The sequence below is a fragment of the Opisthocomus hoazin genome, chromosome Z (genome assembly GCF_030867145.1).
Source record: "Opisthocomus hoazin isolate bOpiHoa1 chromosome Z, bOpiHoa1.hap1, whole genome shotgun sequence".
Taxonomy (NCBI): Eukaryota; Metazoa; Chordata; class Aves; order Opisthocomiformes; family Opisthocomidae; genus Opisthocomus; species Opisthocomus hoazin.
The window spans coordinates 18,661,927-18,794,780 of record NC_134454.1 but is presented as its reverse complement, the minus strand read 5'-3'; the positions used below and the strand labels follow the sequence as shown (position 1 = coordinate 18,794,780).

The following is a 132,854-nucleotide window of genomic DNA, read 5'->3' as shown; positions in this document are numbered from 1 at the left end:
TGGGGAGAATGGCCAGCTTCTGTCTCCATGCCAGAGTCTCCTCTAGGGAGATGACATTTTTCTTACTCACCAGGTGTCCAAAGAACTAATACCCTCCTCGATCTGCTGCGTCAACCTTGCCCTGATGCTGAAGCCAGTAAGTCAGTTTCAGCTGGGTTTTTCTCTCACCACGTACATCAGCCAGGCTTTGTCTCCAGCAGTCAGATGCTCTCCATGTGCTGTTGTGATGACCCAGTACTGCAGTCGACCTTCAGGTCAGGTTTTTAATTTGGAAATGAAATAAAGGGCTATAAGATTTGAAAGTGATTACAAACAATAAGTAATAAGTATTTTAAAATAAAATGTGTTCTCTTTCTCCACAAGAAGGTTGACTATACATGACCTAACCAGTAAAAAATACATTTGAGAGCAACACCTATCCTCTACGGTAAAGATGAATACATCTAACTCCGTCATAAGAGTTCCTGAAGAAAGGATATGTACAGTCATGTAATGGGCAATGTCAGGGTTTTAGAAGAGATATCACTTAAATATTTCACAAAAAATCAACTGAGAAGGACAGCAGAAATTAAGAATACTGTCAGTTAGCTTTTGCCAAACACTTGCCTTTTATCTTTGTCCATATCACAAGCTCTCAATTCCAATCTCTCTATCTGTGAAATGTTCTAGGAATGATAATACTTAACAAAGGGCAGGTACTATGCAGTTACTAATGTATTTAATATCTGCAGGGTATGCAGAAAATTCTACATGGAATACTCCAATAAATATCTAAAAAGAAAATCACTCAGCTACCAGATTTAATAGATACATCCCTGTAAACAAGCTAATCCACAACAGTATTGTGCCCCTGAGTGTTTGTGTAGGTGTGTCTATTAAGCAAAGGGGAGGAACCAAAGATGACCTCAGAAACAAACTAAGGAGACAAAATACGTATAGCAGGCTTTTGTTTCAGCAACTCCAAAGTTGTTTACTGTATAGCTAACTTACTACATTTTCACAAGGTATGAAATGTGCTCACAATTATGGGCGCAACACAAATGTGTCATTCTTTAGAAGCTGATATATAGTACCAGGAAACTCCACAAGAACGGATTTTATCAAAAACAAGGACTGGGCGAACCTGGCAAGTTACAAGGTATCAGTAGCCAAAAGATTATCATTCCCTAGTGGATTAATTTTTACAATACCAGCTCCATTTTATGTTGGCTCTGTTGCAACATGAGCTATACGCCGTTGCTGGGAAGCGATACTGTAGTTTGAAAACAAGGACAGAAGTTCCACGGCAAGCAAAAGACTGCTTGCTGAGACAGAGTTTTGGTTGTTTGGAGCACTCCAGGAGGGTCTGATCTCTGCTCCGTCACTAGTGTGCCATGTAACTTTACAGAAATGTAGTGCTTCAGTTTCCAAGTGAGATGCTGCCACTTAGCCTTCCCAGTGATTTTATTTCACTGTCTCAGGCTTGTACGTTAATGAGGGTATTGCTGAAGTTCAGTTTACAGTGCTGCTGTTGTTAGTCACGAAGCATAACAAACTAAAGTTCAGCTGCGTTCTAGTGCCACTGAAATGTCCTTTTCCATTCTTTAGGGCCTTGAATTTTGTCTTTGTATCTGTTGTGCCTTTGTGTAAATCAGTCTTTGCAGCAAAAAACCCTAAAGCTAAAAACCTGACCCTAGAAGCCACTTAAAAAATTGCCATTGATTTTATTGGAGCCAAAATATTCTGGAGCATCCTGATACATCCTGATATAGTTCTTTAATTGAGTTGTAGTGTATTAGTTGATTGTTCTGTGAACATGAAAATAATATTCTGTGTTTCTAGCAGGGAAGTAGCTGTCATTGTTTTCTGTGGCATGGAGTTGCAAAACAGTCTTGGCTCATTACAGAAAAAAATTGTGATGTGTTAGCAATAAATGCTGAAGTGAAGCAACTCTTAAGATCTGCAAAACAATACCCATAATCTCAAATTCTCCTTCTTCCTGTAGATCCGGATTTCTTGCCATATAATTTCAACCAGTCTTTTCAAAATTGCTGTCATTATCTTACCTCTAAAAGACAATTTATTTAGCTTGATGGATGACTTGATGTAAAAATTTTCACCTAAGTGAATGTCATTCCTTTAAACCACAAATTCAAATCCTAGCAGTGTCAATTCACCTCTTCTTTCCAAATCAAATCAGAATTTCATGCCCTTTTCTTTGTTAGAAGAGGACGAGTTATATTAATTATTCTCTGGCATATTATGCAACAGATTTTTCATTACCTTTGATGAATCTTCCTTTCTTCTGTTTATTGCCTAACGTATTTCTTGTGTGTTTGTTTTCTCTCCTTCATGACAGAGGAATGAAACAACTGGTGATGCTGAACACCTATAATTCCTAAAGTGCTTTGTAATAAAACACAAACAAAAGAGTCACTGCTATGTGAAATAAATGTAAAATACTGGTCTATATTGAAATGGTTTTGTGGCACAACAAGAAGCTTCAAAAAAAGGTATTTCTAAGAGGCAAAATAAGAAAAAGGGAGGTGAAAGATTATATCAGCATTCTCCCAATGCACCAGTGCCTTGTCTAACTCGCGTCAGTCTGTAAAATAGAGTTCAGATTTGATCCGTTTTATCAGGCTTTTTTATATTGTTTATTTGCCAGTGTGTATAGGAATTGTATTCATTAAAGGCCTGGAAAAGGATTAAACTTGTTTTCCTTTTCTGCTTATACATTGTTTATGCTGTCTTAGAATGTTTATCCAAAGCATACTTGTTTCCAAAGCATAATGGCACTTGGTCCTTCCTTCATCCTTACGATGACATGACTGGCTGGGTAGACGAAGGGAGAGCCGTGGATGTTGTCTACCTGGACTTCAGCAAGCCTTTCGACACAGTCTCCCATGATATCCTCCTAGGGAAGCTCAGGAAGTGTGGGCTGGATGAGTGGTCGGTGAAGTGGATAGAGAACTGGCTGAATGGCAGAACTCAGAGGGTTGTCATCAGCGGCGCTGAGTCTAGTTGGAGGCTGGTAACAAGTGGTGTCCCTCAGGGGTCAGTACTGGGCCCAGTCTTGTTTAACTTCTTCATCAACGATCTGGATGAAGAGTTAGAATGTACCCTCAGCAAGTTTGCTGATGACACCAAACTGGGAGGTGTGGTAGACACACCGGAAGGCTGTGCTGCCATTCAGCGTGACCTAGATAGGCTGGAAAGCTGGGCAGAGAGGAACCTGATGAGGTTCAACAAGGGCAAGTGCAGGGTCCTGCACCTGGGGAGGAACAACCTCATGCACCAGTACAGGCTTGGGGTGGACCTGCTGGAGAGCAGCTCTGTGGAGAGGGACCTGGGTGTCCTGGTGGATGACAGGTTAACCATGAGCCAGCAGTGTGCCCTGGCTGCCAAGAAAGCCAATGGAATCCTGGGGTGCATCAAGAAGAGTGTGGCCAGCAGGACGAGGGAGTTTCTCCTTCCCCTCTACACTTCCCTGGTGAGGCCCCATCTGGAGTACTGTGTCCAGTTCTGGGCTCCCCAGTTCAAGAAAGATGAAGAGCTACTGGAGAGAGTCCAGCGGAGGGCTACGAGGATGATGAGGGGACTGGAACATCTCCCCTATGAGGAGAGGCTGAGGGATCTGGGCTTGTTCAGCCTGAAGAAGAGAAGGGTGCGAGGGGACCTAATAAATGCTTATAAATATGTTTTGGTTTCGGCTGCCGCCGGCAACAAAAGCGCCACGCGGCCGCCCCTCGCCCCGCCGGCGTGCGGAGGAGAAATGGAAAGAAAGAGGCAGAAACTGGTGGGTCGGGATAAGGGCAGTTTAACAGAACAGCAAACAGAGGGAAAACAGGAACAAGAACGATACAAATAAGGAGAAAACACAACCACGAACCGTACAACAGCCGCTCTCCCGAAACCGGACCGGCGCTGCGCCCGCCCAAGCCGCGAGTGCCTTCCCGCCGCACCGCCCCCCCCACCGGAACCCAGCGTGACGTCACATGGTATGGAATACCGGGCTCTGTTTGGCCAGGTGGGGTCAGCCCCCACCCCCCGGCTGTGCCCCTTCCTGGAGTCCGGTGAAAATTAACCCTATTCTGGCCAAACCCAGGACATTATCCACCCCTTATTCCATACCATCTACGTCATGCCCAGGTCCCCCACTGTCCAGTTGATCACCACCACTTCTCCTGTCTCCAGATATCATTCCTTTAGTCTATGGATCATCACTCTAAAGTGTCCGTTGAGTTCATTTAATCCATGACTTCAGGCTCCATCTGTCGTTATGGTCTTCCGTGGCAGGGGAGGTGATGTGTGGTGATGGGCGGTCACTTGCTGCATCCGGAGCTCACGGCTGATGTATCTGGTGCAGCCCGTGCCCACAGTCTGCAGGAGATGTTGATCTTGATGAAGTTGCTGGATGCCAGTTGTTGAAAACCAGGTCCAGTTCCATCATCGCTGTGCTCTGCTAGGTTTTCATCGAAAAAGTCCATCCTTCTTTAATCTGGACGATTCTTACTATGCTACTACTGGTACAAAATATAACAATTATAACAGTGATAACAGACAGTGACAGGGTTATTTAACAACTAACTTTATACAATTTATTTATGGACTATTCTCGCCCAAAATTAAATCCCCATGAGGTACACATCGGACTTCCCCATCCTTCCGCATTACCCACCAGGTACACCCAGGTCCTTGAGCAAAGGCAATCCCGCGGACGGGCTTGCCTTTGCCCGAGGCAGGACTAACCCAAACCGTCTTCCCTAACATGTTCCGCATGTGCACTACAGGGACTTTATCCCCTTCTACTGGGCGCTGAGGTTTTGACTGGGCAGGACCAGCCCGGTTGGTGGACCCTCTGGTGTTAACCAACCAGGTGGCCTTTGCTAAATGGGTATCCCAATTTTTGAAAGTCCCACCCCCCATTGCCCTCAAAGTGGTTTTTAGCAGCCCATTGTAACGTTCAATCTTAACAGAGGCTGGTGCATGGTAGGGGATGTGATACACCCACTCAATACCGTGTTCTTTGGCCCAGGTGTCTATGAGGCTGTTGCGAAAGTGAGTCCCGTTGTCTGACTCGATTCTTTCGGGAGTGCCGTGTCGCCACAGGACTTGTTTTTCCAGGCCCAGGATGGTATTCCGGGCGGTGGCATGGGGCACAGGGTAGGTTTCCAGCCATCCGGTGGTGGCCTCCACCATTGTGAGCACATAGCGCTTGCCTTGGCGGGTTTGTGGCAGTGTGATGTAGTCAATCTGCCAAGCCTCCCCATATTTATATTTTAGCCATCGTCCTCCATACCACTGAGGCTTTACCCGCTTGGCTTGCTTGATTGCAGCGCATGTCTCACATTCATGGATAACCTGTGCAATAGTGTCCATGGTCAAGTCCACCCCTCGGTCACGAGCCCATCTGTATGTCGCGTCTCTTCCTTGGTGGCCCGAGGTGTCATGGGCCCACCGAGCTATAAAGAGTTCACCCTTATGTTGCCAGTCCAGATCCACCTGAGCCACTTCAATCTTAGCAGCCTGATCCACCTGGTGGTTGTTTTGATGTTCTTCAGTGGCCCGACTCTTAGGGACGTGGGCGTCCACGTGACGGACTTTTACAGCCAACTGCTCTAGCCGGGCAGCAATATCTTGCCACAATGGGGCAGCCCAGATAGGTTTGCCTCTGCGCTGCCAGCTGTTCTTCTTCCATTGCTGCAGCCACCCCCACAAGTCATTTGCCACCATCCAAGAGTCAGTGTAAAGATAGAGCACTGGCCACTTCTCTCGACTGGCAATGTCTAAAGCCAGCTGGATGGCTTTCACCTCTGCAAACTGGCTGGACTCACCTTCTCCCCCGGCAGTTTCCGCGACTTGTCGTGTAGGGCTCCATACAGCAGCCTTCCACCTCTGCTGCTTCCCCACAATGCGACAGGATCCATCCGTGAACAGGGCATACTGTTTCTTATCTTCTGGCAGCTGGTTATACAGTGGGGCCTCTTCAGCACGTGTCACCTCCTCCTCTGGTGATGCTCCGAAATCTTTGCCTTCTGGCCAGTCCATGATTACCTCCAGAATTCCTGGGCGACTGGGGTTTCCCATTCGGGCACGCTGGGTGATCAGAGCGACCCACTTACTCCACGTAGCATCGGTGGCATGGTGCGTAGAGGGGACCCTCTCTTTGAACATCCAGCCCAGGACCGGCAATCGTGGAGCCAGGAGAAGCTGTGCTTCAGTGCCGACCACTTCTGAAGCAGCTCGAACGCCTTCATATGCTGCCAGAATCTCTTTTTCAGTGGCAGTATAGCGGGCCTCGGATCCTTTGTATCCCCGGCTCCAGAACCCCAGGGGTCGACCTCGAGTCTCCCCTGGTGCTTTCTGCCAGAGACTCCAGGTTGGGCCATTCTCCCCGGCTGCGGTGTAGAGCACGTTTTTAACATCTTGCCCTGACCGGACTGGACCAAGGGCTACGGCATGAACTATCTCCCGTTTAATCTGTTCAAATGCCTGTCACTGCTCAGGGCCCCATTCAAAATCATTCTTCTTCCGGGTCACGTGGTACAGAGGACTCACAATTTGGCTGTAATTTGGGATGTGCATCCTCCAAAAACCCACAACACCCAGGAAGGCCTGTGCTTCCTTTTTGCTGGTTGGTGGAGACATAGCTGCTATTTTGTTGATGACATCCATTGGGATTTGACGGCGCCCATCCTGCCATTTTATTCCCAAAAACTGGATCTCTTGAGCAGGTCCCTTGACTTTACTTCGCTTAATGGCGAAACCGGCTTTCAGAAGGATCTGAACTATTTTCTCCCCTTTCTCAAAAACTTCCTCCACTGTGTCGCCCCATATAATGATGTCATCGATGTACTGCAGATGTTCTGGGGCTTCACCCTTTTCCAGTGCAGTCTGGATTAGTCCATGGCAAATGGTGGGACTGTGTTTCCACCCCTGGGGCAGTCGGTTCCAGGTGTACTGGATGCCCCTCCAGGTGAAAGCAAACTGTGGCCTGCACTCTGCTGCCAAAGGGATGGAGAAGAATGCATTAGCGATGTCAATTGTAGCATACCACTTGGCTGCCTTTGACTCCAGCTGATATTGAAGTTCTAGCATGTCTGGCACGGCAGCACTCAGCGGTGGTGTGACTTCATTCAGGCCACGGTAGTCTATTGTCAGTCTCCACTCTCCAGTAGATTTTCTCACTGGCCATATGGGACTATTAAAGGGTGAGAGAGTTTTGCTGATCACTCCTTGACTCTCCAGCTGGCGGATCAGCTGATGAATGGGGAGAAGGGAGTCTCGGTTGGTACGATACTGTCGCCGGTGCACCGTTGTGGTCACAATTGGCACCTGTTGTTCTTCAACCCTCAGCAACCCCACAACGGAAGGATCCTCCGAGAGACCAGGCAAAATGCACAGCTGTTTAATTTCTTCCGTCTCCACAGCAGCTATGCCAAAAGCCCACCGATACCCCTTTGGGTCCTTGAAATAGCCTCTCCTAAGATAGTCTATCCCAAGGATGCACGGAGCCTCGGGGCCTGTTACAATGGGGTGCTTCTGCCAGTCCTGCCCAGTGAGGCTCACTTCAGCCTCCAATACACTCAGCTCTTGGGACCCCCCTGTCACTCCCGAAATGCAAATGGGCTCTGACCCTTTGAACTCTGATGGCATTAAAGTACACTGTGCACCAGTGTCCCCTAGAGCTTTATACTCTTGTGGATCTGACGTGCCAGGCCACCGAATCCACACCGTCCAATAGACACGGTTGTCCCTTTCCTCCACCTGGCTGGAGGCAGGGCCCCTCTAATCCTCGTCAGAGAAATTGCTGCTCACCTGCTGTAAAAATGACTTGGAGGTCCCCTCCAGAGGATCGGAATCAAGGTCAAACTGTCTACCTGGTCTGGAGAGCTGGCTTTTGGAAACTGGAGCGGCATTTTTCCTAACAGAGTCCCCTTTTGTGATTGTTTTACCTCGCAACTCACGTACTCGGGCCTCTAGACTTGAGGTGGGTTTTCCATCCCACTTCCTCATGTCCTCTCCGTGGTCACGCAGGTAAAACCACAGGGTGCCTCGGGGTGTATAGCCTCTGTATTCCCTCTCCTGAGCAGAGAAACGCTTGCCCCTAATAGCTGAGACACTGGCCCGTACAGGTGGGGAGTAGGACATACTCTGTTCGAGTCGCTGGACCTTCTGGGACAATTTATTTACAGCTGAGACAAGGGAGGAAGAGAGACTTTCCTCATATTGGCGGAGTCTGACAGCCACCTCGTCCACTGTTGGTGCGTCTTTACCTTTCCAGTTTACAACTGCCAGTGAGTTGGCATGCGAGGAGGGTGCACTCCGCACAAACTTCCTCCACATGGATTGTGAGCACTGGAGTTCATCTGGGTCTGTGGGTACCTGCTCATCGTCTGTGTCACAGTAAACCAGCTCCCGCACAGCTAATTCCCTCAAGTACTGAATACCCCTTTCCATATTGGTCCACTTGCCAGGATAGCATACAAAATCGTCACTGAAGGGGTACCTCTCCCTCACGCCTGACAGAAGTCTCCTCCACAGGCTGAGGACTTGTTCCTTCTTCCCAATGGCCTTGTCAATGCCCCCATCCCTGGCCAGGGATCCCAGCTGCTTGGCTTCCTTGCCCTCTAATTCCAAGCTGCTGGCCCCATTATCCCAGCACCGCAGCAGCCAGGTGGCAATGTGCTCGCCAGGGTGGCGGCTGAAATCTTTCCGCATGTCTCTCAGCTCGCCCAGGGACAGGGACCGGGTGATGATCTCTGTCTCTATCTCCCGCGATGACCCTGGCTCATCGTCATCCCTCCCGGAGCGATCTGCTCTCTTTGCATCTTTCTTTAGTTTTACGGGGGCGACTGCTACCGGCACAGGTTGGTCATTGGGCTCAGCTGCGATGCCTGCAGCTGGAGCTGGGGCTGGAGCAGCTGCTGTGTCCACCGGGGAAACCGAGGCAGACCCTGCAGCTGTGGCAGCAGCAGTGCCAGTCTGGGGGGCTGTGACTGCCTGCTGGGCTGGAGGGGCTGCAGGGCCGGCTGGGGGGGCAGCGCCAGTTGCAGCGCCTGCCGCTTCGCTTCCCCCCCTTCCCCTTTAAGGCACTGAACAGTGTTGAACAGGGCTCGGTAGGCGTGGGCCAGACCCCAGCACATTGTGGTGATCTGTGTCTCTCTGGAGTTCCCAGGGTGGCAGCACACTTTTTTCAGATATTTTACCAGATTGTCCGGATTCTGTATTTGTTCAGGGGTGAGTTTAAAACACACCGCAGGTGCCCACTGCTCTAGACATCTGCCCATGCTGTCCCACACACCCAGCCACTCACAGCTATCCAGCCCCGGGGCAGGTCTCTGCAGGATGTTCTTAACGACTTGCTTAACCCTAAACAAAACCTGCAACCCATTCAGGAGGCATAACAAAAGGAGAGTGCTGCCCTGAGCATCCCAGGGGTACTCGAAATTCTCAAAAGCAGTTAGGACCAGCCTGAGGGAGAGGGGGGGGGGCGAAAGAGTGGGGGAAGGTATCCCCTTCGGCTTTCCCCACAGACTGGGTTTGATTATTAACAAATTCTAAGACATAGGATCCGAGGTACGGAAATGACCGCAGTGCCGCATGCAAATACAAGACTAATTTCATGCACAGTGATGTTATCATATCATAAGTCGATATCGTACAGTACAGCAAAATCATCATCTTAATCCTTTTTCCAGTGATGATGAACAGCATGGCAATGAACACATAGTGCAAGTACGGATTTACATAGCAGAGCCACTTGATCAAAGTCAGAAACATTTTTTTTTTTCCTTTTTTACCGGCGACTACTTAACACAGAAAAATGCGTATAACTAAATTTAAGCAAATCTAAGAAAACAGTTTTAACACCCGCTGCTCAGCCCTGCCGTTATCCCTGCTCCACGTCTGGGCGCCAATTTAATGTTTTGGTTTCGGCTGCCGCCGGCAACAAAAGCGCCACGCGGCCGCCCCTCCCCCCGCCGGCGTGCGGAGGAGAAACGGAAAGAAAGAGGCAGAAACTGGTGGGTCGGGATAAGGGCAGTTTAACAGAACAGCAAACAGAGGGAAAACAGGAACAAGAACGATACAAATAAGGAGAAAACACAACCACGAACCGTACAACAGCCGCTCTCCCAAAACCGGACCGGCGCTGCGCCCGCCCAAGCCGCGAGTGCCTTCCCGCCGCACCGCCCCCCCCACCGGAACCCAGGGTGACGTCACATGGTATGGAATACCGGGCTCTGTTTGGCCAGGTGGGGTCAGCCCCCACCCCCCGTCTGTGCCCCTTCCTGGAGTCCGGTGAAAATTAACCCTGTTCTGGCCAAACCCAGGACAAAATATCTGAAGGGTGGGTGTCAGGAGGATGGGGCCAGACTCTTTTCATTGGTGCCCAGTGACAGGACAAGAGGCAGTGGGCACAAACTGAAGCATAGGAAGTTCTGTCTGAACATGAGGAAGAACTTCTTCCCTCTGAGGGTGACGGAGCACTGGAACAGGCTGCCCAGGGAGGTTGTGGAGTCTCCTTCTCTGGAGATATTCAAGACCCGCCTGGACAAGGTCCTGTGCAGCCTGCTGTAGGTGACCCTGCTTCGGCAGGAGGGTTGGACTAGATGACCCACAGAGGTCCCTTCCAACCCCTACTATTCTGTGATTCTGTGATTCAGTGAAGTAGGCAAACTGAAGAGCATCATTTTGCAAGAAAGCAGCATCAACAAAAATGAAAATATAAACATTCTGTGGAAAGTACCTGATTTCACTGTTCAGTCATCCTGACTAAACGTTCCTGTCTTCCAATTTAAATTTGTGCCCACTAAGACCTGAGCTCTGCAGTGCTCTGTCCGTGTTCAGACACCAATCCACAAGCAAATGCTAGCACAGTAGAAGCCATAGCATTCTTTTTCTATATATGCAGGATTGTGCACACCTACATTAGTCTGTCATTTACACACTCCATTTACAGTATATGAACAAAAAGCTTTGTAAATGTGACTAATGTCTGCATTTTGCAAATTTTCAATAATAATTATATGGAAAATAATTCACAAAAAGATTTTTTTTCTGTATTTGGAAAACATTTCGAAGATTACTAGATGAGAATTTATACTATTGCCATGACCCTCATTTAAGCTACAAGACATATACAGTTATCTTTACTCCAGCTAGTGTCTTCTACTTGAGTGGCAATGGCATTTTGTGTGAGAGAATCAGACTTACTATATAAGACAGCAAGATGGGACAGTAAACCCTGTCCTGCAGCTCCTTTGTGTCAAACTACTGATACAAAACAGCTCTGAAGCTTCTGTAGCTTATGACAGAAACCCAGCCTCTAGTAGTTTGGAATGATAATTAAGACTTGATATCACCATAGCCTGAAAGAACCTAAAATAGACGAACCACAAAAAGATAAATATATTTTGAGTTTTCTTGCAAAAAAACCCCTTCATGCTTGTTGTTTAATATTTCAGGGTGTGTTTTGTGGTTAAAAAAACCAAAATAAACCAAAAGCCACACGTGTCAGAAACAATAGATTTCCATTTTGGAACACTTTTAAAAAATAGTAAAACAGGAAAAGATATGACAGGCTGGGCTGGCTGGCAACACCCTATTTTCATGGCAGCTCAATTATCAGAAAAACCACCAGGACGTGGCAGCTCCAGATTCAGTCACATTGTCTGCTTGTGGTGACCGAAATGAACAGTACCCTTTGGGGTATCCCAGCCACCACACAATACAAGATCTGGGAAGGCTGGAAAAGTGTTTGCGAACTGTCTGATATTAAAGCCTTCCTCTTCATATAAAGCATGAAACAGTTGTTGGAAGAGAAAAGTTCTCCCCCCCAAAAGACTGTCAAAGGCATTCATCAATGCAAACAGGATCTGCGTCCTCCTTTGTGAAGGAAGTATTTCATGCAACATGAATGGTGTCTCTTCAGGAGGAGATGAACTTTCCTATTTGGCTAATCCTTTCTAAGCTGGACCCAGGTTCAAATCTATTTGCTGCCTGGATAGTGTCAAGCTGAACTTGTCAATAATTTCAGGATGAGCTATATGTTATTTGAGGGAAAAAGATGGTACCACTCACTTTAGTGCCACACAGTTGAAATTGTGACACTGCAAGCACTGGCCAAATCTCCAGTATTTGGCCTACTAGTAAGTAACATCCAAAGGCAGGCTGCCTGTATTTACAGGATGCTGGAAACGCACAATGAAACTTGGAAATGGAGAGCAAACAAAGAACAGAAAAGTGCTTTGCTTTTTGTTTTTCCATCTGTTTTTGCATGACCTCGAACTTAGTTGAAAACCTATTATCCTCCTTTATTATTATTATATTCTTACTTATGCACTGCATAGATAAAGCACGTGTTTAAAACATCAGGGTCCATCTTTTCCTTTGTTTCCTGTATTCAGGGCTTCAGTAAGTCTCTAACGTCAGAGCCAGAACATCAATTTAGTGCTTCTTTCTCTCCATATGAAGGAATCACAGAATCACAGAATCACAGAATGTTCGGGGTTGGAAGGGACCTCTGTGGGTCATCTAGTCCAACCCTCCTGCCGAAGCAGGGTCACCTACAGCAGGCTGCACAGGACCTTGTCCAGGTGGGTCTTGAATATCTCCAGAGAAGGAGACTCCACAACCCCCCTGGGCAGCCTGTTCCAGTGCTCCGTCACTCTCAGAGTGAAGAAGTTCTTCCTCATGTTCAGACAGAACTTCCTATGCTTCAGTTTGTGCCCGTTGCCCCTTGTCCTGTCACTGGGCACCAATGAAAAGAGTCTGGCCCCATCCTCTTGACACCCACCCTTCAGATACTTCTAGGCATTTTTAAGGTCCCCTCGCAGCCTTCTCTTCTTCAGGCTAAACAAGCCCAACTCCCTCAGCCTTTCCTCACAGGAGACATGCTCCAGTCGCCTCACCATCCTCGTAGTCCTCCGCTGGACTCTCTCCAGTAGCTCTTCATCTTTCTTGAACTGGGGAGCCCAGAACTGGATGCAGTACTCCCGATGGGTCTTCACTAGGGCAAAGTAGAGGGGAAGGAGAACCTCCCTCGACCTGCTGGCCATGCTCCTCTTAATGCATCCCAGGATGCCATTAGCCTTCTTGGCAGCCAGGGCACACTGCTGGCTCATGGTCAACCTGTCGTCCACCAGGACACCCAGGTCCCTCTCCACAGAGCCACTCTCCAGCAGGTCCGCCCCAAGCCTGTACTGGTGCATGAGGTTGTTCCTCCCCAGGTGCAGGACTTTGCACTTGCCCTTGTTGAACCTCACCAGGTTCCTCTCTGCCCAAATTTCCAGCATGTCCACGTCACACTGAATGGCAACACAGCCTTCCGGTGTGTCTACCACACCTCCCAGTTTGGTGTCATCAGCAAACTTGCTGAGGGTACCCTCTATTTCTTCACCCAGGTCACTGATGAAGAAGTTAAACAAGACTGGGCCCAGTGCTGACCCCTGGGGGACATCACTAGTTACCAGCCTCCAACTAGACTCAGCACGGCTGATGATAACCCTCTGAGCTCTGCCATTCAGCCAGTTTTCAATCCACCCTACTGACCACTCATCCAGCCCACACTTCCTGAGCTTCCCTAGGGGGACGTTATGGGAGACAGTGTCAAAAGCCTTGGTGAAGTCAAGGTAGACAACATCCATGGCTCTCCCCTCATCTACCCAGCCGGTCATGCCATTGTAGAAAGCTATCAGATTGGTCAAGCATGATTTCCCCTTGGTGAATCCATGCTGACTACTCCTGATAACCTTCTTTTCCTCCACTTGCTTGATGATGACCTCCAGGATGAGCTGCTCCATCATCTTTCCCGGGATGGAGGTGAGGCTGACAGGCGTGTAGTTCCCTGGGTCCTCCTTCTTGGCCTTTTTGAAGATTGGAGTGACACTGGCCTTTCTCCAGTCCTCGGGCACCTCTCCTGTCCTCCAGAACCTTTCAAAGATGATGGAGAGTGGCTCACCAATGACATCCGCCAGCTCCCTCAGCACTCGTGGTTGCATTCCATCGGGGCCCATGGATTTGTGGGCATCCAGATTGCTTAAGCGATCCCTCACACAGTCCTCCTCGACCAAGGGAAAGTCATCCTCTCTGTAGGCTTCATCTCTTGCGTCCAGGGCCTGTGATTCCTGAGGGCCTGCCTTGGCACTGAAGACTGAAGAAAAGAAGGCATTCAGTAGATCTGCCTTCTCTGCATCCTCCGTCACCAGGACACCCACCTCATTCAGCAGCAGCCCCACATTGTCCCTAGTCTTCCATTTGCTGCTGATGTAGTTGAAGAAGCCCTTCTTGTTGTTTCTGGCATCCCTTGCCAGCTTCAATTCCAGGTGGGCCTTAGCCTTCCTCGTGGCATCTCTGCATGCTCTGACCACATTCCTGTACTCTTCCCAAGTGGCCTGTCCCTCTTTCCACATTCCATTCCACCTGATCTCCACTAGAAGCTCCTTGTTCAACCATGCATGTCTCCTGCCTCCGTTGCTAGATTTCTTTCTCAGGGGGATGTACCGCTCCTGAGCATGGAGGAAGTGATGTTTAAAGAGCGACCAGCACTCTTGGACCCCCCTGCCTTCGAGAGTCCTGGCCCACGGGATTCCTACCAGTAGCTCCTTGAAGAGGGCAATGTCAGCCCTCCTGAGGTCCAAGGTTTTGATCATACTTAACGCTGTGCTTCCTCCACGCAGGATCCTGAACTCGACCATTTCATGGTCACTGCAACCGAGTCTACCTCCAACCTTCACATCTTCAACCAGCCCCTCCTTGTTTGTTAGTACAAGGTCCAGCAGAGTGCCTTTCCTTGTTGGTTCCTCCACCACTTGCATCAGAAAGTTATAATCGATGCTCTGCAGGAACCTCTTGGATTGCATCTGCCTAGCTGTGTGGTCTTCCCAGCTGATGTCAGGGTGGTTGAAGTCCCCCATAAGAACCAAGTCCTGTGATTGTGAGGCTACTTGCAGCTGCTTGTAGAAGGCCTCATCAACTTCCTCCTCCTGGTCAGGTGGCCTGTAGTACACACCCACAATAACATCACCCATATGAGCCTGTCCCTTAATTCTAAACCATAAGCTCTCAACTCCTTCTTCATCTGCCCCCAGGTAAAGCTCAATGCATTCCAGTTGCTCCCTCACATATAGAGCAACTCCACCTCCTCTCCTTGTTGGCCTGTCTTTCCTAAAGAGTCTGTAGCCGTTCATGACAGCATGCCAGTCATGTGAGTTGTCCCACCACGCTTCTGTGATGGCGACCAAGTCGTAGCCGTCCTGCTGTATAATGGCTTCCAGCTCCTCCTGTTTATTGCCTATGCTACGTGCGTTGGTATAGACACATTTGAGCTGGGCTGTAAATCTCACCCCTGGCCCTGGCACGCCAAGCCTGGGCTCATCCCTAGTGAGCTGGGCTATGACCCCTTCCCCCTTCGAACCTAGTTTAAAGCCCTCTCAATGAACCCCGCCAGCTCGTGGCCAAGAATCCTTTTTCCCCTTTGAGATAGCTGCACTCCGCCTGTCGCCAGCAGGCCCGGTGCTGTGTACACCTCCCCGTGATCAAAGAATCCAAAATTTGACTGATGGCACCAGTCCCTGAGCCACCTGTTAACCAGGTGAGTTTTCCTGCCCCTTTCAGTGCTGTTCCCTGCTACTGGTGGGATGGAGGAGAACTCCACCTGTGCCCCTGATCCCTCAACCAGTCTCCCCAGTGCCCTGAAGTCCCTTTTGATGGCCTTGGGACTTCTCTCTGCTATCTCATCCCCACCAACCTGCATTACCAAGAGGGGGTAGTAATCAGAAGGCCGCACCACACCAGGGAGTTTCTTCGCAACATCCCTAACCCGGGCCCCAGGGAGGCAGCAGACTTCCCTGTGGGATGGGTCCGGTCGGCAGATCGGGCCCTCTGTTCACCTCAGAAGGGAATCACCTATGACAATGACCCTCCTTTTTTTCTTAGTTGAGGCAGTTGTAATACGTGGGGCTGTCTGACTCGTTCTAGGCAACCCCCTGGATGGAGCCTCACCTTCACCCACATCCTCTGTGGCCGGTCCCTCATATTCCAGAGCCCCATATCTGTTGCTTAAGGGCAACTGGGCAGGTGAGGGAGGCCGGGGGGAAATTCGCTTGCCACGCCGAGCAGGGACCCGTTTCCATTCCCCCCCATCTCTTAGGTCCCCTCTTTCTGCTCGGTGGCAAGAGGGTAGAGGTTTCTCTGCTTTTCATGGAGCTGCCTCCTGCTGCCTCTGCCTCAGGGAGGGCAGGGTGCTGCTCCACCAGTCGATCTCTCTCACACTCCCGGATGCTCCTCAGCCTCTCCACTTCCTCCTTCAGCTCTGCCATCAGGCTGAGCAGATCATTCACCTGCTCGCACCGAACACAGCCGTTCCGTTGTCTCTGCTGTCCGTGGGACGAGCGCCAGGCTCAGGCACTCCCTGCAGCCAGAGACCTGGACACCTGTGTTCTTGCGCAGGGCCTCCTTCTAGCAAGAGCTTTCCCTCGGGTGGTAACCATAGTTAGAATGTCTCCTGGATGGGCGATGCCCACTACTTGAGTAGCCAGGAGGGGGGACTGCACCCTGCCTGCTCGCCTTCCCTGCTCACCCTGCCTGTGCGAACTGCCGCGCCGCTCCCTGGCTGCTATGCCGGCTCTGTTTCCTCTAGGAAACTAATGAGGGTCTCGATTAAGCCCTGCCTGCCAGTCAGCGGAACCCATGCCTATGCCCACGGTCAGGAGCGAGCCCAGCTGAGAGGCTGCCTCGCACCAGACATAGCGGGCAGCCACAGACCTGTGCAACAGACACAGAGCCCTGACCCTGCGCAAGGAAGCAGTCAGGGTGGCAGGCAGACATAGGCTGAGGGTCCTGAGACCTTATCAAGCTGGTAAGCATAATGAGCGCCTTCCACTGTTCCCTCCCCACCAGTGACAGCAGCATCTGACAGAGCCAGAGAAGCCCAGAACAAGTCCTCCTTGTGGCCTCCCACCCCTGGTTTTAGGAGGTGAGTTCAGGGCAAAGGAAATTTTCCATGTACCAGCAGGAAGTTGTTGGTGTTGCTGCACACTTCCCACACCATCCATCTCCTCTTCTCCTGCTCTCATCCTTTCCACCTTGATCTATGGATTTGTCCTTGTGCTGGCTGCGCAGTGGATTATCTGGTCTGTGCTGGCTCAGAAGCACTAAAACCTGGCAAATAATAAAAATACTAGAAGGTCATGAGTAACACAAAAAGGAAGTAGAAGCTGCTTTAACTGGCTCTGATATAAACAGACACTGTAGATATTCCACATGCAAGTACCATAATGACTGGTATTAAAAATATCCCAGTAAGGGTGTAATTTTACGTAGTGCGTGTACTGAAATACCCAGCCAGACCAGGGTGAATTAAAGGTATGATTTTGCCTTTTTAGGTTTGAAAGAGACAATTAACTTTAATTGATATAGTTTTTCCTTATTTTTGGACATAGCATGTACAGTAAAACAGAAACAACTCTTATTGTCCTTGTACAACTCCCAAAATTCAAAAGGAAGAGTTACATCCATAGGAAGCAAAGCCCCTTCTATCAACACTGTATCCTGCCTGCAGCTTCTTTGGGTCTGATACATCTGTGGAGCCATTATTAGTGAGTGCCTTTTATGAGACATTGCCTCTGACATTATTATCAGACTCTCCAGACATGGTATCATGAGAGTGCTGTCAGTGTGGTGCTGTGATACAGTATGTCACTGAATTTTTCCATAATGTAACTGAAACTGTCACAAGAAAGAGCTTAGTATGGGTGGTATGTGAGTGCACACAGCTTGTGTGCTGGGGGAGTTGTTTAAAGTAGCAGAAAACATCACTTCGTAGTAAGAACTAAGTGACTTAGTCTGCATTTCTTTTATTGTTGCCAATGGCAGCTTGTTTTATCCGAAGAGATTAAAATACTCTTTTAAGTGCTTGCAAAGCCCTGGAATGTGTGGTTTACAACAGTGTTAAGAACTGACCTATAATTACAAATAGCCGTGGCACTAGTAATTTATTTGGTGAACTTCTGAAATGCTGACTGTTTCATTCCTTTGTATAGATTGAATTTAGATTGTACAAAAGCAGGCAAAGCAGTTCAGTTTCCCCTGCTTCCCCTTCCCCTGGGAATTCAAAGAAAGTGTGTTATTTCTGGACACAGTCTGCATCTGAATGTTTCCTTTCCTTCAGAATCCACCGTACCAAAGCATCCCTGGCTCTGTCTAACCCAAGACGATGCTGGTCAGTTGTTTCTTATAAGTTACTCTCACTGGCAGGGATCGTCCACTTTATAACACTGGTGTCTGTGGAAAAAGCAAGAGGTCAACAAGATAACTTTAAAAAGATTGGGAATAGCTTACACTCATCACCTTGCTATACACATCTTCTCTTAGTAGAAAGCCTTGCCACCTTTGCAAACATTAAAAAAGTCCAGACACTGATTCCTTTCCCTGTGACATGTGAAGACTTTAGCAGAGACTAGCCAGCAGAGAATGGAGGCCTTTGTCTTTGCAGTTCATATGATGTACTTGTTCATCCACCCATGTGAGACTGAAATGTACCCATCACCTATGACCAGAGGGCTACTCCTCAAAACAGGTCTTAAAGAATAAAACTGGGATTTCTGCCCTATATAAATAAACTGGTGACTGATTTTGTTGTTACAAGATTTACAAGTCAGCTCAAGTCAGTTTTTTTAAAGTAATCAGATTTTCAGTAGTGTATCGAACATTAAGAAGTGAAATCCACTTGGGCCTCTTTTCAATCAAGGCTCATGCAAAACCCATGAAAATTTGTTGCAACAAAAGCAACCTGCAATTTTTCATCAGACTGTTGTTGTACAAATGGCATTGATTGTTATATTTAATCAAGCTGTGTAAAGAAAAGGAGCAAGAGGAGCTGGCCAACTATGCTTTCTTAAAATAATTTAGAAAATGTTCTTTTCATTGCATGTGTTGACCCACTTCAGCTATGACATATTCAGAACTGGAATCCCTGATATTAAGTATTATAGCAATGGCAGAAAATTAAGTTGACAACACAACCCTGTGTCAAGACAGACTAATATGAGAATTTCAGGTTCAAGGGTTACATCAGAATTCTTAATGTCAGTCTTAAATGATGAAATAGAAGATTTCAGGATTTGCATTTTGGAAAGAGGTAGGTATTAGATGGATCAGTCGCTATTATGCTTTTTCACCACTTTCTTCATCATGGTCCTCAAAATTAATGAAATTACATTAGTTGAAACTTTGACTCCTTCAAAATTTTTTTATTTAAGCATGGGAATTTGTCTTTACCAAATATTGTGACCAAAAAAATGGTAATAAAATTACATGATCTATTTTAATTATTGTTTACTACAAGGTTAAAGTGTCATGATGCAATATGCTAACAGTAGCAGCTGGAAATGGAAGATGCTCATAACGCTTATTAGCAATGAAGCTGGAGGTCTGCCATCTTATGCATGTGCAAACCGCACCGCCTGTGTCCCAAGCTAGATGGTGATGGGTCTGTTCCAATCTGGAAGTGAGTTTAGTAGTGGTAGTCAAGTGCTGTAGCTAATTCAGTAGGGCCTGCTGAGAGTTCTGCTGAAAGGCAAACATATTACCTCAGGCCCACTGCCATGCTAAAGCACAATATAGCTTTAGCTATCCAGAGCAACCAGATCCAGTATTGGTCTCCTTGTAGCCTCTCATACAGGCATGGTCTAAGGGTCAAACTCAGAAATTCAGTCCTAATTTTGCCATTCGTTTGGTATTTTTATCTTTAAGAAATTGCAACCATTCATCACAGATTTTCCTAGGAGGAAGAAAGGACAGAAGACATTTGAATATTGGAAAGTGTTTACAGAGAATAACTGAGGTTGCAATTGAGTTCTGGAGGTGGACATTGTGAGCTTTTTAGGCTTGCCAACTCTTAAGAAAACACTGCTTAAGTAATTTGGACATAGAGACAGATAGAGATATATCTACTTTAAGGAGAAGAAGCAATGGAAGGAGAGGAAAGCTTCAGTGAAGCAACTATGTGCTAACCTGCATAGGAATAGGAAGACAGATTACCCCAGCCTCTGGCCAGAGGCACAGTAGTGAAAAGGTGAATCAAGAGACACATATATTAGTGAGTACATGACTCAAAAATGACCAAACACATTTGGAAAAGGGTACCCATAAACTTACTTTACATTTTTTCTCTCTGTTTTTTTTTTTTTTATTTTTTTTTATTTTTTGGTCTTGTTTTCAGTGATTCTTGGCTTTCTGTCTCTCTCATCTGAGAGGCAGAAAGGTGCTTTTGGTTCTGGCAACCATATTATCAGACAGCATACAGTACACTTGCAGAAAAGGCAAAGGAAAAGTATGTTGTATTCTTTCTGGTACTTCCATACCTCTGCTTTAAATGCTCTAGCTCTCTGTAGATACAAAAGAATGGAGTGATCACACAATTCGAAACGCCAGACAGTGACTGTCAAATGCTTACAGCAGTCTTTACAGAGGACAATTCACAGGTAAGCTGTTGGCTGTAGTATCTTCTTACAAATCATTTTATGTTAGTTACTGCCTGAACAATGGGCATATTCACATAGGGTTTTTAAAGGGAAATTCACACAAACAAAAAAGAGCTGACTTTCATAGTTATCAGCTGTAAAAAAAGAATAGATTTTTTCCAGCAGCAGCAGAGGAAGGACAAACTGCATCATCTTTCTTCATGGACATCAAGGAAGTAGCATGACAATCTTTACAAGAAAAAAATAATAGATCACATAAAATTTGCAGTTGTGACTGAAGAGATTTAAGTTACAAAGAAAACATGTTGTCAAAGACTTCTAGAAGCAAAGAGCTTCAGGTTCTGAAATATAGAATAGGCTTACTCATTCCAGTCACAGGCATGAGGAAAAGCTGAGTGACAGGAACAGAGAACAAACCTCCATGCCTCAGTTTAGACTTATTCCACATGTCAAAGGGTAGTACATAGACAGCAAGGTGGGTATTTTTATTTCTATACTGTCCAACCTTGGTCTGAGTTCTTTTGTAACGCATCTCTTATTTGGCATCTTTTCCTTCATTTTACTGCCCATTTTGCCTGTGGCCTGCTTGCTTTGAGTGGTTATCTCTTCAGTCTTCTCTGCTGTCCTATGAACAGAGACTCCTTCTTCTCTAGCCTGTAATAACTTAGTTGTGACTGTGTACTTCACGGATCTCACTTTGAATCAAATTTCATGGAGAGCGTAGTGAAAGATACAACGAGTGACTTTTTGGATAATGTTACTGGATATTTCGTACTTTTAGAAAAGGTGATCACAAAGGACAGGTGATCTTTGCATCATTGTATTTTCGTTTTCCAAAGGCATACTAGTTTACTGTGGTTGTTACAGTTGACCAGAAAGTGTGTAAATTCTGCTGTGTTTAATACACTCGGGCGTATTGATGTCTCAGAAAGGGAGCCAGGGGAGGAGGCCGTCATGTTCCTTTTGCCGTTTCTCGTCATCCCCAATAAAAAAATGTGCAATGCACCCAACCATTAGGGTCTTCACATATTTCAGCTTATCACAGAGTACAACTACTTGAGTTTGCTCTTCTCATTTGCAAGTAAAATTTATTGCAGCAAAAGAAAAGATTGGTCTGATGGTCTGTTCTTTATTTACCACAAAATTTTCCTTTTAAAACAAATGAATTTACTTGCATGCTCAAGTATGAGCTGATAGATCTAGCTCCTGCCCTACTTTTCAGACTGTGCTACTCTTGAGTGAAAATCTTACATGATAAACTTTTCGTGAATTGGACTTCCAGGATTATAACTGAGAAAAACACAGACTTATAAAGGTGTTCTTTCATGCGTAAGGAGAAAGGTTTATCCAGCTTGATCCTATTATAGACTCTGTTAGCACAGCTTGTACTATTACTATGGCAGTGCTCCCTAATACTTCTGTAGCTAAAAATCTGTCAGCATTTCTCCAGCACTCATCTCTCTGAACAATACCAACCTATTCTTATATCTCTCTTAAACTTCATAAAGGTATGTGTTTTAAACTGTTTGCTTTGGCTAAACAAGGCATATAGGCATTTGTAACTGTAGTTGTATGAGATTGTAGGCTGCATTATGTACATTGAAAATGTGCAAAACATCATAAGCATGTGAACAAAAAAATATAGTGGTGATGAACTTATTCCTTGGTTTTAAGAATGACAGTTTAGTGGAATAAGTAAGTGTCTATTTCCATCAACTATCTGCATTTTTGTCTTACCACATAATGTCCTCCTTAAATCTCAAAAAAGAAATGAGAGCCTAAGCTTATTCCACCCTGAAATACAGCATTGCTTTTAAAACTGTTTGTCTAGCAGAACTGAAGGATCTGATACTTCAGGACTAATTTGCAATCTAACCCCATTCCTACAAACCGGAACGTATCTTGTTATTTTAAACAGCAACAACAGTTTAATTTCATAAGTATAGAATTACATACAATAAAAGATTTCCTATTTTAGCAGTGGTTGCACTCTCTGAATTCTTCAAAAAGATCTGAACTTCATGGGTCTGCCTCACAGGATGTGCAAAAAGCAAACACAGGTTAAGTGTCAGACTAGTTGACTTTTGCAACATGGAAACATGGCATCTTTCAAGCAAAGTCCTGATCCCAGTGAAGCCAGTGGAAATTTTGGCTTTCTCTTTTCAGTAGATCCAGAAATGTGCTCTGAATGGGAGCTTGCAACACTCTGACAACCCAGTTTGAACCCTGTATGTCTTTAAAAAAAAAAAAGAAGCAGCACACTAAAAAGGATTGTTTTAACTAAGTTGAACTACTTCTCTTCACCATGAATTTAGTGAGGGTGTGCAGTTTACTCTTACACAGCTCTGTCAAAACAACAAAGCAAACAACAATACGCAACATAAAATTAAAAGTAGGTAGTCCTTGAGAGGCTGAATTAGTCCACACATTATTGAAGATGAAGCTGTGTTACTATATGTTTCATGCACAGAAAGAAAAAAAAAAGAAAGAAATCTTCCATTACCCTGAAGTACAAAAATGTTCAGAAATGACCTAAATTCACCGACTGCAAATGAACTCAAAGAAACTTTTTATTACTTTTGTGTACATACATTTTCCTTGAAATCTTAAAAATAGTGAGTTTTCTGTAGCCAAGAATAACTGACCATAAACCTCCATCCACCTACCTAATGGGATAGTTTTTCGGTGTATCGTGATGTTCACAATATATGTAATGCTTTCTGCATTCCTGACTACTTGTGTTGGACATCTAGTCTGGCTCTAACTCAGAGAGAAATGGTGATCATGCACAGTGCTTTCAAATGGACATAAGTGTCTTAAAAACAACAGATTTGCCTTGTCTGTTGTTGATGAGATAGTTGATGGAATAGTTGAAGCAGGTTAGAAATTAAATTAATTTCACTGCAGCATGTTCACCAAACACTTTATGCGTCCCTAGCACATTTAGCTTAAGCTACTCTGCAATCAGAATGAAGTCAAGATGCAGGTCTAAGTGACACGCATACTTTGCTGTTACTTGCCACAGTGTCATGATGCTGACCATGAGGGAAAATGCAGTATAGATATGGAGTGAAGGTATGGAAATACAGGTTTCCAGAACTGATACATTAAATTCAAGGAGCTAAAGTAGAAGGAGAGAGAAGATGAGTGACAAATAGATCATGTCCACCCCAAGGAAATTAGATGTGGCAGATAAATTTTCATTTCATTTGTACAACAGTTACCTCTGTGGTTGTATACTGGATTTTGGATCAGATAAGACTATTTTGTTTTGCTTGCTTTTTCCTGACAACACTCTTGTTGAGTTCTTTTCTTGTTGTTTATCCCTGGTTAGTGTTACATGTGGAAGAACAACACAAACTGAAATAAAGAAGGGATACATCAAGTCAAGAATATTAAATCTAAAATAGCAACTGGCTGAGAGAATGTTTGGCAAGGGGAAGAACAATGCCAAAGATATGCATTTTGATGCTGGGTCAGGATTACTTCATATTTGACCGCATAAAGTGTTTTACTATTTCCTTTAAGTCATTAAGGCATTGAAATGCAATCCAGCAGTCCAGGGACATGTACTGTTTCTATGCAATGTCAGAACAGATGGTTAAGAATGAGCTGATACTGGCCACAACCCTGGATTTTCATGTAAAAAGACAAACAAAAAAGAATACATGGAAGAATTCCTCTGCCTTACTACAGTCAGTTGGGCACCTACGTGGGCACTACCCTCTGTTCTTGCCAACAAAAGAACAATACATTTTATAATTGCTTGAAATGGTGTAAAATTCCTTGAAGGCATTTCTCTTGTAAGTACTTTGACCTGTTTTCTCTCTGGAGCTACTGACTGTACTCCCAGCCTTCTCACACGTCACAATCAAGTTCTCATCCACTCACACTAGACCCAGTACAATCTCCCACCTGAATGTTTCCTATTTTCCTCTATTGTTTGTTTCTTACTTTTCTGCTTTCAGGATTCTCTCCACTTTCATGTTCTAATCTACATTTGTAAAAGTTTTGTGAAGTCAGAGTGCTCTGTCTTGACAGGTGCTGAGACTGCAAATTCCCCTGCTTTCCTTAAATGGGGTGGCTTCAAAGGGACATGCGGGGTTCTGGCACCTATCAATGTCAGCTCACAATTACTCTTGTTTTGTCTATTTTATCCTTAAATTTCAACAAATCCTTCTCAGCTAATTGACAGTTACCACCATGATCTCCAATGCTTGAACTTTCACTTGTGTTTTACACCTGCTGATATTATCCTTAAGCGAAAGAGTTGACATCAGAGTCTTAGGTCTGGTTCTAAGCTTCTTGGCCTTTTCATGCTTCACTGTTACTAGATGCCCAAAAAGCTGGAAAAAGTACCTTCTTTTTTGTGGTTGGCCAGGAGACAGCCTGTTTTGGCAGACGGAGATTTGGCTAGGATGACCAATGAGCTTGTAAGCCTTCAGGCTTCATTATTGCAGTATACCTTATCTAACCCACAATAGTTTCCCACAGGGTGAAGGATGTGACAACCTATCACTGTACAAATTCTGATAGTACAGATACAGCATCTGATCCAGTAGTTGGGTTAAACTCCAAATTATTGATGCATATTCTTTGAGGCATTCAATCTGGAGTTGGCAGTCACATAAAGGGGTTTGGGGGAGAAGGGCTGAATAGCTTGATCCTCGTGTTGGTCCAATGCCAACTCCCAAACTGTTTAAAGTGACCAAAAGGCATTTCTAAACTAGACCAGCTGCTAGCCGCTCCAGAGGAACCATCTGCCAGGTTAGCACATCCCAGTGCAGTCATGCCTTGATTATGCAGCTTCCAGTTCTTCCACCGCAAGGAGAGAGTATATATAAGAAGCCAGCCAGATGTTAACATAAGGCTTCCTTGGAAATATAGGAAATTCTGTTCTGGCAGCTGACAAATTTCAAGCCCCTTTGTAATCCTCTCATATGGCAAAGAGACTAGAAGGAGACAAGGTATAATTTCACATCTTCATTTTCCAAGCTCTCAACAGGCTAAGTATTTTGGAGCTGTCTTCGTTATGCAGACACACCACAATAACAACAAATGTCTACAACAATGGAGCTGTCACTAAGCACAGAGGTTGGCATTTCCATGGCGGCCCATGGGTGGGGAACAAGCTGCCAAGAGAGATTCAAATAAATCTGCTTTCTTCTGGAAAAAAAAAAAAATGGAACCTGCTTCTTTTCCAGTTCAAATAAGAATAACACGTCAAGGGAAACAACACAAAGGAAAGAAGAGGAGAAAAGGAAATGCCTGGAGAAAAGAGAAAAATAACTCCAGTGTAGTGCACAATACTAAGAGGACATACACAAAGAAAATACGAATACTACGTAAGATGTGTTATCATTGGCTACTATTATGATACTTATTGACATATTGGAAGCAAGAACAGCTGTTATTTGGCCCATAATGCTTTTTTTTTTTTTTTTTCTGGGTTTATTTTTGTAAATCACAGTGATGATCACGGGACAGAGGATGGATTGGCAATATGAGCTGTGAATCTCATGGGACATGTCTGCTGTTTTGAGTTTTCAAAGTCTTCTGAATTATTAATGCAATGCTATTCAAATAACTAACAAAGTTTTCTTTGGCAGAAACCCTATTTGGTATCAGAACAACTAAATGATGACTTCAAATGATAATTACCAAACTGTGTTATTTCTGGTTCATAATTGCATGTTTGTGTGTTGGAAGAGGGCGAAATTAAATTTCGTATCGTTCACCATGTCAGGAGATTGGTACTCTGAGTTTACAGGGAGTTAGTTTAGACTTCAGTTCAGCTTTTGCTTTGAAAATATGCTGTCTTCCTTACAGAGAACAACATGGTTTTTTTATTAATTAAGTTTTGGTCTATTTTGCTCATGGTCCTTATCTGCTTGTCAAAGACATTTACAAAGAGTACCACAATCCAATGCACCTTTATAATTGTGATTCTTTTACCAGTGATTTATTGCAGACAAATTGGAGTACCATGGCAGAGTGGCAGAAAAAAGAACATAAAATGTTTCTTCTTTAGTTCACAGTACTTTAAACTGCTATGTGCTGGACTTCAGAGATGACAAACAGATAAATTATTACAAAAGTGAAAGAAAACAACAGTGAAATGCAATATAGCATAGCCAAAGGAAAATGCTGTCTGAAATAAGCTTGTTTGTAACTGCCTCTGACCAGGGTAAGAAAAACAGGCTTTCCCTACACAGTCGTCAAGCAGTCAGATTAAGCTAGTTTGAAGATTCTCCCCTAGGAATGTATTACCCCACATAAAAATCTTTAATTTGAAATGGACCGTGGTCATGTGCTTTTCTTTGTTCACAATACTATTTCAGATCCTATACACAGAAGTTCAGGAAGGGAGGCGATTTTAGTAATCTCTGGTGAGCACAGGTTTGCTAAGTAAGAAGTCAGAGGAATGGGAATTTTTTTTCTCAATGTGAACTCTAATGTTCAGCAGCACCTTGTCAGACACTGAGGAGTTGAAAACCCTTAACATCTGATCACGAAAATGAGACCCCCTTTTCTCTGATGCTACAGGTGAACTGGCTGTTTTCCAGGACAAAGCAGCAACTTTAGTGAATGTGGCCGCAGCCTCCTGTCGACACTCACCCACAAAATGCCCGTACTCAACTTCTCTGCAACTGCCACGTTCATTTGCTATCATCTCTCTCAATGTATTGAAACTCTGTTATTATTTTCACCCAAAGCAGTGCCTTTGACTTGAGTATTTTGAGAGGTTATTTAAGAAGGCACCACAAGAGTGGTCTGTAACTGTGTAGTGTGGTCATTGTTAGCACCCTTACTTCTATAAGTAGCAAAGCAGACCACTGTATACACTCCTTTGTTGAGCTAACCCGACAGATTGATCCTTGAAGAGGGATAAAGAACTAGTGTTTACTTCCAAGCACTTATTTTCAGGCCTAGTTTTAGCTACCACTGTGACAAGTTCCTTTCATGTAGATAAGTGTGTTTGCGTGCATCCGTGTGTCTCCATGTATTGTCTGAGATGCAATGGACCAAGAAAACAGAAAACAGCCACCTCTCTAACTGCTTAGAAACTCCTTGTCTTGTCTCTGTAGCTCCCAAGTTGCCCTCACTGAGAATTATTGCAGAACTCTTCATTTCATCAGCGAAGTACCAGGCGTTTGGTCAACTCCCAAAGTTGAAGCTTTTCAGCCCTGACTTTTTAATGACAAATAGTCCTCTTTTTTCATGTAGAGATTTATTATGAAGTAGTCTAAAAGTCTTACTTTGCCTTCCTTTTAGGCCTTTATTACACAGTCAGCCGGTTTCCAGAGACTTCTCCAGACTGTTTTTTTCATAACATTATTTTAGCAATTACTTAAAGATTGTTTGAAATGTCTTGCTTTGACCTAATTCAGGAGATGGAGCCTTTTGCCAAGAAATTGAGCATAAGCACGGATTTAAAACTTCTCAGAATAATGTTGTTAATACGGGCATCTTCAAAACAGTTGAATTCGTAGTGGTATATCAGTTGTAGCTGTAAAGTCCTTCATTAATTCATAGAGTTGCTGTGATTAGAATTCACTTCTAACTCTTACAGAATGGTGGTACAGATTTTGCTTAAGGCTCAAGTGAAACAGAACATTTGATCTTTATCCAATTTAACGTGTTCCCCAGTCAGGATTTCCTCTAATGACTCATTCATACCCCTACTGAATTGAAAAGGATATGTGTAAATCAACGTTGAACTTAAACTCCAAAACTTTGACTTTTGACTCTAAACTGGCACCATGCACCATCTTTATATTCTAATCATATAAAAAAACAACTCTTCCTTTTTTCTTTGTTTTTCTTGTCTAATGAGGTCACATCAAAGAATGTAGGTTACACATACAGGACGGGAAAAAAACGGAATGTAATTCTGGACAGCCAACTACACGTCAATTCCCAGTATAAAACAGTAGCCAAGTAATCCCACAAGCAAGCTATAATGTGATAAACTAACACAGGGACTGGTGGGGTTCAGCTGCTTTGTGGGATCGGCTTCTGTGCACACTCTTGCCTTGTGACAAGTGCAAGCTCATTTGCCCCTTAACAAACGCACATTCCCTTAGCAGGTGATCCAACTGCAGAACAGGAGGGAGAATGAGCTACACCAGTGCAGCTATGGAGCAGAGAGTGTAATCCACGACTTCAAAGTCCATCTTGCCTCGTGGCAACTTGTTTCTGTGTCCATATGCAAAAGTGGCCTTTGTACATATAGCAGAGGAATAACAAATAGAAAAAAGAAGATGCATTACCATCCATAATTTGTTTTGAGGAGCACACTTAAATGTCTTCCAATTTGCCAACTTTAATTTTCAGAATGAAAATCCATGACGTCAAATATTCACGAATTCAAAGTGGTGGGCTTGTACTATTATAAAGTTCTCAGGGAATTCAAATAAATCCTTTATAATCTATCAAAAAATCTTTTGAAAGGATTCCTGAATATACACTGGAAATACACGGATGGTAAGAAAATCTATGAAGATGGAGAGCTTTTTATTTGCAGTGGGCAAAGGCAAAACTAAAGCCAGTGTCAGAATTTCAAAACTCAGATAATTGAATGAGAAGCTGGACCAAGGCATACATAATTTAACATTGATACTAATTATCTGTTATGACAATGTTGTCAGGAGTGTAGTGATGAGGACTAGATCACTTTCTGAAAAACATTTTCTAGTTCAGCACGGAATTATCACAGAATCACAGAATAGTAGGGGTTGGAAGGGACCTCTGTGGGTCATCTAGTCCAACCCCCCTGCCGAAGCAGGGTCACCTACAGTAGGCTGCACAGGACCTTGTCCAGGCGCGCCTTGAATATCTCCAGAGAAGGAGACTCCACAACCTCCCTGGGCAGCCTGTTCCAGTGCTCCATCACCCTCAGAGGGAAGAAATTCTTCCTCGTGTTCTGATGGAACTTCCTGTGCTTCAGTTTGTGCCCATTGCCCCTTGTCCTGTCACTGGGCACCACTGAAAAGAGCTTGGCCCCATCCTCCTGACACCCACCCTTGAGATATTTGTAAGCATTTATAAGGTCCCCTCGCAGCCTTCTCTTCTTCAGGCTGAACAAGCCCAGTTCCCTCAACCTCTCCTCGTAGGGGAGATGTTCCAGTCCCCTCACCATCCTTGTAGCCCTCCGCTGGACTCTCTCCAGTAGCTCTTCATCTTTCTTGAAGTCGGGAGCCCAGAACTGGACACAGTACTCCAGATGGGGCCTCACTAGGGCAGTGTAGAGGGGAAGGAGAACCTCCGTCGTCCTGCTGGCCACACTCTTCTTGATGCACCCCAGGATCCCATTGGCTTTCTTGGCAGCCAGGGCACACTGCTGGCTCATGGTTAGTTAACCTGTCGTCCACCAGGACGCCCAGGTCCCTCTCCGCAGAGCTGCTCTCCAGCAGGTCCACCCCAAGCCTGTACTGGTGCATGAGGTTGTTCCTCCCCAGGTGCAGGACCCTGCATTTGCCTTTGTTGAACCTCATCAGGTTCCTCTCTGCCCAACTTTCCAGCCTATCCAGGTCATGCTGAATGGCAGCACAGCCTTCTGGTGTATCCACCACTCCTCCCAGTTTGGTGTCGTCAGCAAACTTGCTGAGGGTACATTCTAACTCTTCATCCAGATCGTTGATGAAGAAGTTAAACAAGACTGGGCCCAGTACTGACCCCTGGGGGACACCACTTGTTACCAGCCTCCAACTAGGCTCAGAGCCGCTGACGACAACCCTCTGAGTTCTGCCATTCAGCCAGTTCTCAATACACTTCACCGACCACTCATCCAGCCCACACTTCCTCAACTTCCCTAGGAGGATATCATGGGAGACTGTGTCGAAAGCCTTGGTGAAGTCAAGGTAGACAACATCCACGGCTCTCCCTTCGTCTACCCAGCCAGTCATGTCGTTGTAGAAAGCTATCAGATTGGTCAGGCATGATTTCCCCTTGGTGAATCCATGCTGACTACTCCTGATAACCTTCTTTTCTTCCACTTGCTTCATGATGGCCTCCAGGATAAGCTGCTCCATCACCTTTCCCGGGATGGAGGTGAGGCTGACCGGCCTGTAGTTCCCTGGGTCCTCCTTCTTGCCCTTTTTGAAGATTGGAGTGACATTGGGCTTGGCCTTTATCCAGTCCTCGGGCACCTGTCCTGTCCTCCAGAACCTCTCAAAGATGATGGAGAGTGGCTCAGCAATGACATCCGCCAGCTCCCTCAGCATATGGCTTTATGCATGAAGCTAGAGTAGCTGATTATGGTAATTGCCCCTGACCGTTTGATCCAGTAATGCCATGTACTAGGTTTGCAGCCATACATACTACATTCAGTTCTTCTGCACAGTTGTGCTGAATGTGTGAGCAGGGCCTTGGATGCCACATTGTGAAACTCTCTGTGTGATCCTCCCAACAGAGCAGGTCAAATCAACAAGCATTTTGCAAAGCCCAGGCTTGAGACTCCTCTCCCCTCATGCTACTTGCCAAGTAAATGGCCTCTTAAGACTGCAGAAAATACCTTCCTGCACAATCCCAGAAACAAAGCTGTATGCACTGAAGGATGTTTTTGAATTAGTTATTCAAGTTTTTGTAATCCCGTCTCTTCTTACGGATGAGGATCCGGTCTGCGTTCTTTCCAAGGAAACCTCTTGCTTTCCAAGATTTGTTGACAGCAGATTGCCCCATCCGGGGCATACGGATTGGGTTCAGACGTTATAAACACTGAAAACAGTGCAAAGACACACCAGAAAAAACAATTCATTTTTATTGCAGTCCCAGGTACTCAGTCTCGTGGTTCCTTCAGATGTAGCAATTCCACGAATCTAAAATGGTAGACTTATTTGTCAGCACGTGTGGTACTGTTTGTCATAATCAAAGCAAAACAGCAAGTCAGTACTTCTAACAGCCGATGCAATGCTGTCATCATCCTCTCAGTCTAACAGAATTATGGCTATACCTATATTTACTATATTTTTATGTGCTTTTCAGAATGAAAATGTTTTTCCAAATTGAGTAAAATATTTGATATGTTGTAGGGCAAACTGAAGGTGGGAAAAACTAAGAATGGTGTTTTTTGAAAATCAGGTGCAAGGTTGACTTGAACTGTGTCACGTTTATCTCAAGTCACAGTCTGAAGGTGAAGACAGGAACAGTGCATCTGGTTTGGGCTCACTCTTTCGAAATGAGTATGTAAATTCTGTCATGCACGAAAAACGGTAGTTGTTCTTGCTGGTCCTCAAAGCTGAATGGGATTTTATTTTTTTTTTTAAGAGAACATCTAAGTGCCCCGAAGACTGCTTTAAATTGCGGTGAGTCATCATGGACCGTCAGACGACCATGTTGAATCCTGCTGTTTGTTATTTCAGGAGACACACTTACTCTGTAATTTCTAGGGTTTGCTTAATGCGACACTGTTGGTGATGTTCTTTGGTGGAGATATCACATGTCAGCAGTCTCAGATCACCATCTAGAAGTCCACGGGTGTCTTTGTATACAAAGCACTTCCAAAACCCCACAGAATTACCGACTGCTTAAGTTATCTGTACAGCAGAGCACTGACTCCCAGCGTTGCTGCTCTGAAAAAAATGTCAACATACTGTATATTACTGGACTCATCTCTTCCAGGCTCCTGCTGCCTCCTTTCTGTTCCTGCCCACCTCTGCCATCGCAGGACTGCTGCGCATTGCCGGGAACGAGTATAAAGGCACCAGAGTTGGTCCTGCACAGGAATCGAAAATCTCCTGCAGGACGTATCTCCAGGGGCTTCGTGCCTTAACTAAAATGTGGTCATGTCTTCATGAGCAGTATTATCAAGCACCACACTTCTAAATCTGTCCCAAGATCATCTTTTAGTGGAGTTTCAAAAGTAATGGAGGGTTTTGTCTCATATTCCTTAATATTGGTGGACGCAGTTACTGATGGATGCTGCAGATGCTGCTGACTGCCATGGGCCCTTGGTGGGGGCCACAGAGTTCAGTTTTGCAAGCGCTGCTAGCCCACAGAAGATGTGTCTTTTCCCGTGTGTGCCCAACCATACGTCATGCAGTTCTGATGCAAATACCAGCCTCGGCTTCATCAAGTCGGAATACTGAGGTTCAACAAACCTTTGAATGATCCTGGAGAAACGTATTAGAAAAACAACACGCAACACGATTTCTAACCACTTTATTCCATTCGGAACAAGTTTAGCAACAAGAAGTTGTTGCTATTTCAGCAAAATTTTGTATCTGAGCACACAGTAAGCAGTGAGTTAGCATTCTGCGATTTTATTTTAGACAAAAAATAGTGATGGTGTCCTGTAATTGGCAGTAAAAATTCATCCTGAAATTCTTACAGGAACTGAAGTCGTATATCATGATTTCATTTTTCTACAGCCATAAAGCCTAATCAGCACTCCTTATTCAAACACTATTTCCAGCCATGAGTTCAGAAGTCGACCTATCAACAGGGTTATCGCCTCTAAGTGAGATGCTATCATATACAACACGTACAGAGACACTTGGCAAAAGCTGTATTTGCATATGAATGGTATTTATAGCCTGTAAATTACAGTAAGGTTTTTTTGGTTTTGGTCTTTCATCAACGCTGTTTGTCAAGCAGGCCGTACTCCTCTGTGACACTGTGTTCTGGAGCTGACCTGCATTCCTTTCAAACCATTTAATCACACACAGCTGACCAGCATTCCTGTATAAAACCACCTAATCAAACGCATTGCAAATACCCCAAACGGCTACTTTATCTCCATATATGCACAAGTGTGAAATGCGCGGTGTCCAGATACGCCCTTTGGTAAAAGCGAACGACATCAAAGCAAAAGAGGTTTCCAAAGCAAACCTTCCCCATCCCCCACGCCGCTCAGCACAGACGTTTTTAAGGTGGTGGAGATGGCTTTACTCCACGCGCCCGGCCTTGCACACGAAGGTTAGGATTCACTGTCGCTCGCACTCAAGCTTGTTTTCCACACATCTCAAAATTGCAATTTGAGAAGAAAAGACATGTAACAGCTCCCCACTTCAGGGCAAGCTCCCCAGACGACCTGCAGAACGCCGGGAAACGCATGGCACTGCAGAGCCTGGGTGGGCCGGGGAGCGCACCGCGGCGGACCGCACTTCCTTGCACCTCCGAGCCTCCGGCTTCGGGCAAAAACCTTCCCGAGGCTGCTACCGCCCGACGGCTGCGTCTCGGGACGAAGCCGTAGGAGCTGCCTTCCTTCCGTCCCGCAGCCGGGCTCCGCGCAGCGCTTCGGCTCGGCAGCCCCCGGGGCGGACGGGGACCCGCCGGGCTGGGGCCGCGTTCCCCTCCTCCGGAGGAGCCAGCCCGGAGCAGCGCGGCGCGGTGCGGCGGTTTCCCGCAATCCCGAGCTACCGCGAATTCCGTTAATTCCCTGAGCGCGTTTCGGGGGCTTTTTGCACCGGAGAAAGCGAAATCCAAGGAGTTCGGTGTCTGCGACGCGAAGCAGACAAAAGCCCGGGGCGCTCGGGGCGCCACCGGCCGCGGGGCGGCACCGGGGGTCCCGGCGGGGCTGGGCTCCCTCGGCGGGGGGGCCTCTCCCCCCGCCCCGCTACCGCCCGCCCCACGCCGCCGGTCACGTGGCGGCGCCCCCCGCGCCCGCGGAGTGCGGCGGCATTGTGACGCAGCAGGCCACGGCGGCGGGAGGAGGCGCGGGAGCGGCGCGGCGGGTGAGCGAGCGCGCGGTCGGTCGGAGTGCCGCCCCCGGGGGGCCGGGAGTGCGGCGGGGGCCGGGGCAGGGGCGGAGGGCGGGGCGGCGGGAGCCGGGCCGCTGCCGGAGCGCTGCCTGCACCGGCGGGGAGTGGCGGGGGGCGGCAGCCGAGAGGCGGCACCTGGGTCCTTTCCCCCCCTCCCGTCTCCATCACCCCGCGGCTGCCGTGAAGCGGCCGCGGCCGAGCGGAGCGGAGGGGTGAGGTGAGGCGAGGGGAGCGAGGCGGGCGGGGGGCTTTGTTGCCGCCGACAACGCTGCTCGCCGGGGCGGCGGGAGGGGAGCGCGGAGCCGGGCCCAGGGTCCCCCGCAAGGGGTGCGGGCAACGTTGAGGCGGCGTGGGGAGGGGGTGGCTGCGGGTCCCTCGTCCCCGGGGCTGCCGGAGCGGGGCGGGGGGGAGCCCTGTCCCCCGGGAGCCCGCCACGGGGACGCGCTTTCCGCATGAAATCAGGGCTGAACGCGGGGGGTTTCGCCGGGGCTGAGCGCGCAGGCGATGCCAGCTCTGCAAAACCCCGGCCGGCGCCGTGAAACCCGCCGGGGGGGGCCGGGGACTGCGGGGAATCACGGAATCACAGAAATCCAGGGCCAGCTGCGGGCTTGCAGCCGAGGGGAGGCAAACGCGAAGTTTTCTGGCGGAAGGACTGCGCCTTGGCTGGTGCCTGGGTTCGTCCGAGCTGCAGGGACCCAGCCTTTTCCATACCCGTGTCGGCGCGCGGTTTTGTGCGAGCAAAGGCAGTTTGTATGGAGAACAGCTCGAGGGTCGGGTCCTGATGGTGCTGGATACGAACCAGCTTCGAAATAGCCTCAGTCTTCGTTGTCAGCGTTAGCACCTCATGGCGCTTTCAGTGGCTGGCTTAAAGCCCCGGCCCTTGGAGAGATCTTAATCTGTCACGACTGCTTCTCAAACCCGCCCCCCCCCCCCCCCCCCCCCCCCCAACCCACCAGAAAACTGCTAGTGCCTGTGGTTCTGTAGAAAATCTTCAAAGCGTGGCTGCATTGTACTTCCCAGCGATCCAACCACAAGAGGTAACTAAAAAGTTTAAAAAAAATTATTCAGAAGCGAATCACTTGATTGTTGGACCTTTTCGTGGCTGACGAAAGGCATACAATCATAGCGTAGGAAAATCAAAATTACTTTGTGTCTTGTGCAAACAGCTCTGATCCTGGAGCCAGGAATTACGTTGAATGATGTGCACGTCTTTAAGCCTTGTGCAGCATGCTGTCACAGACTTTCACAGTGTCCTGCCCTTACTGAACGGAGTAGGTATATGTAACGCACGTACTCCCAACGAGCCGTAAATAACGTGACCCGTTGCCTTGCTACCACCCAGATAAACAAGCTTCTTCACCCTAAAATCCTCTGCAGCTGGCTCACGGGCTGCCCAGCCAACATGATCAGCCACTGCTCTCTTCATACTGCTGAGCCTGTGGGTATGCCTGGTACCATGAAACACTGGGGCCGTGTTTTGAAGGTCTTGCACCTAAGCTGGAAACCTTGTCTTGGGAGCAGGCTTGAGGGGTCTTTCAAGAGGGAGTTCAAACACAGTGAAAAGGAGTTTTCATGTGAATAAAACAATTTGAATTTGACCTGTCCAGTTGTGAAAAGGAATCTTGTGTCACCACTGTAGTTACAGTTCCAAAATCCCATGGTAACTTTTCCCTTAGCTATTCCTTCAGTTAACACAGAGGCATAGTGCCTGTGCCTGGTGTGAAAAGGCTCCCTCTGTAAGGTGTGGTATGTTTCATTTCTGCATGTTTTTGTGTGTCAGAGAATGACTGGTGCAAGCTGACTGTTCCACTTCACCCAGTCACTAACGGTATCTTAAACCAGCAGTCCAGTCATTTTTCAGATCTTTGTGATTTCTGGTCTGTGTCATTGACTCAATGGACTGCAGAAAGCAAATAAGGCTTGTTGCTTGTTGAAAAAATAGGTAAAATAGAGTTACGTCGGAGAAAGGGACCAGTGAAGTGGTGTCTCCAAATCCAAGGAGCCTGTAAGAGACCAACCTGTTAAAAAAACTCCTAGTTTGAGTGACTAGTCCAGTGTGGGCTACTGAAATGCTTAAAGTGGCATTCTGGCATAAGCAGATGGGCAGTCTTTCAGGTAAGGAAGTCCTATAGAAGATTAGAAATTATAGTAGGTGGAAACTGCTCCTCTTCTTAATGTTTTTTTTCGCTAATGACAGCAACGTGGGAACTATGTGATTTCTCTGGGGCCCGCTTTTAAAAGAGCTGCATGTGAAAGGCAGACTGCTTGGACAAGGTACCTTTAGATATGCAGTCCCTCCCCAGAGTCCTGTGAATAAGTGGTAGGTCACTTTGGATTTGTGTTTTTCATTACTGGCAAATCATAATCGCAAGTATCTACCTATTTTGTAGCCAGTTTTTGACAAGGCATCAGCAGAGCTTCAAGAAACGAGGAAGTGCATCTTACTGCCCCTCTGCTTCCCAATTGTTCACTTTTGCTGGGAGCCAAAACCTGTCCCCATGTGAAGTCCATAGGTGCAAGAACGCTTCTTCCCCCATGTAGCTGAGGTGGGATACCACCTGCCCTGGTACAGCTCTCCTTGTCGCACATCTCTCTTCCAGGAGTCTTCACGTGTTGTCTCTACAGCCGTAACAGCCCTTGCCTGATTAGAACCAGGAATGGGAAAGCGTGACAGCTCTGCTGTGGCCACCCTAGCTTCTGTCCTCTGAAATGGAGACATGTGGGTAGTGCTGCCTCCACACGCTGATGAGGTGCCGACAAGAAAGGGGAGCACACAGCTAGAGGCAGCCTGATGCAGGGGGAATTCGACTGCCATGGGCAGCAGCACAAAAGTCACGTTGGCAATAGTGCCAGGGATATCGGTACTCGTGGTTGTGGCGTCGGTTGCTGTCGTGTGTGCGTGGAGTGGTGATGCTGCACCTCACAAGCACAAAGACCAGTAGTTTCAGCAGCCTTTGTGGGATGCAGCAACGTTATCAACCGTCACCTGTTTTTTAAACATTTCAGCTGACCAGATGGGATGTGCAGCAGGGTTTTATTTCCACCCCTGTCTGTCTGTTATTACCTACATGAAGCTCCAGAAGCAGCCCATGAATCACAAACATGGTTAGAGGAGCAAGAAGGGAAAGAGAAGGGAGCAATTACCATTTTTATTTCGGTTTCATTAGCATAAACCTATATCTATTTCAGTTTACAGTTGAAGGTAAAATGCCAGAAGAAGAATATTCTCATCCTTCCTTATGCAACCATGCTAATTAAAGCTAAGTAAAATAAAGAAAAGTTCATATTTTTCAGGCAAAAGTCTTTGTGAGGAACTGTTTGCCAATGCTTTACTGTATATTGCTTGGAAAATACAGTGATTTTGTACAGTTGAAATGTATACGTTCATTGACAAGATGAAAAATATGTTAAAAACAGTTGAGAAGTAGTGGATTTTGGAAGGGCAAGTAGCTGTTCTTTTCAACTGTTGTTAGAATAGGACCATAACCCAACTAAAGGAAATAATGCTTAGGTAATTGGCAAGAGGAGTTGGAGGACCCTTGTGTCTGTGCTCTCTCTTTTTCTGGCAGATCTGTTTCTCAAAGGCGGCAGAGAAGATAGGCTTACATGGAGCAGGTGCATCTTAAGCACAAGGGAATTTATCCTTAAATGCAACTGTGGTTATATGATAGATTTATATGCACAGTGGAACCACTGGAAACAAGAAAATACAACATATGCATCAGATACGTTATTGATTTGAAGTCCCAATGGAGTTTTTAACTGAAGAGGAAAAAGTAATTCATTCTTGTGGTAGAAATGTCTGTCACCTGCTGCTTACCTGTCTAAGGTGGAACTGTAATTTCATCTTCTAAGATAAAGCTCCAGGTGATTCAGAGGTCTGAAGAGCTTAGAGGTATCAAAGAGAAGTACAATTCAGCTGTCATAGCTTGGCAGTTGGGGCAGTCCTTCATTAGGTATACTTGCTTGTATATTAGGGAGCATTTACAAAAGCTTGTTTTGAATATGAATGTAGTTGATTTGCACTTTATTAAGATTTATTGAGTAATGCTTGAAAATGTATTTTTCTGGTTAAAACGTAGCATTAGGTCTGTAAGGTTTGCTGGAAGCATTTCCTTTTCAGGTCTGTTTCCTCCTCGATTCTTGTTTGCAGCCAAACTGCTGGCATTATTTTTCTTTGTTTATACCAGAGAAAAAGGCATTGTTTCACTTATCTTTTAAACTCAACACAGTGTATTACGTGGCCTCTCCTTGTGTATAAATCCTCCCCTTCTCTCCCCATCTTTTTTATTGTTACTGTATCAATCTGGAACTTACTATTAAAAATTAAATTCTAATCAGGAACTTAACACTTCCCCTCAACCTCCCTGTTCTAGCAAACATGTTTACATCTGTGAGTAAAAATCAGGCTGTGCTGCATAGCTTTCTCACATGTGCATGACAGGGGTATGCACATGATGATGATTTGAAGCTATACTGCTCTGCTGGTTATTCATCCATGTAGTTCTTTTGCAGGATCCTGCTACACTGACTGGCATTTTTCTTCAGAAATAGCAAATGGCTTTAACTGTCCAGACTAGCAACATGTAGCTGCTGGCATGTTTATACGTGCATGTACATGTCTCGTGTTCTCTTTTACTAAAATACAGCTGTAAATATTCTACCTTTTGTGTGGTACGCTGTCAGTTCCAGTTGAGTCATGGTAATAAATTTATGAAGAACCCAAGAATTGCTTTTGAATTGGCTCAGGATTTTAAATATTGAAGTAGTCAGCATGGTGAGAGATTTATCTGAATATTTGTAAATGCTGTGTCCAAGATGTTTTTAAAAACAAAAAAAACCAAACAAAATAAAGCAAAATAAAACCAGGAAATACAGTTCACACAGAAGCAGAAGAGTGTTAGCAAGGTAAATAAGCTGCATGTCGCATTCCCTGACTCACACTTCTCTTGTGCTCAGTCTAAGTATACTCATTTCTCCTCTTCTGCATTCAGAGAGTCATAAGGTATGTGTCCTAATTATGTTAAATACTGGGGTATTATCGTTTTGCAAACTCGTAAGTTGAGCACTGGGTAAAGCACAATATTTCTGCTTGTTGCTAGGTCATGGGTAAAAACTTGAGTTACAGAATAGAATCGCCAGGAAATTGAGTTATACTTACATCATTAATTATTTGCTTTTCATTAAGCTAAACCAGATTTTAAATTAGAAGTAAAGGAATTTATGGTGGCTAAGTGTAAGCAACTTTGAATAAATACTGTAATCTTGAACTCCGACAATGCTTTTCACTTCATATCTGCAGAATTGCTGTTACTGAGGCTCTGGGCAACCTGACCCAGTGGTAGATGTCCCTGCTCATTGCAGGAGGGTTGGACTAGATGGTCTTGAAAGATCCCTTCCAACCCAAGGTGTTCTGTGATTATATGAGATGGTTCTACTTGGGCCCCTTGACTGACATTGTTTATGTTTAAATTAATGGGCATGCTTATGTTGGACATGAGTGGAGCAAGGTGGGGTGCCCATGGAACAAGCAACAGCTTAGCAAAAGGAGGATTCAGCTTTTCATTGTCGCTTTGAATATGATACATTCTGCGACATCTTGATGCGATACTTTCTTAAAGCAATTTGATAGCGTAATTCTCAGAGGCTGAGTTTGTATTCTTCTACATATTCATCTTTGTACTAGCTGTTTTTTGTATGGCAATTTTAGTTTTCCATTGGAAAAGGAGAATGACCTTTTAAAGTCTAATTATGATACCATTAGTTGCTATTATGATTGAAAAGGCCACGTCTTGGAAAAAATGCTGTCAAAGGAATTAGTCACAAGTTAAAAGAGAACCAAATTTGTGATATACTGTTACAGAGCACATGGTACAGTTCCAAAACTTAGTGGCTGGAAGCTTTGTGTTTAATTCAGTGTGTTCCTGTTAATGTTTCTTTGTGTTAGTGTACCATGTTGTATCTTTGATAATGATACTGCTTTCGGTGATAAGTTGACACTGAATTCTAGATTCAGGAACGCTCTGTTTACAAATATCTCCGTACAACATTTCTTGGATCAGAGTTTTGGGAGCACCAATATCTGAGAGATTAATGCAAAATCATTACTTATTGCTCAGCATTATGAATCTGCTTCTGGTATATATGACACAAATTGCTGCAGTTAGCTGCCTGGTAGTGCTTTCAAAAGCATTGATAATGTCAGTGTAATGGGTAGGTTTTTCACACCATACTTGGCAACCTTAGCTGTTGTTCTCTAAGACTGAACATAGAGCAGTTCAACTCACCCACCTCCTTTCAGTTGTTCTTGAGGGTCTTAGATAAAGCATATTAGCAAACAGCATAATGGAAAATGTATTTCTGCTCCTCACTGTGATGCTCGCTACGTGGAGGAGTTAACCATTGCCCCTCTGCACTTCCTAGTAAAGCACTTCACGAATCAAATCTGAAATGGGATGGCTGGAACAGCACTGCCTGGTGAGTGGAGGTTTAGCTGTGATGGAGTGCTGAGATGCCCAGGTCCAGACAGCTAAGCGGAGCATGACTGTGCACACGCACAGTGTTTCCACAGGGAGACAGGCAGCACCACGGGATTTTTATCACTACACACAGAACTTTCTATATTTCACTAGCTTGCTTCTTCCTGTGGTAAATTAGCCTGTATGTAATTGCTGTGGCTGTGATCCTATTCCTACCAGAACTTTAATTGTCTGAGTCGACATTAGTTTGTGTGTCTTTATACGCTCCTCCTAAGGCAGCTAAGTGTGCTGAAGAACTTCATTCCTTCTTAACTTGTCTTCTGGTTGTGATTTAGCGAAATGCACACAAAAGCTCCCTGGACTGAATCATTCATTATGCAGTCAGTTTAAGAACGTGTAATTCCCTTGGTCACTTGCTGGACAAATGGTAGTAAGCCATCCTTGAGAGAACGCAGCGCCTGTAGTAGCTTTTAGTTTGTAGCTAGTAGATGATGTGGTGTTGCAGCTGTACAGCAAACTACCATTTGAGGGGAGGAGGTCCTGAATTTGAAGGACTTTATCAGCTCCTGTGTTTCTGTATCACAATAAGTTCTGCCCCTGGTAGCAGCAGTAGTGGATGATGGAAGTTGGTATCTTGATGTTCTTCTGAAATAACAAGCCTTGGAACAGTAGATAACTAATGTGCCTGCTTAGGTTAGAGCTTCTGCGTCCAGCGTTAGGACTTTATGACGAGGAATGAGTGCCATTTATGCATAACACAGTTGCCTTCAGCTGCCTGTAGAGTGTAACAGTGTCTCTTCATTAGACAGTAAAGCTGGGTGAGTCGCTCTACCTGAAGGATCGGGTTAATGTGGCCTAACTATGTGAATCCCCACAGGAAAGGCCAACCAGCATGTGTTATGGTGTCCTTCAGGAGTACAAGGGAAGAAGGTTGTGTAGGGGGAAGAATTAGCCCAGCTAACACAGTTTAGCGAAATGGACATTCTCTCCAGCATGTGTTCCTCATCAGCTCCCATATGCTTTATGGTATGTTCCCAGGCTTTGCTTTTTGCACGTGCAGTTTTTAGATGAACATATCTACAGTAGCACTATTTCTGGATGTGTCTACACTGCAATCAAGTAGTGTGACTCCAGGACATGCAGACAGATCCATACTACCTTTAATCTATATGTGATGTGAAGACATGCCAGCCTAGACTTAAGAAAGGGCTGTCCAAGCCTTCTGGACAGATTGTTAAGCCATGCTGAAGTTTGCTTTCATCTGTCTTCACTGCTATTTTTAACTGTGCTATCTAGATTAGCACTACTGTGAATACTCCTACACATGCTGACATAAATTCACGACTGCAAGCGAACTGCTTCCCTACAACATTGTCAGTGGATGCTCTGCATCTGGGTGTGCATCCGTTTTTCTTTGTACTGAAACAGTCTAGTTTTCCACTGAGTTTAGTTGTTTATTTCACAGTTTAATTCCCCTCTGTAAGGAATTATAGAAAGGGCAACGGAGTGTAGGAGAGACTTCTGGCAATTTTCCACTCCAAAAATTCGTTTTATAGTCTCTATTCCAAGTTTGCTTGTTAAGCTCAGCCTTAAAGAACCTCCAGATCCAGGCCACACATTTTTGCAAGTGTTAACATCTAGATGAGAGACCAGGCCGATGGAGCAATGTTAGAAAGTTAGCGTTTTAAAATGCTACCTTTATGAAAGCGTTGAATCTGGAGCACAAGCATGTGAAAATAAATAGTGAAATTATATGAAATTATATCAGCAAGGACAGTAAGGTGGTTATCATACGTAAAACACAGTCCAACTTTATTAGAAGGATTTGAATGAATTTTTAAGTAAGGTAATGTGTATGGTTTTCAGACATTTCAAGGAAGAGCCCTGTACTGTGAAGAGTTCCTTGTTGTTTTGGTTTGAGTTTTGTTAGGTTTTTTTTTTTTTATGAATGTAACAAATGTTGTTTTTGCTTTGTCAATCAGATTAATTGTTAAGTTACTACACAGTCTTTTCAATGAAGTGTGCTTCTAATTAAGGTACCATGTTGTAAAAGTTTGACAAGAACAACTGTACTTGCACCTCAGATTTTAGTATTTTATATTCAGAAATAGATTTTCCCTTTCTCATTAAAAACCAACCAACCAACCAAAACTGCAGAAAACAAAACTGATCTGTATCTAAGGATATAGTCTGAAAAGATCTATTGAGTATCCAGTTCTTTTACTGTGCAATTTTTATGCTATTTAACAATGACAAGGGAGAAAATATGGCTTGAAAATCGAAGTTAGGACATAAAGAGATGATTTAATGCAAATTTTTTACATCCCACAGAAATATTTCACATGAAAGTGAGTACTGTCAAACAAAGAGGAATACAAAATAGACTCTAACAAGGCTTGTGTTTCTGTGACATGAGACAAGCTGTAGAGGAGTAAGATGAAGCTGAGCCTTTCAGCCTGGTGGAATGTTGGAGCTCACTTATCTGCCAAGAAAATATTTTGTTTCTAGATAAGTGGTTGAACTGAAATAAATAAAATATTACCTCATCTTTCCTTAAACAGTTCTTTTTAAAAAAGTGTTTCTTATGACTGTCCTTGACACCTTCCTGAGGAAAAAGAACAGCCTTGGTTCACCAAATGGAGCACAAGAATGCACGTACCAGCTAAGCCTGGTTCTAGCACCACATGGTCTTGAATAAATCATCTAACTTTTTTCACTTATCCACCTATAAAATCAGAAGAAAATGTATTAGGGAACTGCAACAGCAGAATTGTCAATCGCAACATCTTTTTGTAATAGGGAGATCTAACAGTGCCTAGTATTTTTTATTATGAAAAAGATTCATTCTTTTCCTGAACAGCTCCAGCACCTTCGTAGTTTGAAGGTGCTAGAGGCGGAGTGTGTCTCCCGTGGTCTACTTAGTCTTCCTCGGTCCCCTCAGTGGTCCTGCATAATGCTAGGGGATCCCTCCCACACTACTCTGCTCTACACAGATAGCTCATCGTGTGCTGTAAGTGGAGAATTTGGTGTCTTCTTTTGGTTGAAGCTCCTTGAAAAAAAAAAAAAGCCATAATTGGAAATTACATTCGTAGTTAAAAGATTTGTGATGGTTACAAAGTCAGGTACTTTTAAATTAGGAAAAGGGAAAGCCACTTCATGCTGTCCTCATTTTTCTCCTTTTTGGCAGGTTGCATGGTAGTCAGGGATGTTTAACAAATATCCTTGGCTCATTTGCTGATGGAGCTGGAAGGCACATAGATAACGGAGTAAAGAAATTATACGGGAGACCTGGTTACACAGGGCATGGAAAAGGTGGAAGTACTGAATGCCTTCTTTGCCTCAGTCTTTACTAGCAAGACCGGCCTTTGGGGTGCGGGGGGAAGGTTGGAGCAAGGAAGATGTACCCTTGGTGGAAGAGGATTAGGACAGGGAATACTTCAGCAAACTGGACATGCATAAATCATGGGCCTGATGGGATGCACCCACGAGTGCTGAAGGAGCTGACAGACGTCGTTGTGAGGCCACTCTCAATAGTCTTTGATCAATCATGGTGACTAGGAGAAGTGCCTGAAGACTGGAGATAAGCAAATGTCACCCCTGTCTTCAAGAAGTGCAGGAAGGAAGACTCATGGAACCACAGACTGGTCAGCCTCTCTTCAGTCCCTGGGAAGACGCTGGAGCAGCTGATCCTGGAAGCCATTTCTAGATACATGATGGGCAATAATATCAGCAGCAGTAGACAGCATGGGGTAGGTGGTCATGCTTGACCGACTAAATAAGGTTGTATGATTAAATGTCTAGTCTTGTAGATGAGGAAAGAGCAGTGGATGGGGTCTACTTCGCCTTCAGTGAGGCTGTTGAAACTGTCTCACATAAGATCTTCACAGAGAAGCTGTTTATGTGTGGGCTGAATAAGCGTGCAGTGAGATGGATTGAAAACTGGCTGTATGGTCAGGTCCAGAGGGTCATGACCAGTGGAACGAAGTCTAGTTGGAGACCAGTGACTAGCAGTGTACCCCAGGGGTCAAATCTGGGTCCAGTCCTGTTTAACATCATTTAACGCCGTAACATGGTGGCGCAGAGTGCACCCTCAGGAAGTCTGCAGGTGACACAAAGCAGGGAGGACTGGCTGATATGCCAGACAGTTGTGCTGCCACCCAGAGGGACCTCAATAGGCTGAAGAAGTGGGCTGTCAGAAACCTCAATTTACTGTACTGCGAAGTCCCAGACCTAGTGAGGAACAACTCCAAGCACCAATATATGCTGGGGGCCACCCAGCTGGAAAGCAGCTTGGCAAGAAGGGACCTGGAGGTCCTGGTGGATACCATGTTGAACATGAACCAGGAGTGTGCCCTTTTGGCAAAGGCAGTGAATGATATCCTGGGCTGCACTGGACAGAGTATGTCCAGCAGGCCAAGGGAGGTCATCTTTTCTCTCTACTGAACACTGGAGAGGCCATGTCTGGAGTACTCCATCCAGTGCTGGGCGTCCCAGTAAAGGACAGTTTTGGACAGGCTGGAAAGAGTTCAACAAAGGGCCACAAAAATGAGTAAGAGATTGGAGCATTTCACATGAGAAAAGGCTGAGAGATCTGAGGGACTGTTCAGACTAGAGAAGGAAGGCTCAGGGGGAGATTTCATCAATATACATGCATACCTGCAGGGAAGGTGCAAGGAGGATGGAGCCAGGCTCTTTCTAGTGGTGGCCAGGGACAGGAAAAGGGGCAACAAGCGCAAACTAAAACACAGGAAGTTCCTCCTGAACACAGGGAAACACTTTGTTGCTGTGAGGGTGACCAAGCACTGGCACAGATTGCCCAGAGAGGTGGTGGAGTCTCCATCCTTGGAGATATTCAAAAGCCGCTTGGCCACGGTCCTGGGCAACTGGCTCTAGCTGATGCTGCATGAGCATCGAGATAGGACCAGATGACCTCCAGAGCTCTTTTCCAGCCTCAGCTGTTCTGTGATTCTGTGAAACACTGTGAAGAGACGTTGTTATGATTAATACAGACAACACTGACTAGCCTGTGTCTCTGCCTCTGTTGATGGTGGCCTTGTATGGTGCTAAGCATGGAACCCAAATCATTATATAGCAGATAGCCATGAAAGTTGTATGCATTCACGTTTAGGGTGTCTACATTGAGCCTTTTGGCATCTGATATGTAGAAAAAGTGAACTGCAGTGAGAGCTATCTCCCACTTCTGGCAGCAACCAATACAGTCTGAAGATATGGACAGATATGCAGGTACTCCCATGTGCTGTGTCTGATCCTGGCCCTTCTGCTGTGTTATTCTGTGTCTTCCCATAAGTCCATTTGTCTCTGTTTCCAGTTTATGGATGGGGATAATAATGCTTTCTCGTCTTGCAATGGAGATTGTGAATGAATTAATGAATGTTTATGAAACACTTGGGCAATACTGATAAGCATCCTTGAAAAAGCAGTAAAAATATAAATGATATTCCATTCACTATAGGGCTTAGACAGACTAAAATAAAGAAGATTTAGACTAGGTGAATGCTGGATGAGGGCAAATAAGAAATTGAAATAGCCTCCTGATATTTCTGAGTAGTTTTGGTTGTGCCCTGCGTGAGGTAGATATCCTTTTGTAAAACATTAAAGTGTGATCCTTCAATTAGACTATGTGTCAAAATCAGTACAAGAAAATGAATGTGTCGTGTCCCCCCCCCCCCCCCCCCCCCCCCCCCCGCATAAATTCTGTAACATTGTAGTTTTTGAAGTAGTGAGGCTTTTTTCTTTAACATAGTTTCAAAAATGTGATTCAATTTTTGTAAAGGGTTTTAGGAATCTCCGAAAGAAGACTTGAAAATTACAGCTTCAAATAATATTACTACTTTTATAGTTGTCATTTCTGACATTATCTCATCCCACACTTTTGTTAGAGCTCTAATACCCATCCAACTGAGTGCTAATACTGGGTCTTATCTGCGGCCCGTATTATTTAACACAAAAAGTAGTGGACAGCAGTACTCTACGTAGGATGGCATTGTATAGCTGCAGAAGTGCAGTTGCAGTCTATTTCTGATTCTCAATGAAACAATAGTGACAGTTTCAGAGGACTACATTCTGATCTCAGGAGCATAGGTGTCTCTCAAGAATAATTCAGCTGTTCCTCACTGTTTTTTCCAGTTTCCACCAAACTTTAGCTGAAATAAAAAGTTCTTGTTTAATTCCTAAGATTTTTTCTGAACAGCAGTCATAGGCTATGTCTAGGGAATAAGGTATGAAAATCTGTCAAGTTTTTGTCCTTCATTTTATTTTTATCAAAATAAAGATATTTGCATAGATGTTATTGGTCAGCTGCCACTGATAATTAAGAGAAAAGTATTTGCAGTAAAATTGTTAAATATTTTGTAACAGTCTTTTGTTCGCTTTAAAAGTAAATACCTGTAATACATGTATAGAGTCAAATTTGTGTGATTCATCAAATTGTCTCAAATGAAAGTGGCTGGTCTGAGGGACAAGGAGAGTGAGTTCAAGTGAGTGAGTTTTTGATTTTAGGGTCTGTTTTTTTGGCCTGTGGCCACAATATGCACAGATATATGCTCTGTGTGATGTGCCCTGCTTGACTTACGTGCCAAATGAAAGCATAGTGCTGGCTACCCACTGGGGCCCCAGATCCTGACTGTTTGTAAAACCCACTTTGCATCAGTGGGAAGCTTCAGTCTGAAATTTGGAGTATTACAGTTTGTTAGAGTGTAGCCATTGAATGTCTTAGTGAATATCAGTGTGCAAAGAATGGGACAGTGGAGATGATCATCGAAAAGTTAAAAAAGACTAAGAAAAGGATGCAGGTGGAGGACAGAATAGGAAAGTGGTTTGGCCCTTGTTGTGGAAGCAACAAGCCTTCCACATGTGAACGGGGCTGTGCATAGACTTCACGCAAATGGTGGATGCACTTGACATGTTGTGACCCTTGCAGGGAATGTTACTTACATAGGAGGTTTCCCTTGAATATATAATTAAAGGTCACATGAAGCAGAAAATCATCATGGGACTAAATGCAGGATATGTATTTTGGCAGGCAAAAGTAAATGAGGCAAGTTCTAAATTTCTAACTTCAAATACAGCATTTGAATGTTACAAACTTAAGAGAGTACAGTTTGGCATTAGTTCTTTCCCAGGATATTTCTAAAAGTAATTGAGCAGACCACTGTGGGACTACAAGGTGTTGAAATCCTAACGGATGATTATTGAATTTGGGTTTAGGCAATTCAATGAGAAAATGAAAGATGCAGGGAAGTGTTTGAAAAATGCCTTTCTCTCATCCTAAAAAACAAATTAAAAAAACCCCATACCCCAACATGACTTAACAGATGCTTTCAGGATTTTAAATGTATTGAACAAAGATATCTCAAATTACTTGGTTTATGGAAACAACAGTTATGAATGAAATGTGTTCTTCAATGAGAAAAGCAGCTTAGAAGGATTCATGGAATGGTATACTGATTAAATTAATTCCACATCTTTTCTATGATCCAGTGCCGCTGCGAAAGATAACGTGAATAAGGGTGCTGCATGACATTAAGGAGACAAAACCAAAGCCAGGATTTGAGCATTGTGTCACAAAACTGTGGTGCCAGATACTATGATTTTATTGAACTCGGTGTACTGAGGGTATGGCGGATTGCTGCCCCAGTGCTACTGCCCCCAGTGCTGCTGCCGTTGATTCAGTGGAAAAAGGAGAGACCTCAGTTTCTGATTTTAAATGAGAATGCAGTGAGTCACATCTGCTTTACTAAAGACATTGACACAGAATTCCCCACCTCCTCCCAAACCAACGCGTGGTTTGGAAAGGCTGAGCTCTGCTATGCTTGATTTCATCTGAGCAGAAGTGCTGGAGCCTACATTAGCAGTGGTAGTTGCCATAAGCTCTTTGCTGGTCTGTCTTACTTCAGGGCCAAGTATCTGGTTCCTTGTGGATGCTGTTACTAGGGTGTATTATTTTTGGACTTTTACACGAGAACTAGGCTACCAAAAGAAGGCATCTTTTTTATTTCTGTAGTTCATGAACTTGCAACAGCCATGCAGATGTTGAATGTTCGTTACCTTTGCCAAAAGACTTTAGAAGTTGTGAACACTTTTATGGCACAGTACTTTTCAAATTGTACCTGGAGTAAACTGTTGTTAAAGCGAAATATCATGCATATTTGTATGTATCACTTTCTTCTCACATGGATTACGAATCATATGTAACCATTAATTTCCTGAATGTTATGTTTAATTCTCCTAAAAATGCACATCTCTGACGTCTTGCTCAAGTAAGTACAAGGACTGTGGTGTACATTCGCACACACTTTCTCACACGGTGTTTCCTTAGTTTGGTAGAGCTTTATGTTACTGTGGAGTGGTTTTCGGCAACTCATTGGTTATACACTTTCAACCACTGTTTGGGATATTATGGTTGAATTTTCATTTTTCTGTGTATTTTCTATACAGAACAAGTCATGGTGGTTGTCTTGACTAATGCCTCATGGTATGTTACAGGGCTTGATGGGGAACGTGGAAATGCAAAGCAAGACATTGTTAATGTTTGAATGGCTAATTCCTTCTTATTTGACGATGTTACTGAATAGCTGCACAAGACTTGGATCTTTCTTTGCTTACATTAGCAGTGTGCTGATTGTGTCAAATAATTTAGGAGTCCTGTCAGCCAATCTCTCAATTGTCATTTAGTAATTGTCCTGTGAATTAAAGAAAAGGAATAAGCACTGGCTTTAATGTGGAGTGCACTGCAATTCAGTCGCTAGTATTCTTTGAAATAATGAATTGAACTGCAAATAATCTTGACATGAAATAGCACAGCATTTTATGTCTCTCTTTCAGTGTTCCAAGCAACCATGACTTGATCCATATAAGTCTTTGGTTCAGTCTCAAATCTAAGTTTAATGGAGGATTTACAGAAATGTTGAACAGCACTAGTACTTATACATGATTGATGCAGTGTTCTATATATATTTTACAGTTCTGCATTATAAATTATTTGGTGTTTCAGTATTAAAAACAGATGACAACCTATAGCTTTAGTGTTATGTATGCAGGAAAGATGGTTATACACTCATATGTACTCTCTGTATTTGTGATTGTTGAATCTTTATACTATATTAAAATGTATTCTTCGTTTCTGCCAACAATCATGAGTCAGTGTAAAACAATGGGCGCAATCATTTGAAAAATGTGCATTCACAATTTGCTTGTATTCGTCTCAAAGTTCAGACTGCAGATGTGTAACCATTCATTTTACTGTTCTCAGTGATGCGTGTAAGCCTCCTGAGGATTCACCTTTATGAACTTCCTGCCTTGCCATTGGTATTTAAAGTAGAACAGATAGATAACATGAAATAAAATTTATTTCTGCAATAGAACTTACTGATATAAGAGGTGGTTATATTAAAAAAAAGCCAACACTTAAACTGATTTTGTTAGTTCAGCTGCCGTATTTTCACTTGTAAAGTCATAAATTCAATTTGCAGTGGGCTTTTCCTAGTAGTTGCAAATATTCTGTGTGTGTTTTCTCCAAGGAGTCACACTTCAGAGTAGAAGCAGCTCTTTTTTCCGTAGATTTTGCAGGAAGTAGAGAAAAAAGATGAGTATCTTTTAAGCTTACTTTGTTCAGCAAGCTTTTCTGATCAGATTTCATATTTCTAAAATGACTGAAGAACAGAATGGTTAATTCCTGATGTTTCTACTCAATCATAATTTTCCATGGAAAGTTGTGTCACACACAATCTCCTGATCTCTATGTGAATGTGTTATTTTAACCTGGGTTTGGTGTTAGCATTAAATTACTGATACTCAAAACAAACGTGTTTGAAGAACTTCTTCGGATAGCTCTGCTTAAGGAAATATTTTTAAAGCACAGAGGAGGTATAATGAACTAGTTACTATCTGCACAATTTAAACTTGAGCCTTTGTACATTCAGTGCTCCAACATATATCAATGGCAAATCTCCTACTGTTGTGCATGTTCTGTTTTATTACTGATTGTAATCTTTTTCTTCCTTTGGTTCCATTGTTTTTGTTTTGTTGTAATTCATTCATTGATATTATAACCTTTATGTTTTTTCACCATTTCAGTAAGCAAAGGACAAATCCCTTTCATAGACCTGCTTAACAGAGCTGCTTTTGACATATTGCTGAGGTCTTGGAATTTCAGATGCTTTTATTATGTGGATAATGCACTGTGATTAATCAGATTCGATCTCATTAGAACCTCCGTAGGAAAATATTGCAGTATCAATCCATTGCTGTAATTTTGGCTCTTGAAAGAGTTTGGAATCCAAATTAAGAAAAGCACTTTTCTCTCCTTTTTTTAATTTTAAAAACATGTGAAGACTGATTGCTGTGATGACAGAGAAAGTGAAAAAGATGATTTAACTACATATATAGTATAATATAATGTTCCTTAAGTGTATTTTAGATCTCCAACTGCAATGTGAAAAATGCGAGTTTCACCAGGACCAACAGACACAGAAGTTCTTTTCCCGTAAATGGAGTGGTTTAAACCAAACAGGATGCTTGAAAAATTACAGCACTTACAAAATCTTTTAAAAATATTTACGGATTAAAATTTTTCTAGACATGGACTTCCAGGGTGGCAACACAATGAATAATTTGAGGGAAATTGCTTTCATAAAAGTAGAAAATGACAAAATCACTGATTTTGTCTTTACATCACCATACATTTGCAGAATGAAGTCATTCTCTTTCTTGCTGTGAGAATTAGATTTAACATATGTTAAGAAATAGATAGTAATCAGTTTTTTGCATCTCTCATCCTGTGGAGTACTGTAAGGTGCGCTCTCCTGGCTGAGAGAGGTGGCAATTTGGAGCCAACACAGCTCACGCCAGAACTGTTACATCATTCATTAGTGAAAGCGGGAGGATCGTCACACAAGGAGGTTTGTTGTTTAACAAACAAGGAGGGACTGGTGGAGGACGTGAAGGTTGGAGGTAGACTCGGCTGCAGTGACCATGAAATGGTCGAGTTCAGGATCCTGCGTGGAGGAAGCAGGGCGATAAGCAGGATCAAAACCCTGGACCTCAGGAGGGCTGACTTTGCCCTCTTCAAGGAGCTACTGGGAGGAATCCCGTGGGCCAGGGCTCTCGAAGGCAGGGGGGTCCATGAGTGCTGGTCGCTTTTTAAACAACACTTCTTCCATGCACAGGAGCAATGCATCCCCCTGAGAAAGAAATTTAGCAAAGGAGGCAGGAGACATGCATGGTTAAACAAGGAGCTTCTAGCGGAGATCAGGCAGAAGAGAAGGGTGCATGGAATGTGGAAAGAGGGACAGGCCACTTGGGAAGAGTACAGAGACGTAGTGAGAGCATGCAGGGATGCGACGAGGAAGGCCAAGGCTCACCTGGAATTGAAGCTGGCAAGGGATGTCAAAAACAACAAGAAGGGCTTCTTCAACTACATCAGCAGCAAAAGGAAGGCTACGGACAACGTGGGGCCGCTGCTGAATGAGGCGGGTGTCCTGGTGACGGAGGATGCGGAGAAGGCAGAGCTAATGAATGCCTTCTTTGCTTCAGTCTTCAGTGCTAAGACTGGCCCTCAGGAATCCCAGGCCCCGGAGGTAAGAGAAGAAGCCTACAAAGAGGACGACTTTCCCTTGGTCGAGGAGGACTGTGTGAGGGATCGCTTAAGTGATCTGGACACCCACAAATCCATGGGCCCCGATGGAATGCACCCACAAGTGCTGAGGGAGCTGGCGGATGTCATTGCTGAGCCACTCTCCATCATCTTTGAGAGGTCCTGGAGGACAGGAGAGGTGCCCGAGGACTGGAGAAAGGCCAGTGTCACTCCAATCTTCAAAAAGGCCAAGAAGGAGGACCCAGGGAACTACAGGCCGGTCAGCCTCACCTCCATCCCGGGTAAAGTGATGGAGCAGCTCATCCTGGAGGCCATCATGAAGCAAGTGGAAGAAAAGAAGGTTATCAGGAGTAGTCAGCATGGATTCACCAAGGGGAAATCATGCCTGACCAATCTGATAGCTTTCTACGATGACATGACTGGCTGGGTAGACGAAGGGAGAGCCGTGGATGTTATCTACCTTGACTTCAGCAAGGCTTTCGACACAGTCTCCCATGATATCCTCCTAGGGAAGCTGAGGAAGTGTGGGCTGGATGAGTGGTCAGTGAAGTGGATAGACAACTGGCTGAATGGCAGAACTCAGAGGGTTTTCATGAACGGCGCTGAGTCTAGTTGGAGGCTGGTAACAAGTGGTGTCCCTCAGGGGTCAGTACTGGGCCCAGTCTTGTTTAACTTCTTCATCAACGACCTGGATGAAGAGTTAGAATGTACCCTCAGCAAGTTTGCTGACGACACCAAACTGGGAGGTGTGGTAGATACACCAGAAGGCTGTGCTGCCATTCAGTGTGACCTGGATAGGCTGGAAAGCTGGGCAGAGTGGAACCTGATGAGGTTCAACAAGGGCAAGTGCAGGGTCCTGCACCTGGGGAGGAACAACCTCATGCACCAGTACAGGCTTGGGGTGGACCTGCTGGAGAGCAGCTCTGCGGAGAGGGACCTGGGTGTCCTGGTGGACGACAGGTTGACCATGAGCCAGCAGTGTGCCCTGGCTGCAAAGAAAGCCAATGGGATCCTGGGGTGCATCAAGAAGAGTGTGGCCAGCAGGACAAGGGAGGTTCTCCTTCCCCTCTACACTGCCCTGGTGAGGCCTCATCTGGAGTACTGTGTCCAGTTCTGGGCTCCCCAGTTCAAGAAAGATGAAGAGCTACTGGAGAGAGTCCAGCGGAGGGCTACAAGGATGGTGAGGGGACTGGAGCATCTCCCTGACGAGGAGAGGTTGAGGGAACTGGGCTTGTTCAGCCTGAAGAAGAGAAGGCTGCGAGGGGACCTTATAAATGCCTACAAATATGTGAAGGGTGGGTGTCAGGAGGATGGGGCCAAGCTCTATTCAGTAGTGCCCAGCGACAGGACAAGGGGCAATGGGCACAAACTGAGGCACAGGAAGTTCCGTCTGAACATGAGGAAGAACTTCTTCCCTCTGAGGGTGACGGAGCACTGGAACAGGCTGCCCAGGGAGGTTGTGGAGTCTCCTTCTCTGGCGATATTCAAGACCCGCCTGGACAAGATCCTGTGCAGCCTGCTGTAGGTGACCCTGCTTCGGCAGGGGGGTTGGACTAGAAGACCCACAGAGGTCATTTCCAACCCCTACTATTCTGTGATTCTGTGATTCTGTCAGTGCTTGCTCTTTCCTAGACTCAAAGGGAGCTTTTCAGATTTCTGACCTGGAAAGTGCACATATGTTACAGCTTGTGGGGGCTAAAGTACCTTCCCCTGAGTTCAGTTTTGGAGACTTGACTGATTTGGCAGCTACAGTTTTCAGGCGGGTAGGTGAATCTCAGTTGCGTTAGCAGCAAATCCTGTCTGGTAAATCTGAATTTTAGGTTAAGTAGTATGTTAGACAGAGCATGATACTCTGTAGAATTTCTTGTTATGTGCACTCTTGGTTTCCATATATACACAAGTACACAACAATATATGTTTGCTGTCTTAGTGAGACTGCCATATGATTCTGAAAGCTCTTACTTAAATCTGCTTTCCTTAGCATGGAAATAACTGCTTAAAAGGTCCTGCTGGGTTTTTGGAGAATTCGTACAAGCCTTAACTAACTTGCAGGCAAATGGAAAGTTGAGTCATCTTGCAGGGAAGAATGTGACTGTGTAAATGTTTTGGTCTTTGAATCTATGGGTTAGAGGAGACATTATTGTCTTTACCACTCAAAGTTCTACAGATAAACCTAATCTCTTGTCAAAACTCTCCCATAAGCTGCTTGGTATTTTCTCTCTGTGACTCTCCAGCACTTCTTATGGCTCTGCATGCATTTCTGCAAATCCACAAAGAACGGTACTGCTACAAAACTCAGTTGCTCATCTGCACTTGTGACTGTGTTGGATCTTTGAGTGCCAAACTGGGTGAAATTCTGCATGAAAGGTCGGAACTTTGAGAACATGGCTATGAGGGTTGGAGACTGTCAGATCCAGCATTTCAGGCAGATTCAGAATTCACTTGCCCCTGTTATTCTGCATTCTCTAAACACAATATTGATTTAAGGCAGTAAAGTTGCAAAATTTATAGGTTTGAATAACTGGCTGTTCATCACAGTATCTGTACTGTAGTTCACATAAGGTTTTACTACGATATTGCAACTGTTCACAAAAAAGAACTGATCGTTTGTATGGGATACTCATACTTTACGTGAGCCTGAATGACCAGTTCACAGAGGACTGACAGCTGCAGACAGTGCACTCTTTTCTTTTCTCAGTCAGAGTTCTTCTGGAATTACAAGACATCATCTCTCATCTCCTAAGAGCATTCATGAGAGTTACAACTGACTTCTGAGCAGCAAGAGTATACTTTGTGGAAGATAGATTTGCTAGATAACAAGCAACCTAAGATCGTATTCGTCAGTAGCAGCTAAGTACTGAACTAACATTGCGATCCAGAGTTTCTTTTCAGACTATACAGCTATGATAAAGATCAGTGAATCATCTGTATAATTGAAACACCATATGAACATCCTGGACCCCATAAGGTTCCCAACTTTGACAGTATTCCACAATGCAGATTCTGGGACTGGCAATGCTTTCTTCTGTGTAGTAGGATATATGAACCAGGAAATCCATGTTCCTCCCTGCTCACCAGATGTAATGTCCCTTTACCTTGCAACAAATGAATGGAAAAGATTTGAGCTGATTTAAAAGGAATAATCTCTTAAACAGTTGCAACTACCGCTGATTTGTTCTGAACAATATTAAAGAAGTCTTCTCTTCCTGGAATTGGGACAGATCCTACCTGTGGAGTGTTGCTTGTTTCAGTGTATCTGTATGTGGGGAAAAGAAGCAGTAAAAGAAATATTCCTTTGTTGAAAAAAATGGAAGAACAGTCTTACAACACTGCCTAGTCAACTGCACTTATTCCCAGTAAAGTGACTACACTTGTACCTTGGTCACATGCCAAGACTGATGATGTGCTTTATAGATGCAGAAAATTATGTTAATAAAACTACAAATTATAATGCTACTATCCACAAGCACAAGCTTTCCTATGACTATATTGTTTACTTAAAAACTAAACATTATAACATTGATGCTAAATTACTTGTGCAGATTTTAAACCAAATCTAGCCAATCAGTCTTTCTGCTTACTTGTCAGTTGTGGATAACTAAATATTTGCTTGTGAAATTAAGCTGCTGTCTGCCAAATGTTTTCAGGTTTTCTTTTCCTCAGTAAATAGATATATTCCCAGTTTCTAATTTTATTCTTTTGCAGTCTCCTAAAACTAGGAGTAGAAACATTGGTTTTTATAATTTTTAGTGAAAAAACAGAGATTGTGGTATTTGGCCGTACATTCTTTCAGTAATCTCTGTCAACAGATTGTACTAAATGTAACAGCTGTTCCTGGTGGGCCCAATAGTCATTACTAGAGAAGAGTTCAAGAGTGCAGTACGGGCTATCTCAGTGGAGGTGGAGGAGTTGGTGGGACTGGAAATGAAGATGACAGCTCAATGGTGAGAGCTGAGTCCTTCTCTTTGTGTGATAAGCAGTTCAGGCATACAGTTTCTGTATCTTAAGTTGCAGTCTTTTTCAGAGGTCATCCTAAGTGATATGGTTGCATAATTTCACCTCTGAAGGCTAGCAGCTAGGAATCGGAGTTGGATATCAGTTAATAGTTACCAGAGATCAGAACCATCTGTTTTTGGCATGCTTTCTTGTCGCCTTGAACAGAAGTGTGGTTGGTGTGGAGCAAAAATGAAGCTATCGCCGAGTAAAAAATTTAGTTACAAATCAGTCAGTATGTAAGTGTATCTGTTATCCCATTCTGGTTTATCACCAGGCCCTATCTGTTATCTGTAGCTGTTAAACTTCCTAGTTCTCACTTTCTAGATCGCTATACGATTTGATAGCTTTATGAATGACTTCTTGTTCAGTGAACTTTGAGTATGTAAAAAACATGTTTTTAATGGTTTTGATAGGCTTATACTTGGTAGTATTTTTGTTTATCCATTACCTTTGAAACTTTGAGGTAATTTCCCCGATTTTTAATTCATTTGAGGCTAATTTTAGACATTCAACTTCTTCATATGCTTGAACAAGAGGCACTAGACTGTTTCTCTCAGCTGCAGACATTTCCTGTTATCCAGCTCTGATTTTTCCTACTGTTGTCACCCATGTCCATGTATTCTGGTGTTTTTCCAGACAGCAAGGCTGCTTTTTGGCTCCTTCATTTACTTTCCATGTGTCCTTAATTAACAGTGACACCCACAGAAGTAGCTAGAGTCCTTTAGGCAGAGCACTTAAAATCTTGGGCTTGAAGAGAATCACACGTAATGGAGCAGGGGAGTCTGAATAGTTGTCTCGACAGTAGAGTCCTGGATGGAAAGTAGCAGAAGTGCAAATGAAAAGTTTTTCTGTTTGTTTTAGTAATGTATAGGGTTGAGTCAAACCCAAGAGATAGATTTAAACTTTAGTGGTAGGACATCTGTGGTCTGGTTTCCAACTGTAGTAGCAAGTCGCTGTGGCCAACTGACATCCAAAAAGTTAAAAATACTATTGCAATATTTTTGCATGTGGTGAAGAAAAGCACACTGGTTTAAAAATTAATCTTACCATCTGGGATACTTCAACATGGAGGGCATTGGTTATAAATTTCTGTATGTTCATTAAGGAACTGATTTTTTCTTTCTCTCTCCTGCATTTTCTGCAGCTATTTCCACTAATACAGGGTAAATGAGAGTAAAACACTGGTAAATCAGCATGAAGGAGTTCTACATCCACTTTTTACAAGTGTGGTAAATTACTGGGCAGAAGCACACCCACTCCCTTTCATTATCTGTGCTATCTTTTAAACACATAATTTAGACTTGCACAGATCATAAAGGCCAGTATTGCTCCAGTGAGTAGAAGACAATGAGGCGTGCCTGTTCGTCTGTCTGGTAAACAATTCTGGAAAGAGCAGCGTTTGAGAGAGGAGATGATGCATGCTTTCAGAGACAACATACACAGTAGTCCTAGCAGAGTTCTGACTGCTACTGGTTCTGGTTTTGGTAAAAATAGATAATTACAGTAGGTGATGCTGGATCACCAAGCTCTTCAGGAAGACTTAATTGCTAGGTGTCTGTTTTGGAATATGAAAGAACTACATTTAGAATAAAAAGTTCAAGATATTTCTTGAATTTTCCTCTGGTTGCATTCAGAGTGTTTCCACGTCTAGTGTGATCTTGTTTTCTTTAACTGAATTTAACTTGTTTGATGCAAGAGGATTAAAACTCAGAAAAGTAGTGGTGAATAAAAAATAGCTGAGGAAATAATACTGTCCATTTTAGATTGTAAAGAATGATCTGTATTTTTCAAGAGATGGAAGTTTTTTAAAATTTTCATCAAAGTTAGTGTTCCCCAGCCAGAAATTAGTGACTTTTATGTGTCCTTAATGGCTTACAGATATTTAGCTGAATGACAATTAGTAAGGGAGCTGTGTTGTTCTGTTTGTGTTCTTTTTGACATACTGGTCAATAGTAATAAAAAAACTGCTAGATCAATTTCAATACCTCTTAGCAACTACATAAAAAATAACAACTGTATTGATTTCTCTGATAATTGTCCTGGAAGAATGGTAGGAGCTTAATGGTATGAATGTAATGAAATGCATTTATCAATAGACTATGTGTTGGATATACTGCATTAGAAGCCTACAGGAAGATGCTGTTGGTGGGGGGTCTAGATGTAAACTTTCATGGCCTCTTCCACAGACTGATGAAAGTGCAGAAATCATGAAAATAGGAGAGAAAACAAATACTGCACAATACCTGTAGCAAAAGACAGGCATTTGAAAGGAAATGCAAAAGTAATGTCCTTTTCATTAATCTAGCAAGTTCCTTAAAAGGATATGAAACATAGTCTGTCGTACATGTGTTCTAGATTTTATAGAAGAGACTTGGTGAGAAATATTTTCAGAGCCTGCTGGGATGTAGTCAGGATTATGGCAATTTCCCATAAGAACATATGTTTACCAGCTCCAGCTTCCTTTTGAAACACTGTAAAGAATTGCTTTCATGAATAGTTTTTTTTATTTTCTATTTGAACAGGCAGAACAAACAGGATATCTTGGTCATAATGAGCAGCATAATGAAATGATAAGTACATCCTAATCACAGCTTGTTTATATCATGATTATGCAAACAATTATTTTGATGGGTATTTCTGTTTTTACACACCCTAAAAAATCCTTAATCAGTGTTGTGTCTTATTTTGTTCCTGTCTCTGTTAAATACTTCAATATATGAGAAAGACACTGGAATCAAAAAGCTTTGAAACCATGCCAACCTGTAAAAATGTATATAAAATGCAAAATTAGTCTTCATCTCTGCCTTGGGTTTAGTTCTCAATGCTGGGTATCCTACATTACTAGTATTATGATATCCAGCATCTGAAATGTAAACTTCAGTTTATTTAGTTTCACAAAAATTTATAAGTTAGCAAAATAATAGAAAATAAATGCTTACAGAAAGAAGTAATTGTTAACACAACAGCCAGCAATACTAGTCCATACATGTCTTCAGAGATCTACTTAGAAGAATCCCATGGGTTACAGCACTGGAAAGAAGAGAGTCCTGAAAGCACCTGTTGATGTACAGTAATCACCTCCAAGCTCAAGATAAGTCCATCCCAACAAGCAGGAAATTAAGCAAAGGTGGCAGGAGTCGGTCCTGATTGGTATGTGGATGAGCCAGGAGCTCCTGACTGAACTCAGGCATGATATGTACAAGAGGTGGAAACAGGGGCAGGTGACCCAGGAGCAGTGTAGAGTTATTGTTTGATCTTGCATGGATGGGGTTAGGAAAGCCAAGGCTGACCTGGAGTTGAATCTGGCAAAGGACATGAAGGGTAACAGGAAAGGCTTGTACAAGTACATAAACAGCAAAAGGAAGACTAGGGAAAACATGAACCTGCAGCTGAATGGGACAGGGGAACTGGTGACAAAGGGCAGACAAAAGGCCAAGGTACTCAATGTCTTGTGCCAGTCTTTGCTGGTATGACAGGCTGCAGGAGTCCTAGGCACCTGAGTTCAGAGGGTAGGTCTGGAGCAAGGAAGGAGGAGGAGGAGAAGGTGAAGGACAAGGTTAGGAAACAAACTGGACACACGTAAGTCCATGGGGCATGACAAACTTCACCAGTCAGTGCTGAGTGAGATGGCTGATGCCATTGTGTGACACTCTCGGTTGTCTTGGAAAGGTTATGATGAGTGAAGACTGGAGGAGACCAAATGTCAGTCCTGTGTTCAAGAAGGGCAAGAAGTAAAACCTGGGGAAAAACACACGGATCAGCCTCACCTCAATCTCCAGTAAGGTGATGGAGGAGAGTCTTCCTGCAAAGCACTTCCAAACAGATGAAGTGCAAGGATGTAACTGAAAGTAGTCAGCACTGATTTACAAAGGGGAAATAATGCATAACCAATCTGACAACTTTCTACAACTAGGTCACTACCTTGGTGGATGGCAGGAGAGCACTGGATGTTAATTACTAAGAGTTTTGACCCTGTCTCCCATAACATCCTTATGGACAAGCTGACAAAGGCTGTGTGAAATAAGTGGACAGGGAGATGGATTCAAAACTATCTGCGTGGCTGGGCCCAGAGGGTTGTGATCAGCAACACAAAGTCTAGCTGGTACTAAATCACTAGTGGTCTACCCCAGCTGTCAGTAGTGGTGCCAGTACTGCTTAAAATTTTCCTATTAGCAGTTAAACAGACCTGGACAGTGAGACAGAGTACAGTCTCATTAAGTCTGCAGAGGATACGAAATTTGGAGGAGTTGAGCTGCTGTTCAGAGCTCTGAGACCTGAACAGGCTGACGAATTGTGCAGAGAAGAATCGCATGAAGTTCAACAAAGGGAAACGCGAAGTCCTGCATCTGGGGAGGAATAACGCCACACAGGAGTACATGCTGAAAGCCAACCGGCTGGAAGTGAACTCTGCAGAGAAGGACCTGGGAGTTCTTCTGGACACCAAGAGCCTATGTGGCAAACCATGATCCAGAAATATGCCCCTGTGGCAAAGGCAGTCAACAGCCTTCTGTGCTGCTTTAGGAAGAGTGTTGCCAGCAAGTCAAGAGAGATGATCCTTCCTATCTATTCAGCCCTATTGAGGCCACATCTGGAGTACTGAGTCCATTTCTGGGCTCCCCAGTACAAGACAGAGATGGACTTACTGGAGGAAGACCAGTGCAGAGATACAAAGGTGACAGGACCTTCTTTCATATGAATAGAGTATAAAAGAGCTGGGACTGTTAAGCCTGGAGAGGAAAAGGTTCAGGAGAATCTTAGCCATGTGTATAAATACCTGATGGGATAGAATGAAGAAGAAGGAGAGAGGCTCTTCTCCATGGTTCCCACTGGTGGGACAAGAGGCAAGGGGCACAGAGTGAAACTCACGAAATTCTAGCTGAATACAGAAAAACACTTTTTATCTGTGATGCTGGTCAAACACTGGTATGGGTTCCCCAGAGATGTTGTGGAGTCTCCATCCTTGGAGATACTCAAAATCCGACTAGACACAGCCCTGGGCTTAACCTGCCCTAGCTGACCCTGTGTGAGCAGAGGGGTTGGACTACATGTTCTCAGGTGGACCCTTCCGGAGTAACACATTTTGTACTTCAACCTCAACAACTCTGCTATTTTGGGGGATAATGTTGATCTACGTATGAGTTATATCTGAGGATATATAAGGCTGTTAAAAATGTCTTTGCTCATTTTTTCACTTTTTTCTTTGAGAAAATTGATTTTCCTTTGAGAAAATGAATTTTCCTTTTTCTGAAAAGTGAGGAAAATATTTTTTAATTTCAGTCTTTGCTGTTAAAATTTCTGCTTGTAAGTGCACTGTGTGCCTCAAGCATCCATTTTTTTGAAACCATTGGAACACTTCATATAAGATAATTGAGTATGTTTCCTGGGGAAGATGCTGATCTTGTTTGTGAGTAAATAAAAACTGGCTCATTCAGACCTGAGTGGTAAGAACATCAGTCTTTAAGTAGCTTGCTTTTTCATGTAACTATTTCATATACCTCTAGATGACTGTTTCTTAGATTTACAAGTAGATAATTTTAAATGGACTTCAGTATCTCTCCTGTAACAGAGATTTGAGAACTATTACTCTCTACATTAAGCGGAAACACTTTGTCAATTTAGAGTCATGCTGTCACAGAATGTTTAGTGGGGAGGCTGAAGAAAGTCGTTCTGAGAATGAGCCGGAACTGAAGATACCATAAGGTTAAGTATGAATTCGTAGAAGAGTTTAAAGAAAGAAGCAGAAGCTCGTTACCATTTAAAGACCCTTTTTAAACAAGCGAAGGGAGCAGCCCTCAGGGAGCAGCCGTCATGCCCAAATAGGGTCAGCGGCTGGCAGGAAGCAGTACTGCACAGCTTAGGTAAGTGGGATGAAAGTAGCAGTGGAAATAAGTTGAACTACAAGATACTTTCCACACTTGACTAATTTAATGCCCTTTAATAAAAAATGGCTGAGAAGAATGAACAGTGCATTGTTTCATTTTATCTTCCCTCACAGGTAAAATCTGTCATTGAAAATTACTAAATAAGGAATGACCTTGTAGAAAGTAATGGTTAGTTACTTTGTGGTCCCTGTCTGCGAGAAGTATAACAAGATGTCACAGTGGAGAGGGAAGGATGCTTCTGCAGTGCACTCAGGCAGTAGAATCTGTACCTCTGTGCGAGGTACCTCAGTTAAAGCACTGCTTTTCTTACTAGCAGAAGTTGGCAAGCGGGAGCCAGACCAGGTTCCACTTCTAATGCAGGTGTTAGAAGTTGGAGTAAATCCCACCACCTGCTTTTCTTACAGCTTGGCTGCAGCTTGCATGCAAGGCAGCAACTGTATGTTCCACTCCAAAAGTGCACAGAGCATCTGGTACTGCTGCTGTTGTGATCTGGCCTCTGTTGTCACTGGATTACTACGAACAGTGGCATTATAGAGAGACGTTATGGTAATGGAACAGCATGTATTCCTGCTATGTGTTCTAGAAAGGTATCTGTCCAGTCTTTCCCTCCGTTTATACGTATGTATGTATGTATGTATCTCATTTACAGAGGGGAGTGTTTGATCTGGTTTTGATCTGCAGGTCAGTAAGTCTTAAAGCCTATAGAAAGAGTTAGCTGATGTGAAGTAACCAAAGCAGTTGCCATATGAGCTAGAGTACAATAAAGTAAGCATATTAATATTGCATGGCTGTAGGGTATTTCATAATAAGACTTAATAACTTAATAACCTTGTAGTAGTTCAAAGGGAACAAAACCATAAATTTATCAAATATGGCCAATGAAATATGTCTTTTTCAACAGATCATTTGACCTCTTGTTTGTTTTGATCCTATCATTAAAGTTAAGCAGACGGTGCATTAGCTTTTGTACCATGCTTGAGTCACGCATGCTGTTTCAGTTTTAAAGTAACAGCTATTAATTTCCAACTCCAAAGGTTTTTCCTTCACGGCTAATTGCAACAAACAAACTTATTTTTCTAGGCCTCATTCCAGAATGCTCAAGTGCATATATTCTGGCTGAATGTTTGGAGTCCAGTTTTCTTTATGCTTGAGTCTTGCAGGAAATACAAAAGCGTGGGGTGGAAAGGATGGTTTTATTATGAGAAATCTGAGGTGGTTTGCAGTAAGCAGATGACTTTCAAGTTGTTTTACAGTAAAAACAACTCTTCAGTTAGTCAGATCACTCAGTAGCCTGAGTATTCATTTCTTTTTGTTAGGTTGCTGTTTGCTTTTAGGAATAAAGAAGTAGAATGACTCTCTTTTAATATTAAATGTAATGGTTATTCATGAGAGCAATAAATGGAGTAGTATTTAGAAAAGCAAGTACTTTTTAGAAAATGGAAGTACTTCCTAACAGCCAAGTAGACACTCCTTGCCTTGAGGTGGGAGACATTTTAGTCACACAGGCAAAGGTTTTATGTACTTCAGTGCAGCTCAGTTCTTGTCCTTCAAGTAGCGCTTTGCTTTTGCAGTAGGTTATATGTAGTACTATTCAGTGTACTCATTCATTCTACAGGAGGAAATGTGTCTTAATAAGCATACTTTATCTTCACTCTGTGCATTCTGACATATGTATTACTTAGACTACATAGTGTCAGTCATTGCAGTGGTTAAAACTACTTGACGTTAAAATGCCTCAAGTTGTTATGACTTTTCCATGCAATTCATTGGGGTGGAAGATAGAGTAGGTGAACCATACCTCCACATGACTTCTTCAAAATCATCTCCCTTAGGATTCCATAGGATCGCTTTATATCCAAGCAATATGGAGGAGTATGTGACCTTGAGATCTAGGTAGTTGACTAGAAGTTAGATTATGTTTGGCCGGAAAGAAATACATTTGTCCTTATCTAAAACCAGGGCTAAATGTACATTGGCTTGATTAGGAACAGAAATGGGCTCAGTATTTGTGCCCCTTCAGGGTTGTGGGTGTATTGTTTCTGCACAACTGGAATGCAGAGTTTTTCTGAAGTTAAATTTTAAAAATAGCGTATTTTGGTCTTGGAAAATTGTACTTTGCTGCATTCTTTCTTCCTGTCGTATCAGTGTAGTTTGTGTACTGGTTGTGCTTCTGTGGTGATTAAAAGCAGTGCTTTTATTTTGACTTGCTGTAGAAGTATCATACTGTTATGAATTTCTGCTGTGAACTTTTAAACTCGGGAAAACTTCTGAATAAATGTGATAAGGGATAAGGTAATCCTGGTCTCAGAATTCGTTCCTTCACTGAAATAAATCACATCATTTTTCAGCCTCATGGTTAACTTCTTTTTTTTTTTTTTAATAATAAATTGTTATTTAAAATTCATGTGTAATCTTCAAAATCTCCCACTGCTCCTATTGATCCTTCCCTTTATATTTTTGTATTTTAAATTTGACTGGACAGATAATTTCCTTTGCGTGATGTATTTTTTGTGGCTTACATAGAATGAAGAAAAGTAAATACAACAAGCTAGTACAAGAGAGTTGCTCAGTCAGTAAGAGACAATCCAGACACAGAGCATGACAAGTAATAAAAGAAGTGTTATTTCAGGTAATAAGAAAAAACACTTCGGGAGCCTTAGAAGGTAGCAAAAATCAGTTGCACAATGCACTTCAGACTGCATTACAATATCACAAACCCTTGTATGACTTAAAAGTGTCATCATAGTCTAGCCATATGTCAGGCTGTCATTTTATTTGAATGCATGAAGCTAAAGTGGTATGCTTGAAAAGCAAATGAACCTCCATTTGAGCTGCAGTGTTGCTTGTTACATTGTCAAAATCATGTGCTTGAATATTTATTGATTGTATCCAAGTAATTTCCCCCTTAGAGATAATGAACAGAATGTGAATATGAATCAGAAGCTGGGGTCTTATAAGAATGCATATATAGTATTAAATCTAAAGTATTGCTCACAACTAGATGATCATTGTAGGTGAAATATTCTATTCTAAAAAGATGAAACTGCAATCTTTCTTTTCATATGTCTTCTATGCTTTCTGCTTCTGTTCTGCATCTGTCACGTGTGGAGGCACCTTCTGTATTTGGTGAATAAAGATTTTCAGTTGTCCTGGAGATCTCCTACAAAGCTTCAAATATAACCTCTTCCAGAGTCCATTGCAGTGTATTCATATCATATTTGTTATTTAGTTGGATTACTCTTGTACCACAGAGTTCTGTTAATAGACAAGGACGCAGGCTATGCAAAAAGCCAGACAAATGTAGAGTGACTACACAATACCTGTCTCAAAGAACATACAGTCCTTAATACGAGACAACACATGACTAGGCACCAGGGAGCATAAGAAACAGTAAGAGGTGTGATAGCTGGAGAGGCGGTAGCATTAGCCCAGACTAGCTTAGCTAGGACCCAGTGTCCAAGCTTTCGTGCTTTCATTCAGTGGTGCAGTTTCCACGTCCCCTAATTATGGCAACGCTCCTGAACATGCTATAGTGCTTTCCTTATACAGTGTAGTAAATAGGATCACAAGGCCAAATTTGTTTTTCATAGAACTTCACTGTTGCAGTGAAATAGGAGGATGGAGGAACTGAATTCAAAGTTCTCGGTATTTCCTACTGCTGACAGATGATGTGCCTTCCTTAACTGCAGGTTTTAATTGGGTGCTGGGCTTCTCACTGCATGCTAAATAGATTTAACATAATGTAACATTGCACTATTCTGTTTGTTTGAAAGTGAAGAAACTTGGTTTTATGCTCTTGATATTTTGTAATATTAGGGAATAAAATTCAGATACTTAAGAGATTTCAAGCATTACTTGAAACACATCCTGTGTGCTAAAATTAAAGATGTAAAGTCTTTCCTTTCTGCCCATGAATCTTTTTCATCTTGAGCTACTATAGCCTCTGATGCTTAGGAAAGGGAAGTATGTTTATTTTGTTATCTCAGACCTATAATTGTAAAACGTAACCTTATCCCCCTAATTAAAAAGCAGCCGTCATGGCATCCTGGCATTTAAAGCCTAAATCTTTAATATTAACTGTGCTTAAGGAAGCAGCCTTTTACCAACCACTATAGAAGTATTTACATCTGATTTGCTTTATATTTGATTGAAAGTTTAAGTAAATCCCCAAATATTTTGGTATAGTAGTTCTGAGATGTGGAAAATAAAATCTCATGTGGCATCTAGCAGGATTTCTTAGAGTTACAACTGAAGTAGACATTTAATTGACAGCAGATCTTTTTATTGTTATTTGTTCTTGTTATTTCTGTATCCACAAATAATTAAAATGGTGCATTCTCAATTAGTTGTTTTGTTTTGGTTCACATTTCCCATGTGCTTCCACTTGGATTTAGTCTGTCACAGGCAGCACTAAGACTATTTTGGTTGAAGTACTGGGTCGGATTCCTTTCCGAAGCTACTGAATTTACTACAACCTTGTTCCAAAGGGGTTGCTACAAGTCAGTTATGCTTTTTTTACTCCACAGTTTTGCACTGAGCAAACAGAACAAGAAACTGAACCTGATGCTTGCTTACTTTGCTGTAGCACTCAGTTAATTGACAGACAGCAAATGCTCACCTGTATGGTCTTGTTCTTGCCTGATGTGCGTTAGTGTGGATAAGGCAATGGCCATTGGCTTCACAGTACGAAATCAGTGGCAGGACTGGCTTTTAAAGCATTCCTGCCATTCTCCAATTGAGTCTTCTTCATCCTCAAAAGGCACACCAGCCTCTAGGGACTGTTGTTGGTGTGACTGGTTTTTGAGGCTATGTGGTGAAAATAATCAAAGGCTTGATCTATCTGAATAAAATAAATCTGTGAACAATGTAAGCATTCCACCTGTAGGTAATACATGCCATCAGTCTAGAGTGGAGTTTTAGTGTTTGCAGAAATTGATGGATTTGTTCACAATATCTAATACTTAATTGCTTTTTTATTATTATTATTTTGCTAGGAACTGCTTTCTTTACCCCTTTTTTCTCTCATTTACCTAATTGTATTGAATGTTTGTCAGTAACAAGATTTGAGTTCAGATAAGTAGTTTTAGCTGAGAAGGAGAACAGTGGAGAGAATTTATGTTTCAGAAAAACAATAAGGATTGTTGCTGCTGTTTGAAAAGGAGAAGGATGGTTTGGAGCTTTTTTCTGCTTTATTTTACAACCCAGTCACTGTTTAGTATCTGTTGCAATGCAATATATGCAATACGTTGTTATCCTACTATAGCCGTGTTTCTGTGTGGTAATGTTTAGCTGCATGATTTCTCCTTGTGGAACTGTTTCATGAAACTATAAAAAATACTTTTTCTTGACTGCACATCAGTGACGTTTATGCGTTTTTCTGCTCTTAGCTGTGAATTCTGAGAGCAGACAGGATATATTTCACCTATATAAAACTTATATGTGTGTATATGTTCTCCCATAACATCCTCCTAGGGAAGCTCAGGAAGTATGGGCTAGAGGAGTGGTCAGTGATTGAGAACTGAATGGCAGAACTCAGAGGGTTGTCATCAGCGGGGCTGAGTCTAGTTGGAGGCCTGTAGCTGGTGGTGTCGCTTAGGGGTCAGTACTTGGCTCAGTCTTATTCAACTTCATCAATGACCGGGATGAAGAGTTAGAGGGTACCCTCGGCAAGTTTGCTGATGACACAAAACTGGGAGGAGTGGTGGATACACCAGCAGGCTGTGCTGCCATTCAGCAAGACCTGGAGAGGCTGGAGAGTTGGGCAGAGAGGAACCTGATGAAATTCAACAAGGGCAAGTGCAGGGTTGTGCACCTGGGGAGGAACAACCCCATGCATCAGTACATACTTGGGGTGGAGCTGCTGGAGAGCAGCTCTGTGGAGAGGGACCTGGGTGTCCTGGTGGACGACAGGTTGACCATGAGCCAGCAGTGTGCCCTGGCTGCCAAGAAAGCCAATGGAATCCTGGGATGCATTAAGAAGAGTGTGGCCAGCAGGTCAAGGGAGGTTCTCCTCCCCCTCTACTCTGCCCTAGTGAGGCCCCATCTGGACTACTGCATCCGGTTCTGGGCTCCCCAGTTCAAGAAGGATGAGGAGCTACTGGAGAGAATCCAGCGGAGGACTACGAGGATGATGAGGGGACTGGAGCATATCTTCTACAAGGAAAGGCTGAGGGAGCTGGGTGTGTTCAGCCTGAAGAAGAGAAGGCTGAGAGGGGACCTTAAAAATGCCTAGAAGTATCTGAAGGGTAGGTGTCAAGAGGATGGGGCCAAGCTCTTTTCAGTGGTGCCCAGTGACAGGACAAGGGGCAACGGGCACGAAGTGAAGCATAGGAAGTTCTGTCTGAAGATGAGGAAGAACTTCTTCACTGTGAGAGTGACGGAGTCCTGGAACAGGCTGCCCAGGGATATTGTGGAGTCTCCTTCTCTGGCGATATTCAAGACCCGCCTGGACAAGGTCCTGTTCAACCTGTTCTAGGTGGCTCTGCTTTGGCAAGGGAGTTGGACTAGATAACCTACAGAGGTCCCTTTCAACCGCTACCATTCTGTGATTCTGTGATATTTGTGTCTCTGCAAGCCAAATGGCCAGACAAGAAATGCCCTTTTTTGGGTTAAATTTTGTGGAATATTTAATGACTAACTTCCAAAATACAGTTATGAAAATTGATCGGTTAAATGCCAGACATTTCTGCTGGCAGGCTAGAGACAGTCATCTGTATTGCTTTGGTGTTGATGCTGGAAGTACATTATTCATCTCATGTAATCCATTGCTGGCAGTTATGATTTTGGTTGCAATTATTTTTACCTTGAATTTGACCAGTTGTGCTTGTGATCTGCTTGTGAATGCTATTCAGATTGTTTATATTTCTGGTAATAGGCTGGATTCAGCCATTGCAAAGGTCTAAAAATAGCTACAACTCTTGAGTATTATCCTTACCATATGGTTTGTATTATACATGGTGTAATTCTACTATGTTAAATTGTATCAGAAAAATGCACCTCTTGAGTAAGACTCGAAGTATAGTCAGGGGAAATCTTATTTGGTCTTAGTATTTGCCTGAGTCACTGTTCAGTTTTACCTCATCAACAAATAAAAAAATCTTATAGCAAACAGACTGCTGGAGTCTCGTGCCCCTTCTTTATGTATAACTGAACGCTATAGTCAGGAATAGAAGTTTTCCATGGTGAAAATGTGTTTGTTTTGATTACCAACTTTCTGTTCAGCCTTTGTGTGCTTCATAGTCTTTATATTTTGAGAAAAGAGAACATAGCATTTTGGAGAAACGATGTTGCAAGGCTGTGGACTGGCAGGATGAGTTTTGTACATCTCTAGGTGAAATGCAGTCTTTTTGTCAGCTGTGGGTGGATGCAGATTTCTTTTGCCTCAATGGCTTCTTGAAGTTTAGAACTAAAAATTAAGTTTGAAAGGTTGAGATCTTTTTGTTCTAAAATCTTGAGATAAGTGGTAACCAGGAATAGTACTACTTTCATTAAAGCTATGGAGGTTTTTTACCTGAATAAATCAGTTTTAATAGCAAAATAAAATCTTTAGGTCACTTCTTGATTCTGGCTAATTATGTGGCATGTTTAGGGTAGCGTTGTTTATCTCTTCCATTGATTTTTTTTAACATACTGGATGGGGGTTTTTTAATCCACTTAATTCCAGTGAAAAACTGAATCTCGGTGAAGTTCTGATTTGGTTTTAGGCTATTTCTATGTGATATCGTCCATATATGTCTTTAACCTTTAAATTTTTATATTTTGATTCTCATTCTTGTCACCTTATGGAATGATACTAGGTAGATTCTACAATACTGTAATTTGTGTAGGACAGTACATATTCAGTTGGCATTTATGTTGCTTCTAAAACTGACTTAATAATTTGGTTTGAGATGGTATCAGTAGTCACAGTGATAAATTGACAGCTAGCCTTTACCTCTGTGGAGGAGCACTGTGATGGGTTCACTTTGGCTAGCTGTCAGAAGTCCACCCAGCCACTCTCTTATTCCCCTTCCTGAACAGGACAAGAGGAGAAAAGAATATAAAAAAGTTCATGGGGTGAGATCAAGACAGGGAGGACAGTGCTCACCAATTACCATCTCAGGCAAAACAGACTCAACTTGGGAAATTTTAACTTAATTTTTTGCCAATTAAAAATAAAGTAGGATACCGAGAAATAAACACAAAACCTTGAACACCTTTCCCCCACCCCACCCTTTCCAGGTTCAACTTCACTCTTTTGTTCCTGACTCGTCTACATCCTCCCCTCGATCGGCAGGGGGGAACAGGGAATGGGGCTTGCCATCAGTTCATCACACGTTGTCTCTGCCGCTCCTTCCTTCTCACGTTCTTGCACTGCTCTAGCGTGGGGTCCCTCCCACGGGAGACAGTCCTTCATTAACTTCTCCAGTGTGGCTCCTTCCCATGGGCTGCAGTTCTTCCCAAACTGCTCCATCGTGGGCACAGTCCTTCAGGAACAGGGTGCTCCAGCATGGGTCCCTCACGGGGTCACAAGCCCTGCCAGCAAACCTGCTCCAGCGTGGGCTCCTTTCTCCATGGGGCCACAGGTCCTGCCAGGAGCCTGCTCCAGCACAGGCCCTCCAAGGGGTCACAGCTTCCTTCAGGCATCCACCTGCTCTGATGTGGGTTCCTCCCTGGGCTGCAACTGGATATCTGCTCCACTGTGGATCTCCATGGGCTGCAGGGGCACAGCCTGCCTCACCGTGGTCTTCTCCACAGGCTCCTGGGGAATCTCTGATCCGGCACCTGGAGCACCTCCTCTCCCTCCTTCTTCCCTGACCTTGGTGTCTGCAGAGTTGTTGCTTTCACATATCCTCTCTCCCAGCTGCTGTTGCATAGAAGTTTTTTGCCCTTCTTAACTATGTTATCCCAGAGGCACTACCACCGTCACTGATGGGCTCAGCTTTGGCCAAGGCCAGGTCCATCTTGGAGATGGCTGGCATTGGCTCTATCACAGCTTTTGACATCTTCTCACAGAAGCCACCCCCTGTAACATCCCTGATACCGAAACATTGCCACACAAACTCAGTACAGTGATAGTACACTTTGCCACAACTAAGCTGTAGTGTCACCCAAATGCAACATGCTCAAGCATAAACCTTAAAATAAGATACTGAATTTCTATGTTTGTGTTAAGAAAGCAAAATCTCTAATGTGGAAAGAATCTGTAGATCTGAATGTGTCACACCTTTTCACAACAGCTAATTCCTTTCATTGCAAAGATTTTGTCTGATTTTAGTGGTTTGCTCTAAGAATAGTCTTAGCGTTTGGGAATTGTGCAAAATGAAAAGCTTCTGATTAGTTTCATATTATAGCCACTTCTGTTTCCTCATGGCAAGCTGATCTGAAGGCTTCATAGTGGTTTTATGTTTTTGTAGCCATCTCCTTTCCCACTGCTTCACTGAAGTCTAACAGCCACAGTGAAAGCCAATACTAGGTAACTGAGGTTATGTTTACATCCTGCCTTCCACTGCAATTACACTTTCACAGGAGTTTCTTCCTTCTCATATTGCAAGGAGTAGAATTATCCTAGTACCTTAAAGAAAACCCATGCTTTTTATTTTTTCTGTTTAAAAAGAAAATGATGCTGAATAGTCCTCTACCTTCAGTAACTTCGTGAGAAATAAAAATTTGCTTTTCCAGCTCTTTTAGCTTAAAACTGCGCATTTGCCTCTTGGTTCTTCTTCTAATAACTTTTCAAGAACAAGTATCTTAAGATCAGCTTTGTGCTTGGGTGGGGTGTAATGAAGGAGATTAATGACTGAGGTTGTGTTTGCCAAGGAGTAGAACACCTGCAGAAATGCATTTTCTTCAAACCCCCTATCCTAGGACATTCTTAGTGGCATATGAATGTTTCACACAGTGATTTTATTTAGAACGACACAGCTGACTTCATTACTCATAAACCTGTTTCTTGGCAGTTGTCATATGAATAAACTGGGCTTGTATTATTTTTTTCCTTCAGGCATTTCCTTTTGTTATGTACAAGTACTAGAAGGATTTAATTTGCTTCTGTAATAATACTTAACACTTACGTAGTGCCTCACATTGTTTAAAAATGCGTTATCACTTCTTCAGCTTCCTCTAAAGTAGCTTCCTTTTTCACTTTTAATTCTGTTGTACTTGTCTGTAGTGACAATGCACACCTTCATTCTAGCGAAGATTAAGAAAGTAATGAGGGTTTTATTGTATTTGATCTGATTTTTTAAACTCCAGTTTATTCAGGATTACATATTGGATTTTCTAGCCAAATTTCTTGCTTTACCAGAGTGTTTTCTCTTCTTTTTCCCTTGCTGCAAGGAAATGGTTAAGGCCCCTAATAATCAGTGCACATTGGTGTAGTTCTGGTTTACCTTGTTCTGGGGGCGGTATACTCGCAGGCTGAGGAGAGATAAATCATCCATCTGTAAAGCACTGACTGCAATGTGTGTTAGTCTGCTTTTGTGAAGCCATGGAGATAAGTGTGATAGGATTCTGTTTTCTATGCACAGCATGATTTTCAGTTCTTTTCTGCCTCTTTGAGCAGAGGAAAATAGTAGTGACAGAATTTGCTGTATTCAGCAGGCCAGTAAAGTAATAACATCCTTAAGATAAGATACGTTATTAGTGCAGCTGTGGTTGCAGGGTCATGAGTGTACTCAACAGCTTGGGTCTTTACACCTGTATTGAACTTCTGGAAGGACCAAGTGATGCTGAATCAAGTATTTTTGACTTCCAGTTCAAGTACCACTTAGCTGTTCTCCCTAAAAATTGAAACGGCTTCTTCATGATACGCAGAGTAAAAGACGGCAAATCTTATTTAGCTTTTAGGGTGAAGTTATGAAAGACTTTACTATACAAGTTAAATGTTTTTTGCAATCTAACAACTGTATTAAACCGTTTCTGTGTGGTTTTGACTCTTCGGTAGACAATTGATTTCTCTTTTATTAATTAGGTCTTTACTGCTGTGCTGGCTCACCCAAAATGTCCATAGAAGAATAATGGAAGCCCCTGAATACCTTGATTTGGATGAAATAGATTTTAGTGATGATATATCGGTAAGTACAAGTCTTATTTTATTTGTTCAAGTGGAGACAATCCTAGATACCTCATTCCTGATGTAAGGTTGAATCTGGAATAAAATAAGGTGTTTTGTAAGGGAAATCTGTGATAAGCTCTGAAAGAAAATTTGATTCCTCTCCTTCAGGTAGTAAAAATAACTTGCAAATCAAATTAATATATTACTTTTATTTCTGGTTTACTTATCTACTCTATTATCTTGAATGAGTTATATGATTTCTAATGTTAGTCAGAGACACCAAAAATGAGAATTTTAACTTTTTTTTAATTGACCTTATTTCTGTTGTTAAAGACGTCCTTCCTGTCTCACCTCTGAGTTGCTCCTTGTTTATTTGATTTGTTACTCTGCCCTTTCCACAAGTAACCTTCTCCAAATACAGCAAAACTTTATCAATAGCTGTCATATAGCTAGCTACCTGTGACATGGTGGGGTATGGAAAGAGGCAGAAAGCCTTCTCCAGGATTCATAGACAGCACTGATTCTTGGGCGTCACAACTAAAACAACTGCAGCTATAATTGCAAGCAAAAATGCTGTTTACCCACATTGTTAGTTGTTCATATAGGATGCACTGATACAGTATATTCTATTACTCATTATAATACTCCTTCTGCTGGAGCTTCTGCTTTCTGTGTAACAGAGTTGCTAATATGTTGAATGTCTGATTAACAATGGACTCGAATGCATAAATTAAGTCCACTATAAGAAAATTGTTAGTTCAATTTTCAGATCACGGAAAGTGGACGACCATCTTGTTCCACTTTTTAAATAATTTTATAGTATTATTTCATTTTTTTTACAAAGGACCTGATGTTCCCTTTAGCATTTGTGACTGTTGATTCATTTTAAAACATTCCAGATGCTTTATTTGCAGACAGATTCCATTTGGAGAGGATTTTATTTTTACCTAATGTAGCATTGAACTTTTATGAAAGGGGAATATGACAAATGCCCAAAATATTAGAAGACAATGAGCCAATCTTAAGCGAATACCCAATTCTGGGCAACTTTCTTTTTATTACTGTTATATGCTAGATCATGTCCTAGTATCTGTTTCTATACTCAGTTTTGTAAAACTTTAAAACGTAATAGATGTAACCTCTCCATGTCTCTCCCATTGTGGCTGTTGCTGCATACTGGTGGGTTAGGTTACTTTTCCGCTGAACAATTCAGGCTGCCTGTTTTAATAGGCTGTTCTTTCATTGGATGCTGAACCTTGAATAAGAAAACCAGCACAAATTATAGAGGTAGCAGTTTTACTCCCGTTTTTTAGGAGGTAAGAGAACAAAGGATTTATTGCCAGAATCTCGATTAACAAGAGAATTCATGGTTATTCTAGTGCTCTACTCGTATCTCACCATATACAGTTTAGAGGTACCCAACCTTCACATTTTATCCTTGGCCTGCCATGGAAAAAACAGCTGCACAGCATCAGTGTTAGCAATTTATGTTGTTCCTGTTGGCCCTCTGGTTCTAATCCAGTGCAGAAAAGTACTGACTAAAAATAATGCGAGCAAGAAGGCTGTTAAAATGATGCACTTATAAATGTACCTGAGTTAGAAAGCCACTGTGTATAGTCCAGATCCTTGTAGACCATTCCAGGGTTTGGTTTCTTTTTTTTGGGTGTTGGTTTTTTTTTTTTGGTTTACATTACTTTTGTGCAGAAGAAAATGAAACAGTGTATTTCTCCAAAATCACAGACTCATAGAATGGTTTTGGTTGGAAGGGACCATCAAAGGTCATCTGGTTCCAAGTCCTCTGCCATGAGCAGGGACACCTTTCCCTAGATCAGGTTGCTCAAAGCCCTGTTGTGGTGGGTTGACCTTGGCTGGCCATGAGGTCCCCACCAAGCTGCTTTATCGCTCTCCCTCCATCAACAAGATGGGGATAAAAATACAACAAAAAGCTTGTGGGTCGAGATAACGATGGGGAGATCACTCACCAATTACCATCGTGGGCAAAACAGAGTAGACCTTGGGGATATTATTTTAATTTTTTGCCAATCAAACAGCATAGCATAGTAAGAAATAAGAACAAATCTATAAACACCTTCCCCCCAACTCCACCCTTCTTTCCAGGCTCAACTTCACTCCTGAATTCTCTACCTCCCTGCCCCAAACAGCGCAGGTAGATGGAGGGGTGGGGTTTGCAATCAGTTCATGATGCTTTGTCTCTGCTGCCCCTTCCTCCTCAGACTGTTTTCCTGCTCCAGTGTGGGATCCTTCCCACAGGATACAGTCCTTCACAAACAGATCCAGAGTGGGTCCTTCCCATGGGCTGCAGTCAGGAACAGACCACTCTGGTGTGGGTCCCCCATGGGGTCACAGGTTCTGCCAGAAAACCTGCTTCTGCATGGACTCTGCTCCACAGGCTGAAGTTCCTGCCAGGAGGCTGCTCCAGCATATGCTCTCCACAGGCTACAGGTTCCTTCGGGGCACATCTGCCTGCTCCAGCATGAGGTCCTCTATGGGCTGCAGGATGGATATCTGCTCCACCGTAATGTTTTCCGTGGGCTGCAAAGGAATCTCTACTCCACTGCCTAGAGCATTTCTTCCCCCTCCTCCTTCACTGACTTTGGTGTCTGCAGAGTTGTTTTTCTCACATTTTCTTACTCATCTCTCACAGCTGTGGTTGTGCAGTTTTTTTTACCCTTTCTTAAATATGTTATCTCAGAGGCGCTATCAGCATCACTGATGGGCTCAGCTTTGGCCAGCAGCGGGTCCATCTTGGAGCCAGCTAGAACTGGCTCTGTCCCACATGGGAGCAGCCCCTGGTGTCTTTTGCAGATGCCAACTCTGCAGCCCCACTTGCTAGTTTGCCACCTAAATCCAATACAATCACCAGTGATGGCATCCACCAGTCCACTGGGCAACCTGTTCTGGTGTCTCGCCACCCTCATCATAAGATATTTCTTCCTTATATTCAATCTAAATTGACCCTCTTTCAGTTGTACCTTGTCCTGTCGCTATAGGCCCTGATAAACAGTCTTTCTCTGTTTCTCTTATAAATCCTCTTTGTAAATTGAAAGGCCATGAGAAGGTCTCCCTGAAGCTTTCTCTTCTCCAGGATCAGCAACACCAACTATCTCAGCCTTTCTTCACAGCAGAAGTGTTCCAGCCCTCTGACCATTTCCATGTCCCTCCACTGGACCCACTCAACAGGTCCATATCCTTCTTGTTCTGGGGTTCCCAGAGCTGGATGCCGTACTCCAGATGGGGTCTCAAGAGGGCGCAGTCAAGGGGCAGAATCACCTCTCTTGACCTGCTGGACACACTTCTTTTGATGCAGCTCAGGATACGGTTGATCTTCTGGGTTGTGAGTGCACATTGCTGGGTCACATCCAACTTTTCATCTACCGGTATCGCCAAGTCCTTCTCTGCAGGGCTGCTCTTATTCCTCCAGTCTGTATTCATACAGGAGGTTGCCCTGACCCAGGTGTAGGACCTTGGCCTTGTTGAGCTTCATGAACTTTTCATGGGTCCACTCCACTCCTCAAGCCTGTCAATGTCCCTCTGGATGCATCCTGTCCCTCAAGTGAATTAACTGCACCACTCAGCTTGGTGTCATGTGAAAACTTGCTGAGGGTGCACTCAATCCCACTGCCTATGTCATTGATGAAGATATTAAATAGTAATGGTTCCAGTATGTACCCTTGAGGGACACCACTCAGTACTAGTTTCCACTTGGAGAATGAGCCCTTGAATGTAACTTGCTGGACATGGCCAATTCTGTAGCCATATAACCATCCATCCAACCATCCACCCATCAAACCTGTATCTCTCCAAATCAGAGGCAAGGATGTTGGGTGGAACTGTGTCAAAGGCAGAAGTTGAGATAGATGATATCCGAAGTTGAGACAGATGATATATGTAGCTCCATTGTAGAATGTTTCTAGCCTAGTCAGGCATGATTTGCCCTTTCTGAAGCCATGTTGACGGTCTCTCATCACCTCTGTCATCCATGTGTTTCAACATAACTTCCAGGAGGAACTGTTCTGCTGTTTTACTGGGTACTGAGGTGGGGCTGATTGGCTGGTAGTTCCCAGGGTCCCCCTTTTTGCTCTTGTCAAAAACGAGTATGATATTCCCTTTTCTCCAGTCACTGGAGACTTTACGTGACTGCCATTACTTTTCAAATACGATTGAGCTTAGCTTAGCAACTACATCTACCAATTCCCTCAAGGCCCTGAAATGCAAATACGACGCTTATTTTGCAAACTGAGGTGATACTGTTCCAGATCCATGTGGTACAGTGGATTTGAGTGTAGTTTAGACAGCAGAATAGGCTTCTGGGACTCTTGTTTACATTCAACAAAAGTAATATTCTGTCTGCAGTGACGCTAAGCAATCTAGCTGAATATTTTCATTTATTTCATCGTAAATAATTACTCACAAGGAAGCAAAAAAAAGTTATGACCTTTAGGTTGCATTAAATGATAGATGCACTATGAAATTAAAAGTATGTTTTAAACTTTCCCCTTTTTTGCATTAGTACTTCTTATTTTGCCCGTAAATTGATTCCTGCTTGTTAGTTGTATGTTATTGTTATGGTTACCTGAAAGTTTCCTAATCCTGTAATTAAAATGCAGGATTTCTATTGCACTGGAAAATTGTGCAAATTGAAACTTGTTTCTTGGTTTACAGAAATAATATGAAATGACCTAGCCATATCCAGAGCTCCTGGTGCTAGATATTTGTAAACTATTTGGGGCTGAGTGTATAGATCATTGCTCTGATCATTCAAATAGCTATGAATGAATAAAAGCCTTGCTCAGTACTGCCAGTGCAGGACTGGGCCTAATTTCAAAGTTTGTGAAATGTGAGTGTGTAAGTGAATTCAAACATAATTAAGCAGCTGTTGAATTGTCGCATATTTTGAAACAGGTTGAGAAACTTCTTTATGTCAATCCTCGCCTGGCAGGGTAGATGTAAACCATGTATGGTCAGGCATATATATGGCTGATGTCCTAGCCTCCCAGTTACTTGACATGGGGCACCTCCTGAGCCTGCTGTCACCCTTCCTTGGCCATGGAAGGAGCTAGGTCACCCCTCAGGCTCACACAGGTGCACAGGTGACACACAGCCAGACTTTGTCTACCCAGCAACCAGGACTTCGGGGCTCAGCATGGAGGATCCTACATAGCTGTGCAGGCACAGTCGTTAACTGCAGTGGGTTGATTTATTTCCCATTCAGCTGAAGAACTCATTGAAAATTCTTTTTTTTTTTCCTCTCTCACTCGCAGAATAAAACAAAATACAGATGGCTACTAAAATGTTCATAGAAAGTGTTAGATTCAGACAGACATTTTGTATCTTTTACAGTGTTAGCATTTGTCCTTTAGTGTTAAAGGGAAGAATAACATAGGAAGTGTCTATACAAGATGCTATAAATGATGCACAGCACAAAAAACCTAACCAGTACTCCAAAAATGCTGATGAAAGCCTTTAAGTAAGAAGTCGGTTTTGGGGAGGTGTTATTTCTCACAGGCACTGTGCCAGCCTAATCTGTTTCCTCCACTTTTTTGATCTGGAGCTGCTTAAATTGATACTACTACGGAGCAAAATCTTCCTGCAACTTCAGGCCAAGTATTGTTGCTTTACTCATTCTCAGTGTAGCTTGTTACTCCCAGATAATGTTGAGGAAAAAGGATGGTGTTGCACAGTTATAAACGATTAAACAAATGTAATATAAAGCTATTAATTTAATGGGATTTGAATATTAGTGAAACAGTTTATTTTCCACTATAGTAAATAAACTGAAATGAGACTGTTAAAATGACTCTCAGTATTAATAACACCTGGAAACAAATTAGCTATAATGAAGGAAGGTGTCTGTTTCTCTAAATGAGAACAAGGAACTGTGCGTTTAAGACCATGTTGCTGGTGTCTTGATCCAGTGGAGGTGAGTTTGTTGAGTTTTGATACTGACTCCAGCTGGAGCAGGACATGGTCCTTAGTGTTTTGGGAGAGCCTTGGTTCTGATGATGTGGGCTGAGAGTCACACTATGTGTCCATCTTTGCCATTTGATTCCATTTCAGGACATTAAGGGTATTCTCCACAACAGAAAGTTAAAAAATAACTTTTGCTTTTTACTTTACAATTTTTTTACACACATTTCTGAGCTACTACTCATGTTCCAGTATTTCTTCTTTCTGATACTGCTCAGACACAAGTGAGTCTGCAAGTGGCAGACAAGTGGCACAGCACAGAACAGCCTTGCCAGAGATTGAAGGTTTTTTTTTCTCATGTGTTGGTTTTAAAATTCATTGCATTAAAATTTGAGAACTATGTGAAATTTAAAAGGTTAGCGTTCGCATTAATTCATATTCTGTAGTGCAGTTTTACATACTGATGTTTTGTATGAAAAAGGAGGTTCCGTTTTCCTCTGAATTAATAGTCTCGAAAAAAATTGAGACTATCTTGAGTTTGCATGGACTACTTGTTACTGCGTCTTGTCTCTTGTTTGCTGTTGATTCCGCTCTTCCATCTGATGGAGTTCTTAAGAGGTTTACTGAAATTCACAATTTCGGGTTGCACATAGGCGTTCCTTAAATGCAGAAAAAGAACCCAAACCTCAAACAGCAATAAAAAATGCCATTACATGCATTATCCTGAGAAGAAATGCTTAGTTTTGTTGCTGAATTTCACCGTCAACCACAACACATTTTGATTAAATACCGTCGATCACAGTAAGCATTGACTAACTTAGTGATCTGATGTGCTTAGCTCTCACATTGTCACTTAATGCCTTTGAGCACGGCTCTCAACTCTGGTTGACTTGGTTGCTCTGATGGTGAAATGGGAGAAATGGTGTTTAATTTTGTGTGTAAACCAATTTAAAATTCTTTAATGAATAGTGGGAAATTATTTATTTTAAATGCCACTGAATAATCATTAAGTCTAAAATTCTGTTCCAGAGAAGGGTTGCAATCTGAACCTCTTTTGCTTGTGCCTCTGTGATACTGCTAGTAATGTTGAAATTTTTGGTTGAAGAAAAGCTAACAAGCAGTATCGATGATCAGAGCTGGAGCTAGAGTGTGAGAGAAAGTAGTTCTAGAGGGGAAGAGCTGGCAATGGATCATGCTTATGGTTGGGAAAGGTCCACTTGAAAGAGTAGTTTTAGTTGCTTCCTGGACCAAAAGCCAGTTCTCCACATCTTGACCACAAAATACAGACAGCAGAAATACAAATGTGCAGAAGTCTTTTTGGGGACAGAGGTGAGTGGGAGGAAATCAAACCAATATGATTAAAATTCATAATCAAATGTACAACATTTAATAGGTTTAGGTGATGGGAGGTGGCAACTGAATACATTTTAGTGCAATGTTGAAACAGAAAAAAAATCTGTTCTTCCAGGAAAGAATAGGAAAAAAGACAAAAAGAAAAATGGCTTTCTGTTTTTGAGGTTGTCTGACAAAAACACATAGCAATGGACTATACGAAAGGGCTCATGCTAATTGAATTACAAACTGTGTGACACTTTAAACGGCACCAGCTGGTCTTGTGAAGCTACCATATTCCCTGCAGACATGTTCCTTGGATTCTCTTAAGAATCCAGGTCAACATTGCCTTCTCAGTCTTTGTGCTAAAATAGCAAGATGTATAGCTTAACAGCTCAGTCTTTATTAAACAATAACTAGAATGAAGCACAGCACGTGGTGTTTATGCACGTATGTGTTTAACATGTATGAATTTGTATTTAGTAGCATCTTACTACTTGTCTCTGTTCTTCTGCTCTTTGTTGCTTTAGGCTGTCACATCCTGGAGCAGTCACAGTCTTATAGACAACGCCTTCTTTAGTGGGGATAGGAGTCACTGGGTAGTTCTGTGGAGTGCTGCTACACATTTTGATTAGTAAATTCAGTGTTGATCCTGGAAATACTGAAGGGAGAGTCTTGCTGTAGTTGAGGCTTCTCAATACATCCCTGAATCAGGTCAGCAAGGGAAAAAGTAATGCATGGGAGGTTTTTGTGACCTAAAGTAACTACAGTCGATTGAGCAACAATCTTAAACTTCAACCAGGGAAGTAAATCACTTCTGCAATTGGTCACATGAGGTCAAGTTTAGATTGTTTTGCATTAGATTGCCAGCTGTGCATTAGCAGCACATCAAACTTTGGGTGACGAACTGTCAGCAAAAAATGGGACAATGTATGACCATTTCTTGTTTTGTGTGGAAAGCTCGTGTGGTTTTGTATGTAGTTGTTTTGCTTCATTGATCAATAGCACACCAGCTAAAAATATCTGCTTCTTTGAAAACATATGGTGTTTATATATTCTTTGAAATCTTTCAGTTGTGCTAATCCTAAATGCTTTTTTCTGTGTTAGTTTCCAAAATACTGGTTTTAATAGGTTTTTTTATATGAGCAAAGCCATTGATCTTTCACAGACATAATGGTTTTCATTTGTTGAAGTGAAGATTCATGGAAGGCTTGCTATTAGGTAACTTAGTTTCTGTATGTCAGAATGTGTAGTTTTATAACACCGGATTGTGTGTCTTACTGAGGGTGTTCCACAAGTTTATAAGAAAAAGATTTCTGTTTAGTAAGATATATACGCTGTGCATTTTTTTTTCCATTTTAGTGCTGAATTCAGAGAATAACATACTGATTAATATCAGGCATATCCTGTCACATCAAAGTAGTAGTGCAAGTTTGCTTTAATAAAGCCTAGGTTAAAGAAATGAGCCCGTTGTCTGAGATGCATATGTGCATGCATGCCTCTCTGGAATCAGATCTCTAAGGTGCAAATATTCTCCATTACTTTTACATACTGGTTTTTGAAAGCTTGAATTCTAATTTTTAAGCATGAAATATTTTGCAGTATAATCACCATAATACATGCCCAGGTGGGAAAAGTGAGACCCTCGACTTTACTGTGAAGCCTAGTTCTGTTCTAACCTTTAGTGTATCTTGCATCCCATGGAAAGGTTGGATATACAAAATGCATTTGTGACTTGAGTAAAGGTGATCTGCAGGAAGGAGAGATCTGACATGGGAGGGGGGTGTTTTGCTGTAGCTTTGAAAGTCTGTTTTGATATTCCTTGAGGTGGGACACAAAAGCAGATGCCATCTGCTTTTCTCACACAACCTCAGAAGACTATCAGACTGCCAGGAGTACCCTTGGGTTGGCAGATTTGGGCTGTGCTCTTGACATCATGACCTCTTGAAAGTCTTACTTTTGATCTTTTTAAATGAATTACTTCATTTTGTTTTGTTTTTTGCAGTATTCTGTAACTTCTCTCAAGACCATCCCAGAATTATGTAGAAGGTGTGATTCTCAAAATGAAGACAGGTCAGGTATGATGCCTACTTCTGTCCACCCATCATTTTCTAGGCTGCTTTTTATCATATACAACTTGGCGACAATAACATCTTGGCAGTGTTCTGTTGTTTTGTTTTCTCTCATTTTTGTACAGCTTTCTGGAAACATGACTTTTTTTTTTTTGTTTCAACAGATGTTAGTTCATTAGAAGGAAAAAAAATTCCAAAAAAGGATTTGGCTGTATACAGATAAATGTAGGGCTTCATCTCAACAGCTCCAAACCACAGTATATGCAACAATTTACTTGAAAACCCGAGAAACCATTGGTGACAAGATGTAATAATGTAGGCGCCAATGAAAAAATGTTGGATACATTACTACTCATATGGACATGACCAGTTTGAGGGATGATGTTTTGCCAGAGTCTGAAACTGTATCAAGGATGCTACATGATAGAATCTACTCTAAGACATACTGTAATAGTTAAGATTAAAGCTGAGTTTTTGAGTTTAATGGTGTAAACTAAATGAAGAATCATGGCATATAGATGAGAACCAGCTGGAGAACTTCATCCTGCCCCTCTGACAAAAAGTGCATTAAACATTGTTTTTAACTCTGTAGAGGAGATTAATCCCCTTTTGTTTTTCTCTTCCTGATGGAGGAGAAATGAATTGGTGAGAGGAGCATGTTTGTTGAACCGTGAAAAGTTTATTGTCCTTTCTGATGCTTTAATTGAACTTGTGTTAATATTTTTTCATCAAATACTTTTATAACAGAAATGGGAGACATGGAATTTGTGGGACGATAGAAGACTTCAAGAGCTGTGCTATGCTTCAATAAATTTTATTTCTATGTTTCTTTCCCGAGAGCTGTAAATTTCTGAAGTGTGTAACTAAGCCAAAGCTTTCTCAGAGCTACTTCTTCTACCAGAGTCATTAAAGCCTAGATCATCACAGCCATACACCACTGCCCTTGGCAATAAGGGGAAGCAAAGCTCTCCTCACCATACCTGCTTGCTATGTTACTGCCCACACAGGGCAGAGCAGTGATTGTGCACACAGTACTATCTGCTGCACACAGAGGCGGGGAAGAAGTGGAAAGGGAGAGGACCCCTGATTCACCTTCCTCAATTTACCCTATCTCATTCTACCCTAATCTTCCCCCTTTCCTCCCCCACCCTCCGCCATCCTCCCCTCCATATTCCCCTTATCTTCCCCTTTCTGCCCCATTACACACTTCGGTCCTTGCTCTGCCTTGCTCCGTCACTCCTCTCTCTTCTTTCTACCTTCTTGTTCCTTGTTCCCTCCTTTCTCATATGTTTCTTCCTCCCTGCTTCCCCTTTTGTCCCCTCTCCTTGCCCCTTCTTCCCCCCACCTTCCCTCCTTCTTACCCATTCTTCCCACTCTGTCCCCATTCTCATTCCATTTCTCCCCACCATTATTCCCCCTGTTCTTCTTTTACTCCTACTTCCCTTTACCTTCCCTCTTTCTTCCCCACTTCTTCCCCCTTCTACTCCTCATTCTTCCCTTTCAGTCTCCTTACCATTCATCCCCTCATTCCTCCCACCGTTCTTCCCTGCATTCCTCCTCCCATTCTTCTTCCCCATTTTCTCCACCATTCTCACTGCCATTCTCCCCATTGTTTGCCCACTTGATCTCACTACTATTCATCCCCACCATTCTTCACCTCATTCTCCCCGGTGTTCATCCCACAATTCTTTCCCCCCATTTCCTGAGAGCTTACCCTTTCTTCCCCCACATTCTTCCTCCCCCAGTCTTTCCCACCATTCTTCCCCATGAGTGTTTCCTGTTTTTTTCCCCCTAGTCTTCCCCACAGTCTTCCACCCAAATCTTTCCCAAGATTCTTCCACCATTTTTCTAGACCCTCCTTCTTCCAGTTGTTTTCACCATTGTCCTCCCCACTATTCACTGCACCCTCTTCATTCCCCACCCAGTACCCCCCTCATCTCTTCCACATCTCCTTCACCTCCATTTTCTCCCCACCACCATTTCTCCTCCTCTCTCTGCCTATCAGGATTATCAGCTGATCGTGTGGCAGCAGGGCATTGTCTTGTCCTAAAAAGAATTAAAGCCACTCATTCACTTAGCTGCTGCAAGAGCAAGGTGAACCAGAGAAGGAGTGCAAGAACAGCCCCCAAGACACGTTGTACAGTGTGGTCTGTTCATGAGTACTGCTCAGCCACAATGGCAGCAGCAATAGCTGTTTTCAGGAAGAATAGTGTATTCTTCTAAAAATTCAGATAATAGTTTTAAAGTAAAATTCAGACCAATAGCAAGGATGAAGATTGTGAGCTCTTCCAGAAGACTGTGGGATATTGGAAACTTATTGTGTAGCTCTGATGTTGCATGGTCGGTTCTGCAGTTGGACATTTTTCAGTTATGATTTTAATTACATCTGCACTCGTCTGTTGCCTTGAAAAGGGGTTGACAGAAGCAAGTACAGGCATTTCTGGAAGACAGTAGTAGCACTGGGGAGTCTGCCAGTGGAAATTAATTCACAGCTTTGTTTTTTGAGTCAAAAAAGAGGTCTTTAGCACTGATAATAGTACTGGCAAATTGGAAACAGTATTAAAATCTATTTTATTATTCACGGAGTAAACATATATTTATATATGTTATATATATATTATATATTTTATAATCACTGGGTAAGCATATAATGCTGAACAGAAGGTGTCACTTTACATCCAGTGATTGGAAAAGGGGAAATATAATGCCCATTTTTAAAAAGCGTAGGAAGAAAGACCCAGGGAACTGCAGGCCAGCCAGTCTCAACTCTGTGCCCAGCAAGACCATGGAGCAGATCTCCCTGGGAACTGTGCTAGGCCACGTGGAGGATAAGGAGGTGATTGGTGACAGCCAACATGGCTTCACTAAGGGCAAGTCATGCCTCACAAATTTGGTGGCCTTCTACAATGGAGTTACTGCATTGCTGGAGAAGGGAAGAGCAACTGGTGTCATCTGCCTGGATTTAAGCAAAGCATTTGACACTGTCCCGCACAACATCCTTGTGTCTACATTGGAGAGACATGGATTTGATGGATGGGCCACTCAGTGGATAAGAAATTGGCTGGATGGTCACACTCAAAGAGTTGCAGTCAACATCTCAATGTCTTAAGTGTAGACCAGTGATGAGTGGTGTTCCTCAGGGGTCAGTACTGGGACCGGTGCTATTTAACATTGTTGTCAGCAACATGGACAGTGGGACTGAGTGCACCCTTGGCAAGTTAGTCACCAGCACCAAGCTGTGTAGTGTGTTCGACACTGGAGGGAAGGGATGCCACCCAGAGGAACCTTGACAGGCTTGAGAGGTGGGCCTGTGGAAACCTCATGAAGTCAAGAAGTCCAAGTGCAAGGTCCTGCACACTGGTCAGAGCAATCCCAAGAACAAATAGAGGCTGGGCGGAGAATGGATTGAGATCAGCCCTGAGGAGAAGGACTTGGGGGTGCTAGTTGATGAGAAACTCAGCATGACCCAGCCATGTGTGCCCGTAGCCCGGAAAATCAACCGCATCTTGGACTGCATCAAAAGAAGCATGGACAGGTGATTCTGCCCTCTACTCTGCTCTGGTGAGACCCCACCTGGAGTATTGTGTGCAGTTCTGGAGTCTTCAGCTCAGGAAAGACATGGACCTGTTGGAGCAGGTCCGGAGGAGGCCACAAAAATGGTCAGAGGACTGGAACACCTCTCCTATGAGGAAAAGCTGAGAGAGTTGGGGCTGTTCACCCTGGAGAAGAGAAGGCTGCGGGGATACCTTGTAGCAGCCTTCCAGCACCTGAAGCAGGCCTGCCAGACAGCTGGGGAGGGATTTTTTACAAGGGCATGAAGTGGCAGGATAAGGGGTAATGGCTTCAAGCTACCTATTACTCTGAGGGTGGTGAGGCATTGGGCCAGGTTGCCCAGAGGAGTTGTGGCTTCTCCCTCCCTGGAGGTGTTGAAGGCCAGGTTGGATGGCGCTTTGAGCAACCTGGTCTAGTGGAAGATGACCCTGCCCATGGCATGGGGGTTTGGGACTAGATGATCTAAAGGGTCCCTTCCAGCCCAAACCATTCTATCATTCTGTCATTCTGTCATTCTGTCATTCTACATCCCTGTACAGACTTCAGTATTTGAAATACCTTGAAATACCAAGAGACCTGCATCAGTCAACATTGTGTAGGGCCCCATCTGTTGATTTTTCATAGTTGCTTTTGATGCAGTCTGTTGCCTTTGTCGCAGGCCATTAAAAAATATTCTCCAAATTATTGTTGCTATGTGCTATTTCTGATGAAGATAGATTGTATCATAAATCTTTTGTATATGTGACATTCATGTTCTTTTATATCTGTGTTCCATTGACAATTTAAGTAATTACACATAGTAAAAATCAAGAGGTTGTACGAAGTGCTGATCCAGCTTTCTACCTCATACTGACTCCTGCTCATTTAAGGGTTGCATTTCTTCTTTAAAATAGTGAAGAATGTGGAAGTATAACTATCCAAGTATTATTTTTTAAAAGAACTAAAAGTTAAGCAAAAGTTAGCCATAGGATTAGGTATGTCAGGACCCTAATAGCGTAAAAAATAATTCTCTGTCCGCTTTTTCCTGGAAAAATATTTAGTTCAACAATTAAGACAAGAGTATACAGAAAATAATATTCAACTTTATACAGACAACCATTTTTGCCAACAAGATTGTTAAAACAGATTTAAACCAGACGGTTCCTCTTTGTGGAATTATATTTTTTAATTAGATGGCTGATATTATGGAAGTTTTACTATTTGTTGTTCACAGATAAGTTTAGCAAATAGCCGTCTAAATCCCAGTTGCTTTCCCCGTTTCATGTAAACATTGAATAATATGTTATTAACATATGAAACTGTTTGGTTGCATTGTTTTCAAATTACTCTAAGCACTTCTAATCCTAGGCAAACATACCAGTGTTTACCAGTCAGTATGCTTTCTCAAGCATTTGACATAGATCTTTCAACAGAATTTGGGGTGTTTTCAACTACTTCTGCCTGCCTGTAACTTTTGCTAAAATTATTTGTTCTTTTGGACAAGGAGAAGTTAGAAAGTTTGAGAAAGATTTTTGCTATGTGTAGTTTTTCCTCCCTGAATTCCCACTGTCACCTCCCTTTATTGGCCAGCACTGGCCAGTGATCTTTTTCAGCGAGAAAGTCCTGTGGCTCTTTCCTCACCCTTTTGCAAGATCTGCATGAAAATCATGCAGTCAATACAGTCTAGTCCTGACTCCTTTATGTTATTCCTTGGGTTTAGGGAATTCTGACTTAGGAAAATTCCAGTGGATCCTTGGAGCCAAAGTATGCGTGTCAGTACCCCCTGATTACAGGGTAAAAGATATATGGAATTGGAGAAAAGGTGTAAGGTAAATCCTGGTTTATGCACAATAAGGAGTGATTAAGGGTAATTGTTTTCTCTACCATCATACTTCAAGAGAATGATCTTTGTTGCTAGCATAATAGCCATTAAGCAGGGCATTGTTCTTCAAAGACAGAAGATAAAAGAGTGCAGTTTAAAAATGGATCTAGCGAACTCATTTTTCTGAAATGAAGTGTTAGTCAGCCTACCCATTGATTTCTGGCATTGTCTAATGTAGAATGATGAATTGAAACAGAAATCGGTCCTTTATGCTTTTGTTATTAAGCATGAAATTGGTTGCTTTCTTTTTGGGCTGGTTTTCTAAGGGCACTCGAGCAAATAGTTCAAGACAGCTGTATTCAACGAGCTTCACTGAGCCATATCGTTGAAGTATATTCTGTTAGCTATGATGACTTTTAGTTGTCATTAAGTGTATGTCTCAAACGAGGACAATATCCTACTCTAGATCTTTATTCACAGATTGATAAAAGCAAATTCATCTTTAATCTCCAGCAGTTATTGTTCTGTACTGCTTCATCCATTTCCAAAGTAAACGTCATTCACAAAATTATTCAAAAGATTAGTTTCCTGCTTGAGAAGAAACAAAAATCAATGAATATAAAATTGCATACAAGTTCTGTCTCAAGCTCTTGGTCTCTTTTTTAGTCGTAAGACAAATAGAAGTAATATTTGATTTGGAGGCAGTGTTACATGGCATTAAATTCACAGTCTGTTGTGCTCCAAATGGCTTCCAGGTAAATATGTCTGATACAATACAGATTTGATTGGAGAATTCCTTGTAGAATACTGAAGAATTTTCTCAGAAAAAAACAGTAGTTAGTATGCAGTGACACTTGTGATAGCTATATCCCCTACTTTAGAAACTACAGCTTTTATAGTGTTCTTCCTCAAGCCAAGACAAGAAAACTTGTTCATTCACTGAGGCTTGCATTAATGTCTGAATTACCTGGAAAATATGCATTGTTATTTAAAATTATGAATTATTATTTACCCTGTTTATCCTTTCTTTCTTCTTTAGAGTGGCTTCAAATTCCACTTAAATGGGAACAGACCCTCTCAGTTCTTAGCTGTGGAGGGTTGTTATTTAATTCAGGTTCTCATGCTATAAGGCTTACATTAAAGAACCCTAAAATGTACTCCTGGAAGTTATTAATATATTAAAACTGTAAAACAGTGCCACCTTCAGTTAAAATTGTTAAATATGATTTCAGTGGTATTAATAAAACAGTAAATAGATATTCAGAACTGGTTTTGATTATCCATCGATGTGTAAGGGACATCTCTTCCTCCATCTCTTGGAGCCCCAGTATTGCTGCCAGTGTTGGAGATAAATTGGTGTTAAAAGCCATGAGGAATTTTCTAAAAGTTTCCCTAGTGTAGACAACACCTCGGTGTCTGTATACAAAGTCAGAACCACAGTGCTTTAAATGGCTCTGGAATGACTACAAGTCTTAATTGGTTCAAGAGTCTCTGCTGAAGTCATATCAAAAGCAGGAAGCTCAGGCATTTCTTTCAGACAACAGTAAAACTCCAAGTGTGATACTCTGTGTATACCCTCTGCATGCCCCCAAATAATTACATAGCACATGAGCAAGATATGGTGAAATACTGCATTTAAAAAATATTTAATAGGTGTGGACAGTTATCGATCGTAATCTCAGGCTTCCTTAATGATGCTGAGTGAACTTTTAAAGCAAGGAGGAAGAATTTCAGATAAAGGAATGTCATTTGAATGTGTTCATCCTTTGGTAGCAACAGAGTCAGACTAACAGAGTTTGTTCTCATTTACGGAACTATAGAATCCTAGAATAATTTCAGTTGGGAGGGACCTTCGAAGATCATCTAGTTCAACATCCCTGCCATGGGCAGGGACGTCTTTCACTAGATCATGTGCTCAAAGGCCCCTCCAGCTTGACCTTTGAACACTTACAGGGATGGGGCATCCACATGTTCTCTGGTCAGTCTGTTCCGGTGTCTCACCAGCCTCATTTTAAGGATGCAACACCTTGCACTTGGCCTTGTTGAACTTCATGAGGTTCACATGGGCCCATTCCTCAAGCCTGTCAAGGTCCCTCTGGATAGCATTCTTTCCCTTAATGAACCAACTGAACCACTCAGGTTGGTGTCATCTGCAAATTTTCTGAGGGTGCACTCAATCCCGCTGTCTATGTGATTAATAAAGATATTGAACAGTACCTGTCCCAAAACAAAGCCCTGAGAAATACTACTCGTTGCTACTCCATTTGGACATTGAGCTGTTGACTGCAAGTCTTGGGACATGACCAATGAGCCAATTCCTTTTTCATTAAATAGTCCATACATCAAACCTGTCTCTCCAAATTAGAGGCAAAGTTGTTGTGGGGCACCATGGGAAAGGCCTTACAGATGTCAAGATAGATAACATGTGTAGCTCTTCCCTTGTCCACTGATGCATTGTAGAAGGCCACTAAGATAATTCAGGCATGATTTTCCCTTGGTAAAGCTACGTTGACTGTCTCCACTCACCTTTCTATCATCAATATGCCTTCAGATAGCTTCCAGGAAGATTTGTTTCACAATCTTGCGAGGCACAGAGGTGAGGCTGACTAGGTCAGTAGCTCCCGAGGTTCTCCTCTTTCCCCTTTTTTGAGGGTAGACAATTGACCAGGCTTGGACTGTCCTCTCGTGAACTGCTAGGCTGCAACAGCAGTGTAGTATGGCTGTGGGCAAATCCTCTTGGGTGGGTGTCAGGAGGATGGGGCCAAACTCTTTTCAGTGGTGCCCAGCGACAGGACAAGGGGCAACGGGCACGAACTGAAGCATAGGAAGTTCCGTCTGAACATGAGGAAGAACTTCTTCACTCTGAGGGTGACAGAGCCCTGGCGCAGGCTGCCCAGGGAGGTTGTGGAGTCTCCTTCTCTGGAGATACTCAAGACCCGCCTGGACAAGGTCCTGTGCAGCCTGCTCTGGGTGACCCTGCTTCGGCAGGGGGTTGGACTCGATGACCCACAGAGGTCCCTTCCAACCCCTACCATTCTGTCGTTCTGAGTGATTCTGTGAAATGGTAAAGAAGCTTCTTGTTGTGTTGTCAGCAAGGGCAAAGAGTACCTCCACGTATTGTGTACTGCGAGTTTTGAAGTGCATGCCGACGACGTCTTTGGGTAAAAGCCCCCAAACAGTTTCTTCTCTTGTCTGTTTTGCACTTTGTTTCCAGCTGGTTCTACCTGCAGGCAGGTGACATTGTTTCAGGGTGGTCATGTCTTTATCATAGCATAACCTAAGTCAGAAGGCATCTCTGAAGGCCATCTTTTCCGCCTCGATGTGCTTAGAGCAGTTCCAGTTACACTGGATTTCTCAAGGACCTATTCTCCAAATGAATGCTGCAATAAAGAGCGTTGCAACCAAGTTACTTTGAGGAAGTGTTACTAGGGAAGCAACCATAGTGCTGTAACTTCTTTGTCAGCGAGAAATAACCATGATTCAACCTCAGAGGTTCATAGACCATTGAAAGATCTATTAGGCATGATAAAATCAGCAGATAGTCTTATCATAGTCCAGGACTATCAGCTCCAGGGCCCAGGCAGCATATTGTTCTTCATTATTCACAGTTTTACTGTGGTTTGTGACTGCACAGGTATGGAGTTCATGGAAAACAATGGTTGGAATACAGAGAGTTTAGATTTAGCACAGTCTGGATGCAGATCACATCATTAGGTGGAAGCATTAATGGCATTGGTGACTGATAACTGTTTGGATAAAGGGAAGTCATCCAGTTTTTCTCCTGGACAGTGGTTCGATGCAGTTGACTATAAGATACTGCTCTCCATCCTAAGAAGGAACAGAGACAGCAAGCTAAAAAGGCTGAAGGATTTCGTTGAGGGATGCAACACAGCAATGGGGATCACTGGTTGTCACCTACAGAACAACAGGAGTGAACTGATATTCTTTTGGATTCCTATTAAACTGGTATGTAGGTGTCAAGGGACCTAGCAGAGCAACATGGGCTCAGTTTCCAGCTCATCTGCAAATGACTTCGATCTTCACATCCATTTTCCTGCTTGTCTGCACCACTGCCTGTTGTATGTCCCAGCTGTTCAACAGCAGCATTCGTGACTACAGAACATTGGTCAGAGTGTAAACCTAAATGAGTCCATGGTGATGGTGACAGAAGCACACAGTTAGGAGTTTGATCATTTCCTCAGTCAGTCAGTGCTCTTTGCATGTCAGTTATTCCAGGTTCATGAAGATTTGGCATAGCAACATCTATACATACCACTCTACAGTATGGTCAGTTCATTTTGTCATGGTACCGATGTGTGAGATACAGCCTTTTACCACCTCCTGTGTGTGCCACTAGTGCTGTAAACTGCATGAAGCCATCATCATTTGAGGAATGTTTATGTATGCATATGCCAGGGAGACACACTCTTGCATGCACACCAGACATGAAGAAGTTTCCTTATAGAGCTGAAGTAAAAGCTGAGTTGGTTGTCATTTTCATTATACACAGGAGAATTTAAAGGTACTCTGATGTTTGACATTAGATTGTAAGTATCACAGAAACTGCCTGCCACAAGGGTAAAGTTTCATCTGTGCATGAGGTAGTCTTGATGATTGGACAAAACTCATATAGTTACCCTATGATTCTACAGATCCTCATATATGAGGTAAAACTCCCCTTCTCACCTTCCCATGCCCTAGATACAGAGATGATGTTGAAAAATGCTCCAAAGTCAACAGATGCTTCTAACTGGAAACATGTTACAAGGATATTTGTTAGAACGTTCAAGGTCAGTTTGGGTTCCTGAAATACAATCTGATGAAGTGATTAAAGTGCAAGAGAAGTTGCTTCTTAATAGTCCCCTTTTCTGATTATTGGCCCCCAGTAGTTCTAGGATATCTACGAATAAATAAATAAATGAATGAATGAATGAATGAATGAAACTATAAATAAGCCTACAGGCCTCTGTGTTCACATTTTGCATTTTCTCTTTCTCAAGAAGAGCACAAAGTGCAATATGTGGTGAAGAACTACTTTTGCAAATTTGACCCTTGCAGGTTTTCATCATATACTATTTTATTTAGTGCCATGGAGATGCCTTGGCACCTCGGGTCTGTTGGGCAGCACGACACTTCTTTACTGATGTGAACAAAGTCTCCCCAAGTTTTCCTCTCTCTTTTTACTTCAGCAATACAAAAACTTGATTGTCCAAATCTCTCATGTTACTGAATGAAAGTTAAAGAAATTATTTTGGCAACAAGAGTTGGAAAAAAAAATTTGTCATCACCTTTTCACATTTGAGATACTGGTGCACAGAAGAGATACGGCTTATCCAAGATTATACTGGAATTATTTGTCAGATTCTGGAATCAAGTTTGCTGCTCCACATTCCATGCCTTAAACTCTGACCATCTTTTACTGTTGTTTATAAGAACCGAACAGTATTTATTGACCCAGACTTTTGATGGTCCCTGCCTGAGTTACGAAGTATGGAGAGATGAGCAAAAGGCTTTTTCGTTGGAGCAGCTGTTGAGGACTACTCACATAACTCCTGCTGTGCTGTTGCTCTGGAGGACATAGGCAGCACTTACTTTTGCTTCTTCAGTGAACAAGCATTAGTAAACAGAACGAAAGAGATTCAAGCCATTCCATGGTCCACAGTGGCCTATGTTTTTAGTGTTGTGTAAGGGGAAACCATGCTGTAACTGCCTAAACACTCATGCAGCCTGCACAGCACCCAAGTAGAAAATAGCACAAAGAAGGATTTTGTCTACCAGTCTGACTCGCTTTCATCCCTACTGCTGTGTGGTTAAATGCTATCTTCTAATCCTTTGTTAAATGCATTGTAAATTCATCATCACAGTTAAGTGGAGATTAAGTTCATAAGGCGGTAAAAATATTGGTGGTTGTTCTTGAAGTTCCAGTTTGTTTTCTTGAAAAACAGTGTTTGTAAAGAGATGTTGGAAAGAAAAACAATGAAAAAATAGAAGTACCTTACTCCACTCTAATAAAAGAAAAGAAAAATATATGACTTTACAATGATCCAAGACAGATTTGTAACACAGGTCACTGCTTCCTTGCAGTGTCCAGTTTTACAATTTCATCATCAGTGGTTTATGTAAATGTGTGTTATTAAGGTTAGAAAGTGGAGAAAGCCAAGCAACAAAATAAGTGTAAGCTTAAATAAAGTCACAAAAACCAAAATGTTAATGCCTTTTCCTCTGTCTAGACCCTGGTGTTGAAAGCAGTGTTTTCATAAAACTCAGACAGAATTCATTTCCATACTGAGTGCTTAATAGTTCCTGTCAGAACAAAACAGCTGGGAAACATATGGTATCCATTTCCCTGTATCACTTGGAAAAAATTTCACATGTAAATAAAACCAACATAAAAGTGTAGGCCTTTGAACCTAGAATCTTATACAATACATAAATAAGTCAGTACAGTGCGTTCTTTGTATTGGCCCACTAAGTTACATGCCTTTCGATTATTGTTATTTTTATTTCTTCTTCAGAAATGTATTTTTAATCGCTTCCAAAAGTTTTAAGGTAATTTTCAGACATCCGTAACTACTAAGCTATACTAATCTTTCACTTCAGACGTTAATGTTGCACTGAAAGTGTATATATCTGTTTCCTTAGGAAGGTGTTCATGGCAAATTGTGTGTTTGGACCACAAATTAGATCCCACTGATATGCAGTTAGCACGTGTAATAAATCTGCTTTGTTTAAACAGTATTCTTGACTTTCAGAATGCATTAACTCTTAGTGTACATTGAAAGGGGCATAGAGACTGCCTAAAGGCTTTAGTGGTTTTAGTGCTGTACCTCAAATAAAGATAACTAAATAAGGAAAACTCTTTGCCAGAGTTCCACTGATTATGGAGATCGTAAATACCACCAGCTGGGACTGTGTGAAAGAGTGCAAATTCAGTCAGATTGAGTTCAAGTTCAGTAGGATTAAGAGTTCGGGTGCCTTGAGCTCCTTTTCTTCTCTGCAATCAGATTTACTGGGGAGACTCCATATCCTGAAGTGCACTGAAATGGTCTGGAAGGTCTAGAGCTGCATATATGTGCGTGTGTGTGTGTGTGTGTGTGTGTGTGTGTGTGTGTGTGTATACAGGTTATGTATCTAAGGGATGGAAAGCTTGACAGAGAAGTGGAAGGATGAGGAGAAGTGGAAAAGGAAACATCATACTGGAAAAGGTAGACTTAATTTTCATATTAGGGAATCACAAAATTGTTCAGCTTGGCAGGGACCACTTGAGATCATCTAGTCCAACAACCCTGCTTAAGCAGAGTCAGCTAGAGCAGGTTAAGCCGAGGGCTGTCTCATCAGATTTGGAGTATCTCCACAGGTGGACACTCCACAATGTCTCTGGGCAACTTGTGCCAGTGTTTGACCAGTCTCACAGAAAAAAGGTGTTTTGTTGTGTTCAGATGGAATTTTATGTGTTTCACTTTGTGCTCATTACCTTTTGTCCTGTCAGTGGGCATCATGGAAGAAAGCCTCGCTCTTTCCTCTGCATTGTTTCCCATAGTGTAATTGTGCACAAGGATAAGATTTCTCCTTGACCCTTCACTTCTCCAGGCTGAACAATCCCAGCTCTCAGCCACTGTTCATATGAATTTCCAGTTCTTGTATGAAAAATACTTCTCCCAGAGATAACAGACCTTAAAAATTCAATTATTGTTACTGTTGTTAACACAAATCCACTAAAAAGTTTTGACTAACCCTTTTGTTGACTTCCCAGAAAATCATCCTACTCTTGTGATGCACCTTTCTGCAAAGAAGAAAAGCAGAGTGCAAACTAGCATAGTTGAGCAGGACTGCTGTAAATGCCACTAGGCTCTTATTGATGTCCATTACTTGATTAAAATGACTTTATTTCAAAGTGATTGCAATGTATGTCCTGGTTGAAGAAAGTTTCTTTTCTGGAGTGTCACCTTTTTCAGCTGTTTTGATAGAGATGCTATTAAATATGCTTGGATATAAATGTGGCATGTTACCATGTAATTCTTGTTTCTGGTGTTTGGCCAGGTATATCTTTAAAGCGTGCTGCATCATGTCACACGTCTAGTAGTAATCACTTCTAAATCACATTCCTCTGTTTCTCTAGTTTCCAGCAGCAGCTGGAACTGTGGGGTCTCAACTCTTATCGGAAATGCACAGAAACCAACAGGAATTGCAGATGTGTGCAATAAATTCAGACCGGTGAAAAGGGTTTCCCCATTAAAGCACCAGCCAGAAAGCTCTGAGAACAACGAAAGTGATGACCAGAAGAACCAGAAGGGAGAATACCAGAAAGGCAATGATTCTCAGTCTGCACCTCCAAATGATGACCAGAGCCCTGGAGAAGGAGAGAACCTTAAAAGCAAAAACATTGAGCCTGCTGTTCTGCTTGGGGAGCTGGAGCACTATGACCTGGATATGGATGAAATTTTGGATGTGCCTTACATTAAATCAAGCCAGCAACTTGTTCCTTTTACAAAGGTAGCTCCTGAGAAAAAACTTTTGGGTGTATGTTCAACAGTGAATGGTCTTAGTGGCAAGATTTGCTCTGCAGGGAATGCAGAGAGCTCGCCTGCCAGTGGGACGCAGTTCTGTGTGCTGTCTGCTGTGAAAGGCTCTCAGCTGAGAAAAACGCAGCCCATTGTCCTTGACCAGCACAAGCATTTAACAGAAGAATTAGAGCTTTCCCAGCCTTTAGTTAAGTGTAGCTCAGTCCATGAATCTGAAGCCCAGGGCAAGGGCTTCCTCAGCAGGACTTTTGTTGATCCTCATGCTCACAAAACTGAGAAGACTATGCCAAACTGCCACTTGAGGACTTTCCACCTGCAGACGGTGGTGGCGGAAAGCAAGCAGCTAGAGGAACTGAGTATGAACTGGAGCAGTGCTGGGGCCCCAGAAGAGAGGAGCGAAGAGGTGAAAAAAATTAAGAGCATCTTAAACATTGTAAAGGAAGGCCAAATATCTTTACTGGTAAGTATCTTCTTTTTCATAAAACACGTAGAATAAGAGTGATCTGCGATGTGGTTTATGAAGCTAGTGAAGCTGATGAAATGCGTATTTTGAACGGCTGCCCTTTTTGTCTTATACACTCCTTAGAAATTGAGCATATCAGCTTCCAAATTGAGAGTTTTAATCTTTAAATCAAATATGTAGCGAAACCAAGATACTGGTTTTATGTAAACGTGGCCAAGATTGATAGTTTATGCAGTAGATCACAATATATAGAAGGCATTTTAACTATTGAGGTCACTTAAATAGCAAATTTACATCTTAATTGAGTTTTGCCTTTCACAACATTCGTGGGTCGCTTTGTTCAGTTATTGCTGGTTTACCTTAGTTGTTATTTAGAGGCTGGTGATGGGAACAGAGAGGCTTCTGTTGTGTTCTAATATTATTCAGGAGTGTTTATGCTGTCTTGTTGCAGCAGCATTCTCAGGCAGGAGCTTTCTCTAAAGCTTCGTTGGCCTCTGACCCATATGAAGTTTTTTAGTAAATTCTAGCACTGTGATCAAGCACTCTCAAAGATGGTTTCCAAAGTAACTAGATTCAAGTTGACACAATGATGCAGAGCGTGTGATCTGCACTCGGAATGGCTGGTGGAGGCACAGTGTATGTATAAGAACTGCTTTTGTTAGATTTTTGTTTAGCGTCTCTGTTTACCAGTCTAGCTCAAGCACAAAGGCATGCTATTAGCACAGCAGCAAGAACAAAGGCAGATATTCAAAGACTGAGGCAGATATTCAAAGAACAGAGGCAGAAGAGAGTATTAGGTTTCTCAGTAAGAAGTAAAAGCAAATTAAATTCACCCCGAAGTAGGAATTGGGAAGAAAAAAAGAGGTCATCATAGGTAGGTAAATGGAAAGAAAATGCATATTTTTCCCAAACAGGCCAAAGCTTCTGAGTGAAGTAGACTCATCAAACAGTACTCTGGCAAGTCTGCGCAACTCTGGGAACTTGTCATTGCTACTCCTTAACTCTGTCTTCCTTCTTCCATTTGCATTATGGAGCATTTCAATCCAATTACTTTGTCTCAAAATTAGATTTGGGCAGAAATAATCTTTTAGGTCATGGTTGTGTAGTACTTCGGGTAAATATTGCAACAGTTTTTTCATGGAAACAAACTATCAAATGAAAGTCTTGTCACGTGTTTTAACTACAGTTTAGATTGTGCTTAACGCGACTTCAGTCATGAGCAAAATTAATCAGGAAATATTTTAGGAGTTGTGGATGCTTTCTGTTCAATTAGTCATCGACAAAGTGCCAAAAAAAAAGAAAAAGGAGAGAAACCAAACTCAGAATAGACAGAAATAATGAAAATGTGGGTATTTTTGCAGCTATTTCATTGATCAAACTAGTACAAAGACTTAAAGCTACTCTAGATCTTGCATTGTTGTATGGCAATTGCATGAGAAGAAGAGAAACTACACAGTAAATCAAGCCAGTGAGCATCCCGCCTCTATCCTGTCACTAATAGTAGCCAGGTTCCATATAGTGAATGGAAAAGCTCCTGGTTTTGACTTATAAAAGAACAAGCCTGTGGGGAAACATATTTGTATTTGGTTTGTGTCTTGGGCTGTGAGGCTTAATGTTCTGTGTATCTTTTTATCCTTAGTTGTAACTAACATAATGCCTTTTTTAACAGCCACATTTAGCAGCAGATAATCTGGATAAGATCCATGATGAATGTGACAACAATCTGTTGCATGTAGCAGCATCAAAGGGACACACAGAATGCCTGCAGCATCTCACTTCTTTGATGGGTGAAGATTGTTTGAATGAACGAAACATTGAGCAGCTGACTCCAGCTGGATTAGCAATAAAGGTAACTTAGTCTCTGTCTCTACTGTAGTGTGACATAAAGGTCACAGTTTCTTTCTGTGATGACAGTAAGTATTACATCCAGCAAGACGTTATTTTTCAAGCGTTTTGTTAAGAGAGCAAAAAGAACTTACGGCTGGCACCACATAATCAAATAAAAGTCACTTACTATGGCAGGATACAATATCGGCTGTAGAATACTGACATTTTGTGTTTTGTCAATGCATATACATTCATTTTTAAATCAGTTAATGACTCTAAAAAAATTACTGTATTTTAAGGAACCTTCATTTAACTCAGACTCAGTTGTTTCTTTAGAGAGTGTAACAGTTTCTCTTTTTTTACAAATACAGGTATAATCGTGTAAGACAAGTGTAAGAATGTGTTTACAAAGCATAAAAAACCTCTGATCCACATCTGGAGGTGAAACTTCTTGGTAGTCTGGAACAATTGCATCGAAGTTAAATTGTACATGTTACAGAACAACTTGTCAGAAACTGCAAAAGTTAATGTCAAAGCTTACAGGAAAACCTATTATGGAGGAAAATGTAAAAATTATTTGTATTGCTGCACTAAAATAAAACATAGTGGTGTACAGGAAGGCTGATTGTTTAACCGCACTGATTCTGGTTCTTAAGTAAGTGAGACTGAATGGTTGAATGCCATTTCTTTTTGCCACAAAGTACCTTCGGAAGAAAGCAGGAAAGAGGTGAAATATAATACAAGAGTTTCTGTTTCTTCCGGGGTTCAGTTGTTATTTGCTTCTTGGGAAAACTTTAGAAGCTGGCAGAAGACTGATGGATTCCATCCTGCAGGTTTGCATCTTTGAGACATCATTTCAGTGACCTGGGGCCCTGGTCCAGGTCTCAGGGTTATGTTTTTTTGATTTTTCTGGGACAAGCCACATGAATATAAAATTAAACTGATATCTAGTTATACTAAAGAAATTCTATTATAGAAGTATTTAGCTTCAATACCTTGGCCCATGCCCAGACTGAATAGTTATAGTCTGCCAATTTCAAGTCCTACAATTTAAACTGGAAACGGTTTTCTTTCTTGTTTTTTCAACCTAGGTATATAATGCGTTTATAAGCCAATAAAACCTTTTGTCTTTTTCTCCGGAAACACTGGCTCTTTAAATAATTGGTTCCTTTAGATTCTATAATACTTAAGCCAGCTTTGATATTCACGGAGAAGTGTGTAAATATAGTGGGGTTCTTCACATAAGTGAGGGTGCTCTGGCTCAAGTGTTTCTAATGATGACTTGCGTGGCTGGACTTGTCTTGGATCATTGCAAAGTTTTGTGAGAGCCTTTAAGTAATCTGGCACAACTAAACTTTGGAGCTCTTGATCCTTACTCCCAACATGTTTTTGCACACTGATAGAATGAACTTTATTCTTCTTGCCCTTACTTCATAACATTCTAACTCCCATAATGTTATACTATGCAGGGTGTTCACCTATGTTCCACAAGCATGATGGCTATCAGAACAGAAGAAAACTTGTGTGCAGGAACAGAAGTTTCCATGGAAGAGAATTTCAACAATTTAGTGATAATGCATAACATTTCCCACTAAGAAATGACTTAATTAAATCTAATTCCTTTGATTTAAGACCGCTTTCTGACCTTGAGCTATGGGCTAGAAAGCGGAAATGGAGCTGTGTATTATGGCCAGTCACACTGTCATAGTGATGGTTTGTTTTAACTAACTGTGGAGAAATACTTTCCACATTAGCAAAATTATCTTATTTAGCAAGTACTTAATTTTATTAATTCTTTAATTTTAAAAATACAAAAATATTTTACTCTGTTGTGATACAAAGAAAAATGAGATAAAAAATTATTAGTCATGTTTACGAATATTTGAACCCAAATATGGTGAGATACATTTTTCTAGCTTAATTAAAAGAACACAAGTAGTTTCGTTGTTTTACTTCATTACTGATATTGAGAGAAATAGAGAAAAATGAGTAAAATGGTGTGCACTTTCGTGTTTATATACATACATGTGGAAGGAATAAGACAAATATCAAGTGAATTTTATTCCAACTTTTCTTTCTCCCATATAATTTTAAATGAGTTAATATTTATTACATTCTTCTCCTTTTTTAATAAAAATAAAACTGAAACCTGAAATGGATATTTCTTTCCTTCTCATAATAGCTTTTCTATTTTATGCACACAAACAACTTTTTATGTTATGTGTGTTGACCTCTGTGAGGTTTTGACTGAGCAATTGAAATACTTGTTTCAGCTATAAAGAATGTAATAGCCTTTATGAACATGAGAGTTGGAAAAAGAAGTAACAGCAGGCCAGAATGTAAGTCATGCCAAACTGCATTTACTAAGGTACCATTGCTGAAAAGGGTTTGCAGCAAGAGAAGCTGCTCAGAACTCTTGTATTTACGCTGGGCCACAAGCATGCTCTGAGGAAGATGTTCGTCTTCTTCCATAGCACCTACATCCCGCTTCACAGTAACTTGCAGATTACTGGTAGTGTGCATAGCAGCTTGAGAATGTTGAGACTAGGATGTAAAAGTTCACGGCAAGAACCACCTCCTTGTTTGTGTTTGAATGGTATCTATTACAGATAGGTCGTAATCCTGAGGATTAGGTGTTCAGATACTACATACATAGGAATAATTTAGGAAACATACATTTAATTAGTGATGAATGAAGACTGGAGTTTGTAAGTAAACTATTCACTGTGTTCCAAGCAAATCATCTCGTGGTCATTGAGCCTTGCTGTACAAGTGATGGAAACAGAACCATGGTTTTGCTCTAAACGATCCAAGAGTAGGAGCCAGATTGTGTATGTAATACTATTCGACTGCCACTTTGACATTGCCCATTTCTCTATAGTCAATAGCCAAACTATTACTGATACAGGACAGCAAGATAAACAAATGCATGATGTGAGAGCAGATAAAAGAACGCATTTTCAAACAAACCAGAATTTTGTAACATTTTAATAATTCTGATAAGCTTTACCCTGTTTGTAGATGCGTTTAGAACTGGAGGAGCTGGAATTTTTTTTTTTTTTTTATTTGTTTAGAATGGTCAGCTGGAGTGCGTTCGGTGGATGGTGAGTGAAACAGAAGCTATTGCAGAGTTAAGCTGCTCAAAAGACCACCCAAGCCTTATTCATTATGCAGGTTGCTATGGCCAGGTATGACTTTCATTTACTTTTTCAAATAGATTTAGATGCTCATACAAGAATTGCAGTTTAAAGCATCTTTATCATTTTGTGGCTTTTAATTACAAGTGTGCTGAATTAGTTCAAATATAGCAAAATCTTTTCCCACTTAATCTGTGTATTGTTTGCAGTATTTTCCCTATTAAGTCTTTTTTTTGTAAGCTTCAAGTAATGGCTAGGAGAAGATTAGCTGGTGTATTAGGCCAAACTATCAAGTCTTTTTTTTATAAGCTTCAAGTAATGGCTAGGAGAAGATTAGCTGGCATATTAGGCCAACCTATCAATCCTAAAAACACCTAAGGAGATTAGCTGTCATGATCCCTGTAGAACTCCTAGGATACATCAGAACATCATCAAACTTTTTGGGTAGTTCACATTCTCTTTCTAGGAGAGACAAATCTCAAAAATTTTTGGCTAATTATGACAATTTAGCAATTCAGCATGTTGGCAGTGAAGTGTGGTGAGATTTGAACATCATATGTCTAGCTCTAGCGAGTTTTATTGAGAATTACATGGAAAAATATGTTATAAACCAATCCTGTTCCACACCTAACTTATCTGTAAATCTAATGATGAGAAACCACAGAAGTACAGCATTTTAGTGTTTTGCTAATGTCTGGGGAAACATATGCCACTTAATCGCATCACATTCTTTTCCCACAAAGTCTGTTTTTCCTAAGTAGACTTTGCAATAACCCCCTCTTCAAAGGACCTTCTCCAGCATCTACTACAGAGGGAATAGTGATTGATTATTCTTCTCTAATCTCTTTGGCAGATGGGCCACTTTATCATCTAGTTTCTTCAACAGACGTTAAGGATAAGTGCAGAAAACAGGCGCTTTTTTTGTGCTAATGCATTTTTTCTCTTACTTTTTAAGAGAGAACAAACAAAATGTAACCACTAAGAAACTTATCTTTTTCTTTCCTGTCCAAGTGTGGTTGTCTCATTCAATGCCATACAATTATTGTGACCTCTTTCTGCTGTTAACTGATCCTGTACAGGCATGAATTTACTGGAGAAGGAGGGAAAGAGAGGGGATAAGTTTGGACGGCCATGGAGCTGGAAGTCTACCCTTTCTCCTGCTGGAGAAAGGCACATAGACACCTTTGTTTTCATACTTTGCAGAGACCTCCATTGCCTTTTCTGCACTCACCTACCACGCAGATGTTACATGTGCAAGTTAGGACCATGCTGGATATACTGATTGATTGTGTCCTGCCTTCTGTAGGAAGTTTGGCCTGTAAATCTAGCGCTGAATATAGCGAGGCTGGGACCCAGATCAGAACTGGATTCTGGAAAGGCATGTTTGCTACTGGGAGGAAAAAGTTTGGAAGAGAAAGTTTCATGTGAACTTACATTCGTATCTTCAATTGATTAGCCTAATTTTTGTCCTCATCTCAAAAGATATTTATACAAACTAAATCCAGTGAAGCTTTGTATTTTTTAATTGAGCTATCTGCTGCTGCCAGTAACAGGTCTGGCACACTTAATCTAGATTATTTTCAGAGCAGGACGGAAGCTCTACAGGTTAAGAAACACCAGCTACAATCAGCCACCCATGAAATACGAAAAGGTGATGCATAAATTTCTGCCAAATTTTTTTAGTTAGCTGAATGCCAAAGAAAGTTCACATGTAATGTCAATTACCTTTTTCTTTTTTATAATCCATAAACATTTTGCAAACATGAGGGAATGTTGAGGCTGAAGGGATGCCAGACTATCTTACCCAACTGTGTTAGAAGAAAAAACTTCTAGAAATTCAAATGCATAGTTGGCGCTATCCTTGAGGCTCTAATTTATTTTACCATTACTTACAGAAGAGATAATCCATGTAAACACTGGTCTTGGCAGAATTACAAGAGTAATATTTTTACAAGGAAGACCTGTTATGGAATCATTTTCTAAAAGAATCAGTCCATCCATTGTTTCCCCAGGCATCCACACCGCATTTTTCTTCAATATATCTCTTTTAGAATGGGCAGCAAAGCAGAGTTCGTAGCAAAGCTCCTATGTCAAAGGTCATCAAACCACAGTCATGGCCTGACTCCAGAGACCTCCAAACAATATTTTATTTGTCCAGAGAGAGAGGGACCACATAAGTTCATCCAATGGAGGAGGAGAAGAGCTTAAATTGAACCTGTAGCCTGGTCAGCCTACTTCCTAGCAAGGGCTTCTTTAAGCATGGGATTGAGCAAAGAGGACCATGGTGGTTGGCAGGCCTCTCCATGCCAGGCTTATCTCATGGGTACATGGCAGGTTGTGTACCAGCTGTGTCTGGCACAGTCACCATGTGACAGGAAGGAGATGGTGGTGCAGTCCTAGATGCACGCAGTAGGTCCTCACTAATAGCTTCACAGGGCTATGATTTCTTTCCAACATGGATGCTGTGGTAGCATGGACTGCACAGGTAAGAGGCAGAGGATGGGGAATGCCAAGAGTTTGTTGCCTCTGAGCTAAAGAGAGTCTAGGGGGACTTCAGGGAAGCAGAACTAGAGCATGACTGAGGACCTAGGAGGGGTTCTGTGCACCACTTGGCAGTGATGTAGCACTGGAGAGCACAATAGGGAGGAGTGTGTGACATTCAGATACGCAAATGCCTAACAACACACCTTTTTTGCCCCTCAGGATGTTTGCCCTCCTGTCTAATGTCATTTTTGTAAGGGTAATGTGTTGTTTTCACTTAATCCTACTCATCTACTGTGAAGGGATACAGGGAAGGGCAGCTTATTTAATTAATATGAAGTCATGGGGCTAGGATATAGCTGTAGAGTCAGTACTGTTCACCATGCTAATTCTTTGATTTGTATTCCATTTAATGATTTAAATGGTCTTTGTTAGTTGTTCTTTCTGCTCCAAAAGCCAGCTGACGGAACCAAAATCTGCGACCTGTCCCAAAACAGAAATTATGTATTGTAAATTTTCCCAGAATTTTTTCTTAGGGAGGTTTGAATTATTGTTAGTCTAGAATATACTAGAGGGATGTTAACTACTGGTACAACATAAGACCATTGTAGGTCTTAAAATTATCGGATATACTGAATAATTTGTCAGTATTTATCAGTTGCTGTTACATAACAGATGTATGATTATTTTCTGTTATCTTAATCTCATAAATTTTCTTGCTATCCTTAATTTTTTCTGAATATAATCAGTTGATCGCTATAAACCTATTCTAAGAACATTTTCTTCCAAATACATTACGTGAGTGTTACTAAACTGATATATGAGATATTTTGATGTATGAAGAAAATAGTTGTTTTCTTTTTTTTTTTTTGTGAAGGATACATTTGTTAAAAACATAGGCATGCGAGAGAAACACAAACTTTTGGAGTAGGCCTCTGACTTGTGCCTGTTGTCAGCTGATGCACAGACAGTCCTAAGTAGAGATGATTGCATTTAGCCATCCAGGCACTTGATTTCTGTGTTGATAAGATAAATGACTAGAAAGCATCATTTGCTTCATGCTGATCATGATCATAAAATTACAGAACATGCTTAACATTCTGGTGCCTATTATGTTCCAAAGAAATATATAATTTCAAAGCTATAGTTGTCTTCCAATTCTGTAGAAGAGTTTTGCTAAAATATTTTTCTTTTAATTATTAAAACATAAGGGCAATTCATGGGAGTAGTGTAATCCTTCTTCACTGCTGGCCAACACCGCAGGCATCTCCCGAAATTGCTCAAAAGTATTTTAAGAAGTGTATGGGATCTGAAGTCATCTCTCCATGCTGGCTGTCAGCTGTACTGGGCATTCAGCCAAGGGGAAGTAAAAATACCTATCCCTTCACCCTGTAGTAAAAACAAAACTGCTGTTAATGTGGAAATATGAAGAAGATAAGTTCCAGACAGAGTAGCCCTCAGAATTAGTAAGCAGAGATCCAGGTGTGTGAATGGGCAGAATTGTTTGGAGGAGACCTGAAAGTCTGAGAATCCACCTCCTTTTACTTCACATAAAAATTTCTGTGGTACTTTTGTACAAAAAAATAGGTTTATACACTAGATTCCTAGATAGAATTTCCTTTCCATAGTTTTATTCTTTACGTTTCCTACCTAATTACTGCTCAGAGTCCTAGGCATGTTTTCAGTAGTGTTTAATTTACATACACTTCACTCTTACAGACCCACATATGTAGCTGGGTGATTGTGTACTTCTGTATCACTGAAGCTACTGATGTGCTGTAGTTTGTCTGTGCATTGGTGTTTGCCTCACCAACACTAGAATCTACAAAGCCCTTTTGAACTAGAGCTCCTAGCCAGTATCAGACATGATAGATATCAATGGAAGTAATAAAAAATATATGTTTAAATACAAAAGTTTTAAGCTAGAAAGTCATTTGTTCTTTGAGCTATTCAGATGCAAAAACTGGGAGTACAGATGTAGTCAGCTATCCTTTAATGGACCTCAGTTTTTAATGTAATCTATAGATTTATTCTGGATTTTCAGTATGTATCACATTCTGCAGGGCACAATGAAATTTAATCTGGAGAGACACGGAAGGTTCTTGGGGAGAAGATTTTTCCAAATAAACCTGCTGGGGAAAATAAGAAATAAAATAAGCTTAGTGCACATATATAAGCTCTCCATTGTTAGAAAAGAATACCCATATAAATGTGTATTAGACCTGCATACATATACAAAAAGCGGTGTTAAAAATGTTTGACACCTCAGTTTTGGCTTCCAGACTTTCACTGGCAAGTTTTTCAGTCCAAGTCTCCCCATCCTTCCCCAACTACAGGCACATACAAATGGTCTGTTGGTCGATACACTGAGAGCTCAGGACAGAGAGATTTCCTTGGTATAGTTGTGTTACTTCTCCTCTTGCGCAACAGCCCAGAGCTGGAGCATGATGTTAGATTTGAAGAATCTAAGTAACTGCTCAGCTTTGTGATCTGTGCATACTCCTGTTTTAATTTTCCAAAGAGGCTTTTGAAGTTTTACCATATTTCACAAGATGATTTTCAGACTGACAAATAGGCTGTTCTGCCTCAGGTTTCCTCTCCAACGTACAAGCATGCATGCTTTTTAATGTACAATTTCTCAGAATGTGCTACAGTACTCATATTTTTCCTATTATGTCTTTTTATAAAACAAAGTATTTCGACTCCTTTCCTCAGGAAAACAAAAACAAAAACAGAGGCAGACTGATGATATACGAAGTCCTGCAAAGTTAAGAGAGGCTGAAAATACGGAATTATTGGACAGTATTAGTAACAGATAATAATACCAGTATTCCTCTAGTACATTTAGCTTTTCATTATTTCTCATCTTTTGTGACATCTCTTTCTGCCTCCGTCTAGGAGAAAATCCTTCTGTGGCTTCTTCAGTTTATGCAAGAACAAGGGATTTCACTGGATGAAGTTGACCAGGATGGAAATACTGCTGTTCACATAGCTGCTCAACATGGCTATCTAGGATGCATACAGGTAGAACTGATAGCTCTGTCAGAAACCTCTTAACATGAAACTTGAACGACAACAACAATTAAAATGGTTATAGGAGATTTTACAAGAGGAAATAATTACTGATGCATTAAAATATACTAGGATAAAGAATTTTAAACCATTAGGACTCAGACTGAAATACTGAAAAACTCCATTTTTTGGATTCTGTTTGCAATTATGCTATTATTAGCCAAAAGTAACTGTTCTATTGCAAGAAGAAAGCATGGTTGTTTATACATAAGCAGCTAATGTATATATTTTCATGTTACAGAAGAGTAGTCAGCGTAGATGTGCAGACTCTTCTTACTGTTCTGATATTTCCCTTCTGTTTCTTTCTCCAGAGAACAGTTGTAGCTCTCTGGCTTAGGGGAAGTCTGACAGATAAGTTTCTTCTGTGTTGAAGGATGTCCACTTTAAATAAACCATCCTTTCCAGACTTGTAATCTTTGACTGTATCTATGCTAAACAATGCAGCTTGATGGTGATTTCTAACTAATTCTTGATGAGTCAGTTTGGCCACTGAAAGCAATATAGTTCTGTTGTACAGAGCTGCTGAAAGGGTAATTTGTCCTGCTGAGAAGGCTAACACAGCTACAGTACTTTTGAGAGACAGATCTGAATAAACCGGTTTGGGTACCACTGTACAGTACCAGCATTCAGTGCAGACATACCAAAAAGCTGTAGGGTTGAACTGGATGACTAGGTGAAGTCTCAACTTTGCGTAGGATTGCAGATGTGCCCTCTGTCCTTCAGAGTCACTACAATCATTAGTCACAGGAGTACATTTCAGTATTTGGTGTTGTCAGCAATTTGAGTAAAAGCTGTTTGGAGAATAAATGATAATATTATTCCAGGAGATTGCAGAAAGGTATTTACGAAACAAATTAGTCATTGGAAAAGAACAGAAAAAAGAATAAATAACCACATGGCAGAAAGACAAAAAATTGAAATCAGAGTGATCAAGTCAAGAAGGGGAGGAAAACATATCTAAGAAGGAGGAGTAACTCTTGGAGTCTAAGGACTCGAATATGTGTCAGAAACGTGTTAATCCTGTTACTGCACGAGCTGATCCATAGCACGTGTTAGGCCACTGCAAACACAGAAAATTTTTATTAGTTCAATCCTAAAAGAAATGTAGCTAGTCGATTCTCATTAGCTAACCTCTTCTGAGGTTATAGTTGTGCACACTGTTATGTTGAATCTACAGATGCATAGTTGCTTATTATTATTATAGCAGTCTGTTTATGTATCTGCACAAGATTGTAAAAGCCAGTTTGAGAGTCTCACATAATAAAAAATGAAAAACAGGTGACAGTTGAGCTGAATGAATGGGCCTGAAAAGAACATAGCTAAATAGACATGGAGGACATGACCATCTCTGCATTTTCTCATTGATGGGGCGTGTCTTTCTTTTAAAGATGTCAGGAATGTAACATGTACAAACTCTTACAAGAATAAAATAAACAAATCCTCACATCTGTGCTAAATCCAGTGTTTTTATTATTGTATTGTTGACAATTGCTATGATCAGTTGGAAAAAAGTGGCTAGGAGAAGTTTTTATGATTTATTAGAGGGGAGTACTGTTGTGGTAGGGTGTGTGCTTATTGTTGCTAACTCAACAGGGCCTCATCAAGATGTATGATACGTTTTAAAGAGAAAAGAGGGTAGATGATTTGGAACAGAGTGGTGACATCTGCAGGCTGTTTTCATGGATAAAACTAAACCCAAAAGAGAATAGCCCTGCTTTCCCCATGAACAACAAACCTTAAGAGATGGCTTAGAATTCTCAAGATTATTATGTTGTAGATAAATATACAAATCAACAAGTGTTTTGTATTGAAGTGAAGCCATGAAAAATAGATCATGAAAATAACTAACGACAACAAAAATATACAATGTTAACAATGTCACTTCATTAACACCTCACAGTCATAAGTGTAGTTGATGTCTTGTTATCCTGTGAAACCAAATAAGCCCTCTGCCCAGTGAGCTTATAGTCTAATTTAAAACAATGTACAGTGAATGATCTGGTAAAAAGAAAGACGTTATAAAGGAGGCAGAGAGATTACAAGTAGCAATACGAAAGATGGAGGGTCACAGGCTGTCAGCAGTTCCCTGGCCCACTCTTTCACTGTCTTTATGAGCAGGTGACACTTCTGACATGTTCCAAATTATAAGATTGCTTTCTGCAGGGGCATAAATGTCCCTTCTTTGTTTTCTTTATTTGCAAATTAAACCAAATTTGTTGACAGGAGATGCAGTGCTAGACTGCTTGTAAGTTTCCTTTCTGTATAGATTTAGCAGACCAGGCAGACCACCATTCCTCCTATCTGTCAGCAGATGTAGAAGTGACTGTGCCTGCTCTTCTAAGTCAGCAAGGCCACTCCAATCCTCAGTGCCTTACCTGCTCTGCTTGGATAAGTCAACCAAGATCTACAAGAGCTGTAATGTTAATGATGCTGTAGTTTTTGGATGCATTACGATTTTGTTCAGATTTTTTCCAAAGTGCTATGAACAATGTGTGTCTGAACATTGCTGAGAACATTTAGATCCTATTCTGGGCTCTGGAGTAAAGCAAATAGTGCAAAATACTGATTATTACAAACAGATCAGATTATGCTTATTATATAAATTTTATTTATAGATTTTATTTAATATTTCTATTATGCAGAGTATTTATTAGCATTATTTTTCTTAAAGACTGAAAGCTGACACGTATTTGAGTATCTCTTTAAAAGAAATTAGGGGGTAACCAAGCAAATGCAAAGCAGTGAGACTTCTTTCAGCATTAATAAAAAAAGAAACAAAACAAACCCAAAAAAACCCAACCAGATTGAAAAAGTCACTGTACAGATTTCTTTCTGCAAAAAGAAATTTGTGCCTATCTGACCTAAAGGAGTTGTTGGAAATTATCTACCATACCTTTCATATCCAAACATCCCTTGGCTAAGGCATCAGGGCATTGAGGCTGCTGCACTCAATGTTTTAAACTCAGGGATTCTACTGTAGTAGGAAGTTGAGAGCTAAACCGCAAACAGAGTCAGCAAATATTGTAGCAAAGACATTCCTAAAATGAGATTCTAAGGGTGTGTTGCAATGCTTTGCAATGTGGATATCCCAACAACAGGAGATGCCAGACCTGGTAAGCCATTACAGCTCATCACCACCTGCTGTAAACTGGCTAGCAATCAGTTCACGCTGCCCTGGACCCCGACGTTACCTAGCACAGATGTCCTTTGAATTGCGCTTACCCGTATATTCTTTTCTAGGTCAGCCAGATGCAAAATTAGCACAATGTTCAGTAATGAATAGGCAGGTGCGTCTGAGAAAGTTTATTGCTGTGGCTCAAGAGAGAATCAATAGGTGCCTGAATGTGGGTCCTCTGTTTTCATTTGGTGGTCCCACTCACTGCATAAATGCTACAAGTCATGCTATGCTGTACAAACAAATGAACAGCAAATTAATTAGTTGAGCAGAACTGCAAAGGAAGAAGAAAGAAGAATATGGTCTCTTTGTAGTTCTTCTGAACAACAGCTCACTCTTCTGTGATATCCTTGCATCTGAATGAGAGATTTTATTGATATGTGTTTTAAGTTCAAGCTGTGTACAGACTTGTCAGTGACTGATTTTTAAAAATGATTGGCAGCATTTTATTCAGGAGTGCTTTGCATCCAGCCATTCTTGTGGTTGACCAGAAGTCACAGCAGAGACTTGCACTTACAGGTGTCAATGTTTCCTTTTGTGTTTTCACAGACATTAGTTGAATATGGAGCAAATGTCACCATGCAAAACCACGTGGGAGAGAAACCCTCACAAAGTGCTGAGCGACACGGGCACACCATGTGTTCCCGCTACTTAGTAGTTGTGGAGACATGTATGTCATTGGCCTCTCAGGTTGTCAAGCTAACTAAGCAGCTGAAGGAGTAAGTGTTTCATTGTTAGCGGAGGGATCATTCTTAAAACAATACCCTACTTTGTCTTCCATTTATTAGTAGTGTCTGTTTTCTGCTTCTTGTATGTTGTATTTCAAGTCGTATTTCTACCTTATTTCTCCACTCTCTTCTGCTCTCAAGCATTTGCTGCTTCACCTTTAGCAGCTCAGCTTTTCAGCTGTTCTCTTTGTGGCAGTTTGCTTTGAACATAGATAAAAGGAGCGGGAGTGGGCAAGGGTATGTATAAAGCGATCTGGTCCCTTTTCCATTTGCATACTTTGGGATCACATCATTGCTGATCATAATTTCTGTTCGCGTAGCATGCTTTTATATACGGTGAGTGGCTCTTCCCAGTACTTGTAGTACTGGGTGTTGATGCTGGGAGAAATAGTGGAAACAGTAGTTGGAGGATTTTTTTTGAATTTGAAAGGTCACCAAAGCCCACAGTGGCTACTCAGGAAATCTCTTATGTTCTGTTTTTAGTTCATAGGAGCTGGTTTTAGTATTTTAGTGGTTTAGTATGGTTCTTAATAAATGACCCATAAGGAGCCTGTTATTTTGAAACACGAATTTATACAATTGCTTGCTTTTATTGTAGGTGCGGTTACTGTGACTTGGCGTGACAATAGGCTCATAAGAAAAGACTGTTATAAACCATCAGCAATGACCTAACTTTGTTCCAACTTAGATACATGATCAAGAGCTTGTCAACTACCACAAGCCATGAAAATGGCTTCTGGCAATTCCATGTTTTGAGTAAACCATATTATTTTATGCAAGCAGCATGTGGGTAATTGTACTGGGTATAAATCACAAGACTCTGTTAGCAGGGGAGCTGCAGGGGTGGCTTCTGTGAGAGCAAGTGAGGGGCTGGCATTTGCCGGACACAACTGGTTGCAGTGGGCTCTGCAACAGACCCACTGAAGGACACAGCTAAGCCCGTCAACCAAGTCGGTGGAATCTCTGTCAAAATGTATTTCAGAAAGGGCAGAAAATGCCAGACAGGAGGAGGGAATAGAAGAGTGACAAACAGAGGGAACAGCACGGTCAGAGGAGCAGGAGGTGCGCCATGGTGGAGCAGGCAAACCCCCAAAGGGTCTGTGGCCCATGGAGTACCCCCCCTGAAAGGACTGCAGCCCATGGATAAGCACACACCAGAGCCAGTGCTTCCCCGAATGGACTGCAGCCCGTAAAGGATGAACACCAGAGTGCAGGAAAAAGTGAGAAGGAAGGAGCAGCAGAGAGAAACCGCTACACGTGAACCCTGACCTGTGCTGTTTGTTGCCTCACTGAAAAGAGTCGGTGTAACCTGCAGCAATGACAAGAGGGGAAGAGAGGTGTCTGGAGTGAAGCTGGAGAATGGAGAAGAGAGGCTCGGAGTGCAGATGAACCTGGCGGTGAAGCTGAGCCTGGAAAAGGGGATGATAGATCCTTTAAATATCTGTCCTTTTTTATTTCCTGGTACCTGAATCAGTAATTAAATGTTTATGCTAATTGACAGTGAATTGAGTTAGATTCCACAGGTTGAATCTCTTTTGCCCATGAGAGTAACTGGTAAGTGATCTCCCTGTCTGTATTTTGACCAATGAGCTTTTTTGCCTCTGTTCTTCCTGTTGTCTGCCCGCATCCCACTGAGGGATAGAGGGAGTGAGAGACAGGCTCTGTGAGTGCTTGGCTGCCTGCAGAGGCCAAGCCATTACAATGACACAATCTTTAGTTTCAGACTGATGTCTTGAAAATAAGGGTAAAAGCTACCTGTATTGTTAATTCACCCTTTTGGTATAATCTGTTTTGTCCTGGTTTTGCAGCAAAAGGAGCAGTATCAGCCCTCTGTGTCATTACACAGAATACTCTCCTGATTTGAAGTATGCTTGCTTTTATGTTTGTATCTCTAAGTCTTATAAAGGCATTTTCTCTTTGTCATATCTTCACTTTTCTTTTACATTTATACTCCCATAAATAGAAGGTCAACTAACGAGTATTATAATTTTCAAAATTTTCATAATTTTACTGACACTTTTCACCGGACATTCATTCAGGTGTTTTGTAATTGCTTCATTTGCTGAGAATTATACAAATCAGCTGATAAGAAGGGAAAAAAAAGAACACAGACTATTTCCTGAATAGCCTGCACTAGCACCTGACTTGTCTCAATATATAATGAAATTTATTTTCCCAATAACTCAGCAGAAAAAAAATGCACACACCAGGAAGCAGAAATGGCAACCACAGATTCTCCATGTTTCAGTTCTTTGCAGAGCTCACCCACTAGTTGATATGTGTTGCCTCTTATATCAAAAAGAAAGACTTGTCATGTCAGTCAGCAGGCTGTTTACCCCTGTAGAAGTAGTCTAGTTCTCACTTGCCTGACAAAAGCATTAACGCTTTTCCAAGTTTCCTCCCTGTCATCTCACAGACTGCATGCATAGGGAGCCATTTAAATGATTCTTGTCTGGCTCCTGAGGGGTTCCTTTGCTTGTCTCAGCTGGAGTTAAATCTGCTTCCCTTTAGCAGCCTATTTTTTCAGGCTTCAGAAAGAGCTCTAGTAAGTGCAGAGGCAGCCTTTTCTTCCTCTTCTACAAAGAGATGCAAGTCTCTTGTGCAACCCTGTTGCAGCTTACTGAGGCAGTGAAATACTCTGTTTTCTACTTGAAAGAACAGCTTCTGCATAGCTATTTGGGCTGCAAGCCTCAGGCTGTGAGTGGCTCTGATAGAAGCGGTGAACCATGTTCAGATGCCCATGCTCAGGAGCCAGAAGGGATGATGGAAGAAGACTCTTGCCCTGTTTTGCAGCCCATCCTGCATAAAAATTCAAGAATGGTGTGAAATACTTGCCCGGGGCAGCTTCCCAAGGGGTTAACCTTTAGCATAGCAGGAGAATTCATTGGCTACAGCACCCCTGAAGATCCTAAAAGCATTGGATGGCAACAGATGGAAGTCCAGTTTACAGTCTAAGTCACTTCAAATAACTGTTACATAGGAATAGTTCCAACTTGGGCAGCTGAGCTGACTTTCCTGTATTTTCTCCGCCTGCTTCTGCTGGTGTTAATCAACATTATTCTAGAGACAGAGGAGTTATGATTGCATCATGATGGATTACATAAATGGTCAGTATCAACACAGAAAGCCCTGATGTGCTTCCCAGACTTCCCTCAGCTGCTGTAAACATGAGCTGATCATGCAACCTTCTTTTATTCTGGGTGCCTTATTAGCCAGGTATAAGAGCCTCTCTCTGATAACACTGTGCGTCCCTGACCACAGGAAGACTGGAGTGGTTGATGTTGTGCAAGAAGAACAGCAGCACAGAAACTGTCTTAGACCAACACGTAGCAAGACCTGTGTTCAAAGGTTCCACACCAAAGAAGGATGTACCGTCTTTCGTTCTCTTTTTATGAGCTCTTCCAGTCATCAAGGAAACACAGAGCAGTTCTAAAGAGAATTTATCCCAACCTGTCACACTCTCTAGGGCCGTTCCTGAAAAGAAGGCACAAAACCAAAAGTCTAAAATCACATTTTGCCAGAGTCTTCACGTCTTTCAGATCTTTGATCCAAAGCAGCTCAGATGACAAATGCAGAGGAGTATAGCAAAACCTCTTGAGTTGAGTCTAAGTCTCTGTCCAGAGAGAAATCCTGTATATTTGAAAGAAGGAAATAAGTGGTAATGACAAATGTTCCATCAAATCTTTACGAGAGGATTAACTGAGACCTTTGTACAAAACAGGAAACGAATCAAGCAATACTTTCCATAGGTAAAAAGGAAAGTGGCCGACATAAACTGCTGTTACTGGCTTCAAAATAAAAGTTTCAGTTTGTATCTTTTCCTAATTATAGAAGTTTTGTCAATCCAGTAGGACTTTCTGAACTAAACAAAATTCTTAGGACAGTCACAAATGTTTCTCACAGAGACTGTACAAAATACTGGCTTTCATTTTACTTCCTGACTTCTCCATAGGTCTTAGAGTCTTAGTTATACCCTCACTGATTTCATCTATCTAAAAAAACCCTTAGCTGCCAGTGTAGAAAATTCCTACCTGCACAAATACATGCTTTCTAGCACTAATAATGTCAGCAGCAATGGCTTGTATTGTTTGGGCTTTCCTGGCCTGAAGAGACCAAGTCAGAACTAATGATGTAAAATTAATGCTTCCCTGGACTTCTTATACAAAGCTGCTTGATGACAGACCATTCTACCTGCATTCCCAGAGGGTTGCACTGTCCTACAATTATGGACCTGGATGTGCAAAGTAATTAGCGAATGACACAGTTGTTGATCATTTCAATACATTGTCAAGCCAAAATCTCTGGCAAGGCAAAGATCAAAGCAAACCGTGAGTCAAAAGATGAAGATGAGAAAGTGGCTGAATATCCTGTGTTGCCACTGCTTGTCTGTGTTCCGTAAACAAAATGCATGAAGTTCCTGAAACTTCATAGGAATAGCTGTAAAATTAGCTGAATAAAAAAATATTGTAGTGGTATGGTAAGGTGTGTGCAAGTTCCTGGTTGGATAAAGATGCTAGTGGAGAGGAACCTCACTCCATCCCACTGCTACCAGTTTGATGCTGGTCCCAGCAGTAGATGCCCAAAGCCTGGAGGAGGATCACAGGTCAGCAGCAGAGCACCTGAAGGGCAGCACAAAGGAACTCCAGTCAGTAAGTCAGCTTCACTGAGGGCCCGACTTAAATGCCTCTGTGGAAGTGCAAGCAGCATGGGGAATATACAAGAAGAGTTAGAGACGTGCGCACACCTGCAGGGCTGTGATCTCATTGGCATTGTGGACACCTGGTGGGATGGCTCATATGATTGGAGTATTGGAATGGAAGGATACAGGCTCTTTAGCAAGGACTGGCAGGGGAGATAAGGAGGGGGCGTCGCCCTCTGTGTGAATGACCAGCTGGAGTGCATGGAAGTCTGCCTGGGGATGGATGAGGAGCCGACTGAGAGCTTATGGATCAGGATTAAAGGCAGGGCAGGGACTGGTGACATTATAGTGAGAGTCTGCTACAGGCTGCCCAACCAGGAAGACCAAGCAGACAAAGCCTTGTATAGGCAGATAGGAGCAGCCTCATGTTCACAGGCCCTGGTCATCATAGGGGACTTCAGTCACCCCAGTATCTGTTGGAGGGACAGCACAGCAAGCCATAAGCAATCCTGGAGGCTTCGGGACTGCACTGATGATGTCTTCCTTCTCCAAGTGACAGAGAAACCCACGAGGAAAGGTGCTATGCTGGACCTTGTTCTCACCACCAATGAGTGGCTGGTGGGGAATGTGAAGCTCAAGGGCAGCCTTGGCTGCAGTGACCATGAAATGTTGGAGTTCAAGATCCTTAGGGCAGTGAGGAGGGCGCACAGCAAGCTCACTACCCTGGACTTCAGGAGAGAAGTCTTTGACCTCTTCAGGGGTCTTCTCGGTAGACTACCATGGCACAAAGCCCTGGAGGGAAGAGGGGTCCAAGAAAGCTGATTAATATCCAAGGATCACCTCCTCCAAGCTCGGAAGTGGCACATCCCAGCAAAGAGGAAGTCAGGCAATAATGCCAGGAGGCCTGCAGGGATGAATGAGCAGCTCCTGAGCAAACTCAAACACAAAATGAAAACCTACAGAGGGTGGAAGCAAGGACAGGTAGCCTAGGAAGAATAGAGAGGAATTGTCCAAGCAGCCAGGGATCAGGTTAGGAAAGCTAAAGCCCTGATAGAATTAAATCTGGCAAGGAACGTTAAGGGCAACAGGAAAAGCTTCTATAGATAAGCCAGTGATAAAAGGAAGGCCAGGGAAAATGTGGCCCCTCTCTGGAAGGAAATGGGAGACCTGGTTATCTGGGATATGGACAAGGCTGAGGTACTCAAAGACTTTTTTGCCTCAGTCTTTACTGGCAAGTGCTCCAGCCACAACACCTAAGTTGCAGACGTCAAAGGCAGGGACTGGGAGAATGAAGAACCTCTCACTGTAGGGGAAGATCAGATTCGAGACCATCTAAGGAACCTCAAGGTGCACAAGTCCACGGGACCTGATGAGGTGCATCCATGGGTCCTGAAGGAAGTGGTGGATGAACTTGCTAAGCCACTATCCATCATATATGAGAAGCCGTGGCTGTCCGGTGAAGTTCCTAGTGATGGGAAAAGATGAAATATAGCCCCAATTTTTAAAAAAGGTAAAAAGGACGACCCATGGAACTACAGGCCAGCCAGTCTCACCTCTGTGCCTGGCAAGATAATGGAACAGAGCTTCCTGGGAACTGTGCTAAGGCACATGGAAAATAAGGAGGTGATTGGTGACAGCCAACATGGCTTCCCTAAGGGAAAATCATGCCTGACAAATTTGGTGGCCTTCTACAACAGGATTACTGCACTGGTGGAGAAGGGAAGAGCAACTGATGTCATCTGCCTGGATATAAGCAAAGCATGTGACACTGTCCCGCACAACATCCTTGTGTCTACATTGGAGAGACCTGAATTTGATGGATGGACCACTCGGCATATAAGGAATTGGCTGGATGGTCACACTCAAAGAGCTGCCGTCAACATCTCGATGTCCAAGTGTAGATCACTGATGAATGGCGTTCCTTAGAGGTCAGTACTGGGACCAGTGCTGTTTAACATCTTTGTTGGCAACGTGGACAGTGGGATTGAGTGCACCATCACATCAGCAAGTTAGTTGGCAACACCAAGCTGTGTGATGTGGTTGACACGCTGGAGGGAAGAGATGCCATCCAGAGCGACCTTGACAGGCTTGAGAGGTGGGCCTGTGCAAACCTTATGAAGTCAGCTTCAAGACCAAGTACAAGGTCCTGCACTCAGGTCGGGGCAATCCCAAGCACAAACAGAAGCTGGGCGGAAAATGGATTGACAGCAGCCCTGAGGAGAAGGACTTGTGGGTACTGGTTAATGAGAAGCTCAGCCTGCCCGAGCAGTGTGTGCTCCTAGCCCAGAAGGCCAACTGCATCATGGAGTGCATCAAAAGAAGTGTGTCCAGCAGTTCAAGGGAAGGGATTCTGTCCCTCTGCTCTGCTCTGGTAAGACCCCACCTGGAGTCCTGTGTCCAGCTCTGGAGTCCTCAGCTCAGGAAAGACATGGAGCTGTTGGAGTGGGTCCAGAGGAGGCCACATAAATGGTCGGATGGCTGGAACACCTCTCCTATGAGGAAAGGCTGAGAGAATTGGGGCTGTTCAATCTGGAGAAGAGAATGCTGCAGGGAGACCTTATAGCAGCCTTCCAGTGCCTGAAAGGAGTCTAAAGGAAAGCTGGGGAGGGACTTTTTACAAGGGCATCAAGTGATGGAACAAGGGGTAATGGCTTCAAGCTGAAAGAGGGTAGACTTAGATTAGATATAAGGAAGAAATCGCTTCCTCTGAGAGTGGTGAGACACTAGAACAGGTTGCCCAGAGAAGCTGTGGAAGCCCCCTTTCTGGCAGTGTTCAAGGCCAGCTTGGATGGGGCTTTGAGCAGCCTGGTCTAGTGGAAGATGTCCCTGCCCATGGTAGTGGGTTAGAAGTAGATGATCTTTAAGATCCTTTCCAACCCAAATGATTCTGTGATTGTATGATTTTTTTTTTGTGTGTGTGGTAGTAGGTGTTTTATCCATATATAGTAAGAAACCTGATATAAGTTTTACAACGATCAACTGTTTTTTACTTAATTAATCAGTTTTATTTTCCACTTTGTAGAGTGGCTATTCTTCTTTTATGTGAAACAAAATGGAGAAGTAAGGCAACACACTAGGAAGGATACTTCAGTAGAGCCCCATGCCTCAGCCTGTTCCCTGTTCAGTTACGGAGCTCCATGACCTCATGAGGAGGTACCTAGGGTCCGCAGTTGTCTAAGCAGACACTCAAGGGTCCTTACATATTACTGGGAACATTGTCTAAGCTAAGACCCTCAGAATTTGAGCATTAAATATCATAAAGTAAGTAGACCCTCTTACTCGTGAAGCTACAGTGATCTTGTAAATCAGTCTGGTTTTAATACTTTCCATTCCAAGAAGTTGTGATCCCTTGTTTTCAATATTATCTTACATATATATGTCTATATTATATATCTTTGGGGATAGTGCTGGCAAAATGTGTGGGTTTCTGTGAGCTATTTACTAACTAGTTAAACTGTGAAAGTGGAGGAAACCTGAATTCTTTTAGCACAATAAGATGTTTAAGTGGAATGAGAACATTAACTCAGCAGAATAGGTGTCAGAGATTTTTGTTAAAGCTAAAAGGATACAATGCTATTAGCTACATTACTTAGATATTTAGAAATAGAAGTTGAAGGAAGCATAAAAAGCAAATGAAACAGATAAATTGCATCACAATCTAATCTCAGATGAATAATTCCCTGGCTCTTAAAAGAGAGTATCTGGGGAGCTGCAATACAAGCCAGTGTTGACAGAAGGTAGAAGTAATTTTAAAATAGTCTAAGGAAATGTGTAGGCAAGAGGAAGGAAGATGCAAAATTAAAGGAAGAAAGGAGCTACATAAAGCATGGTTGTACTGTAAAATATGATGGCAAGGCAGTATGTCAAGATCCCACCTTTATTTTGTAGCACTTTTCGGATCCACTCTGATATGTTAAAAGTAAAACATTTGTGTTCTGCCAGCCCTGCAAGTACAACCCCTAGTCTAAAAAGTCATCTGGATTCTTTCTAGCTTTGACATTGCCAGTTGTAAAGACTGCATTTGGAACTCAGCTAACTCTTCTGCTGATGGCATGCGAGCTAGGAAAGAGTCCAGCTCTCTGGCAGAGAGCAGTGTTAGTTCTGCAGATCCAATAAGAATAAAAGTACTAAAAACACATTCTTGTACAGCAACAGAAGCAGAGCCTGGGAGAAGCAGATAAAAAGTCATTTTCACATAGTCATTTGATCAGGACCAGAGAATAAAACCAAATGTACCAATTGTATTCCAGGTAAAAGAGAGCATATGTACGGTAACAAAAAGCTGTAAGTCTCTTGTTTTCTAGTAATTTCCCAACAATTCTGTCTGTGCAGTGTGCAGAGGCACTGCAACTTACAGGTCACTAAACAAGAGTGAATGTTATCTGTGGTGGTCAACAAGCTAAAGGGGTGTTTTGACGTTATAATGGAAGGTCTAAATTGGATGAGAACCAGGATAGAGAGAAGAACGTTTTGTGGCAAATTGAGATATTCCTTCATTTTTGTAGAACTACTTGAAGGTTTACAGATTATCTTGTTCAGCTGAGTCCTTCTTATGGAAATACATATGTGGCAGAAGAAGAACGACTGTGATTATGGTTCTATGGTGAATGGAGTTTCTAGTATGGATGTCACTTTCATACTACAAATTATTTATGTCTGCTATTCCAGTTTTTTAACTGTTGGTCTTGAAAGTTATTTACAAAGCAGTGTAGATCACACTATCGCACTGAAAGTGATAGACTGCAGTAGGTATAGCACTACAGAGTATAAGGTGGGTGCAGAGCACAGGTAGGACCTTCGGTAAGGTTGGGCAGCAAGCAGATGTGTTTTCTCCTACTCCCCTGAACACACAGAGGTTGTATTTAGCTCCGTCCTGCAGCTGAAGAAGATTGGACCAGCCCTTCCCAGTGGGCAAAGGCTTCTCTCTTTCAGTTCATTCACAGATACAAAAGGAGAGAGCAGTTGTCTGAGCTATCATTTAGCTGAGTAAAAGCCATCCACCAAATGTAGGAAGTGACTTCTTAATCTGTCCCTTTCCTCTTCCTTTACACAAACAACTAAGAACAAAGTGGCCCTAAGTTTGCTCTCCCATATCTGTGTTTCTGGACTATTATTTTCTGTGAGTCAGTTCCACTGAAGTACTGCTTATGATCCTACACTTGTCCTTATATGAAGTATAATAAGTAATCTCTGACAAGTAAACTTCTCTCAGTTGGTCTTGTACAGTGATCACAAAATGTCCACAGGGATTCAGAGACAAGTACAAACTCTCTGTTACCGCTATTATTTATAATTAATCTTTTTATTTACTAGGAAAAGTATAGGTGAAGATGACTTCTTTTAAAATCAGTTATCCTGTAGCTTACTAATGCTGACAGTTTTACAATTCAAGGTAAACAGTCATACATTGTCTTCCAGGCAGACAGTGGAACATGTGACATTACAGAACCAGCTCCAGCAGCTTTTAGAAACCCAGCGGTCAGAGGGCAAGTCACTGCCCACATCCCCAAGGTAAGGTGACTGGAATTGTGCTGCAGCCTGGGTTTGCACAGTTTCATGGTACACAGGTTACCAGGAGAAGCTGTGACCTGTCTAAATTACTAGATGTGTTCTGTAAAGTAAATGTGTTCTTCTACCTTGTCGGCTTGAGGCTGAGCTTCTAGAATTTGACAGTATGTAATATATATATATATATAAAATTTTGAGTGTGAAATGAATAGTCCCTGTTTCTGAACAGAGTGAAAATAAAATTTACAGTGGAATATAATATATTTTATATTAGATGAATAGCAGAGGATCCTAGAAACCCCTTGGAAAGTTGTAAAGTTTGACCTCGTGGTAGTTCACCGTACATTACTGCCAGCGATAATTCATAAAACCAGTTACCAACAAAACCTGCTTTCAGATTAATAAGACTCCTTGTGCTCATTAAAGCTTTTGCCTTCAGTAGCTTGTATAAAAAGTCAAAACTCCAGATATTTTATGAATTGTTTACATATCCGGTCAGAAGGCCCAGGAGTAGACACAAACTGAGTAACATTAAAGAGGAGGAAAGTAAAGGCAGAGGACTGGATCCGGAGCCTGCTAACATATCTCTCTGACTTCCGCCATAGTCTTCCAGTAGGATGCATGAAAGTCAAGCAAGCACACAACTTCTGTCACAGCAATCTGAAGACTCTGAAAGTAATTAAGTAATTCACATGCAGATAGGACTTGGTTTATCATTACCTTCTAATACAGTTTCCTCTCTGGAAGACATATACAGCACTTCTCCTTGTTTCAGAGCTGTTGGGGAGCTACATATATGTTAAAGTATAAAGCTAGCATAAAAGCGTCTGCAGGCATTGGTGGTCAGAGCTTTGGGTGCTCCAGACAAGCGTTTCAGACAAGTGCAGGTAGTTACAGAAGTAGATAACAAAGATATTGAGATTGGAGACGCATTTGGGTAAAGGAACTTCAGCTAGGAAAGGACTGTAAACTCCAAACTCCTGCTGAAGTAGAGAACCACACTGGAAAGAGTTGTTTTATCCTTTTTTTTTTAGAATCGTGGTCTTTGTCCTCCCTGTCTGCCAGCTCAACAGGGCCAATGGGACCAAACACTGTCTTCCAGCTCATTTGATTTCTCTGATTTTTGCTGACTAGTCTTTCCAAGTGGTCTCACATCAGAGTACTGATGAACAGCAGGACTGTTTTAATTTCAGTATCAGATAAGATCAGGTGATCTCTCATCATTCATTGTTCCAGTAAAAGGGTAGCTTTCAACATCTTTTTAGTTAAGTGATCAAGTCTGAAAATGATACTCTATTTAAAATTTTATTCCATAGTTGGCTACTACTTTTCCTTCTAGCTAGAACTCGCTTGTGGATATTATCATCACCCAAGGAGCCAGCAGCAGATCGAGAACCTGTCCCTTTTACTAGGAATGTTTATTGTAGATACCTGCATATTCTTCAGTGTCTGTTTCGATTTGCCATGGAGAAAAAGTGCAAAATGAATTGAAGATGAGGTGGCTTGTATAGACATGTGAATTTTGTACACTCTGAGAACTCTGGACTCATCAGAGAAGAAGTTGCTTGTGAAAAAAAAGAAATTAAATTTAGGAATTCACTGCCTCACACTAACCTTAATTTTGTGACCGTACCCTTGCTTGGAAGAAAAGTGGTTTAAAATAAGAGTGTGGAGTATTATGAGCTCTGGCATATATCACAGGGAAAGAAACGGTCTGTATAATTTATGCTCTTTGAAAATCAGACTTACCTGACATTGCTGCTTCATCACTATATAATGTTTGGTGTTCTAAATTGAATTTATTATTCTAAAGGTATTGAAATAAATTCATGTCACCTTTCTCATGCTTTTCAGTATTTCATATCTGAAAAAGTTTTGAGTGCAAATGGCCTTGACTTTTTCTGAGGTCTTATATGGCTGTTGGATGAAGCTTAGATTTATGAAATCATTGCTATGCAGAGAGTGGGTACTTTTGCGGTATTTAGAATAAGCCACTTTTGTATTAAGTGTGACTTGGACAGGCATTTGGCCTTGCGGAGTTTTTTCACCTTTTAAAGCAGGTCAGCTCCCACAAATAGGAAACCACAGTTTCTCTAAAGTTTTCCTCAGAAAGTAATCTTTGGCATTGAAATAACCATTCTAATTTTTTATTTTAAAGAGTTTTCCTTGTAAGAGAAAGTGAAGAGGCTTAAATCCTAATTAGGAGTGGAAGCAGGGTTAGGTCCTTCTCTGTGTAATTTTCAGTGTAGCATCATAGTAATTAATTCCATGTGAGTTGCGATGAAGAGGACAAGTAACAATAAGCTGAGACGGACACGTACGCTGGAAGTGGCAGTTTCACATTTTATATGTGCATTAATTTGGCTGTGGTATTTCCTCCTCTTTTTTTTTTTTAAGCTCGCCATCATCTCCTGCTTCTGGCAAGCCCCAGTGGAAACCATCTGAAGCAGATGAATTGTCTCCACCAAAAAGTAAATTGAACACCCAAGATGGGATTCAGATTCTTGGCAGCTTCGGAACTTCGAGTCACACTCGAGCCAAGATAAAAGATGAGGACTCAGATAAAATCTTGCGCCAGTTGTTGGGGAAGGAAATATCTGAAAATGTCTGTATGCAGGAAAAGCTGACTTTGGAATTCCAGGATGCTCATGCTTCCTCCAAGAACGTGAAGAAGATTTTGCCAGAGAAAAGGGAGCTGAAGTTAGCCAGGCTGAGGCAACTGATGCAGAGGTCACTCAGTGAGTCTGACACAGACTCAGCTAATTGTGAGGACTACAAGAACACCCCCTTGAAAAGAACTGACAAACCAAGGCCTCAGCCCATAGTGGAGAGTGTGGAGAGCACAGAGAGTTTGCACCTGATGATTAAGAAGCACACTTCTGCAGCAGGGCGCCGCTTCCCTTTTGGTATCAGGGTTTCCAAGTCTGTGGATGGCCACAGTCCTTCCCCTACTTCAGAGAGCAGCGATCCGGATAATGAAGCCCCGTATCAGTCCAGTACTGCACCTCAGAGCCAGTTTTGTGGAGACAGCTCTCCGTCCAGCACAGACAGTGCCACTGCTCAAAAGGTTGCCACCAGCCCTAAGAGTGCTCTCAAGTCTCCATCTTCAAAGCGCAGAACCTCCCAAAATTTGAAACTACGAGTAACTTTCGAGGAGCCTGTGGTGCAGGTGGAGCTAGCAGAGTCAGAACTAAACGAGGAAAAGGATAAAGACCGGGGCAAAGGACTCATGCGGGCTCCAGCCAGCTCTGGGGAGCCAGCGGGGGACCAGCTGAAAAGGCCTTTTGGAACGTTTCGGTCCATAATGGAGACACTGAGTGGCAACCAAAATAACAACAACAACTGTCAAACAGCAAACCTCATCAAAACCTCATCGACGCTGCCTTTTACCTCATTAGGAAGGAAGACAGCAGACAGCAAGGGAAATGCAGCAGCTCACACAAAAGGAAGAAATAAGCCAGTGAGTGCACTGAAAGGAGGAAGGGCTGTTATTTTTTTGCTTGCCTCTTTAACTAATGAATAGGTTTGGCAGCCTCTTCCTCCTGCCCTTCTGTAGCGAAAGGATGCACACAAATAATTTACTGTATTTGACCTGTAGAAAGCCCGTCCACTGTTTTAATTTTAGAAATCTTTTCAAAGGAGTGGCAGGTACTGCTTGTGTACAGAGTCCATACTCTTAATGCACATGGTTCACATGTTCTGCTTTGAGAGCTTTCCACAGAGATGCGATTCACCTGGAAATAATGCTTGATGTTGCTCTGAGTGACAAGTCATACAATGAGAATGTCACATTTGAATCCATGGGATTTCTGAGCAGTAAAGAATGGAAGGACTAGCCCTGTCCTGTCCTATAGCCAAGACTGATGAGGCCAACAGGATAAAAATAAGTGGTAGAATATAAAGATGAAAAATAGCAGAAATGGTCCTTCCTGTGTCTGCAGGAGCTACAGCCATGCCCTAGGTATAAAAGCTGGCAGTACCCAGCCTTCTTTGCCCACCCTCTCCTGACACAGTTTACTTGTGTCAGAGCTTATGGGTGGTCTGTAGCAAAATGTACTGGATCCAGATCATCCCCTCTCTGCAGCCAACAGAGTGCCCTTTCTGGGATCCCAACAGAAAGAGGGGTGTCTCCAGTTAGGAGGCTGGCTCTCTTGTTCGAAAGAAAGGAGAATATACTTCGAACAAATATATCTTCCAAGAGAACGGAAAGATATTGAATGAAAGATGCAGAGGTAGGAAATACTGTGAGCGCAGTGTTTGTGGAGTGGGGAAGAGAAGTGTGAGCATCTGGAGATACAATAAGGAGTTGAGTGGGAGGGAATGGTAAATGATTTAATCCTCTGTGAAAGACAGGGTGAGAGGGAAGTGGTGGATGGAAAGACATGAGGCAAAAGAATAATTTCAAGATTAAAAAAAGAACATAAGCAGGCCAAGAGGAGGAGGAGGAATAGTGAATTATATACTGTAAAAAGTATGAAAAAGTAATGGGAGAAAAACACAGGAAAATCTTAGGCATAGAGGAGGCAAAATGAGTATGGAAAAGAAACTGGAAAGAGGGAACTGGGAAACAGAGAGCAGTCCGTATTAGCGTGTACTGCTAGAACAGTAGTGCAATAGCAGAATACAAAATGAAATGAAAAATTCAAAGGAGAGCTAATAAGTAAATTGAAGTAGAACTGTTTGTATTAAAGTTTACTCAGAATCACAGTATGAATTACTGATGTGAGCCTTTAAAGACATGCACCGTCTAGTTGAACACCTGATCTAACACAGAAGTATTTTTGTAACACAATGGCAACTTTTTTTCAGAAGGATGATTCAGATTTTATAATGACAGAGGAAAAGACAGTCTGTCTTCAAAGATATTCTGATAGATTTCAAGGTCATGACCAGTTTTTAGAGTTCTGTAAGAAATTTGAAGAGTTGGATGAGGTAATTCTAACAGTATTGTCGCTTGCACTGTAAAATGCATGTTGTCTGTGAAAAGGCCACGTTTGCATGTCATTGCTGCCATCATCAAAATTGTGGAAAGAACATATTTTCATACCAATGCAAAGGATCACAGCACACATCTCAACGAGGCAACAGATTCAGCCTCATTTACTAACTCGAAGAGAAACCTGTTAAAAAGTTGTTGTGGCTGTTTGACTGCGTGTTTTGATAGACTTCCATGTTATGCATGTGGTAAGGTCAGTGCATGTTTTTAACTGGTATGATGTTGTACTTCCTTAGGGTCCTTACTTCAGCTACGCCAACTCTAGCACGTTGAATGAAGAACTTCTGTGTAACTATGCTTGGTATGTGCTTATGCATGGTGATGTTTAGCATGTCTGTTTCTTTGTTTTTCTCAAATTGCATGTGTTTGCTAACATTATTCATAACTGTAATATTGGAATTGATTGATGCACAAGAAGGGAAATAGATGGACAGATGAACATCTAAATTCCTAGAAAAGCAGAAATTTATGATGGATTTCTGCTGATGTCACCATTGAACTGGCTACAGGATTTCAGTTCCAAGCAAGTATAGAAACTATTCATACTTATAAATCCACCAGAGAGTATAGCACACTTTGGCTGAGTATTAAGTCTGTATTGAATGAAAGTCAAGTACCAGATGAGAATGGAAATTAAATTTCCTCTCATGAGGAGAGCAAAAAGACCACAGTTCATCTCTAAAAGGGGAGTACAGAGAACATGAGGCAGAATGATGTACTTTAATTCTAGTACTCTCCTATTTTCATACATTTTTCTTACTCTTCCTCAGACTTTGAAGTTAAATCTGTTTTTTAACAGTCGTAACTATGACTGTGTTCAAACTCCTTGATTTAAACATCTTCCATCAGGACTATTTGGCAGATAGAGACCTCAAGGTCTGTAAAGACATGTTGGAAAAAACAACATTTGACAAAATAAGTGTTTATTTTATAAGCAAATGCTTTGTAAAAAGTACCTGACATTTTTATTCAGCTCTCAATACACATAAATTCTTGTGAGGATAATTTTTCTTCTGTTAAAGTGAGATGTAAATCTTTTCATTAGGCCTGGAAATGATTGCTATTCACACCAAAAGTATACATTTGAAGATACTTCTGGGATAATTATAAATTAGTCATTCTGCAGTTCAGGAGCCTAAATTACTTTCAAGTTACTATTTTCTAAATGTCAAATCATTTTTTTTTCTATCGTTTTCTAATGTCAGGACCATCCCATACTTAAAAACTCAGTTTCCGTAACGGAAATGGGAGTCTTGTTCTGAAGTCACTGGCACAGTGTATGTGAAACCAGAAATAGCACTGTAAGGTTTCCAAGAGGTTTCATTCTCTCCTGAAAACAGAGAAGGAAATTCCAGTGCAGAAAACTGACTGCACAGCAGCAGTTTGAGGGAGCATCGGTGGGCAGCCTCCAGTCAAAACACCCAGCTGCCTGTCCAGACCATGGAGTAATACAAAACCATTAATCTCATCCTTACATTAGAGCCATGTCCCAGATGTAGCCAGCTGTTGTAATTCATTATTGCCTTGTGTAAATGCTCTTGTGTGAGAAATCCCTGGCAGCATGACATTTCCCCAGAACCAGTGAGAGACAGGGAAGGTCAGAGCAGAGTCACTTACTTGGAGGGTGAAAGTTGGGCCTGAACTCCTGTCATACCCCAGGCACTGCTGATCCAGGTACCATGTCCTGAAGATGCCCCCATGGTGCTGGGCTCATGGAATACCAGATAGTAGGAAACAAGGAGCAGAGTGCGTTAGGGGCACCGCTTGAGGAGGCTGTTATTGTACCCGCAGATTAGGACAGAAGTGGACAAATTGTGTGCCAGAGTCTGCGGCACGAGGTTTCCAAAAGTCATGTAAGAATGGAAGACATATTGTGCTTTTCAGAAATCAGAATGGAGATCCGAAGTCTCTCAGAGCTTCTGAGCCAGGCTTCATGGTGCCTTTTAGCTTCTGTTGTCATTTTTGAATGGCTAAATGGGTCCCTGTTGTTAGTCCACCACATGCTGCCCTGCAGCCTGTGAAATTTAAATAATGGAAGAACATCACCATCATGTGCACTACAAGCCTCTGGACACTGTCTGAGTTTTCCCTGGATGTTCTGGTAAGACTGTGTAATTATCATTTCAGAGACAATTTGAAAAAGAACCTTTCTGGAAGACCTCTATATAAGGGATTTTATTAGCATCTTCTGAAATCTGAAGTCATTATACAAAATCTACCTTCAGTCAGATGACATTCCTGCCCACCAGTTTCCACTTTCTTTTTTTCAGCTTCTGTTTATTTTGTTTGGTTTATTTTTTCATTCAAAATATCCAAATACATCAAGGCTTTGTAGTTTACTTTTTCAAACTGATCCCAGCTTAAAGTAGAGGATTGTCTTAGCTTTTCTAGTGTCCTTTTAAAATTTGATACATCTTATTTTTCTTACGGCCCTAGAGTAAATTCTGGACGTGCAGGGGTTTTTTTCCACTTTTGGAAGGATTGACTAGTTTCTTGCATATTACAACTCCAAGCAAATGCTTGTAGTTTTTTCCATCTTACATGTATGCCAATGAATTATTCTTTCCCACACTTTATATCATCTGAGATCTGTAGTACATTAAAGTAAGCACTAACTCACCATATCAATACAAAACCCTGTATTAGCTGCAGCAGCCAGCCGCAAAAATTGCTTCACACATCAGGGGCAATCGGCAGAATCTACCATCAGGTTTCTGTCAAATGGTAAACCAGGCATGCTTCTAAAACAGTAAGTGGATCTAACCTAACAGATATCCCACTGCCAGACCTACTGCTGGATAAATTACAACTCCAAATGTGTACTCTGGAAAAGGGGTGCTTATCTGTATGTCTGATAAAATAGTTACAATTCAAACTAGTACAGTATAAAATCAATATGAAAGTAATTTAGATCTTCTACCAGACAATTTACAGATGTTCTGTTCTGAACTGTTATGATGATGCATCAGTGCCTGTTGCATGAAGGGATGTTTAGTATTTCAGTGGTGACACAGGCAGAGGAAGATAGTAGAAATTTGATTAGTATTTGGTAATACTGGTAATACATTTCCTTCAGCTCAGCAGGCACAGTTGCAGAAGGCATGTCTACTCCGCATTGTCACCTAGAGACATCTGCATTAGCTGAAAACGATGCTCTTGAGGTCACAGTGCAACTGTAGAGCTGCAAAATGGGGTCTTTGTAATACCTAGCAAGCCTCTGCGTGGGGGACTCACCTGCAGGGTCTTTCAGCACTGCAAGTCTAGGCTAATGCAGTAGGTGATTGATACAAATTATCTTATCCTTAGAAAGCATCCTTTAGTGAAGCTCCAGGGTTAACACTAAGCATTCCGTTGATAACAGCAATGCATGTTAAGTGCTGAAAAGTAGTCAGGGCAAAAAGTGCTCCTCTTTCACCTCCTTAAATTCAGTCCTACAAATTCTGCCTCACCTAGCTCAATTCTATGTGTTTTTGCTCTTGCTATGGGTATGTGTCAACAGTAATTTAGATAAATGAAGGGGATTTTAAAATAAAATGATCCTTCATGCCCTCTTGCTGGGATCTACAGCAAGACCTTCTGGTCCCCAAGAAGGTCAGCTTCTGTTAAATCCTGAAGTAACCCCAAGATTATCTAAGAATCCTAAGGATGAGTCTCTTGTGGATATTTGGTTCTTTGTGGTGATTGTAGACTGGAATAAAGCTATTCTGATTTACAAGGATTAGGCTCAGAATATGTGAAGTTAAGCCAGACTTTTTATACACATACTCTTGCGCTTTGCTGTGGGTTTTTAACCTCTCGCTAGTGTCTGTCCTTTGCAGCAACAAACAAGCTAGTCGTGATAGTATTGTAGAAGTTTTACTGTTCAACAGTAATAACTAAAAATGAGCCTTTTAACCTGTTTGAAAGTTGTTGTGGGCTGGATGCTTAATCAAAAATTCTTCAGCTGGAAGGTTAATTGGAGAGAGGGGGAACATTCTGGGGAATCAGAACAAGTATGAAAAGAAGTGAAGAATCTGAGTGCCACAAATACTTAGTGTTTTTCTACTTTATATGGCAAGCTATTCTTTGAGTCTCATGCACAATAGATAGATTTTTAATTTTTTTTTTTAAATTTAAGTTTACCTAGTGTGGAAATGAAGACGCACTAGGGAGAAATTATCTGTGTATCTAATAAAATCTTAATGATTTGAATTGAGATTTCACCTTAATTACTGTGTTAAAAGAGATATAGGCCCTGTGTCAGAAAGAGGAATACTGCTTGCCATTTTTTCTATGGCCTTTGACACCATCTTCTGCTTACGCGGACACATAAAGTCCAATGAATCTCCTTCTGAAAGTGTTTGTTTCTCTCTGATGATTATTAATGGGTACTAGGTGATTCCCTTAGAGGTAGAGTCAGAAACAAACAGGATGTGTCTAGTGTTTGTTGTAGTGGATCTTTTTATCACTATGGTACTTTTCCCTAAAGGACAAGGTATTTTTGGACATTCTGTCCATTATTACCAGAACACTATGACAGTGCAATAATAAATGCCGTGACTTACAAAGCTCCTCATCGTCCCATTGGTTTCCAGTTTTGATTTCTGAACAGGAGCTACAAGAAAGTCAGTAAGAATCCACTTAACATTAAAAAGTTACTTTGTGTAGTACATGTCTAGAGAAATAAGCCCAGAGAGAAAGATTAATTCAGAGTTCAATATTTGCAAATGGAATAAAACATGGCAAATAAACACAAGGAAAATTATTCTCTATTGTTAGTGTTACCATGAGTAATTTTCTTCTTTTTATCTCCAGGCATGATGACATCAATTGGAAAAGTGAGAAATCTGACAGTCAAAAGAGTACAGAAGAGCCAGAGCTGCAGGAATTCTTCCTCTAAACCACATCTCATGATGTCTCACTTTGTCTGAAATACCTGAAATTACATTTTGAAACATTAAAATGAGACATACCCCTCACCAGCAAAGCAACAGCTGTTAGGATGCCTTAATTTGTAGCGGTTAGACCATATACAAAACTTTTTTATGATATATGTGTATATGTAACTTGTTTGTAAGCTGTGCTGTGTAACGGCATGGGTGAGTAAAAGTAACAATTTGAAATTTGTTATGACACAGGCAACCTCCAAAATGTTTGTTGGGCCACAGAACACGTTTTGTACTTTGTGTCTTGCATGGGTATATTGTCATATATGTTTATTTCCCTTTGTCAATGGCATATACTGTCAAAGTTTCAGCCAGGACTTTGCCTGCTCAGCTCCTCAGTGAGACCAAGGCAAAAGCATTGATCTTTTTGAGTATGTTTTGTCTGTTGTTATTTCTATTTTTTGTAAAAAGGAAATAAAGATCATGTTAATAAGACACACCGAGTGCAGATCCTTCTCACATTTCACTGTTTTATCTTTTAAGCTTGAAGTGTTCTATTGGTCTTTTTGGTGTTCATTTGGTAATGAGACAATGTCCTGTACCAGGATTTCAGTTCAGTTAATCAGTCATAGAATCAAAAAATGATTTGGGTTGGAAGGAACATTAAAGACCATCTAGATCCAATCCCCGTGCCATAGGCAGGGCCACCTTCCACTAGACCAGGTTGCCTTCAACACTGCCAGCGAGGGGGCATCCACAGCTTCTCTGAACAACCTGTTCTAGTTTCTCACCACTCCCAGAGGAAGCGATTTCTTCCTTATATCTGTTCTAAATCTCCCCTCTGTCAGCTTGAATCCATTACCCCTTGTCCTATCACTTGATGCCCTTGTAAAAAGGCCAGGTTTCTTGTAGGCCTCCTTCAGCTACTGGATGGCTGCTATAAGGTCTCCCTGCAGCCTTCTCTTCTCCAGATTGAACAGCCCCATCTCTCTCAGCCTTTCCTCATAGGAGAGGTGTTCCAGCCCTCTGACCATTTTTGTGGCCCTGCTCTGGACCTACTCTTTCTTCAGTCTTTCCTTCTTGTGCTGGGGGCTCCAGAGCTGGACACAGGACTCCAGGTGGGGTGTCACCAGAGCAGAGCAGAGGGGCAGAATCACCTACCTCAACCTGCTGGCCACGGTCCTCTTGATGCAGTCCATGATGCAGTTGGCCTTCTGGGCTACGAACACACACTGCTGGGGCACGCTAAGCTTCTCATTAACCAGTACCCACAAGTTCTCCTCCTCAGAGCTGCTCTCAATCCATTCTCTGCCCAGCCTCTATTTGTGCTTGGGATTGCTCTGACCTGAGTGCAGGACCTTATACTTGGTCTTGTTGAACTTCATAAGGTTTGCACAGGCCCACCTCTCAAGCCTGTCAGGGTTCCTCTGGATGGCATCCCTTCCCTCCAGCGTGTCAACCGCAACGCATAGCTTGGTGTCATCAGCAGACTTGCTGAGGGTGCACTCAATCCCACTGTTCATGTTGCTGACAAAGATGTTAAACAGTGTCATCAACATTGATCAGTTGACTCAAAAAT

General features: G+C 42.3%; 1 protein-coding gene across 5 annotated transcripts; it reads left to right on the top strand.

Moving 5' to 3' along the window:
• The first annotated feature begins 34,121 nt into the window (after window positions 1-34,121).
• Window positions 34,122-131,688, top strand: SNCAIP (synuclein alpha interacting protein). Of its 5 annotated transcripts, none has more exons than XM_075411492.1 (13): window positions 34,122-34,144; window positions 73,094-73,196; window positions 82,443-82,515; window positions 95,982-96,844; window positions 98,517-98,696; window positions 101,749-101,862; window positions 107,191-107,316; window positions 111,089-111,258; window positions 121,325-121,417; window positions 123,812-124,874; window positions 126,224-126,346; window positions 126,647-126,711; window positions 131,205-131,688. In XM_075411492.1, exons 2-13 carry the CDS (start codon window positions 73,140-73,142, stop codon window positions 131,287-131,289), a joined length of 3,012 nt encoding a protein of 1,003 aa, XP_075267607.1. In that variant the 5' UTR covers window positions 34,122-34,144; window positions 73,094-73,139; the 3' UTR covers window positions 131,290-131,688. The 5 variants fall into 5 exon arrangements, with proteins under 5 accessions (XP_075267607.1, XP_075267609.1, XP_075267610.1 ...); XM_075411493.1 differs by lacking the exon at window positions 34,122-34,144 and adding an exon at window positions 34,336-34,388; XM_075411494.1 differs by lacking the exon at window positions 126,224-126,346.
• Window positions 131,689-132,854: the final 1,166 nt, after the last annotated feature.

Coding starts and splice junctions, on each gene's coding strand:
- SNCAIP (XM_075411492.1), top strand. CDS start 73,140: ATGGAAGCCCCTGAATACCTTGATTTGGATGAAATAGATTTTAGTGAT. Junction 101,863..107,190: donor ATGCAGGTTGCTATGGCCAG/GTATGACTTTCA, acceptor GCCTCCGTCTAG/GAGAAAATCCTTCTGTGGCT. Junction 126,712..131,204: donor CTTCTGTGTAACTATGCTTG/GTATGTGCTTAT, acceptor TTTTATCTCCAG/GCATGATGACATCAATTGGA.